General features: G+C 44.5%; 2 protein-coding genes across 4 annotated transcripts; both read right to left on the bottom strand.

The window, feature by feature from the left end:
* Positions 1-71578: 71578 nt before the first annotated feature.
* LOC138672549 (uncharacterized) lies at positions 71579-127695 on the bottom strand. Of its 3 annotated transcripts, none has more exons than XM_069760633.1 (11): positions 116588-116675; positions 107555-107884; positions 92785-92976; positions 91321-91527; positions 89661-89696; positions 88082-88114; positions 87253-87361; positions 83505-83583; positions 82163-82285; positions 78089-78181; positions 71579-73058 (listed from the first exon to the last, which is right to left on the bottom strand). In XM_069760633.1, the coding sequence occupies exons 1-11, from the start codon at positions 116667-116669 to the stop codon at positions 72963-72965; spliced, it is 1380 nt and encodes a 459-aa protein (XP_069616734.1). In that variant the 5' UTR covers positions 116670-116675; the 3' UTR covers positions 71579-72962. The 3 variants fall into 3 exon arrangements, with proteins under 3 accessions (XP_069616734.1, XP_069616736.1, XP_069616735.1); XM_069760635.1 differs by lacking the exon at positions 116588-116675 and adding an exon at positions 127565-127695 and having other exon boundaries at positions 72690-73058; XM_069760634.1 differs by lacking the exons at positions 88082-88114; positions 89661-89696 and having other exon boundaries at positions 72830-73058.
* Positions 127696-132980: 5285 nt separating this feature from the next.
* LOC138672550 (OX-2 membrane glycoprotein-like) lies at positions 132981-143014 on the bottom strand. The gene is made up of 5 exons (XM_069760637.1): positions 142928-143014; positions 141834-142175; positions 139175-139486; positions 136508-136620; positions 132981-133638 (listed from the first exon to the last, which is right to left on the bottom strand). Exons 1-5 carry the CDS (start codon positions 142971-142973, stop codon positions 133576-133578), a joined length of 876 nt encoding a protein of 291 aa, XP_069616738.1. The 5' UTR covers positions 142974-143014; the 3' UTR covers positions 132981-133575.
* Positions 143015-144179: the final 1165 nt, after the last annotated feature.

The raw sequence follows: 144179 nt of genomic DNA, 5'->3' as shown, positions 1-144179 counted from the left end.
GATACGACATTTTCTGGACTTTCCGCAGCTAGACGCACTCACAGAAATAGTGGGTTTCCTTCTGCAAGATGAGGCAGATTCCGGGCTCGGTTTCTGACCTCAACCACTAGATACGACATTTTCTGAACTTTCTGCAGCTAGACGCACTCACAGAACAAGTGGGTTTCCTTCTGCAAGGCGAGGCAGATTCCGGGCTCGGTTTCTGACCTCAACCACTAGATAGACATTTTCTGAACTTTCCGCAGCTAGACGCACTCACAGAACAAGTGGGTTTCCTTCTGCAAGACGAGGCAGATTCCGGGCTCGGTTTCTGACCTCAACCACTAGATACGACATTTTCTGAACTTTCCGCAGCTAGACGCACTCACTGAACAAGTGGGTTTCCTTCTGCAAGACGAGGCAGATTCCGGGCTCGGTTTCTGACCTCAACCACTAGATACGACATTTTCTGGTCTTTTCGCAACTAGACGCACTTACAGTAGAAGTGGGTTTCCTTCTGCAAGACGAGGCAGATTCCGGGCTCGGTTTCTGACCTCAACCACTAGATACGACATTTTCTGAACTTTCCGCAGCTAGACGCACTCACAGAACAAGTGGGTTTCCTTCTGCAAGACGAGGCAGATTCCGGGCTCGGTTTCTGACCTCAACCACTAGGTAGACATTTTCTGAACTTTCCGCAGCTAGACGCACTCGCAGAACAAGTGGGTTTCCTTCTGCAAGACGAGGCAGATTCCGGGCTCGGTTCCTGACCTCAACCGCTAGATACGACATTTTCTGAACTTTCTGCAGCTAGACGCACTCGCAGAACAAGTGGGTTTCCTTCTGCAAGACGAGGCAGATTCCGGGCTCGGTTTCTGACCTCAACCACTAGGTAGACATTTTCTGAACTTTCCGCAGCTAGACGCACTCGCAGAACAAGTGGGTTTCCTTCTGCAAGACGAGGCAGATTCCGGGCTCGGTTTCTGACCTCAATCACTAGATACGACATTTTCTGGACTTTCCGCAGCTAGACGCACTCACAAAACAAATGGGTTTCCTTCTGCAAGACGAGGCAGATTCCGGGCTCGGTTTCTGACCTCAACCACTAGATACGACATTTTCTGAACTTTCCGCAGCTAGACGCACTCACAGAACAAGTGGGTTTCCTTCTGCAAGACGAGGCAGATTCCGGGCTCGGTTTCTGAACTCAACCACTAGATTGACATTTTCTGAACTTTCTGCAGCTAGACGCACTCACAGAACAAGTGGGTTTCCTTCTGCAAGACTAGGCAGATTCCAGGCTCGGTTTCTGACCTCAACCACTAGATACGACATTTTCTGAACTTTCTGCAGCTAGACGCACTCACAGAACAAGTGGGTTTCCTTCTGCAAGACGAGGCAGATTCCGGGCTCGGTTTCTGACCTCAACCACTAGATACGACATTTTCTGAACTTTCCGCAGCTAGACGCACTCACTGAACAAGTGGGTTTCCTTCTGCAAGACGAGGCAGATTCCGGGCTCGGTTTCTGACCTCAACCACTAGATACGACATTTTCTGGACTTTCCGCAGCTAGACGCACTCACAGAACAAGTGGGTTTCCTTCTGCAAGACGAGGCAGATTCCGGGCTCGGTTTCTGACCTCAACCACTAGATACGACATTTTCTGAACTTTCCGCAGCTAGACGCACTCACAGAACAAGTGGGTTTCCTTCTGCAAGATGAGGCAGATTCCGGGCTCGGTTTCTGACCTCAACCACTAGGTAGACATTTTCTGAACTTTCCGCAGCTAGACGCACTCGCAGAACAAGTGGGTTTCCTTCTGCAAGACGAGGCAGATTCCGGGCTTGGTTTCTGACCTCAATCACTTGATACGACATTTTCTGGACTTTCCGCAGCTAGACGCAGTCACAAAACAAATGGGTTTCCTTCTGCAAGACGAGGCAGATTCCGGGCTCGGTTTCTGACCTCAACCACTAGATACGACATTTTCTGAACTTTCCGCAGCTAGACGCACTCACAGAACAAGTGGGTTTCCTTCTGCAAGACGAGGCAGATTCCGGGCTCGGTTTCTGAACTCAACCACTAGATAGATATTTTCTGAACTTTCTGCAGCTAGACGCACTCACAGAACAAGTGGGTTTCCTTCTGCAAGACTAGGCAAATTCCAGGCTCGGTTTCTGACCTCAACCACTAGATACGACATTTTCTGAACTTTCTGCAGCTAGACGCACTCACAGAACAAGTGGGTTTCCTTCTGCAAGACGAAGCAGATTCCGGGCTCGGTTTCTGACCTCAACCACTAGATACAACATTTTCTGAACTTTCCGCAGCTAGACGCACTCACTGAACAAGTGGGTTTCCTTCTGCAAGACGAGGCAGATTCCGGGCTCGGTTTCTGACCTCAACCACTAGATACGACATTTTCTGGACTTTCCGCAGCTAGACGCACTCACAGAACAAGTGGGTTTCCTTCTGCAAGACGAGGCAGATTCCAGGCTCGGTTTCTGACCTCAACCACTAGATACAACATTTTCTGAACTTTCCGCAGCTAGACGCACTCACAGAACAAGTGGGTTTCCTTCTGCAAGATGAGGCAGATTCCGGGCTCGGTTTCTGACCTCAACCACTAGATAGACATTTTCTGAACTTTCCGCAGCTAGACGCACTCACAAAACAAGTGGGTTTCCTTCTGCAAGACGAGGCAGATTCCGGGCTCGGTTTCTGACCTCAACCACTAGATACGATATTTTCTTGACTTTCCGCAGCTAGACGCACTCACAGAACAAGTGGGTTTCCTTCTGAAAGACTAGGCAGATTCCGGGCTCGGTTTCTGACCTCAACCACTAGATACGACATTTTCTGAACTTTCTGCAGCTAGACGCACTCACAGAACAAGTGGGTTTCCTTCTGCAAGACGAGGCAGATTCCGGGCTCGGTTTCTGACCTCAACCACTAGATACGACATTTTCTGAACTTTCCGCAGCTAGACGCACTCACTGAACAAGTGGGTTTCCTTCTGCAAGACGAGGCAGATTCCGGGCTCGGTTTCTAACCTTAACCACTAGATACGATATTTTCTGGACTTTCCGCAGCTAGACGCACTCACAGAACAAGTGGGTTTCCTTCTGCAAGATGAGGCAGATTCCGGGCTCGGTTCCTGACCTCAACCACTAGATACGACATTTTCTGAACTTTCTGCAGCTATACGCACTCACAGAACAAGTGGGTTTCCTTCTGCAAGACGAGGCAGATTCCGGGCTCGGTTTCTGACCTCAACCACTAGATACGACATTTTCTAAACTTTCCGCAGCTAGACGCACTCACAGAACAAGTGGGTTTCCTTCTGCAAGACGAGGCAGATTCCGGGCTCGGTTTCTGACCTCAACCACTAGATACGACATTTTCTGAACTTTCTGCAGCTAGACACACTCACAGAACAAGTGGGTTTCCTTCTGCAAGACGAGGCAGATTCTGGGCTCGGTTTCTGACCTCAACCACTAGATACGACATTTTCTGAACTTTCCACAGCTAGACGCACTCATAGAACAAGTGGGTTTCCTTCTGCAAGACGAGGCAGATTCCGGGCTCGGTTTCTGACCTCAACCACTAGATACGACATTTTCTGAACTTTCCGCAGCTCGACGCACTCACTGAACAAGTGCGTTTCCTTCTGCAAGACGAGGCAGATTCCGGGCTCGGTTTCTGACCTCAACCACTAGATACGACATTTTCTGGACTTTCCGCAGCTAGACGCACTCACAGAACAAGTGGGTTTCCTTCTGCAAGACGAGGCAGATTCCGGGCTCGGTTTCTGACCTCAACCACTAGATACGACATTTTCTGAACTTTCCGCAACTAGACGCACTCACAGAACAAGTGGGTTTCCTTCTGCAAGATGAGGCAGATTCCGGGCTCGGTTTCTGACCTCAACCACTAGATACGACATTTTCTGAACTTTCCGCAGCTAGACGCACTCACAGAACAAGTGGGTTTCCTTCTGCAAGACGAGGCAGATTCCGGGCTCGGTTTCTGAACTCAACCACTAGATAGACATTTTCTGAACTTTCTGCAGCTAGACGCACTCACAGAACAAGTGGGTTTCCTTCTGCAAGACTAGGCAAATTCCAGGCTCGGTTTCTGACCTCAACCACTAGATACGACATTTTCTGAACTTTCTGCAGCTAGACGCACTCACAGAACAAGTGGGTTTCCTTCTGCAAGACGAAGCAGATTACGGGCTCGGTTTCTGACCTCAACCACTAGATACAACATTTTCTGAACTTTCCGCAGCTAGACGCACTCACTGAACAAGTGGGTTTCCTTCTGCAAGACGAGGCAGATTCCGGGCTCGGTTTCTGACCTCAACCACTAGATACGACATTTTCTGGACTTTCCGCAGCTAGACGCACTCACAGAACAAGTGGGTTTCCTTCTGCAAGACGAGGCAGATTCCGGGCTCGGTTTCTGACCTCAACCACTAGATACGACATTTTCTGAACTTTCCGCAGCTAGACGCACTCACAGAACAAGTGGGTTTCCTTCTGCAAGATGAGGCAGATTCCGGGCTCGGTTTCTGACCTCAACCACTAGATAGACATTTTCTGAACTTTCCGCAGCTAGACGCACTCACAAAACAAGTGGGTTTCCTTCTGCAAGACGAGGCAGATTCCGGGCTCGGTTTCTGACCTCAACCACTAGATACGATATTTTCTGGACTTTCCGCAGCTAGACGCACTCACAGAACAAGTGGGTTTCCTTCTGAAAGACAAGGCGGATTCCGGGCTCGGTTTCTGACCTCAACCACTAGTTACGACATTTTCTGAACTTTCTGCAGCTAGACGCACTCACAGAACAAGTGGGTTTCCTTCTGCAAGACGAGGCAGATTCCGGGCTCGGTTTCTGACCTCAACCACTAGATACGACATTTTCTGAACTTTCCGCAGCTAGACGCACTCACTGAACAAGTGGGTTTCCTTCTGCAAGACGAGACAGATTCCGGGCTCGGTTTCTGACCTCAACCACTAGATACGACATTTTCTGAACTTTCTGCAGCTAGACACACTCACAGAACAAGTGGGTTTCCTTCTGCAAGACGAGGCAGATTCTGGGCTCGGTTTCTGACCTCAACCACTAGATACGACATTTTCTGAACTTTCCACAGCTAGACGCACTCATAGAACAAGTGGGTTTCCTTCTGCAAGACGAGGCAGATTCCGGGCTCGGTTTCTGACCTCAACCACTAGATACGACATTTTCTGAACTTTCCGCAGCTCGACGCACTCACTGAACAAGTGGGTTTCCTTCTGCAAGACGAGGCAGATTCCGGGCTCGGTTTCTGACCTCAACCACTAGATACGACATTTTCTGGACTTTCCGCAGCTAGACGCACTCACAGAACAAGTGGGTTTCCTTCTGCAAGACGAGGCAGATTCCGGGCTCAGTTTCTGACCTCAACCACTAGATACGACATTTTCTGAACTTTCCGCAGCTAGACGCACTCACAGAACAAGTGGGTTTCCTTCTGCAAGATGAGGCAGATTCCGGGCTCGGTTTCTGACCTCAACCACTAGATACGACATTTTCTGAACTTTCCGCAGCTAGACGCACTCACAGAACAAGTGGGTTTCCTTCTGCAAGACGAGGCAGATTCCGGGCTCGGTTTCTGAACTCAACCACTAGATAGACATTTTCTGAACTTTCTGCAGCTAGACGCACTCACAGAACAAGTGGGTTTCCTTCTGCAAGACTAGGCAAATTCCAGGCTCGGTTTCTGACCTCAACCACTAGATACGACATTTTCTGAACTTTCTGCAGCTAGACGCACTCACAGAACAAGTGGGTTTCCTTCTGCAAGACGAAGCAGATTCCGGGCTCGGTTTCTGACCTCAACCACTAGATACAACATTTTCTGAACTTTCCGCAGCTAGACGCACTCACTGAACAAGTGGGTTTCCTTCTGCAAGACGAGGCAGATTCCGGGCTCGGTTTCTGACCTCAACCACTAGATACGACATTTTCTGAACTTTCTGCAGCTAGACGCACTCACAGAACAAGTGGGTTTCCTTCTGCAAGATGAGGCAGATTCCGGGCTCGGTTTCTGACCTCAACCACTAGATAGACATTTTCTGAACTTTCCGCAGCTAGACGCACTCACAAAACAAGTGGGTTTCCTTCTGCAAGACGAGGCAGATTCCGGGCTCAGTTTCTGACCTCAACCACTAGATACGATATTTTCTGGACTTTCCGCAGCTAGACGCACTCACAGAACAAGTGGGTTTCCTTCTGAAAGACAAGGCGGATTCCGGGCTCGGTTTCTGACCTCAACCACTAGATACGACATTTTCTGAACTTTCTGCAGCTAGACGCACTCACAGAACAAGTGGGTTTCCTTCTGCAAGACGAGGCAGATTCCGGGCTCGGTTTCTGACCTCAACCACTAGATACGACATTTTCTGAACTTTCCGCAGCTAGACGCACTCACTGAACAAGTGGGTTTCCTTCTGCAAGACGAGGCAGATTCCGGGCTCGGTTTCTGACCTTAACCACTAGATACGATATTTTCTGGACTTTCCGCAGCTAGACGCACTCACAGAACAAGTGGGTTTCCTTCTGCAAGATGAGGCAGATTCCGGGCTCGGTTCCTGACCTCAACCGCTAGATACGACATTTTCTGAACTTTCTGCAGCTATACGCACTCACAGAACAAGTGGGTTTCCTTCTGCAAGACGAGGCAGATTCCGGGCTCGGTTTCTGACCTCAACCACTAGATACGACATTTTCTAAACTTTCCGCAGCTAGACGCACTCACAGAACAAGTGGGTTTCCTTCTGCAAGACGAGGCAGATTCCGGGCTCGGTTTCTGACCTCAACCACTAGATACGACATTTTCTGAACTTTCTGCAGCTAGACACACTCACAGAACAAGTGGGTTTCCTTCTGCAAGACGAGGCAGATTCTGGGCTCGGTTTCTGACCTCAACCACTAGATACGACATTTTCTGAACTTTCCGCAGCTAGACGCACTCATAGAACAAGTGGGTTTCCTTCTGCAAGACGAGGCAGATTCCGGGCTCGGTTTCTGACCTCAACCACTAGATACGACATTTTCTGAACTTTCCGCAGCTAGACGCACTCACAGAACAAGTGGGTTTCCTTCTGCAAGACGAGGCAGATTCCGGGCTCGGTTTCTGACCTCAACCACTAGATAGACATTTTCTGAACTTTCCGCAGCTAGACGCACTCACAAACCAAGTGGGTTTCCTTCTGCAAGACGAGGCAGATTCCGGGCTCGGTTTCTAACCTCAACCACTAGATACAGTATTTTCTGGACTTTCCGCAGCTAGACGCACTCACAGAACAAGTGGGTTTCCTTCTGCAAGATGAGGCAGATTCCGGGCTCGGTTCCTGACCTCAACCGCTAGATACGACATTTTCTGAACTTTCTGCAGCTAGACGCACTCACAGAACAAGTGGGTTTCCTTCTGCAAGACGAGGCAGATTCCGGGCTCGGTTTCTGACCTCAACCACTAGATACGACATTTTCTAAACTTTCCGCAGCTAGACGCACTCACAGAACAAGTGGGTTTCCTTCTGCAAGACGAGGCAGATTCCGGGCTCGGTTTCTGACCTCAACCACTAGATACGACATTTTCTGAACTTTCTGCAGCTAGACGCACTCACAGAACAAGTGGGTTTCCTTCTGCAAGACGAGGCAGATTCTGGGCTCGGTTTCTGACCTCAACCACTAGATACGACATTTTCTGAACTTTCTGCAGCTAGACGCACTCACAGAACAAGTGGGTTTCCTTCTGCAAGACGAGGCAGATTCCGGGCTCGGTTTCTGACCTCAACCACTAGATACAACATTTTCTGGACTTTCCGCAGCTAGACGCACTCACAGAACAAGTGGGTTTCCTTCTGCAAGACGAGGCAGATTCCGGGCTCGGTTTCTGACCTCAACCACTAGATACGACATTTTCTGAACTTTCCGCAGCTAGACGCACTCACAGAACAAGTGGGTTTCCTTCTGCAAGACGATGCAGATTCCGGGCTCGGTTTCTGACCTCAACCACTAGATACGACATTTTCTGAACTTTCTGCAGCTAGACGCACTCACAGAACAAGTGGGTTTCGTTCTGCAAGACGAGGCAGATTCCGGGCTCGGTTTCTGACCTCAACCACTAGATACAACATTTTCTGAACTTTCCGCAGCTAGACGCACTCGCAGAACAAGTGGGTTTCCTTCTGCAAGACGAGGCAGATTCCAGGCTCGGTTTCTGACCTCAATCACTAGATACGACATTTTCTGGACTTTCCGCAGCTAGACGCACTCACAGAACAAGAGGGTTTCCTTCTGCAAGACGAGGCAGATTCCGGGCTCGGTTTCTGACCTCAACCACTAGATACAACATTTTCTGGACTTTCCGCAGCTAGACGCACTCACAGAACAAGTGGGTTTCCTTCTGCAAGACGAGGCAGATTCTGGGCTCGGTTTCTGACCTCAACCACTAGATACAACATTTTCTGGACTTTCCGCAGCTAGACGCACTCACAGAACAAGTGGGTTTCCTTCTGCAAGACTAGGCAGATTCCGGGCTCGGTTTCTGACCTCAACCACTAGATACGACATTTTCTGAACTTTCTGCAGCTAGACGCACTCACAGAACAAGTGGGTTTCCTTCTGCAAGACGAGGCAGATTCCGGTCTCGGTTTCTGACCTCAACCACTAGATACGACATTTTCAGAACTTTCCGCAGCTAGACGCACTCACTGAACAAGTGGGTTTCCTTCTGCAAGACGAGGCAGATTCCGGGCTCGGTTTCTGACCTCAACCACTAGATACGACATTTTCTGGACTTTCCGCAGCTAGACGCACTCACAGAACAATTGGGTTTCCTTCTGCAAGACGAGGCAGATTCCGGGCTCGGTTTCTGACCTCAACCACTAGATACGACATTTTCTGAACTTTCTGCAGCTAGACGCACTCACAGAACAAGTGGGTTTCCTTCTGCAAGACGAGGCAGATTCCGGGCTCGGTTTCTGACCTCAACCACTAGATACAACATTTTCTGGACTTTCCGCAGCTAGACGCACTCACATAACAAGTGGGTTTCCTTCTGCAAGACGAGGCAGATTCCGGGCTCGGTTTCTGACCTCAACCACTAGATACGACATTTTCTGACCTTTCTGCAGCTAGACGCACTCACAGAACAAGTGGGTTTCCTTCTGCAAGACGAGGCAGATTCCGGTCTCGGTTTCTGACCTCAACCACTAGATACAACATTTTCTGAACTTTCTGCAGCTAGACGCACTCACAGAACAAGTGGGTTTCCTTCTGCAAGACGAGGCAGATTCCGGGCTCGGTTTCTGACCTCAACCACTAGATACGACATTTTCTGGACTTTCCGCAGCTAGACGCACTCACAGAACAAGTGGGTTTCCTTCTGCAAGACGAGGCAGATTTCGGGATCGGTTTCTGACCTCAACCACTAGATACGACATTTTCTGGACTTTCGGCAGCTAGACGCACTCACAGAACAAGTGGGTTTCCTTCTGCAAGACGAGGCAGATTCCGGGCTCGGTTTCTGACCTCAACCACTAGATACGACATTTTCTGAACTTTCTGCAGCTAGACGCACTCACAGAACAAGTGGGTTTCCTTCTGCAAGACGAGGCAGATTCCGGGATCGGTTTCTGACCTCAACCACTAGATATGATATTTTCTGGACTTTCTGCAGCTAGACGCACTCACAGAACAAGTGGGTTTCCTTCTGCAAGACGAGGCAGATTCCGGGCTCGGTTTCTGACCTCAACCACTAGATACGACATTTTCTGGACTTTCCGCAGCTAGACGCACTCACAGAACAAGTGGGTTTCCTTCTGCAAGACGAGGCAGATTCCGGGCTCGGTTTCTGACCTCAACCACTAGATACGACATTTTCTGAACTTTCCGCAGCTAGACGCACTCACAGAACAAGTGGGTTTCCTTCTGCAAGACGAGGCAGATTCCGGGCTCGGTTTCTGAACTCAACCACTAGATAGACATTTTCTGAACTTTCCGCAGCTAGACGCACTCACAGAACAAGTGGGTTTCCTTCTGCAAGACTAGGCAGATTCCGGGCTCGGTTTCTGACCTCAACCACTAGATACGACATTTTCTGAACTTTCTGCAGCTAGATGCACTCACAGAACAAGTGGGTTTCCTTCCGCAAGACGAGGCAGATTCCGGGCTCGGTTTCTGACCTCAACCACTAGATACGACATTTTCTGAACTTTCCGCAGCTAGACGCACTCACTGAACAAGTGGGTTTCCTTCTGCAAGACGATGCAGATTCCGGGCTCGGTTTCTGACCTCAACCACTAGATACGACATTTTCTGGACTTTCCGCAGCTAGACGCACTCACAGAACAATTGGGTTTCCTTCTGCAAGACGAGGCAGATTCCGGGCTCGGTTTCTGACCTCAACCACTAGATACGACATTTTCTGAACTTTCTGCAGCTAGACGCACTCACAGAACAAGTGGGTTTCCTTCTGCAAGACGAGGCAGATTCCGGGCTCGGTTTCTGACCTCAACCACTAGATACAACATTTTGTGGACTTTCCGCAGCTAGACGCACTCACATAACAAGTGGGTTTCCTTCTGCAAGACGAGGCAGATTGCGGGCTCGGTTTCTGACCTGAACCACTAGATACGACATTTTCTGACCTTTCTGCAGCTAGACGCACTCACAGAACAAGTGGATTTCCTTCTGCAAGACGAGGCAGATTCTGGGCTCGGTTTCTGACCTCAACCACTAGATACGACATTTTCTGAACTTTCCGCAGCTAGACGCACTCACAGAACAAGTGGGTTTCCTTCTGCAAGACGAGGCAGATTCCGGGCTCGGTTTCTGACCTCAACCACTAGATACGACATTTTCTGAACTTTCCGCAGCTAGACGCACTCACTGAACAAGTGGGTTTCCTTCTGCAAGACGAGGCAGATTCCGGGCTCGGTTTCTGACCTCAACCACTAGATACGACATTTTCTGGACTTTCCGCAGCTAGACACACTCACAGAACAATTGGGTTTCCTTCTGCAAGACGAGGCAGATTCCGGGCTCGGTTTCTGACCTCAACCACTAGATACGACATTTTCTGAACTTTCTGCAGCTAGACGCACTCACAGAACAAGTGGGTTTCCTTCTGCAAGACGAGGCAGATTCCGGGCTCGGTTTCTGACCTCAACCACTAGATACGACATTTTCTGGACTTTCCGCAGCTAGACGCACTCACATAACAAGTGGGTTTCCTTCTGCAAGACGAGGCAGATTCCGGGCTCGGTTTCTGACCTCAACCACTAGATACGACATTTTCTGAACTTTCCGCAGCTAGACGCACTCACTGAACAAGTGGGTTTCCTTCTGCAAGACGAGGCAGATTCCGGGCTCGGTTTCTAACCTTAACCACTAGATACGATATTTTCTGGACTTTCCGCAGCTAGACGCACTCACAGAACAAGTGGGTTTCCTTCTGCAAGATGAGGCAGATTCCGGGCTCGGTTCCTGACCTCAACCACTAGATACGACATTTTCTGAACTTTCTGCAGCTATACGCACTCACAGAACAAGTGGGTTTCCTTCTGCAAGACGAGGCAGATTCCGGGCTCGGTTTCTGACCTCAACCACTAGATACGACATTTTCTAAACTTTCCGCAGCTAGACGCACTCACAGAACAAGTGGGTTTCCTTCTGCAAGACGAGGCAGATTCCGGGCTCGGTTTCTGACCTCAACCACTAGATACGACATTTTCTGAACTTTCTGCAGCTAGACACACTCACAGAACAAGTGGGTTTCCTTCTGCAAGACGAGGCAGATTCTGGGCTCGGTTTCTGACCTCAACCACTAGATACGACATTTTCTGAACTTTCCACAGCTAGACGCACTCATAGAACAAGTGGGTTTCCTTCTGCAAGACGAGGCAGATTCCGGGCTCGGTTTCTGACCTCAACCACTAGATACGACATTTTCTGAACTTTCCGCAGCTCGACGCACTCACTGAACAAGTGCGTTTCCTTCTGCAAGACGAGGCAGATTCCGGGCTCGGTTTCTGACCTCAACCACTAGATACGACATTTTCTGGACTTTCCGCAGCTAGACGCACTCACAGAACAAGTGGGTTTCCTTCTGCAAGACGAGGCAGATTCCGGGCTCGGTTTCTGACCTCAACCACTAGATACGACATTTTCTGAACTTTCCGCAACTAGACGCACTCACAGAACAAGTGGGTTTCCTTCTGCAAGATGAGGCAGATTCCGGGCTCGGTTTCTGACCTCAACCACTAGATACGACATTTTCTGAACTTTCCGCAGCTAGACGCACTCACAGAACAAGTGGGTTTCCTTCTGCAAGACGAGGCAGATTCCGGGCTCGGTTTCTGAACTCAACCACTAGATAGACATTTTCTGAACTTTCTGCAGCTAGACGCACTCACAGAACAAGTGGGTTTCCTTCTGCAAGACTAGGCAAATTCCAGGCTCGGTTTCTGACCTCAACCACTAGATACGACATTTTCTGAACTTTCTGCAGCTAGACGCACTCACAGAACAAGTGGGTTTCCTTCTGCAAGACGAAGCAGATTACGGGCTCGGTTTCTGACCTCAACCACTAGATACAACATTTTCTGAACTTTCCGCAGCTAGACGCACTCACTGAACAAGTGGGTTTCCTTCTGCAAGACGAGGCAGATTCCGGGCTCGGTTTCTGACCTCAACCACTAGATACGACATTTTCTGGACTTTCCGCAGCTAGACGCACTCACAGAACAAGTGGGTTTCCTTCTGCAAGACGAGGCAGATTCCGGGCTCGGTTTCTGACCTCAACCACTAGATACGACATTTTCTGAACTTTCCGCAGCTAGACGCACTCACAGAACAAGTGGGTTTCCTTCTGCAAGATGAGGCAGATTCCGGGCTCGGTTTCTGACCTCAACCACTAGATAGACATTTTCTGAACTTTCCGCAGCTAGACGCACTCACAAAACAAGTGGGTTTCCTTCTGCAAGACGAGGCAGATTCCGGGCTCGGTTTCTGACCTCAACCACTAGATACGATATTTTCTGGACTTTCCGCAGCTAGACGCACTCACAGAACAAGTGGGTTTCCTTCTGAAAGACAAGGCGGATTCCGGGCTCGGTTTCTGACCTCAACCACTAGTTACGACATTTTCTGAACTTTCTGCAGCTAGACGCACTCACAGAACAAGTGGGTTTCCTTCTGCAAGACGAGGCAGATTCCGGGCTCGGTTTCTGACCTCAACCACTAGATACGACATTTTCTGAACTTTCCGCAGCTAGACGCACTCACTGAACAAGTGGGTTTCCTTCTGCAAGACGAGACAGATTCCGGGCTCGGTTTCTGACCTCAACCACTAGATACGACATTTTCTGAACTTTCTGCAGCTAGACACACTCACAGAACAAGTGGGTTTCCTTCTGCAAGACGAGGCAGATTCTGGGCTCGGTTTCTGACCTCAACCACTAGATACGACATTTTCTGAACTTTCCACAGCTAGACGCACTCATAGAACAAGTGGGTTTCCTTCTGCAAGACGAGGCAGATTCCGGGCTCGGTTTCTGACCTCAACCACTAGATACGACATTTTCTGAACTTTCCGCAGCTCGACGCACTCACTGAACAAGTGGGTTTCCTTCTGCAAGACGAGGCAGATTCCGGGCTCGGTTTCTGACCTCAACCACTAGATACGACATTTTCTGGACTTTCCGCAGCTAGACGCACTCACAGAACAAGTGGGTTTCCTTCTGCAAGACGAGGCAGATTCCGGGCTCAGTTTCTGACCTCAACCACTAGATACGACATTTTCTGAACTTTCCGCAGCTAGACGCACTCACAGAACAAGTGGGTTTCCTTCTGCAAGATGAGGCAGATTCCGGGCTCGGTTTCTGACCTCAACCACTAGATACGACATTTTCTGAACTTTCCGCAGCTAGACGCACTCACAGAACAAGTGGGTTTCCTTCTGCAAGACGAGGCAGATTCCGGGCTCGGTTTCTGAACTCAACCACTAGATAGACATTTTCTGAACTTTCTGCAGCTAGACGCACTCACAGAACAAGTGGGTTTCCTTCTGCAAGACTAGGCAAATTCCAGGCTCGGTTTCTGACCTCAACCACTAGATACGACATTTTCTGAACTTTCTGCAGCTAGACGCACTCACAGAACAAGTGGGTTTCCTTCTGCAAGACGAAGCAGATTCCGGGCTCGGTTTCTGACCTCAACCACTAGATACAACATTTTCTGAACTTTCCGCAGCTAGACGCACTCACTGAACAAGTGGGTTTCCTTCTGCAAGACGAGGCAGATTCCGGGCTCGGTTTCTGACCTCAACCACTAGATACGACATTTTCTGAACTTTCTGCAGCTAGACGCACTCACAGAACAAGTGGGTTTCCTTCTGCAAGATGAGGCAGATTCCGGGCTCGGTTTCTGACCTCAACCACTAGATAGACATTTTCTGAACTTTCCGCAGCTAGACGCACTCACAAAACAAGTGGGTTTCCTTCTGCAAGACGAGGCAGATTCCGGGCTCAGTTTCTGACCTCAACCACTAGATACGATATTTTCTGGACTTTCCGCAGCTAGACGCACTCACAGAACAAGTGGGTTTCCTTCTGAAAGACAAGGCGGATTCCGGGCTCGGTTTCTGACCTCAACCACTAGATACGACATTTTCTGAACTTTCTGCAGCTAGACGCACTCACAGAACAAGTGGGTTTCCTTCTGCAAGACGAGGCAGATTCCGGGCTCGGTTTCTGACCTCAACCACTAGATACGACATTTTCTGAACTTTCCGCAGCTAGACGCACTCACTGAACAAGTGGGTTTCCTTCTGCAAGACGAGGCAGATTCCGGGCTCGGTTTCTGACCTTAACCACTAGATACGATATTTTCTGGACTTTCCGCAGCTAGACGCACTCACAGAACAAGTGGGTTTCCTTCTGCAAGATGAGGCAGATTCCGGGCTCGGTTCCTGACCTCAACCGCTAGATACGACATTTTCTGAACTTTCTGCAGCTATACGCACTCACAGAACAAGTGGGTTTCCTTCTGCAAGACGAGGCAGATTCCGGGCTCGGTTTCTGACCTCAACCACTAGATACGACATTTTCTAAACTTTCCGCAGCTAGACGCACTCACAGAACAAGTGGGTTTCCTTCTGCAAGACGAGGCAGATTCCGGGCTCGGTTTCTGACCTCAACCACTAGATACGACATTTTCTGAACTTTCTGCAGCTAGACACACTCACAGAACAAGTGGGTTTCCTTCTGCAAGACGAGGCAGATTCTGGGCTCGGTTTCTGACCTCAACCACTAGATACGACATTTTCTGAACTTTCCGCAGCTAGACGCACTCATAGAACAAGTGGGTTTCCTTCTGCAAGACGAGGCAGATTCCGGGCTCGGTTTCTGACCTCAACCACTAGATACGACATTTTCTGAACTTTCCGCAGCTAGACGCACTCACAGAACAAGTGGGTTTCCTTCTGCAAGACGAGGCAGATTCCGGGCTCGGTTTCTGACCTCAACCACTAGATAGACATTTTCTGAACTTTCCGCAGCTAGACGCACTCACAAACCAAGTGGGTTTCCTTCTGCAAGACGAGGCAGATTCCGGGCTCGGTTTCTAACCTCAACCACTAGATACAGTATTTTCTGGACTTTCCGCAGCTAGACGCACTCACAGAACAAGTGGGTTTCCTTCTGCAAGATGAGGCAGATTCCGGGCTCGGTTCCTGACCTCAACCGCTAGATACGACATTTTCTGAACTTTCTGCAGCTAGACGCACTCACAGAACAAGTGGGTTTCCTTCTGCAAGACGAGGCAGATTCCGGGCTCGGTTTCTGACCTCAACCACTAGATACGACATTTTCTAAACTTTCCGCAGCTAGACGCACTCACAGAACAAGTGGGTTTCCTTCTGCAAGACGAGGCAGATTCCGGGCTCGGTTTCTGACCTCAACCACTAGATACGACATTTTCTGAACTTTCTGCAGCTAGACGCACTCACAGAACAAGTGGGTTTCCTTCTGCAAGACGAGGCAGATTCTGGGCTCGGTTTCTGACCTCAACCACTAGATACGACATTTTCTGAACTTTCTGCAGCTAGACGCACTCACAGAACAAGTGGGTTTCCTTCTGCAAGACGAGGCAGATTCCGGGCTCGGTTTCTGACCTCAACCACTAGATACAACATTTTCTGGACTTTCCGCAGCTAGACGCACTCACAGAACAAGTGGGTTTCCTTCTGCAAGACGAGGCAGATTCCGGGCTCGGTTTCTGACCTCAACCACTAGATACGACATTTTCTGAACTTTCCGCAGCTAGACGCACTCACAGAACAAGTGGGTTTCCTTCTGCAAGACGATGCAGATTCCGGGCTCGGTTTCTGACCTCAACCACTAGATACGACATTTTCTGAACTTTCTGCAGCTAGACGCACTCACAGAACAAGTGGGTTTCGTTCTGCAAGACGAGGCAGATTCCGGGCTCGGTTTCTGACCTCAACCACTAGATACAACATTTTCTGAACTTTCCGCAGCTAGACGCACTCGCAGAACAAGTGGGTTTCCTTCTGCAAGACGAGGCAGATTCCAGGCTCGGTTTCTGACCTCAATCACTAGATACGACATTTTCTGGACTTTCCGCAGCTAGACGCACTCACAGAACAAGAGGGTTTCCTTCTGCAAGACGAGGCAGATTCCGGGCTCGGTTTCTGACCTCAACCACTAGATACAACATTTTCTGGACTTTCCGCAGCTAGACGCACTCACAGAACAAGTGGGTTTCCTTCTGCAAGACGAGGCAGATTCTGGGCTCGGTTTCTGACCTCAACCACTAGATACAACATTTTCTGGACTTTCCGCAGCTAGACGCACTCACAGAACAAGTGGGTTTCCTTCTGCAAGACTAGGCAGATTCCGGGCTCGGTTTCTGACCTCAACCACTAGATACGACATTTTCTGAACTTTCTGCAGCTAGACGCACTCACAGAACAAGTGGGTTTCCTTCTGCAAGACGAGGCAGATTCCGGTCTCGGTTTCTGACCTCAACCACTAGATACGACATTTTCAGAACTTTCCGCAGCTAGACGCACTCACTGAACAAGTGGGTTTCCTTCTGCAAGACGAGGCAGATTCCGGGCTCGGTTTCTGACCTCAACCACTAGATACGACATTTTCTGGACTTTCCGCAGCTAGACGCACTCACAGAACAATTGGGTTTCCTTCTGCAAGACGAGGCAGATTCCGGGCTCGGTTTCTGACCTCAACCACTAGATACGACATTTTCTGAACTTTCTGCAGCTAGACGCACTCACAGAACAAGTGGGTTTCCTTCTGCAAGACGAGGCAGATTCCGGGCTCGGTTTCTGACCTCAACCACTAGATACAACATTTTCTGGACTTTCCGCAGCTAGACGCACTCACATAACAAGTGGGTTTCCTTCTGCAAGACGAGGCAGATTCCGGGCTCGGTTTCTGACCTCAACCACTAGATACGACATTTTCTGACCTTTCTGCAGCTAGACGCACTCACAGAACAAGTGGGTTTCCTTCTGCAAGACGAGGCAGATTCCGGTCTCGGTTTCTGACCTCAACCACTAGATACAACATTTTCTGAACTTTCTGCAGCTAGACGCACTCACAGAACAAGTGGGTTTCCTTCTGCAAGACGAGGCAGATTCCGGGCTCGGTTTCTGACCTCAACCACTAGATACGACATTTTCTGGACTTTCCGCAGCTAGACGCACTCACAGAACAAGTGGGTTTCCTTCTGCAAGACGAGGCAGATTTCGGGATCGGTTTCTGACCTCAACCACTAGATACGACATTTTCTGGACTTTCGGCAGCTAGACGCACTCACAGAACAAGTGGGTTTCCTTCTGCAAGACGAGGCAGATTCCGGGCTCGGTTTCTGACCTCAACCACTAGATACGACATTTTCTGAACTTTCTGCAGCTAGACGCACTCACAGAACAAGTGGGTTTCCTTCTGCAAGACGAGGCAGATTCCGGGATCGGTTTCTGACCTCAACCACTAGATATGATATTTTCTGGACTTTCTGCAGCTAGACGCACTCACAGAACAAGTGGGTTTCCTTCTGCAAGACGAGGCAGATTCCGGGCTCGGTTTCTGACCTCAACCACTAGATACGACATTTTCTGGACTTTCCGCAGCTAGACGCACTCACAGAACAAGTGGGTTTCCTTCTGCAAGACGAGGCAGATTCCGGGCTCGGTTTCTGACCTCAACCACTAGATACGACATTTTCTGAACTTTCCGCAGCTAGACGCACTCACAGAACAAGTGGGTTTCCTTCTGCAAGACGAGGCAGATTCCGGGCTCGGTTTCTGAACTCAACCACTAGATAGACATTTTCTGAACTTTCCGCAGCTAGACGCACTCACAGAACAAGTGGGTTTCCTTCTGCAAGACTAGGCAGATTCCGGGCTCGGTTTCTGACCTCAACCACTAGATACGACATTTTCTGAACTTTCTGCAGCTAGATGCACTCACAGAACAAGTGGGTTTCCTTCCGCAAGACGAGGCAGATTCCGGGCTCGGTTTCTGACCTCAACCACTAGATACGACATTTTCTGAACTTTCCGCAGCTAGACGCACTCACTGAACAAGTGGGTTTCCTTCTGCAAGACGATGCAGATTCCGGGCTCGGTTTCTGACCTCAACCACTAGATACGACATTTTCTGGACTTTCCGCAGCTAGACGCACTCACAGAACAATTGGGTTTCCTTCTGCAAGACGAGGCAGATTCCGGGCTCGGTTTCTGACCTCAACCACTAGATACGACATTTTCTGAACTTTCTGCAGCTAGACGCACTCACAGAACAAGTGGGTTTCCTTCTGCAAGACGAGGCAGATTCCGGGCTCGGTTTCTGACCTCAACCACTAGATACAACATTTTGTGGACTTTCCGCAGCTAGACGCACTCACATAACAAGTGGGTTTCCTTCTGCAAGACGAGGCAGATTGCGGGCTCGGTTTCTGACCTGAACCACTAGATACGACATTTTCTGACCTTTCTGCAGCTAGACGCACTCACAGAACAAGTGGATTTCCTTCTGCAAGACGAGGCAGATTCTGGGCTCGGTTTCTGACCTCAACCACTAGATACGACATTTTCTGAACTTTCCGCAGCTAGACGCACTCACAGAACAAGTGGGTTTCCTTCTGCAAGACGAGGCAGATTCCGGGCTCGGTTTCTGACCTCAACCACTAGATACGACATTTTCTGAACTTTCCGCAGCTAGACGCACTCACTGAACAAGTGGGTTTCCTTCTGCAAGACGAGGCAGATTCCGGGCTCGGTTTCTGACCTCAACCACTAGATACGACATTTTCTGGACTTTCCGCAGCTAGACACACTCACAGAACAATTGGGTTTCCTTCTGCAAGACGAGGCAGATTCCGGGCTCGGTTTCTGACCTCAACCACTAGATACGACATTTTCTGAACTTTCTGCAGCTAGACGCACTCACAGAACAAGTGGGTTTCCTTCTGCAAGACGAGGCAGATTCCGGGCTCGGTTTCTGACCTCAACCACTAGATACGACATTTTCTGGACTTTCCGCAGCTAGACGCACTCACATAACAAGTGGGTTTCCTTCTGCAAGACGAGGCAGATTCCGGGCTCGGTTTCTGACCTCAACCACTAGATACGACATTTTCTGACCTTTCTGCAGCTAGACGCACTCACAGAACAAGTGGGTTTCCTTCTGCAAGACGAGGCAGATTCCGGGATCGGTTTCTGACCTCAACCACTAGATACAACATTTTCTGAACTTTCTGCAGCTAGACGCACTCACAGAACAAGTGGGTTTCCTTCTGCAAGACGAGGCAGATTCCGGGCTCGGTTTCTGACCTCAACCACTAGATACGACATTTTCTGGACTTTCCGCAGCTAGACGCACTCACAGAACAAGTGGGTTTCCTTCTGCAAGACGAGGCAGATTTCGGGATCGGTTTCTGACCTCAACCACTAGATACGACATTTTCTGGACTTTCGGCAGCTAGACGCACTCACAGAACAAGTGGGTTTCCTTCTGCAAGACGAGGCAGATTCCGGGCTCGGTTTCTGACCTCAACCACTAGATACGACATTTTCTGAACTTTCTGCAGCTAGACGCACTCACAGAACAAGTGGGTTTCCTTCTGCAAGACGAGGCAGATTCCGGGATCGGTTTCTGACCTCAACCACTAGATATGATATTTTCTGGACTTTCCGCAGCTAGACGCACTCACAGAACAAGTGGGTTTCCTTCTGCAAGACGAGGCAGATTCCGGGCTCGGTTTCTGACCTCAACCACTAGATACGACATTTTCTGGACTTTCCGCAGCTAGACGCACTCACAGAACAAGTGGGTTTCCTTCTGCAAGACGAGGCAGATTCCGGGCTCGGTTTCTGACCTCAACCACTAGATACGACATTTTCTGAACTTTCCGCAGCTAGACGCACTCACAGAACAAGTGGGTTTCCTTCTGCAAGACGAGGCAGATTCCGGGCTCGGTTTCTGAACTCAACCACTAGATAGACATTTTCTGAACTTTCCGCAGCTAGACGCACTCACAGAACAAGTGGGTTTACTTCTGCAAGACTAGGCAGATTCTGGGCTCGGTTTCTGACCTCAACCACTAGATACGACATTTTCTGAACTTTCTGCAGCTAGATGCACTCACAGAACAAGTGGGTTTCCTTCCGCAAGACGAGGCAGATTCCGGGATCGGTTTCTGACCTCAACCACTAGATACGACATTTTCTGAACTTTCCGCAGCTAGACACACTCACTGAACAAGTGGGTTTCCTTCTGCAAGACGAGGCAGATTCCGGGCTCGGTTTCTGACCTCAACCACTAGATACGACATTTTCTGGACTTTCCGCAGCTAGACGCACTCACAGAACAATTGGGTTTCCTTCTGCAAGACGAGGCAGATTCCGGGCTCGGTTTCTGACCTCAACCACTAGATACGACATTTTCTGAACTTTCTGCAGCTAGACGCACTCACAGAACAAGTGGGTTTCCTTCTGCAAGACGAGGCAGATTCCGGGCTCGGTTTCTGACCTCAACCACTAGATACAACATTTTGTGGACTTTCCGCAGCTAGACGCACTCACATAACAAGTGGGTTTCCTTCTGCAAGACGAGGCAGATTGCGGGCTCGGTTTCTGACCTGAACCACTAGATACGACATTTTCTGACCTTTCTGCAGCTAGACGCACTCACAGAACAAGTGGGTTTCCTTCTGCAAGACGAGGCAGATTCTGGGCTCGGTTTCTGACCTCAACCACTAGATACGACATTTTCTGAACTTTCCGCAGCTAGACGCACTCACAGAACAAGTGGGTTTCCTTCTGCAAGACGAGGCAGATTCCGGGCTCGGTTTCTGACCTCAACCACTAGATACGACATTTTCTGGACTTTCCGCAGCTAGACGCACTCACAGAACAAGTGGGTTTCCTTCTGCAAGACGAGGCAGATTCCGGGCTCGGTTTCTGACCTCAACCACTAGATACAACATTTTCTGAACTTTCCACAGCTAGACGCACTCACAGAACAAGTGGGTTTCCTTCTGCAAGACGAGGCAGATTCCGGGCTCGGTTTCTGACCTCTACCAGTAGATACGACATTTTCTGGACTTTCCGCAGCTAGACGCACTCACAGAACAAGTGGGTTTCCTTCTGCAAGACGAGGCAGATTCCGGGCTCGGTTTCTGACCTCAACCACTAGATACGACATTTTCTGAACTTTCCGCAGCTAGACGCACTCACAGAACAAGTGGGCATCCTTCTGCAAGACGAGGCAGATTCCGGGCTCGGTTTCTGAACTCAACCACTAGATAGACATTTTCTGAACTTTCCGCAGCTAGACGCACTCACAGAACAAGTGGGTTTCCTTCTGCAAGACTAGGCAGATTCCGGGCTCGGTTTCTGACCTCAACCACTAGATACGACATAGATACGACATTTTCTGAACTTTCTGCAGCTAGACGCACTCACAGAACAAGTGGGTTTCCTTCTGCAAGACGAGGCAGATTCCGGGCTCGGTTTCTGACCTCAACCACTAGATACGACATTTTCTGGACTTTCCGCAGCTAGACGCACTCACAGAACAAGTGGGTTTCCTTCTGCAAGATGAGGCAGATTCCGGGCTCGGTTTCTGACCTCAACCACTAGATACGACATTTTCTGAACTTTCCGCAGCTAGACGCACTCACAGAACAAGTGGGTTTCCTTCTGCAAGACGAGGCAGACTCTGGGCTCGGTTTCTGACCTCAACCACTAGATACGACATTTTCTGGACTTTCCGCAGCTAGACGCACTCACAGAACAAGTGGGTTTCCTTCTGCAAGACGAGGCAGATTCCGGGCTCGGTTTCTGACCTCAACCACTAGATACGACATTTTCTGACCTTTCTGCAGCTAGACGCCGTCACAGAAAAAGTGGGTTTCCTTCTGCAAGACGAGGCAGATTCCGGGATCGGTTTCTGACCTCAACCACTAGATACGACATTTTCTGAACTTTCCGCAGTTAGACGCACTCACAGAACATGTGGGTTTCCTTCTGCAAGACGAGGCAGATTCCGGGCTCGGTTTCTGACCTCAACCACTAGATATGACATTTTCTGGACTTTCCGCAGCTAGATGCACTCACAGAAAAAGTGGGTTTCCTTCTGCAAGACGAGGCAGATTCCGGGATCGGTTTCTGACCTCAACCACTAGATACGACATTTTCTGGACTTTCCACAGCTAGACGCACTCACAGAACAAGTGGGTTTCCTTCTGCAAGACGAGGCAGATTCCGGGCTCGGTTTCTGACCTCAACCACTAGATACGACATTTTCTGAACTTTCCGCAGCTAGACGCACTCACAGAACAAGTGGGTTTCCTTCTGCAAGACGAGGCAGATTCCGGGATCGGTTTCTGACCTCAACCACTAGATACGACATTTTCTGAACTTTCCGCAGCTAGACGCACTCACAGAACAAGTGGGTTTCCTTCTGCAAGACGAGGCAGATTCCGGGTTCGGTTTCTGACCTCAACCACTAGATACGACATTTTCTGGACTTTCCGCAGCTAGACGCACTCACAGAACAAGTGGGTTTCCTTCTGCAAGACGAGGCAGATTCCGGGCTCGGTTTCTGACCTCAACCACTAGATACGACATTTTCTGACCTTTCTGCAGCTAGACGCACTCACAGAAAAAGTGGGTTTCCTTCTGCAAGACGAGGCAGATTCCGGGATCGGTTTCTGACCTCAACCACTAGATACGACATTTTCTGAACTTTCCGCAGCTAGACGCACTCACAGAACAAGTGGGTTTCCTTCTGCAAGACGAGGCAGATTCCGGGCTCGGTTTCTGACCTCAACCACTAGATAGACATTTTCGGAACTTTCCGCAGCTAGACGCACTCACAAAGCAAGTGGGTTTCCTTCTGCAAGACGAGGCAGATTCCGGGCTCGGTTTCTGACCTCAACCACTAGATACGATATTTTCTGGACTTTCCGCAGCTAGACGCACTCACAGAACAAGTGGGTTTCCTTCTGCAAGACGAGTCAGATTACGGGCTCGGTTCCTGACCTCAACCACTAGATACGACATTTTCTGAACTTTCTGCAGCTAGACGCACTCACAGAACAAGTGGGTTTCCTTCTGCAAGACGAGGCAGATTCCGGGCTCGGTTTCTGACCTCAACCACTAGATACGACATTTTCTGAACTTTCTGCAGCTAGACGCACTCACAGAACAAGTGGGTTTCCTTCTGCAAGACGAGGCAGATTCCGGGATCGGTTTCTGACCTCAACCACTAGATACGACATTTTCTGAACTTTCCGCAGCTAGACGCACTCACAGAACAAGTGGGTTTCCTTCTGCAAGACGAGGCAGATTCCGGGTTCGGTTTCTGACCTCAACCACTAGATACGACATTTTCTGGACTTTCCGCAGCTAGACGCACTCACAGAACAAGTGGGTTTCCTTCTGCAAGACGAGGCAGATTCCGGGCTCGGTTTCTGACCTCAACCACTAGATACGACATTTTCTGAACTTTCCGCAGCTAGACGCACTCACAGAACAAGTGGGTTTCCTTCTGCAAGACGAGGCAGATTCCGGGCTCGGTTTCTGACCTCAACCACTAGATAGACATTTTCTGAACTTTCCGCAGCTTGACGCACTCACAAAGCAAGTGGGTTTCCTTCTGCAAGACGAGGCAGATTCCGGTCTCGGTTTCTGACCTCAACCACTAGATACGATATTTTCTGGACTTTCCGCAGCTAGACGCACTCACAGAACAAGTGGGTTTCCTTCTGCAAGACGAGGCAGATTCCGGGCTCGGTTCCTGACCTCAACCACTAGATACGACATTTTCTGAACTTTCTGCAGCTAGACGCACTCACAGAACAAGTGGGTTTCCTTCTGCAAGACGAGGCAGATTCTGGGCTCGGTTTCTGACCTCAACCACTAGATACGACATTTTCTGAACTTTCCGCAGCTAGACGCACTCACTGAACAAGTGGGTTTCCTTCTGCAAGACGAGGCAGATTCCGGGCTCGGTTTCTGACCTCAACCACTAGATACGACATTTTCTGGACTTTCCGCAGCTAGACGCACTCACAGAACAAGTGGGTTTCCTTCTGCAAGACGAGGCAGATTCCGGGCTCAGTTTCTGACCTCAACCACTAGATACGACATTTTCTGAACTTTCCGCAGCTAGACGCACTCACAGAACAAGTGGGTTTCCTTCTGCAAGACAAGGCAGATTCCGGGCTCGGTTTCTGACCTCAACCACTAGATACGACATTTTCTGAACTTTCTGCAGCTAGACGCACTCACAGAACAAGTGGGTTTCCTTCTGCAAGACGAGGCAGATTCCGGGCTCGGTTTCTGACCTCAACCACTAGATACGACGTTTTCTGAACTTTCCGCAGCTAGACGCACTCACTGAACAAGTGGGTTTCCTTCTGCAAGAAGAGGCAGATTCCGGGCTCGGTTTCTGACCTCAACCACTAGATACGACATTTTCTGGACTTTCCGCAGCTAGATGCACTCACAGAACAAGTGGGTTTCCTTCTGCAAGACGAGGCAGATTCCGGGCTCGGTTTCTGACCTCAACCACTAGATACGACATTTTCTGAACTTTCCGCAGCTAGACGCACTCACAGAACAAGTGGGTTTCCTTCTGCAAGACGAGGCAGATTCCGGGCTCGGTTTCTGACCTCAACCACTAGGTAGACATTTTCTGAACTTTCCGCAGCTAGACGCACTCGCAGAACAAGTGGGTTTCCTTCTGCAAGACGAGGCAGATTCCGGGCTCGGTTTCTGACCTCAATCAGTAGATACGACATTTTCTGGACTTTTCGCAGCTAGACGCACTCACAGAACAAGTGGGTTTCCTTCTGCAAGATGAGGCAGATTCCGGGCTCGGTTTCTGACCTCAACCACTAGATACGACATTTTCTGGACTTTCCGCAGCTAGACGTACTCACAGAACAAGTGGGTTTCCTTCTGCAAAACGAGACAGATTCCATGCTTCGTCTCTGATCTTAACCACTGGATACAACATTTTCTGGACTTTCCGCAGCTAGATGTACTCACATATTAAGGGAGGACCTACTGCGCATGAGACAGATTCCGGGCTCGGTCTCTGTTCTCATCAGTGAATTAAACATTGTGTGGACTTTCTGCAGCTAGATGTAATCACTAATCGAGTGAGATACCTACTACACCATGACACAGATTCCGGGCTCGGTCTCTGTTCCCATCAATGAACATCTACAGCCTAAGGGAAGGGCAGTCCTTCAGCCAAGGTTCCCTAGAGGTTTCCACCACCGGGGGTTTTTCCTCTCCTGAGTGCTGAAGGTCGACTCTTTGTGAGTCAATCACCCTTTGTCATCATTATTATTGGGGCACTTTTTAAGACTATTGCTCTGACTTCTAATGGGAACTTCTACATTACCCACCTTAAAAGAAATTAATAAAGAAGTCAGTGAATCATATGTAGCAGTGTATCTGAGCCTCTATCGATCCTTACAATACAGCAGAATATGCACAACACTGTGATGAGGGAATATTTTATGTAGCATTAAACACATTGCGTCAGAGGCGTAGCTAGGGTTTTGGTTCAGGGAGGACGAAACTTCTGAGTGGCCCCTAACGAGGTAACCTTGACTACAACTGGGTGATGCACACTATATGTTCACACGTTCCTGATTTCCATCCTTTTTTTTCAGGACTGAAACCGCAGCTCTTGGCAGAAAACGCAGGTCCTTTTTTTGGTCCTTTTTTTGTGCTTTTTTTGTGCGTTTTTTGATGCGTTTTTTGATCCTTTTTTTATGCAGTTTTCTATGCAGAGTCTGTGTGTTTTCTAGGAATTTTTTTAGGTTTAAAATGGCTGAAAATACCCTAACCCTACCCCTACCCCTAACCCTACCCCTAACCCTACCCCTACCCCTACCCCTACCCCTAACCCTAACCCTAACCCTAACCCTACCCCTACCCCTAACCCTACCCCTAACCCTAACACTATTCTAACCTTAGTGGAAAAAAAAATTCTTAATTTTTTTATTGTCCCTACCTATGGGGGTGACAAAGGGGGGGGGTGTCATTTACTATTTTTTTATTTTGATCACTGAGATAGGTTATATCTCAGTGATCAAAATGCACTTTGGAACGAATCTGCTGGCCGGCAGATTCGGCGGGCGCACTGCGCATGCGCCAGCCATTTTGCAAGATGGCGGCGCCCAGGAAAAAGACGGCCGGACGGACATCGGGAGGCCGGGTAAGTATAAGGGGGGGAGAAAAGGGCACGGGGGGGGGGGGCATCGGAGCACGGGGGGGGCATCGGAGCACGGGGGGGGGCATCGGAGCATGGGGGTGTGGGATCGGGGCAGCCACACTCCGCCCACGCACTTCCGCCCGCTTCCCCGCACTTCCTGCTGCAGCGGTTCGGCACCACAAACCGCAATAAAACCCGCAGATATATTTTTGATCTGCGGGTTTTACTGCGGGTTTGACCTCACAATGGAGGTCTATGGGTGCAGAACCGCTGCGGCTCCGACAAAAGAAGTGACATGCTCCTTCTTTTTTCCTGCAGCTATTCAGCGCGGCTTTTTTTTTTAAATTCAGGATCATGTGCACAGCGGTTCCTGATTTCCATAGGGTACATTGTACTGTACCCTGCATGGAAAACAGCTGCGGATCCGCAGCGGCAAAAACGCTGCGGTTCCGTAGTAAAAAACGCACTGTGTGAACATGGCCTAATAGTGGAGCAGAACCTCAGCAGATGACTGCGCTGTTGCTGAAAATAATCTCTATATAAAGAAGACCCATAATGAAATTACCGCCATATGGTCAGTGGTAGATACCAGTCCTGCAGAATATAAAAGAGATCACAGCACAGTTACAGATAATGTCTTACCGTCGACATTCTTTCTGATGGAATTGTTCACTTTTCACGTCTTTTCCATCTGGCCCAGACTGACATGACAACTTATCCCAGCCCGGACTCAGCTGCAGAGAAAACAACAAAGACACATTTCATTTCTCATATTCCAGCTCCATCACCATCTATTCCCAACCTGCACAACCTCCTCATCCTGCTGATACCCCAATGCTGAGCCGCTGCTGCCGTATGTCTCCCTATTACTGAACCTGTAGTACTGTGTGCCTTCTAAATTCTAAAGCACCCCTGTTTATTATAGTAATGTCCATTAGAAAGTAATAATGCCCTCTGTGTCCCTTTTGACAGTCACGGTAACCTGCGTTTCTCTATAATAATAATAAGTGCCCACTTTACATTTACCAATATCCTGAGTATCCCCCCTGTACAGCACCCCTATACACAGTATAATGCTCTCTTATACACAGTATAATGCCCCATCACTGTATATACACTGACCCTTTAATATCTCCCAGACTATTTAATGCCCCCAACACTGTATAATGGCCCCATCACTGTAATCTCCACACTGTATGATGGCCCCCTAGATAGCCTCCATATAGCATAATACACCATATAGTCCTCAATATAGTGTAATGCACTCCTCATATTCCTCCATATAATATAGTGCACTCCCCATAGGTCTCCATAGAGTATAATATACTCCCCATAAACCTCCATATAGTATAATGCACTCCCCATACGTCTCCATATAACATAATGCACTCGCCATAGGTATCCATATATTATAATGCACTCCCCATAGGTCACCATATAGTAATAATGCACTCCCCATAGGCAGACTCTATATTGTATAATGCATTCCCCATAGGAAGACTATTTATAGTATAATGCACTCCCCATAGTTTAAAGGGACCTGTCACCCCCAAAATCGAAGATGAGCTAAGCCCACCGGCATTAGGGGCTTATCTACAGCATTCTGTAATGCATTCTGGAATGCTGTTGATAAGCCCCCGATGTATCCTGAAAGATGAGAAAAAGAGGTTAGAATATACTCACGCAGGGGTGGTCCCACTGCGGTCCGGTCCGATGAGTTTCGCGGTCCATTCCGGGGCCTCCCATCTTATGATGACGTCCTTTTCTTGTCTTCACACTGCGGCTCCGGCTCCGACGTACTTTGTCTGCCCTGTTGAGGGCAGAGCAAAGTACTGCAGTGCGCAGGCGCCGGGTAAGGTCAGTACTGCAGTTCTTTGCTCTGCCCTCAACAGGGCAGACAAAGTATGCCTGCGCTGGAGCCGCAGCATGAAAACAAGAAGAGGACGTCATCGTAAGAAGATGGGAGGCCCCGGACCGCGACGCCCACCGCAGCGGTACCATCCCTGGGTGAGTATAATCTAATCTCTTTTTCTCAACTTTCAGGATACATCGGGGGCTTATCTACAGCATTCCAGAATGCTGTAGATAAACCCCTGATGCCGGTGGGCTTAGCTCATCTTCGATTTTGCGGGTGGCAGGTTCCCCTTTAATGCACTCTCCATAGGTCTCCATATAGTATACTGCACTTCCCATAGGCAGCCTCTATAATATAATGTACCCTCCATAGGCAGACTCTATAGTATAACGCACTCCTCATAGGCAGGCTCTACAGTATAATGCACTTCCCATAGGCAGACTATAGAGAGGAATGCACCCCCATAGGCAGATTCTATAGTGTAATGCAGTCCCTAATATAATGCACCCCCACAGGCAGCCTCTATAACATATTGCACCCCCATAGGTGGCCTTTATAACATAATGCAACCCCCATAGGCAGCCTGTATAACATAATGCACCCTTAGAGGCAGCCTGTATAACATAATGCACACCCATAGGCAGCCTGTATAACATAATGCACCCCCATAGGTAGCCTCCATAGCATAATGCACCACCCATAGGCAGCTGTTGTGAATTCTGTGGCTGAATTCACTCCTGTGGTCACAAGTGGTACTGCAGCTTCTGAGCTTCCTCCCTCAGGTGTTCTGGTGAGCTCGTTAGCTGCTTCGTTACGTAACTCCGCCTGATGCTGCTATCCTTGCTCCTTGTCAATGTTCCAGTGTTGGATCTGAGCTTCTCCTGTTTGTTCCTGTGACCTGCTGCTCTGTATAGCTAAGTGCTTTTTTGCTATTTTGTTGCTTTTTTCTGTCCAGCTTGTCTTTTGGTTTTGCTGGAGGCTCTGGGACGCAAAGGGTGTACCGCCATGCCGTTAGTTCGGCACGGTGGGTCTTTTTGCCCCCTTTGCGTGGTTTTTGCTTTAGGGTTTTTTGTAGACTGCAAAGTTCGCTTTACTGTCCTCGCTCTGTCTAAGAATATCGGGCCCCACTTTGCTGAATCTATTTCATCCCTACGTTTTGTCTTTTCATCTTACTCACAGTCATTATATGTGGGGGGCTGCCTTTTCCTTTGGGGTATTTCTCTGGGGCAAGTCAGGCCTATTTTTCTATCTTCAGGCTAGCTAGTTTCTTAGGCTGTGCCGAGTTGCATAGGTAGTTGTTAGGCGCAATCCACAGCCGCCTTCAGTTGTGTTTAGGATAGGATCAGGTGTGCAGTCTACAGAGTTTCCACGTCTCAGAGCTCGTTCTTTTGTTTTTGGGTATTTGTCAGATCACTGTGTGTGCTCTGATCGCTAGGCACATTGTGTCTCTGGATTGCCTTCATAACACCTTTCATTAGCACACATAACAGTACAAGGAGCCAAACTAATGATTCTCAATAGAGGGAAAGAAAAAGTTCTGACATCATTTTTTTTTCTCTGCTCTGTGTTCACTTTTTTTTTTTTCCCCTAGACATTTGGGTGATTCTGGACACAGGTGTGGACATGGATATTCAGGGTCTGTGCTCTTCAATGGATAATCTCGTTATAAATGTACAAAAGATTCAAGATACTATTGATCAGAAATCTATGTTAGAACCAAGAATTCCTATTCCTGATTTGTTTTTTGGAGATAGAACTAAGTTTCTAAGTTTCAAAAATAATTGTAATCTATTTCTGGCCTTGAAACCTCGTTCTTCTGGTAATCCTGTTCAACAGGTTTTGATTATTATTTCTTTTTTGCGCGGCGACCCTCAAGACTGGGCATTTTCTCTTGCGCCAGGAGACCCTGCATTGAGTAGTGTCGATGCGTTTTTCCTGGCGCTCGGATTACTGTACGATGAGCCTAATTCAGTGGATCAGGCTGAGAAGAATCTGCTGGCTTTGTGCCAGGGTCAGGATGATATAGAAGTATATTGTCAGAAATTTAGGAAATGGTCAGTACTCACTCAGTGGAATGAATCTGCGCTGGCAGCTTTGTTCAGAAAGGGTCTCTCTGAGGCTCTTAAGGATGTCATGGTGGGATTTCCTATGCCTGCTGGTTTGAATGAGTCTTTGTCTTTGGCCATTCAGATCGGTCGACGCTTGCGCGAGCGTAAATCTGTGCACCATTTGGCGGTATTGCCTGAGATTAAAACTGAGCCTATGCAGTGCGATAGGACTATGACCAGAGTTGAACGGCAGGAATACAGACGTCTGAATAGGCTGTGTTTCTACTGTGGTGATTCCACTCATGCTATTTCTGATTGTCCTAAGCGCACTAAGCGGTCCGCTAGGTCTGCCGTCATTGGTACTGTACAGTCCAAATTCCTTCTGTCCATTACCTTGATATGCTCTTTGTCGTCGTTTTCTGTCATGGCGTTTGTGGATTCAGGCGCTGTCCTGAATCTGATGGATTTGGATTATGCTAAACGTTGTGGGTTTTTCTTGGAGCCTTTGCGGTGTCCTATTCCATTGAGAGGAATTGATGCTACACCTTTGGCCAAGAATAAACCTCAGTACTGGGCCCAGCTGACCATGTGCATGGCTCCTGCACATCAGGAAGTTATTCGCTTTCTGGTGTTGCATAATCTGCATGATGTGGTCGTGTTGGGGTTGCCATGGCTGCAAACCCATAATCCAGTATTGGATTGGAATTCCATGTCGGTATCCAGCTGGGGTTGTCAGGGGGTACATGGTGATGTTCCATTTTTGTCGATTTCGTCATCCACCCCTTCTGAGGTCCCAGAGTTCTTGTCTGATTATCAGGATGTATTTGAAGAGCCCAAGGCCAATGCCCTACCTCCGCATAGGGATTGTGATTGTGCTATCAATTTGATTCCTGGTAGTAAATTCCCTAAGGGTCGTTTGTTTAATTTATCCGTGCCTGAGCACGCCGCTATGCGCAGTTATGTGAAGGAATCCCTGGAGAAGGGGCATATTCGCCCATCGTCATCACCACTGGGAGCAGGCTTCTTTTTTGTAGCCAAGAAGGATGGTTCGTTGAGACCGTGTATTGATTACCGCCTTCTTAATAAGATCACTGTTAAATTTCAGTATCCCTTGCCATTGTTATCTGACTTGTTTGCTCGGATTAAGGGGGCTAGTTGGTTCACTAAGATAGATCTTCGTGGTGCGTATAATCTGGTGAGAATCAGGCAAGGAGATGAATGGAAAACTGCATTTAATACGCCCGAGGGTCATTTTGAGTATCTAGTGATGCCGTTCGGACTTGCCAATGCTCCATCAGTGTTTCAGTCTTTTATGCATGACATCTTCCGTGAGTATCTGGATAAATTCCTGATTGTGTACTTGGATGACATTTTGATCTTCTCGGATGATTGGGAGTCTCATGTGAAGCAGGTCAGAACGGTTTTTCAGGTCCTGCGTGCTAATTCTTTGGTTGTGAAGGGATCAAAGTGTCTCTTTGGTGTGCAGAAGGTTTCATTTTTGGGGTTCATCTTTTCCCCTTCTACTATCGAGATGGATCCGGTTAAGGTCCAAGCCATCCAGGATTGGACTCAGCCGACATCTCTGAAGAGTCTGCAAAAGTTCCTGGGCTTTGCTAATTTTTATCGTCGCTTCATCTGTAATTTTTCTAGCATTGCCAAACCATTGACCGATTTGACCAAGAAGGGTGCTGATTTGGTTAATTGGCTTCTGCTGCTGTGGAAGCTTTTCAGGAGTTGAAGCATCGTTTTTGTTCTGCCCCTGTGTTGTGTCAGCCAGATGTTTCTCTTCCGTTCCAGGTCGAGGTTGATGCTTCTGAGATTGGAGCAGGGGCGGTTTTGTCACAGAGAGGTTCTGGTTGCTCACTGATTAGACCATGCGCTTTCTTTTCCAGGAAGTTTTCGCCCGCTGAGCGTAATTATGATGTGGGCAACCGAGAGTTGCTGGCCATGAAGTGGGCATTCGAGGAGTGGCGTCATTGGCTTGAAGGAGCTAAGCATCGCGTGGTGGTATTGACTGACCATAAGAACTTGACTTATCTCGAGTCTGCCAAACGCTTGAATCCTAGACAGGCCCGTTGGTCGTTATTTTTTGCCCGTTTTGACTTTGTGATTTCGTACCTTCCGGGCTCTAAGAATGTGAAGGCGGATGCTCTGTCTAGGAGTTTTGTGCCCGACTCCCCAGGGTTATCTGAGCCGGCGGGTATTCTCAAGGAGGGTGTCATTGTGTCTGCCATCTCCCCTGATTTGCGGAGGGTGCTGCAAAAATTTCAGGCTAATAAACCTGATCGTTGTCCAGCGGGGAAACTGTTCGTCCCTGATAGGTGGACGAATAAAGTTATCTCTGAGCTTCATTGTTCGGTGTTGGCTGGTCATCCTGGAATCTTTGGTACCAGAGAGTTAGTGGCTAGATCCTTCTGGTGGCCATCTCTGTCACGGGATGTACGTACTTTTGTGCAGTCCTGTGGGATTTGTGCTAGGGCTAAGCCCTGCTGTTCTCGTGCCAGTGGGTTGCTTTTGCCCTTGCCGGTCCCAAAGAGGCCTTGGACACATATTTCGATGGATTTCATTTCTGACCTTCCCGTTTCTCAAAAGATGTCAGTCATTTGGGTTGTCTGTGATCGCTTTTCTAAAATGGTCCATCTGGTGCCCTTGGCTAAATTGCCTTCCTCCTCTGATTTGGTGCCTTTGTTCTTCCAGCATGTGGTTCGTTTGCATGGCATTCCTGAGAATATTGTTTCTGACAGAGGTTCCCAGTTTGTTTCAAGGTTTTGGCGAGCCTTTTGTGGTAGGATGGGCATTGACCTATCCTTTTCCTCGGCTTTCCATCCTCAGACTAATGGCCAGACCGAACGAACCAATCAGACCTTGGAAACCTATCTGAGATGTTTTGTTTCTGCAGACCAGGATGATTGGGTGTCCTTTTTGCCGTTGGCTGAGTTCGCCCTTAATAATCGGGCCAGCTCGGCTACCTTGGTTTCTCAATTTTTTTGCAATTCTGGGTTCCATCCTCGTTTCTCTTCAGGACAGGTTGAGTCTTCGGACTGTCCTGCTGTGGATTCTGTGGTGGACAGGTTGCAGCAGATCTGGACTCAGGTAGTGGACAATTTGACCTTGTCCCAGGAGAAGGCTCAACTTTTCGCTAATCGCAGACGCCGTGTGGGTCCCCGACTTCGTGTTGGGGATCTGGTTTGGTTATCTTCTCGTCATATTCCTATGAAGGTTTCCTCTCCTAAATTTAAACCTCATTTTATTGGTCCGTATAGGATTTCTGAGGTTCTCAATCCTGTGTCTTTTCGTCTGACCCTCCCAGACTCCTTTTCCATACATAATGTATTCCATAGGTCGTTGTTGCGGAGATACGTGGCACCTATGGTTCCATCTGTTGAGCCTCCTGCCCCGGTTTTGGTGGAGGGGGAATTGGAGAATATTGTGGAGAAGATTTTGGATTCTCGTGTTTCTAGACGGAAACTCCAGTATCTGGTTAAATGGAAGGGTTATGCTCAGGAAGATAATTCCTGGGTTTTTGCTTCTGATGTCCATGCCCCCGATCTTGTTCATGCCTTTCATGTGGCTCATCCTGGTCGGCCTGGGGGCTCTGGTGAGGGTTCGGTGACCCCTCCTCAAGGGGGGGGTACTGTTGTGAATTCTGTGGCTGAATTCACTCCTGTGGTCACAAGTGGTACTGCAGCTTCTGAGCTTCCTCCCTCAGGTGTTCTGGTGAGCTCGTTAGCTGCTTCGTTACTTAACTCCGCCTGATGCTGCTATCCTTGCTCCTTGTCAATGTTCCAGTGTTGGATCTGAGCTTCTCCTGTTTGTTCCTGTGACCTGCTGCTCTGTATAGCTAAGTGCTTTTTTGCTATTTTGTTGCTTTTTTCTGTCCAGCTTGTCTTTTGGTTTTGCTGGAGGCTCTGGGACGCAAAGGGTGTACCGCCGTGCCGTTAGTTCGGCACGGTGGGTCTTTTTGCCCCCTTTGCGTGGTTTTTGCTTTAGGGTTTTTTGTAGACTGCAAAGTTCGCTTTACTGTCCTCGCTCTGTCTAAGAATATCGGGCCCCACTTTGCTGAATCTATTTCATCCCTACGTTTTGTCTTTTCATCTTACTCACAGTCATTATATGTGGGGGGCTGCCTTTTCCTTTGGGGTATTTCTCTGGGGCAAGTCAGGCTTATTTTTCTATCTTCAGGCTAGCTAGTTTCTTAGGCTGTGCCGAGTTGCATAGGTAGTTGTTAGGCGCAATCCACAGCCGCCTTCAGTTGTGTTTAGGATAGGATCAGGTGTGCAGTCTACAGAGTTTCCACGTCTCAGAGCTCGTTCTTTTGTTTTTGGGTATTTGTCAGATCACTGTGTGCGCTCTGATCGCTAGGCACATTGTGTCTCTGGATTGCCTTCATAACACCTTTCATTAGCACACATAACAGGCAGCAGCCTGTATAACATAATGCAGACCCCCATAGGCAGCCTCTATAACATAATGCACTCCGCATAGGCAGCAGCCTCTATAGCATAATGCAGACCCCCATAGGCATCCTATATAACATAATGCATTCCCCCATAGTCAGCCTCTATAGGATAATGCAGCCCCCCATAGGCAGCCTCTATAACATAACGCATTCCCAATAGGCAGCAGCCTCCATAACATAATGTAGACCCTCTACAGGCAGCCTCTATAACATAATGAAGTCCCCCCATAGGCAGCCTTTATAACATAATGCAGACCCCCCTAGGCAGCCTCTATAACATAATGCAGTCCCCCCATAGGCAGCCTTTATAACATAATGCAGACCCCCATGGGCAGCCAATATAACATAATGCACGGCCCATAGGCAGCAGCCTCTATAACATAATGCAGACCCCCCTAGGCAGCCTCTATAACATAATGCAGACCCTCCATAGGCAGCCTCGATAACATAATGCAGACCCCCATAGGCAGCCAATATAACATAATGCACCCCCCATAGGTAGCCTCTTTAACTTAATGCTGCCCCCCATAGGCAGCCTCTATAACAAAATGCAGCCCATCCATAGGCAGCTTCCATAGTATAATGCAGATCCCCATAGGCAAGCTTTGTAACATCATGCACTCCCCATAGGCAGCAGCCTCTATAACATAATGCATACCCTCCATAGGTAGCCTCTATAACATAATGCAGACCCTCCATAGGTAGCCTCTATAACATAATGCAGACCCACCATAATCAGCCCCTATAACATAATGCAGCCCCCCATAGGCAGCCTCTATAGTATAATGCAGCCCCCATAGGCTTCTATAATGCACTCCCCATAGGCAGCAGCCTCTATAACATAATGGAGACCCCCCATAGGCAGCCTCTATAATATAATGCACCCCCATAGGCAGCCTCTAAAAAAAGAAATAAATAAATGCTCACCTCTCTTCCTCCTGGTTCCTGAGCTGCTCTGAGCGCCCGCACATCTCCGTACCTCGGGCGCCGAGCAGTGACGTCATTGCTTCCGCTGTCAGTGTCGGCGTCGGTAACGACAGACACTGTTAGGGGGAATGATGGGAGAGGGAACGTAACGCTCCTTCTCTCATCATTGCGGTCAGCTGTGTCGGCATTCAGCCAATACAGCTGAACCTGCGATGATAACGGGCGGGGGGCCCACTGCTAGCACTGGGCCCTCCACCTCCTTCTCAGGGGCCCCATGCAGCAGAATGTAACTGTATCAGCGTGTAGCTTCGGGTGGGCCCCCTCAGAGTGCAGGGCCTGGGGCCACCGCCCTCTCTACCCCGCTGGTAGCTATGCTACTGCATGGTGGCTTTTATTCGTGCTTTCTCACAATCAAACTTATTTGCCACAAATTGAATGTTCCTCAATAATCGTGCCCTTCTTTCTCGGCCTGTTTCACAATGGGGCTAGGACCTCCAATACGACCAGGACTTTAATGTCACTGCACACCATATAGTTATGGCGCACATAATGACATCAGAACATTATGACGTACGTCGCCCAAGGACTTGTTATTACCTCTGAGGCCGCACATCAGTGGCAAGTGCTCCACGATGGCACGGCTCGAAGAAATGTCAGAGGCCTAGTCGAGCTAAAAAGTTCCAATCCAAGGTACAGAAAAGAGAAGATGCTTGCAACCGGAGAAGGCGAAATAAACTTTTGCCGGCATTCTATGGTTCAGCAAATCGGTTGCTGCAGCTGGCAGCCATAATGCTTAATTTGAAGGGAGAAAATTGCAAGAAATCTGTATTCTGGAGGAGTCTAATTCTCTAATCTCCATGAAATAGTCTTTAGGTTACAACGATTATGACTCTCACACTGTGATGGTGTGAGGTACCGGAGAAGGACCCCGTGACACACACAAAGCACATCACTACAGCGGCAAGTGTGGGAGCTGAAAGCAATAGAAATGAGCACGTTCTTGTAATAATATACATTACATGCTGTCTTTTGTTGAGAAAAGCATTTGTGGTTTACTACCTTATCAATCCTCCGAGTATTCTAAGCTGCTACAAGTCATTGCAGGTAAATTATACCTTGTGTTCTATAAATCAAGTAAGTGCCCTACTGTAGGTTCAGTTTATAATACTTCTGAATAAACTTATTACATGTGTTGAACATGTTTTGTAAAATGTCAGTGCAGCTTCTTATATTCACACTTCGGAATCCTCACATCGCGCACTGTCAGGATTCTCAGGTGATCATGTGACCACAAGTATGCGACTTCCAGACCTCCGGCCTCATTTCGACTAGACGTGCTTGGCTTTGCTCAATTTTCTCACTTGTATTGAGCGCGGCCTTGCACGGTTGGTAGATGATCGCATGTATGAAAGCCGCATACTCGCATAGTCACATGATCACCCACTCCCGGCACAGAGAACTTCATAGCGCACGATGAACACACTGGGAGGATTCAGAAGTCACATAGAGAGATCGCAAACTTTAACCTCAAGCCTAGACAACACCTTGAACCAAAACCACTGTACTAGGACTGATGTTACCAGAATACAGTGGCCATATAATGGATATATCAGTTCTACACCAGGACTTTGCAGACCGTATATGCTACAACTTCTTAAATTCATAGTTCTGAATGCTCACAGCACGCACTGTCAGGACTCTCCGGTGCCAGGGGTATCCTAGCATCATTTTGTGACCCCCAACACAGTATAATCCAAAACTGTGACACCCACACAGCCCTCCATACAGTATAATGGGTATACATATAGTATATCAGCCACACACCCCATTACAACTTTCACAATGTATAATTGCTTGCATACAGTAACCACTCCATATACCAGACCTCTGCCCTTCCCCAATAACTTCCCTCTCCAACATCACTGGAGGAGAACATACTCGCCTCCTTTCCAAATCACACCTCACCACCTGTGCACTTGACCCCATCCCCTCCCACCTGCTCCCCAACCTCACTAACATGCTCATTCCAGCCCTAACTCATCTCTTCAACCTGTCGCTATCTTCTGGTACCTTCCCCTCTACCTTCAAACATGCCACCATCACACCCATCCTCAAAAAAACTAACCTTGAGCCAACTGCTATGTCCAGCTATTGCCCCATATCACTGCTCCCGTTTGCTTCCAAACTCCTTGAGCAGCATGTCCATGCTCAACTTTCCTCCCACCTCTCATCTAACTCTCTCCTTCACGACCTCCAATCTGGCTTCCGCCCCCACCACTCCACCGAAACTGCCCTGACAAAATTACTAATGACTTACTCACAGCCAAAGCTAACAGACAGTTCTCCATCCTCCTCCTTATTGACCTGTCCTCTGCTTTCGAGACAGTCGACCACCTCCTACTGCAACAGATTCTTTCTTCCCTTGGCATCAAAAACCTTTCCCTGTCCTGGATCTCCTTATACCTTTCCGACTGCACATTTAGCGTTTCCCACTCCCACACTACCTCCTCATCCCGGCCTCTCTCTGTTGGAGTCCCTCAAGGCTCTGTCCTAGGGCCTCTACTTTTTTCCATCTATGCCCTTTGCCTAGGACAACTCATAAAGTCCCATGGCTTCCAGTACCACCTGTATGCAGACGACACTCAGATCTACCTCTCTGGCCCAGATGTCACCTCCCTGCTGTCCAGAATCCCAAAGTGTCTATCAGCCATATCATCCTTCTTCACCTCTCGCTTCCTAAAACTCAATGTAGACAAATAAATATGATGCACAGACGAGAAATACTTCAAAGATATATATATATATATATATATTATTATTTACATCAAAATAACAATAGCTAAAATTCAGGGAACAGACCACCAGGTGGCAATAGAGTGCGACATATCATGTATGGGGGATGGGCAAATAAATACAGATGTCCAGTGGATAATTTAAATTAATAAATAAATACTATATTGTCATTAAATTGTACATAACAAACTGGACAAATGTTGATTATAAAAATAATAATAAGGCTAATAAATACTGCTTGCTCACAATATAAGTTTTATATATATATGTGCAGCGCCCCAGAGTCCTGGTCGTTGCAGTAATGTCGCTCTGCCACTAAGGGGAGCGATGTTATGTCTGATTGCACTAAAGGATTTCACCTGACAGGTATCACAGTCACACATTACACTTCACACTCCGGCCACCAGGGGGAGCAAAAGGCACTATGTACTAGGCCACTCCTCACACTTGGGTAAAACTGGGGGTTGGACAGGAAGTTAGTCAGAACGCAGCCTGGGAGAGCTCCAGGGAGGACCTGTCAGAACTGGGAATCTGGCAGGTACCTAGCAGAAAGGACAGATTGTTACGGGACCGCGCCTGCACTACCTTGCGGCGGTATCGCAAGGAAGGACACAAAGAGAAAGATATTGTGGAGAAGTGAGAAGTGGGATCATAGTATGAAGGAGATAGAACCAGAAGGAGTCGTGCCCTGAGATTGGCAACATCCTTCTGAGGCGCGTAGCCGGTGGCCGGAGCACCGAGGAAGTAACAGACTCCACGCATTACTTCAATCTAGCGGCAGGACAGTTGATTACAGGTTGGCTGTCTGACTTAAATCACCTAAAAGGACATAGGAGACAATCGTGGGAGAGGGGCGTCGCTAGGGTCCCAGAATAACTCCAGGCCTACCTATCATAAAGGTGTGTCCTTGCCATATAATCTGGGGGACGGAGAGAGAGAAGGAACAGATACGACAGTTGTGAGGACTATCCCATGGTGCTCAGCAGGGAAGGACTACAACACACAGGCGCTAGAAGGTAGACACTGATTCCCACCTGCAAAGGAAACTCTGGATGTGCTCCGGACTGCGGACCCCGAAGCCTTCAGTAAAGGTAAAGAGACTGCAACCCTGCGTCCTCGTTATTCCTCGCACCTTGCACCACGCACCCTCACCTTTCATTGGACGCCCGTTAGCAGGGTCACGGACCGGGTCTAGCCACCGTAACAACCCCGGATCGAGTACCCCGTGGCCCTGTGTCTGGGGGCGCTCCATATGCAAGATAAAGTGAGCGTTGTGCAAGATAGATGGAACTTCCAAATAAACTAAATAAATATATTCATAGATAGTTAATATTTACAAAGAAGGAGAAATATCAAAAATACATTGATGGATTAAATATAAATATCCTGCGGTATTGCATATAATAAATACTACCAGCTCACATTAAAAATCACATAAATATATATCACATAAGTGTCCAAAGTAAAGTGAGCGCTGTGCAAGGCTATTGATATGCCGCAGTATAGTTAATGCGCATAACAGAAGAATTTCAAGTACACCATAGCCTGACCGAGTAAACCAACACCAGATTATTGCATCAAATATACGTATCCTGCAGTATAACATAGCCCTTGTAATACATACCCCGATGATACGTCCGCACGGCCCGACGCATGTTTCGCTTATAATAATAATAATAATAATAATAATCTTTATTTTTATATAGTGCTAACATATTCCGCAGCGCTTTACAATTTACACACATTATGGCCCTCGTCAAAGCCATGGAATTAATGGTGCTCTATAAATAAATAATAATAATACAGTATAATGGTACTAACATAGCCCTCCAAATAGTATAAAGGTTCCCATTTAGCCCTCCAAATAATTTAATGGACCACTACATAGCCCTGCATATGGTATAATGGGCCCCATAGTCCTCCATATAGTATACTGCACCATATAAATCTCTACTATAGTATATTTCATGCCATAGTCCTCCACATAGTATAATGCATCTTATTCTTCAAGCAGTATAGTGTATTCTATAGTGTTTCACATAGTATAATGCATGACCAAGAGTCCTCCATGTACTATAAAACCCCCATAGTCTCCCATATAGTATAATGCACTCCCCATAGTCTTCCATACATTATAATAAATTCCATACTCCTCCATAAAGTATAATGCAGTCCCCATAGTCCTCCATAAAGTATAATGCAGCCCCCATAGTCCTCCGTAAAGTATAATGCACCCCAATAGTTTACATATAGTATAATGCAGCCCCGTAGTCCTCCATATATTATAATGCACTCCATAATCTCATATAGTATAATGCACCCCCATAGTTTTCCATATAGTCTACTGATCTCCCCATATTCCTTCGTACAGTATAATACACCCCATAGTCCTCCATATAGTTTTATGCTCTCTTCATAGTCCTCCATATAGTAAATGCACATCATAGTCCTCTATACAGTATAATGCACACTCTATAGTCCACAATAAAGTATAATGAACCTCTTCCATATAGTGTATATAATGTAAGCTCCATAGTCCTCTATATAGAATAATGCACTCTTAATAGTCCTCCATATAGTCCAATGCACCCTGTAGTCTTTCATATAGTATAATGCACTCCCCATAGTCCTCCACGCAGTATAATGCACCTCATAGTCCTCTATACAGTATAATGCACACCCATAAAGTATAATATACCCCCAAAGTCTCCATGTAGTATAAGGCTGGGTTCCCATTGCGTCATGGGACCGCGTTTAACGGACAGCGTTGCACGGCGAAATTAACGCCGTGCAACGCGTCCGTTAATGCGCCCATTGAAGGCAATGGGAAAGCGCTTCACTAGCGCGTGCCATGTTCGGCACGCGCTAGCGACGCGCCGGTGATTCCTGGCGCGCCGCGGACGCTGCTTGCAGCGTCCGAGGCGCGCCCGCGGTCCGTTCCCCGCTCTCGCAGATCGGGGATCTGCGAAAGCGGGGACGTTACCGCGACCCCGACCGCAGCCCCATAGAAGACATTGCGTTAGCGCAATCCGCTAGCGCTAGCGCTAAACGGATTGCACTAATGCAATGTGACCCTAGCCTAATGCACCACCATAGTCTTCCATATCATATAATGCACCCATCATAGTTCTTCATATAGTAAAATGCACTCCCAAAAGTCATCCATACAGTACAATGCAACCCATAGTCCTCCATATAGTATATTGCACTTCCCATAGTCCTCCATACCGTATAATGGACTCCCCATAGTCCTCCATATACTTTAATGCACTCACCATAGTCCTCTAAATAGTATAATGAACCACATACTCCTGCATACAGTACAATACACTACTCACAGTCCTTCACATAGTATAATGCACTCTCCATAGTCTCCCATATAGTATAATGAACTCCCCATAGTCCTTCATAAAGTAATGCACTCCCCATAGTCCACCATATTGTATAATGAACCTCATAGTTCTGCATACAATATAATGTACTTCCCATAGTCCTCCATATAGTATAGTGCACTCCCCATGGTTCTCCATACAGTATAAACCACTACATAGTCCTGCATTCAGTATAATGCACACCCCATAGTCCTCTGTACGGTATAATAGACTCTCCATAGTCCTCCATATAGTATACTGCACCCACATAGTCCTATATATAGTATAATAAACTCCCTTTAGTCTCCATACAGTATAATGCCATCACAATACTCACTGGTTTAAAAAAAAAACACACAATACTAATCTCTCCTCGTTCCCCCGTTGCTCGTTCTCGGCAACGAGCATTCTGAATAGCTGCACTTGTAGTGTAGTGACGCTATCATGCCCGCTTCGGTGAGATGTCAGACGCCTATGGAGAACGACAGAGGAGATAAAGTAAGCTGGCACTCCCTCTCTGATCAGGGCTTTTCACTGTCTTGGCATACAGTTGAAATCTGAATTTCTGTTTTTTGCTCCCCTTCTTCCCAGAGCCGGAACTTTATTTTATTTTTCCATCAGGATATATGGTCATGTGAAGGCCTGTTTTTTGCAGGACAATTCGTATTATTGAACAACACCGTTGGTTAACAAATCATGTACTGGAAAACAGGAAAAAAATTCCAAGTGTGGTGAAATTGAAAAAAAAATTGCAATTCCACTGTTGTTTTTTTTAATTTTTTTTTATCGTATTCCCTAACTGCTAAAACTGACTTTCCATTATGATACTCCAGGTCATTATGAGTTCACAGAGACCAAACATGTCTAGGTTTCTTTTTTATTTTATTGTTGGGAAAAAATCCAAAATTTGTTTATAAAAAAAGCCGCCATTTTCTGAGACATGTAGCGTCTCCATTTTTCGTGGTCTCGGGTTGGGTGAGCGCTTATTTTTTGCGCTCTGAGATTACATTTTTATTGATACATTTTTGGTGCAGATACAATCTTTTGATCGCCTATTATTGCATTTTATTGCAATGCAGCAGCACCCAAAAAACGTAATTCTGGCGTTTTGAATTTTTTTCTTGCTATGCTTTTTAGTGATTGGGTTAATTTTTTTATATGCAGTATATATATTTGATTTGTTTTTTATTGTTGTATTTTAAATGAGTCGAAGGGGGTGATTTGAATTTTTATTTTTAATTTTTTTAATATTTTTAAAAACTTTTTTTTTTACTTTTTGCATGCTTCAGTAGTCTCCATGGGATACTAGAAGCTGCAGCACTTTGATTGCCTCTGCTACACACAGACGATGTGTGTAGCAGAAATGTTCGCTTGCTATGAGAGCCAACCACAGGGCAACGATCATAGCAATCCGGCAATGACAACCACCGAGGTCTGCTGCAGACCTCTGGTTTTAATGCCGACCCATCGGTGACCGCGATCATGTGACGAGGTCACCAATGGGTGGGATTTGTGATGCGCTTCCGATAAGCGTGAGTTAAATGCCGCTGTCAGAGATTGACAGCGGCATTTAACAAGTTAACAGCCGCGGGTGGATCTAATTTCCACTCGTGGCTGTTGTGGGCACACATCAGCTGTAAAGATCAGTTTTAGTGGACAACCCCCAGAGCCATACCTCCCAACTACCCAGCCCTCCACCTCCAAAACCAACTTCTCCACCATAAACAGAAGATCAACTCTCCACTCTACTCTCAAGATCACATCTCACCACCTGTGCACTTGACCCGATCTCATCCCACTTCATTCCAAACCTTGCCACAGTCTTCATCCCAATCCTAACCCATCTCTTCAACCTATCACTAACAACTGGTGTTTTCCCCTGAAGCTTTAAGCATGCCTCAATCACACCTATCCTCAAAAAGCCTTCTCTTGACCCATCCTCTGTATCTAGCTATCGTCGTATATCTCTTCTCTCCTATGCCTCAAAACTACTGGAACAACACGTCAATCTTAAACTGTCCACTGCCTTTGACACAGTGGACCATTCCCTGTTGCTGCGGACCCTCTCATCCCTTGGCATCAAAGACTTGGCCCTATCCTGGATCTCGTCATACCTAACAGACCGGACATTCAGCGTCTCCCACTCACACACCACCTCCTCACCTCGCCCTCTATCTGTCTGAGTCCCACAAGGTTCAGTCCTAGGACCCCTGCTCTTCTCCATTTACACCTTTGGCCTGGGACAGCTCATAGAATCTCACGGTTTTCAGTATCATCTCTATGCCGACGACACACAGATTACATCTCTGGACCAGATATCACCACCCTACTAACCAGAATTCCTCAATGTCTGTCCACTATTTCATCCTTCTTCTCCACTAGATTTCTAAAACTTAACATGGACAGAACAGAATTCATCGTCTTTCCCCCATCTCACGCGACCCCCCCAACGAACCTATCCATTACAGTAAACGACTGCCCACTCTCCCCAGTCCCACAAGCTCACTATCTTGGGGTAATACTTGACACTGATCTCTCCTTCAAACCACATATCCAAGCCCTTTCCACTTCCTCCTGCCTTCAACTCAAAAATATTTCACGGATCCGTACATTCCTAAACCAAGAATCTGCAAAAACCCTAGTCCATGCCCTCATCATCTCTCGCCTTGACTACTGTAACCTCCTGCTCTGTGGCCTCCCCTCTAACACTCTCGCACCCCTCCAATCTATTCTAAACTCTGCTGCCCGACTAATCCACCTGTCCCCCCGCTATTCCCCAGCCTCTCCACTCTGTCAATCCCTGCATTGGCTCCCCATTACCCAAAGACTCTAGTACAAAACCCTAACCATGACATACAAAGCCATCCACAGCCTGTCTCCTCCATACATCTGTGACCTCGTCTCCCGGTACTTTCCTGCACGCAACCTCCGATCCTCACAAGATCTCCTTCTCTACTCCCCTCTTATCTCCTCTTCCCACAATCGCATACAAGATTTCTCTCGCGTATCACCCCTACTCTGGAACCCTCTACCACAACACATCAGACTCTTGCCTACCATCGAAACCTTCAAAAAGAACCTGAAGACTCACCTCTTCCGACAAGCCTACAACCTGCAGTAACCACCTATCGACCAAACCTCTGCACGACCAGCTCTGCCCTCATCTACTGTATCCTCACCCATCCCTTGTAGATTGTGAGCCCTCGCGGGCAGGGTCCTCACTCCTCCTGTACCAGTTGTGATTTGTATTGTTCGAGATTATTGTACTTGTTTTTATTATGTATACCCTTCCTCACATGTAAAGCGCCATGGAATAAATGGCGCTATAATAATAAATAATAATAATGTGCCCGGAAAGTTGCTGGCTCAGCTTCGGAGCCCGCAACATACAGGGGGAGTCTGATGTGGACGTATTCTTATGCCACATATCGGAAAGGGGTTAACAATTTATTCAATTTGAGGACCTGCTGCAATAGGAATTCCACAGTTATTTTAGGACTGGCTGATACAAAGGTCCTCCAGATCACGTGAACGGGACCAGAATACATCCGATCATAGAACCTGCCGTGCTTGAATATTAATCATCTTCATACTCACCAACAGGACCTATAATTGAAGAATGTCCTATAATTATATGACCGAAAAAAGCGCACGTGCAATAAAGGACTAACATTATCTCTTTTATAGGTCTTTATCATCTTTCTTATCGTGCATTCTTCCGGTGTATTAAAATTATTTATCACGGTCTATAATATTTTCTTCAAAATAGGAGAAGACATAATCATATAATTATTAACTGTAGCTTACATTAAAGGAAGGGCAGACATTAATGTATAGTGTAACTTGTTAATTAAAATTCCTCTTGTTATTCTCTTTTTTGTGTGTCTTTTCTTGCCAATGAATTCTACTTAATGAGATTATTTTATGGTAACAACTTCTTCAAAAGTTTTGTAGCCAGAGGTTACCAGGAATAGGTCCAATATAAGGCCATTAATGAAGCAAAATCAACAGAGAGAGACACCCTGCTGCCCCCCGAGAAAAGAAAAGGGAAAACATTCTCTAATAAGAATCACAGGGACTTAAGAGGAACGGACTCCAGGAGATGTAAACATATTACCCAAATATTGGCCTATCTTACAGGCAGATCCTGATTTAAGGGAAGTGATTGGCCTGTATCCATCAATAACTTACCGGAGAGGCCCTAATCTACAAGAACAAATAATGCATGGTCACTCTTCACTTCAGATTCCACAGGTAAAAATGAATTGGCTAAACCAATTGCAAATCGGTTCCTTCCCCTGTAATTCCTGTATCTTTTCTCAGTATTTACCCAATACTAAAGAATCTAAAAAATCCTCATGATGATCAGAAATTTACCATCAGAGACAGGATCAATTGTAAAGCGAAAGGAGTAATTTATGTAGCGAATAGTGTTGAGCATTCCGATACCGCAAGTATCGGGTATCGGCCGATACTTGCGGTATCGGAATTCCGATACCGAGATCCGATATTTTTGTGATATCGGGTATCGGTATCGGAAGTGTAAAATAAAGAATTAAAATAAAAAATATTGTTATATTCACCTCTCCGGCGGCCCCTGGACATCAGCGGGAGGATCCGGCGTCCGGCACGGCTTCTTTCTTCAAAATGCGCGCCTTCAGGACCTGTGGAATGACGTCCCGGCTTCTGATTGGTCGCGTGCCGCCCATGTGACCGCCACGCGACCAATCAGAAGCCGCGACGTCATTCCTCAGCTAAAGTCCTAGAATGAGCGCCTTCTAGGACCTGAGGAATGACGTCGCGGCTTCTGATTGGTCGCGTGGCGGTCACATGGGCGGCACGCGACCAATCAGAAGCCGGGACGTCATTCCACAGGTCCTGAAGGCGCGCATTTTGAAGAAAGAAGCCGTGCCGGACGCCGGATCCTCCCGCTGATGTCCAGGGGCCGCCGGAGAGGTGAATATAACAATATTTTTTATTTTAATTCTTTATTTTACACTTTAATATGGATCCCAGGGCCTGAAGGAGAGTTTCCTCTCCTTCAGACCCTGGGATCCATGAGGATACATTCCGATACTTGATGTCCCATTGACTTGTATTGGTATCGGATATCGGTATCGGCGATATCCGATATTTTTCGGGTATCGGCCGATACTATCCGATACCGATACTTTCAAGTATCGGACGGTATCGCTCAACACTAGTAGCGAAGTGTCCTTGTCCCAAGCTGTACGTTGGTTAAAATGATTTAGGAATTCGGGAGAAGGATCTCCAAACATATAAGCACCATTAACACTGGGGCCCATACACCTCTATCAGGTTATATGAGAATGATACATGAATTCGATCACCTTCATATCCAGTTTTGGGGTATCAGACATGTGACCTTGGGGAACCGCCGAGGATATCTAGATAAATTCTTGCTCCAAGAAGAGTCGAGAAGGATATTTCGACTCCAATCATGAAGCCCAATAGGTATAAATGAAGGCTTTACATTCACTGGCTTTCTTTGAAGAAATATGAACAATTGTCGATGAGGCCATTAGTGGAGAGCATGCGCTTTTATCGGTCATATAATTATAGGACCTTCTTCAATTATAGGTCCTGTTGGTGAGTATGAAGATGGTTAATATGCAAGTGTAATATTATGCAGGTACTGAGTATGTCACCACGGAACAGACAGACCAACAGTTGAGTGGTTTAATAACAGGAATCAGGTTCTCCTCGCAGGGAGGAAGCAATGGAAAATAACTAGCAATAAAACAGTGCAAAAATATGGGAGTCAAACAGTGTAACAGAATTAAGCAGGATTTTCTTGAGAAAAGAACACTTATCAGTCTGATCAGGACTTGCTTGAAGGGTTATCTTCTCCAACGTAGGCGCCGAGAAACAGCGGCACTTGTCGTCCCTCTGTTGTCCGTGGGCTGAGTAGTCTCTAGGAGCCTGCTGCCTGGGGTTTCGAGATTTAATGTGATATGCACAGGCTCTGAGTATTTAGCTTTTACAGCACAGCCAGGAATCAGGGGCTCTGCACTGTTAAGTCTCTCACCCGGAGTCACAGTCTCTGTACGGATACTGCGGGTACCACGGGGTTGCATGTCTGCATGGGCCAATGTCTCTACACGTGTCTCAAAGCACCCCTCTCCAGTCGCAGCAGAGTCCGCTTTCATTTACTCACAAGATGCAGTCTTTCTGGGCAATCACCTTGTATTTGTCCTCTGACGGGGAGCTCTCTCTCTCCCGGAGTGCAGCTGCACCCTGCTCTGACCACTGCTCACGCTGCTCACGCTGCTCTGTCTCTTGTGCACATGCCTTTCGCGCTCTCTGCCCGGCTTCCTTCCTGTCCCAGTCTCTAAGTCTGCCCCCTGGGGAACCTGCAGCACAGCTCAATGGCTCCAGGCACAATGCCGAGAAGGTAACCGCCCTCAGACTCTTCTTGTGCTTCACCTCCTTACATCCCCCCCCTCTTTCTGCTCGCCATTCCACGGGCGAGATTTTCAGGAGTTCCTGTTGACAATCTTCCAGTCCTTACACAATATGCTGTCAGATGAACTCGTCCTGATTGTAGCGAACAGGGGGTACACCAACCGTTGAAAGTTCAGAGCGTCTCAAATCAGCAGGGGCGGTGGTGTCAACTGCTGTGGGAGGAGTCGAGGCATCCTCCGATACGTTGGTAGTTTCAGGCACCAGCCCTGTTTCTGGGTTCACTGGGAGAGATTTGGAGTATTCCTTGTCTTCCACATCTACATTTATCACTAGCGCAGCTGGTGGGGGCACTGGAGGCAATTGGACTGATTCAGAATCTCAAGACAAACATGGACGCAACATATTCCTGTGGAGTGTGTGGGTGGGAGTCCCCTCTTCCGTTTTGGGCTGAACTTAATAAACGGGACCCCCGTTGCTGAGCCGCAGCTTCACTCGGAATGGCCTTACTCCCACCGGTACTCTAGTTTGTTGTGTGGGCGCTTTTCCCTCACTAAGACTCGGTCTCCAGGCCGCAGGGTTGTCCCCTTTTGAGGAGCTACCTGGGGTGCTCCAATTCTTGCTGCCAGTTCTGCACTAGCCGTTGAATTGTCCGCAGCCGATGATGATGTTCTTGAACCCAGGAGTACACCCCGGTCCGTGGGTAGTCCTCCTCGGGATCCAGCTCCAGCTCTGCCAGCCCTTTCCCGGGTCGGCCAAAGAACAAAGAGTAGGGTGTGAATCCGGTGGTGCTGTGTTTCCGATTGTTATATGCCCACACCAATTCAGGGACGGACTCAGTCCACTTCATCTTCTGGTCCTCTTCCAGGGTCCACAGCAGGGGCGGATTATATGCCGGAGAGACAAGACACAGTACAATAGGTATGTATCTGAAGTATCTCTAGTTTATTGAGCATACACAGACTTTTTATTCATACTTATGTCAGAAGCGGATTCACCATATATGGGCTAAGCGTAGGAGAGTTTACCATTTGTCTCCCTGTGGTTTCGCAATCATATTTTTGCACAGAACTTTATTCGTTATCTACCAAGGACATTTCATCCCCCATGCCCTGCTACAATCAGTTCTTGAGCAATAACAGCTGCATGAAGAATAATGAATAACTTGTTTTTCTCAACTTTAGTAACATTTACACAAAATGGAGGCAAGCAAGATAAAATGGATCCTGCTATAACAGTGACAAACACATGCTTGCTTGAATGTGACGAAATAATGACTTCTCAATTAGGGGGAAAAATTATCCCTTTTTTGGTATTTGGTATCCAGTGGTTAGCTATTCAAAAAATGATTGAACAATTGCAAAATTTGTATTAACTCAACCAAAAAGTATCCATTTTTTTAGGGATCTTGAACAGGCAAGTTGTTTTCAAAGTGAAGAAGAAATTGCTTCTCACCTAGCTTATTACTCCTACTATCATGTTGTGATGGACTTCAGTAAGTAAGAGGGGCCTCAAACTGTCCCTGGAGCTGGGACCCTAACTATCCCTGTACCAGGGGTACTCATAAAGGTAGAGAGGCCTGGGTCTCTGACTTTACTATGCTCCTGTAAAAATTCTGATCTGTCTGCTTCCCCACCCCATGAGGTATGGGACACAAATGGAAGGTAAACCAGACACAAAGACAAAAAAAGGATAACAGATGACCTCTATCATACAACAGCACTAACCAACAATAGGGAGGAGGACAGGGACAGGGAGGGAGAAACTAAATTAGTAAAAAGAAAGGGATGTAAATACACACATACTATAGCAACCTACAGAACACGACAATTCCAAACTTCAACTACTTAGCTTTAACTCAAAGCACAGAAAGACCAACAGTAACAACAAACTCCTTTTCAGAATATCATCTCCTAAGAGCAAGGAAGCAGAGCTTTCACCGGCAAGACAGAGAAGGTCTGGCCAGGTTTTATAGGTAGAGGTAATGACCAGATCAGAAGCAGCTGCAATGGATCTGCATGTTTCTTACCAGCATAGAAAGGGTCATTAACCTCTTCAGCAACAAAGGAAACCAAATTCATTTAATATGGGATCCAACTACGCAGGCTAAATGGAAGATCTGCGATTCACAATACTCAGTGATCTTCTTCCCCCCACATCGCTCAGGTTGGCTGAGAGTACATTTCACATCATGATTACAGTCTATGAGTATAAAATATAGTGGGAATGTTCGGCTGGCATGGCTCTGCAGTGAAAATGCAGCACAAAAGCTGCATGGCATGGGGTTGGGAAAGGGAAGGTAAGGAAATATACCACAGTGTAGAGCAACTTTGCAGCTGCAGTACGATCTAGCACAGCAGGTAGCCGGGAGGTGTATGGCTGGTGTGGCTCTACAGTGGCAAAGGCAGTGGCAGAAGCCGCATCATAGAGAATTAGCATGCGACAGGTAAGGGGATGCCTGGCAGTATATGGCCAGCAAAAGCATTTTTTTTATTTTCACACATTTTATACCTTTTTATACTTTTTTTTAATTTTAACTATCCATCTTTCAACAAAAATGCAGTGTAAGATATCTAACTCGTAAAATGCTATGCTACAAAGTAGCTACACGTCGGTTCACAACCTGAAATGGAAATGCACCAACAGGATGCAGTACGGTCATGGGGTGTATATTGTACAGTTGATAAATTAGAAAATTAAAATAGGCAATCAAAACCTACAATTTGACTTTTCATTAAAAGTTTTTAAAAACGAAACAAAAATAACACGTCCATATCCCTTTACATCATAAGACTTAGGGCATAGAAAATCTAGGGAAATTCATGTCCCAAAGCGAGCTCCTGCAACAGGCTGCTGTATTAAGTGGCATTTATGGATGTAATATTAGACTAATAGAACAGCAATGTGTTGTGATTAGACAGTTTTGTGCAATTTCTGGATTACCTTTCTTTTGTATTTAAGGAAAAAAAAAGGTTTGCCCGTTCTACAATGCAGAAACCAGGCTTTCTGTGATACACAAGTCTTGGATAAAGGATTTTGGTTTAGCTGCAAAAATAGCACTAAGAGGTTTAATACTGCCCCTCCTTGTTTGCAGCTTGTGAAGAATACAAAATAATGCTTTTAAGGTGCTGTTACTGCCGTATATCTCAGCTCCAGAACTTCCCTATACAGGTATATCAAATGAATCTTCACAAAATGTAAAGTTTGTGGTCTGTATCCACGCTGCCAGCTGATGAAGAAGCATCAAGTGCCAAAGAAAATGTTAAATAACATTTTTAGCTTTTTTTTTCTACACGTTTCGAAGTGTAACCCATTTCTTCTTCAAGAAACAAAAACCACAAGATATGGTTTGAAATCATAAGCTTTAGAGGATTATATGTGAATTCATTTTCTCACATCTTGATGAAAATGCTTGGAAAATACCTTTATCGAATAAGGAAGTCCTAACCCAGCAGCTACTTTTCGGAATGCCCCTAGTTCTCAGAAGAAAGCTCTGAACAGGGAAACACTTCTGATGTTCCTTTGATGGGTGCGTGTTTCTGCTAATGGTTCACTTGTTCCTCTGGATAATGTGGACGCAAAATCTTTTGGTTGGTGTTTCCAGTACACTATGTGGAAGTCAATGTTCAATTCCTGTAATGTGGTAGCTTGTAGCTGTATTAGGTCTCTGGCCTTCTCCTTTTGTACATGGTTGGAACTTACACAGAGGCCATGAGTTGAGTCATTGGTGCGGCTGCTGGCTAGTGCAGCAAGCTGGCAGTGAATGAGCCATTGGAGTGACTGCTGTCTAGTGCAGCAAGCTGGCAGTGAATGAGCCATTGGAGCGGCTGCTGGCTAGTGCAGCAAGCTGACAGTGAATGAGCCATTGGAGCGGCTGCTGGCTAGTGCAGCAAGCTGACAGTGACTGATTCATTGGAGTGGCTGCGGGCTAGTGCAGCAAGCTGGCAGTGAATGAGCCATTGAAGCAGCTGCTGTCTAGTGCAGCAAGCTGACAGTGAATGAGCCATTGGAGCGGCTGCTGTCTAGTGCAGCAAGCTGGCAGTGAATGAGCCATTGGAGCGGCTGCTGGCTAGTGCAGCAAGCTGACAGTGAATGAGCCATTTGAGCGGCTGCTAGCTAGTGCAGCAAGCTGACAGTGAATGATTCATTGGAGTGGCTGCGGGCTAGTGCAGCAAGCTGGCAGTGAATGAGCCATTGGAGCAGCTGCTGTCTAGTGCAGCAAGCTGACAGTGAATGAGCCATTGGAGCGGCTGCTGTCTAGTGCAGCAAGCTGGCAGTGAATGAGCCATTGGAGCGGCTGCTGTCTAGTGGAGCAAGCTGGCAGTGAATGAGCCATTGGAGCGGCTGCTGGCTAGTGCAGCAAACTGGCAGTGAATGAGCCATTGGAGTGGCTGCTGGCTAGTTCAGCAAGCTGGCAGTGAATGAGCCATTGGAGCGGCTGCTGGCTAGTGCAGCAAACTGGTAGTGAATGAGCCATTGGAGTAGCTGCTGTCTAGTGCAGCAAGCTGTCAGTGAATGAGCCATTGGAGTGGCTGCTGTCTAGTGCAGCAAGCTGGCAGTGAATGAGCCATTGGAGCGGCTGCTGGCTAGTGCAGCAAGCTGACAGTGAATGATTCATTGGAGTGGCTGCGGGCTAGTGCAGCAAGCTGGCAGTGAATGAGCCATTGGAGCAGCTGCTGTCTAGTGCAGCAAGCTGACAGTGAATGAGCCATTGGAGCGGCTGCTGGCTAGTGCAGCAAACTGGCAGTGAATGAGCCATTGGAGTGGCTGCTGGCTAGTGCAGCAAGCTGACAGTGAATGAGCCATTGGAGCAGCTGCTGTCTAGTGCAGCAAGCTGGCAGTGAATGAGCCATTGGAGTGGCTGCTGTCTAGTGCAGCAAGCTGGCAGTGAATGAGCCATTGGAGCGGCTGCTGGCTAGTGCAGCAAACTGGCAGTGAATGAGCCATTGGAGCGGCTGCTGGCTAGTGCAGCAAGCTGGCAGTGAATGAGCCATTGGAGCGGCTGCTGGCTAGTGCAGCAAACTGGCAGTGAATGAGCCATTGGAGCGGCTGCTGGCTAGTGCAGCAAGCTGGCAGTGAATGAGCCATTGGAGCGGCTGCTGTCTAGTGCAGCAAGCTGGCAGTGAATGAGCCATTGGAGCGGCTGCTGGCTAGTGCAGCAAACTGGCAGTGAATGAGCCATTGGAGCGGCTGCTGGCTAGTGCCGCAAGCTGGCAGTGAATGAGCCATTGGAGCGGCTGCTGTCTAGTGCAGCAAGCTGGCAGTGAATGAGCCATTGGAGCGGCTGCTGGCTAGTGCAGCAAACTGGCAGTGAATGAGCCATTGGAGCGGCTGCTGGCTAGTGCAGCAAACTGGCAGTGAATGAGCCATTGGAGCGGCTGCTGGCTAGTGCAGCAAACTGGCAGTGAATGAGCCATTGGAGTGGCTGCTGCCTAGTCCAGCAAACTGGCAGTGAATGAGCCATTGGAGCGGCTGCTGTCTAGTGCAGCAAGCTGGCAGTGAATGAGCCATTGGTGCGGCTGCTGGCTAGTGCAGCAAGCTGGCAGTGAATTGTCACAAAGGCAAACCAATACCAGGAGATCGAGGTGGGAATAGAATCGTCACGCAGAAGAATAGTCTAAACATGAGCTGAAGTCAGGAATAGGAATCAAGCTGAACAAAGGCAGAAGAAAAGGGGTGAACCAGATCAAGTATAAACTATAACTAGATTCTATTTTTGGAGCTTAATTAGAGTGTGGTTAATGATTCCTGCCGGACAGCACACACAGCCATACTGCAAACTGAGTGACACTTTAGGTCCCAATCACACTTGTACCTCAGGGTGAACCGAAGGGGATGTGACAATTCCTTGAAAGGAATCTCCACCCAGACCTCCATATTTTTACACCCAAGTAAGTCCACAGTCAAATACATAGTTCTAAATCCCTTGTGTACATATACAGTGAGGGGAAAATAAGTATTTGATCCCTTGCTGATTGTGTAAATTTGCCCACTGACAAAGACATGAGCAGTCTATAATTTTAAGGGAAGGTTAATTTTAACATTGAGAGATAGAATATCAAAAATAAAATCCAGAAAATTACATTGTATAAATTATATACATTTATTCACATTTTGCTGTTTTTCGTTTTTTGCTCCCCTTCTTCCCAGAGCCATAACTTTTTTATGTTTCCATCAATATGGCCATGTGAGGGTTTGTATTTTGCAGGACGAGTTGTACTTTTGAATGCCACCATTGGTTTTACCATATCGGGTACTTAAAAGCAGGAAAAAAAATTCCAAGTGCGGAGAATTTGCAAAAAAAAATGCAATTCCGCAACGTTTTTAAAACATTTTTTTTATCATGTGCACCAAATGCTAAATCTGACCTGCCATTATGATTCTCCAGGCTATTACAAGTTGATAGACACCAAACATGTCTAGGTTCTTTTCTATTTAAAAAATTGTGTTATTTTCCAATACCCGTAGCGTCTCCATTTTTTTGGATCTCGGGTCGGGTGAGGGTTTATTTTTTGCGTGCCGAGCTGACAATTTTATTGATACCATTTTGGTGCAGATACGTTCTTTTGATCGCCCATTATTGCATTTTAACACAATGTCGTGGCAACCAAAAAAGCGTAATTCTGGCTTTTTGACTTTTGTTCTCTCTACGCCATTTAGCGATCAGGTTAATCCTTTTTTTCTACTGATAGATCGGGCGATTCTGAACGCGGCGATACCAAATATGTGTAGGTTTGATTTTATTTTTTTTCTTTTGAATGGGGTGAAAGGGGGGTGATTTCAACTTTTATATATTTTTTAATACTTTTAAAAACATTTTTTTTTTACCTTTAGCAATAGTCTCCAAGGGAGGCGAGAAGCTGCCATAACCCGAACAGCTCTGCTACATAGGGGGGGACTAGTACGGCGCATGTTGTGAAGGGGTATTACACTATTGTCCGCTGTTATCAGCCTGTTTCCATGTTAGTTCTCAGTTATCCTGAGCAATGGTTCTCTGTCCTCAGCATTACTCCACGTGCAAACAATTATCATGAGCTATTGTCTGCTGTTATCAGCCATTTAATCATTCTATCACTTTTAGGGTATGTGCACACGTCAGGATTTCTTGCAGAAATTTCCCTGACAAAAACCGGACATTTCTGCCAGAAATCCGCATGCGTTTTGTTCGCGTTTTTTCATGCATTTTTAACACGGTTTTGAATGCGTTTTTGGTGCGTTTTTTGCGCGCTTTTTCCCAAATGCATAGAATAGCGGGAAAAACGCAAAAAATCCGCAAAATTAATGAACATGCTGCTTTTTTTTACCGCGATGTGTTTTTTTCGTGGAAAAAACGCATCATGTGCACAAAACATGCAGAATGCATTCTAAATGATAGGATGCATAAGGTATGCCTTTTTAATGTGTTTTTATAGCGTTTTTACCTCGAAAAAATGCGAAAAAAATGTGAAAAAACCTGAACGTGTGCACATAGCCTTAATCTTATTAAACTATTGTCTGCTGTTATCAGCCATTTAATCATTATATCAATGTCCGTTCTCCAGTAATTCCCGGCCTATTGCATTTACGACTTGTCCTGATGACGGCCATTTTCCAGCAGGAATCCTGTGTAATGTTTATTATATCAGTAATATGAGGAGACACATAACGATGGATGGAGCGGCCTCTTCCTCAGTGGTGACCGGTATCTGGCCCGATGTGACATCACTCGTGTTCCGCTCCTCGTGATGTCACAGTGCGACCACCATTGTGATGTCCTGACTGTGGCTATAAGGAGGGACGCTCCGGAACAAGCCTTTGTCTGGAGAGGCTGACTGTGGACTACACAAGAAGCGATATTTTCCTCCGGGCTAAAATGCTGTTTCGAGTTCTTCTATTGGTGAGTGTGCTATTAGCACCTGTGGAGGGCGCTCCTAACAACACCCGCCCCCGTGATCCCAGGGCCGTGATCCCTGCAGGTAAGAGCTTTACCGGATATCCACCCAATATGGAGGCATTGGTCAGATGATTCCTGTCATGGAGGATTCTTCATGTGTGACTTGTGATGTGCGGAGTCTTCTCATGTGATCTTCATCTTTTCTCCCTTAGATCACTATAGTATGTTTAATATTCCTGCTGCCGTCTGCTTCTTCTCTGGATTCCTCTCTGGTGTCATCTGTGCCATCATATTTGGGTAAGTCTCATAATGATTTCTGGGCGACTTGGGGGTCTGTATAAGAAATCTCACATCTTCAGGTCATCACACGAGTCAGTGCCGGGTACAACCTTGTGTAGACGCTTAGCGGCTCCTAAACTGGGTCTGACCTGCCGGGAGCACAATGGACGATTCTGTATTCCGGAAATGACTGCAGAAAGGGGCCGATAAAATAGATGGAGGACAATATATCTCATCATAGCACTGTGCAGAATGTAGAGATGGATTACTGTGTAATGTCACTTCTGTTCATCATTGTACAGACATCTAAAGAAGAAGAATTTCTGTAGAGAAGATACAAGACAAGATGGCGTGGACGCAGATATAGAGAGTAGGGCTGCTCCTAGCGGTAAGTGCGGCCGTCACCGACCTCACAGGAATATCTCTCTACAGACAAATACTTCTTGGTGGCTTTTATATTACATGGACGCAGTCCACATTGTAAAGCCGGAGAATGTCTAGTGACATCTGAGTCGTCTCTTTCATTACATGAAATTTATTTAAAAGAAAAAAGCGAATTTATGAAGTAAAAATAATCTCTTAATAGATCTTGTATGTGAATGTACAATAGAGATAGAAGAAACAATCTAGAAAAATATAGAAGTTTTTCCTTTTGAAATGATTTCAATATTCTGTGTTACAGGAGAACCTGAGGATGAAACAACGATTATACATGATGATGCTCCTCATGGATCCATGGCTGAACCGAGAGATGTCCACAAAGACACCAACATCTCTTCGCCTGGCCCCCATTATGTCGTGACTGATATCGACCCATATGAGGATATGATCATCTCCTCTGACAGTAAGTTTTAGGCTCTTATTACATGCACTATAACATGAATTTCACAGAAAAAAAACTACCTAATAAAAAAAACTCTAAAAGAATCATGGTGGTAATTAAACCCTATAAATCAAGTCCACGCTGGAGGTTGGGTCCCTCAATCTTTAAACTTTACAGTACAGTTTAGAGGTAACAAAACTTGTATAATATTAATATTCTTTATGAAATATCTAAAATCTTGTATTCGAACAATGCTAATTTCATTGTTTTGTGTTACAGAAGAACAAGAGGATGAAATACCAATTGTAATTGATGATGCTCCTCATGGACCCATGGCTGAACAGAGAGACACCAACATCTCTACGCCTGGTCCTGATTATGTCATAATCACTATCGACCCGTATGATGATGAGATCATCTCCTTTGACAGTAAGTATCAGGCTTTTATTACATGCACTAAAACATGTATTTCACAGAAAAAAAAACTGCCTAATTATTAAAATCTAGGAGCATGTCGCAGACCAAATCCTTACAAAAATATTACTCTGGGGACTGGGTCCATCTATTTTCATTAATACCGGTACCACTTAGAGATGATGAAACCTGCACAATCCTAATGTATCTAAGAAATATATAGAAGCTTTAATGTATTAATTCTAATTTCAATGTTCTGTTTTACAGAAGAACAAGTAGATGAAGTCATGAATGTAAAAGATGATGCTCCTCATGGACCGATGGCCGAAAAGAGAGAAGTCCTCAAAAAGACCAACATCTCTACGCCTGGTCCTGGGTATGTGATCATCAATATGGACCTGGATGAGGATGTGATCATCTCCTCTGACAGTAAGTTCTCAGGCTTTTATAAAGTGTTTAACAGAAAAAAAAGTCTGTAAAAGAAGCATGTACGTAATTTAACCCTATAAATAGAGATCACGCTGGAGGTTGGTCCCTCTATCTTCAAACTTTACAGTACCATTTAGAGGTTACAAAACTTGTTTAATATTAATATTCTTTAACAAACATATGTAAGCTTGTGTTCTAATGATGATAATTTTAATGTAGATAATGATTCTCCTCATGGACCGATGGACGAAAAGAGAGTAAACACCAACATCTCTACGCCTGGTCCTGGGTATGTGATCATCAATATGGACCTGGATGAGGATGTGATCATCTCCTCTGACAGTAAGTTCTCAGGCTTTTATAAAAATAAGAAATAAACGTTTAGAAGAAAAAAAAACAATCTAATAATAAACAAAAATTTGTACGAGAAGCATGTAGGTGAATGAACCCTATACATAGAGGTAACTTTTGGTCCCTCTATTTTCATACTGTACTGTACAGTTTAGAGGTTATAAAACCTGCTTGGTATTAGCAAACATATAGAAACTATTTTTTTATTAATGGTAATTTTAATGTTGAACCTTACAGAAGAACAAGAGGATGAAATATCAAATGGAAATGAAGATGCTCCATGTGGACCTTTGGCCGAAAATAGAGATATCCTTGAAAACATCAACATCTCTACACCTCGTCCTGATTATGTAATCATCAATATGGATCTGGACGAGGATGTGGTCATCTGTTCTGATAGTAAGTTTACTTTCTTTTCACATTGATAAAAAGAAAGCTTACAGCTAGTGATGAGCGAGTATACTCGTTGCTAGGGTTTTCTCGAACACGCTTGGGTGTATATGTGGGGGTTGCCTGGTTGCTAGGGAATCCCCACATGTACTCTGGCTGTCTAGTAGCCGCAAATCAACCAGCTGCAGCAAGGAAAACTAAATCTCTGAGCAGTCATAAATACTCGGAGATCACCCGAGCGTGCTCGGGAAAACCCGAGCAACGAGTATACTCGCTCATCACTACTTACTACCATAATTATCAACAGTTCTTCTAGTTTACCAATCTTTTAATGACTTTCTTTCACAGAACGAGAGGACAGAGAACATACTCCACCTCCTCTGAGTCCTCCGTGTCTACTACTCCATTTCCTCAAACTTTTGATGATGCTCTGGCCAAAGACATGGAGAAATGTAGTCTCCATGGAGTTTAACCTTAAGGAACTTCTGATCCATGGAGATAAAACCAAATGTAAGTCCATAAGGCTCCTGTGAATCTTTCATGATAAATTTCTTCTGTTGCTCCACTCATTATACTCTGTCTCCATGTATGTACGTTAATATTTACTAACTTACTGATTTTGTAACATATATTTTCCAGGTGAGGCATAGCCTGGTCTCGCTGTGTTCCCACATGGAATATGGGATCCAGCTGGAGATGACAACTTTATATCAACAAGAAGAGGCAGATTCCGGGCTCGGTCTCTGTTCTCAACCACTGGATGTGACTTTTTCTGGACTCTCCGCAGCTAGATGTACTCACAGAACAAGTGGGTTTCCTTCTGCAAGACGAGGCAGATTCCGGGCTCGGTTTCTGACCTCAACCACTAGATACGACATTTTCTGAACTTTCCGCAGCTAGACGCACTCACAGAACAAGTGGGTTTCCTTCTGCAAGACGAGGCAGATTCCGGGCTCGGTTTCTGACCTCAACCACTAGATACGACATTTTCTGGACTTTCCGCAGCTAGACGCACTCACAGAACAAGTGGGTTTCCTTCTGCAAGACGAGGCAGATTCCGGGCTCGGTTTCTGACCTCAACCACTAGATATGACATTTTCTGAACTTTCTGCAGCTAGACGCACTCACAGAACAAGTGGGTTTCCTTCTGCAAGACGAGGCAGATTCCGGGCTCGGTTTCTGACCTCAACCACTAGATACGACATTTTCTGAACTTTCCGCAGCTAGACGCACTCACAGAACAAGTGGGTTTCCTTCTGCAAGACGAGGCAGATTCCGGGCTCGGTTTCTGACCTCAACCACTAGATACGACATTTTCTGGACTTTCCGCAGCTAGACGCACTCACAGAACAAGTGGGTTTCCTTCTGCAAGACGAGGCAGATTCCGGGCTCGGTTTCTGACCTCAACCACTAGATACGACATTTTCTGAACTTTCCGCAGCTAGACGCACTCACAGAACAAGTGGGTTTCCTTCTGCAAGACGAGGCAGATTCCGGGCTCGGTTTCTGACCTCAACCACTAGATAGACATTTTCTGAACTTTCCGCAGCTAGACGCACTCACAGAACAAGTGGGTTTCCTTCTGCAAGACGGGGCAGATTCCGGGCTCGGTATCTGACCTCAACCACTAGATACGACATTTTCTGGACTTTCCACAGCTAGACGCACTCACAGAACAAGTGGGTTTCCTTCTGCAAGACGAGGCAGATTCCGGGCTCGGTTTCTGACCTCAACCACTAGATACGACATTTTCTGAACTTTCTGCAGCTAGACGCACTCACAGAACAAGTGGGTTGTTTCCTTCTGCAAGACGAGGCAGATTCCGGGCTCGGTTTCTGACCTCAACCACTAGATACTACATTTTCTGAACTTTCCGCAGCTAGACGCACTCACAGAACAAGTGGGTTTCCTTCTGCGAGACGAGGCAGATTCCGGGCTCGGTTTCTGACCTCAACCACTAGATACGACATTTTCTAGACTTTCCGCAGCTAGACGCACTCACAGAACAAGTGGGTTTCCTTCTGCAAGACGAGGCAGATTCCGGGCTCGGTTTCTGACCTCAACCACTAGATACGACATTTTCTGAACTTTCCGCAGCTAGACGCACTCACAGAACAAGTGGGTTTCCTTCTGCAAGATGAGGAAGATTCCGGGCTCGGTTTTTGACCTCAACCACTAGATAGACATTTTCTGAACTTTCCGCAGCTAGACGCACTCACAGAACAAGTGGGTTTCCTTCTGCAAGACGAGGCAGATTCCGGGCTCGGTTTCTGACCTCAACCACTAGATACGACATTTTCTGGACTTTCCGCAGCTAGACGCACTCACAGAACAAGTGAGTTTCCTTCTGCAAGACGAGGCAGATTCCGGGCTCGGTTTCTGACCTCAACCACTAGATACGACATTTTCTGAACTTTCCGCAGCTAGACGCACTCACAGAACAAGTGGGTTTCCTTCTGCAAGGCGAGGCAGATTCCGGGCTCGGTTTCTGACCTCAACCTCTAGATACGACATTTTCTGAACTTTCCGCAGCTAGACGCACTCACAGAACAAGTGGGTTTCCTTCTGCAAGACGAGGCAGATTCCGGGCTCGGTTTCTGACCTCAACCACTAGATGCGACATTTTCTGGACTTTCCGCAGCTAGACGCACTCACGGAACAAGTGGGTTTCCTTCTGCAAGACGAGGCAGATTCCGGGCTCGGTTTCTGACCTCAACCACTAGATACGACATTTTCTGGACTTTCCGCAGCTAGACGCACTCACAGAACAAGTGGGTTTCCTTCTGCAAGACGAGGCAGATTCCGGGCTCGGTTTCTGACCTCAACCACTAGATACAACATTTTTTGAACTTTCTGCAGCTAGACGCACTCACAGAACAAGTGGGTTGTTTCCTTCTGCAAGACGAGGCAGATTCCGGGCTCGGTTTCTGACCTCAACCACTAGATACGACATTTTCTGGACTTTCCGCAGCTAGATGCACTCACAGAACAAGTGAGTTTCCTTCTGCAAGACGAGGCAGATTCCGGGCTCGGTTTCTGACCTCAACCACTAGATACGACATTTTCTGAACTTTCCACAGCTAGACGCACTCACAGAACAAGTGGGTTTCCTTCTGCAAGACGAGGCAGATTCCGGGCTCGGTTTCTGACCTCAACCACTAGATACGACATTTTCTGGACTTTCCGCAGCTAGACGCACTCACAGAACAAGTGGGTTTCCTTCTGCAAGACGAGGCAGATTCCGGGCTCGGTTTTTGACCTCAACCACTAGATACGACATTTTCTGAACTTTCTGCAGCTAGACGCACTCACAGAACAAGTGGGTTGTTTACTTCTGCAAGACGAGGCAGATTCCGGGCTCGGTTTCTGACCTCAACCACTAGATACGACATTTTCTGAACTTTCCGCAGCTAGACGCACTCACAGAACAAGTGGGTTTCCTTCTGCAAGACGAGGCAGATTCCGGGCTCGGTTTCTGACCTCAACCACTAGATACGACATTTTCTGAACTTTCTGCAGCTAGACGCACTCACAGAACAAGTGGGTTGTTTCCTTCTGCAAGACGAGGCAGATTCTGGGCTCGGTTTCTGACCTCAACCACTAGATACGACATTTTCTGAACTTTCCGCAGCTAGACGCACTCACAGAACAAGTGGGTTTCCTTCTGCAAGACGAGGCAGATTCCGGGCTCGGTTTCTGACCTCAACCACTAGATACGACATTTTCTGGACTTTACGCAGCTAGACGCACTCACAGAACAAGTGGGTTTCCTTCTGCAAGACGAGGCAGATTCCGGGCTCGGTTTCTGACCTCAACCACTAGATACGACATTTTCTGAACTTTCCGCAGCTAGACGCACTCACAGAACAAGTGGGTTTCCTTCTGCAAGACGAGGCAGATTCCGGGCTCGGTTTCTGACCTCAACCACTAGATACGACATTTTCTGGACTTTACGCAGCTAGACGCACTCACAGAACAAGTGGGTTTCCTTCTGCAAGACGAGGCAGATTCCGGGCTCGGTTTCTGACCTCAACCACTAGATACAACACTTTCTGGACTTTCCGCAGCTAGACGTACTCACAGAACAAGTGGGTTTCCTTCTGCAAAACGAGACAGATTCCATGCGTGGTCTCTGATCTTAACCACTGGATGCAACATTTTCTGGACTTTCCGCAGCTAGATGTACTCACATATTAACGGAGGACCTACTGCGCATGAGACAGATTCCAGGCTCGGTCTCTGTTCTCATCAGTGAATAAAACATTGTATGGACTTTCTGCAGCTAGATGTAGTCACTAATCGAGTGAGATACCTACTGCACCATGACACAGATTCCGGGCTCGGTCTTTGTTCCCATCAATGAACATCTACAGCCTAAGGGAAGGGCAGTCCTTCAGCCAAGGTTCCCTAGAGGTTTCCACCACCGGGGGTTTTTCCTCTCCTGAGTGCTGAAGGTCGACTCTTTGTGAGTCAATCACCCTTTGTCATCATTATTATTGGGGCACTTTTTAAGACTATTGCTCTGACTTCTAATGGGAACTTCTACATTACCCACCTTGAAAGAATTTAATAAAGAAGTCAGTGAATCATATGTAGCAGTGTATCTGAGCCTCTATCGATCCTTGCAATACAGCAGAATATGCACAACACTGTGAGGAGGGAATATTTTATGTAGCATTAAACACATGGCGGCAGAGGCGTAGCTAGGGTTTTGGTTCAGGGAGGACGAAACTTCTGAGTGGCCCCTAACGAGGTAACCTTGACTACAACTGGGTGATGCACACTAATAGTGGAGGAGAACCTCAGCAGCTGACTGCGCTGTTGCTGAAAATAATCTCTATATAAAGAAGACCCATAATGAAATTACCGCCATATGGTCAGTGGTAGATACCAGTCCTGCAGAATATAAAAGAGATCACAGCACAGTTACAGATAATGTCTTACCGCTGACATTCTTTCTGATGGAATTGTTCACTTTTCACGTCTTTTCCAACTGGCCTAGACTGACATGACAACTTATCCCAGCCCGGACTCAGCTGCAGAGAAAACAACAAAGACACATTTCATTTCTCATATTCCAGCTCCATCACCATCTATTCCCAACCTGCACAACCTCCTCATCCTGCTGATACCCCAATGCTGAGCCGCTGCTGCCGTATGTCTCCCTATTACTGAACCTGTAGTACTGTGTGCCTTCTAAATTCTAAAGCACCCCTGTTTATTATAGTAATGTCCATTAGAAAGTAATAATGCCCTCTGTGTCCCTTTTGACAGTCACGGTAACCTGCGTTCCTCTATAATAAGAATAAGTGCCCACTTTATATTTACCAATATCCCGAGTATCCCCCCTGTACAGCACCCCTATACACAGTATATTGCTCTCTTATACACAGTATAATGCCCCATCACTGTATATACACTGACCCCTTAATATCCCCCAGATTATTTAATGCCCCCAACACTGTATAATGGCCCCATCACTGTAATCTCCACACTGTATGATGGCCCCCTAGATAGCCCCCATATAGCATAATACACCATATAGTCCTCAATATAGTGTAATGCACTCCTCATATTCCTCCATATAATATAGTGCACTCCCCATAGGTCTCCATAGAGTATAATGCATTCCCCATGAACCTCCATATAGTATAATGCACTCCCCATACGTCTCCATTTAGCATAATGCACTCGCCATAGGTATCCATATATTATAATGCACTCCCCATAGGTCACCATATAGTAATAATGCACTCCCCATAGGCAGACTCTATATTGTATAATGCATTCCCCATAGGAAGACTATTTATAGTATAATGCACTCCCCATAGTTTAAAGGGAACCTGTCACCCCCAAAATCGAAGATGAGATAAGCCCACCGACATTAGGGGCTTATCTACAGCATTCTGTAATGCATTCTGGAATGCTGTTGATAAGCCCCCGATGTATCCTGAAAGATGAGAAAAAGAGGTTAGATTATACTCACGCAGGGGTGGTCCCGCTGCGGTCCGGTCCGATGGGCATCGCGGTCCATTCCGGGGCCTCCCATCTTATGATGACGTCCTTTTCTTGTCTTCATGCTGCGGCTCCGGCTCCGGCATACTTTGTCTGCCCTGTTGAGGGCAGAGCAAAGTACTGCAGTGCGCAGGCGCCGGGAAAGGTCAGTACTGCAGTTCTTTGCTCTGCCCTCAACAGGGCAGACAAAGTACGCCTGCGCCGGAGTCGCAGCGTGAAAACAAGAAGAGGACGTCATCGTAAGAAGATGGGAGGCCCCGGACCGCGACGCCCACCGCAGCGGTACCGCCCCTGGGTGAGTATAATCTAATCTCTTTTTCTCATCTTTCAGGATACATCGGGGGCTTATCTACAGCATTCCAGAATGCTGTAGATAAACCCCTGATGTTGGTGGGCTTAGCTCATCTTAGGTTTTGGGGGTGGCAGGTTCCCCTTTAATGCACTCTCCATAGGTCTCCATATAGTATACTGCACTTCCCATAGGCAGCCTCTATAATATAATGTACCCTCCATAGGCAGACTCTATAGTATAATGCACTCCTCATAGGCAGGCTCTACAGTATAATGCACTTCCCATAGGCAGACTATAGAGAATAATGCACCCCCATAGGCAGACTCTATGGTGTAATGCAGTCCCTAATATAATGCACCCCCACAGGCAGCCTGTATAACATATTGCACCCCCATAGGTGGCCTTTATAACATAATGCACCCTTAGTGGCAGCCTGTATAACATAATGCACACGCATAGGCACCCTGTATAACATAATGCACACCCATAGGCAGCAGCCTGTATAACATAATGGACCCCCAAAGGTAGCCTCCATAGCATAATGCACCCCCCATAGGCAGCAGCCTGTATAACATAATGCAGACCCCCATAGGCAGCCTCTATAACATAATGCACTCCGCATAGGCAGCAGCCTCTATAGCATAATGCAGACCCCCATAGGCATCCTATATAACATAATGCATTCCCCCATAGTCAGCCTCTATAGGATAATGCAGACCCCCATAGGCAGCCAATATAACATAATGCACCCCCCATAAGTAGCCTCTTTAACTTAATGCTGCCCCCCATAAGCAGCCTCTATAACAAAATGCAGCCCATCCATAGGCAGCCTCCATAGTATAATGCAGATCCCCATAGGCAACCTTTGTAACATCATGCACTCCCCATAGGCAGCAGCCTCTATAACATAATGCAGACCCCCCATAGGCAGCCTCTATAATATAATGCACCCCCATAGGCAGCCTCTAAGAAAAGAAATAAATAAATGCTCACCTCTCTTCCTCCTGGTTCCTGAGCTGCTCTGAGCTCCCGCACATCTCCGGACCGCGGGCACCGAGCAGTGACGTCATTGCTTCCGCTGTTAGTGTCGGCGTCGGTGACGTCAGACGCTGTAAGGGGGAATGATGGGAGAGGGAACGTAACGCTCCTTCTCTCATCATTGCATTCAGCTGTATCGGTATTCATTCAGATTGCCTTGCGCAGGCGTGTACTATGGAGGACAGAGAATGAACTTCAATCCAATATTGCAGCCAGCATGCAGCCAGCGGGTAAGGAAAGGGTGAATCAAACACCCCCAAAACCCCGCCTCCATGGCTGAAGATTGTTCCCTCCAAATTCAGGTGACAGTGTCCCTTTAAATAGCAGGGTGGTTCTAATAGGCAGTGAGTGGTGGTCCGCGGCTACTCAGTGCAGGAAAAAGAGGAATGAATCTATAGGATTAAGAGCTATAGTAGCGCATAATCAATATTAAGGAGGAAATATCAAACTAATAATCGCACAGCAACAAATCTTAAACCTATCGTTGACAAAAAGTTGAGCAACAATATATAAAATTAATAGATTATTAGAATATATTCAAGCAATATTACACTATCAAGTGAATAAAAAAAATCTCCCTCATTACTTCTCAAGACCAGTAGAAATTCATGTAGAGACCAATACAAACCTTGTGGTTTTATAAATGCGCTTATAATAAATTATCAAATCAATGTTAATTTTTAGTTACTCTTTAGTTGGGGTCTATTTGCCATTGACAATTTGTAAATAATGATCTAACACCCTAGACTGATTCCTTATGAACAAGTGAAAGTCCTAGCCTGAGTCTCTACGCAGTAGATATAATAATAATTTTAATAATAATTTTTATTTATATAGCGCCAACATATTCCGCAGCGCTTTAGTTCTGGGTAAAGATGTTGTCTAGGCTTCAGGTTAAAGTCTGTAGTCTATGTGACTGCTGACTTCTGAATCCTTGTAGTATGTGCATTGTGCGCTACAAAAATCTCTTGAGCCCGGAGTGAGAGGTCATGTGACTGCAAGTATGCGATTTGGGTATGTGTGGTCACCTGCCAACCAGACACTCACAGCCACGTTGAATGAAAGTGCCAAAATTCAGCAAAACCGAACACGTACAGTCGGAGTGTGGCCTGAGGTAGTTGCGTACCACCAATAGAGGCAGGCAATATGGCTGCTATGGGGAAAACCGCCCGTCAACGCAATTTTAACTGTATCGGCATACTGTATTATTGTTGTTGTTTTTTTTTTAAATCAGTGAGTACATTGTGGTGGCCATAATACTGTATGGAAGACTATAGGGAGTGCATTATACTATGTATAGGACTATGGGGGTGTATTATACTATATGGAGGACTATGGAGAGTCCATTATACTATACAGAGGACTATACAGTCATGGCCAAAAGTATTGACACCCCTGCAATTCTGTCAGATAATACTCAGTTTCTTCCTGAAAATGATTGCAGACACAAATTATTTGGTATTATTATCTTCATTTAATTTGTCTTAAATGAAAAAACACAAAAAGAATTGTCCTAAAGCCAAATTGGATATAATTCCACACCAAACATAAAAAAGGGGGTGGACAAAAGTATTGGCACTGTTCAAAAAAATCATGTGATGCTTCTATAATTAGTGTAATTAACAGCACCTGTAACTTACCTGTGGCACCTAACAGGTGTTGGCAATAACTAAATCACACTTGCAGCCAGTTGACATGGATTAAAGTTGACGCAACCTCTGTCCTGTGTCCTTGTGTGTACTACATTGAGCATGGAGAAAAGAAAGAAGACCAAAGAACTGTCTGAGGACTTGAGAAACCATATTGTGAGGAAGCATGAGCAATCTCAAGGCTACAAGTCCATCTCCAAAGACCTGAATGTTCCTGTGTCTACCGTGCTCAGTGTCATCAAGAAGTGTAAAGCCCATGGCACTGTGGCTAACCTCCCTAGATGTGGACGGAAAAGAAAAATTGACAAGAGATTTCAACACAAGATTGTGCGGATGTTGGATAAAGAACCTCGACTAACATCCAAACAAGTTCAAGCTGCCCTGCAGTCCGAGGGTACAACAGTGTCAACCCGTACTATCCGTTGGCTTCTGAATGAAAAGGGACTGTATGGTAGGAGACCCAGGAAGACCCCACTTCTTATCCCGAGACATAAAAAAGCCAGGCTGGAGTTTGCCAAAACTTACCAGAAAAAGCCTAAAACGTTTTGGAAGAATGTTCTCTGGTCAGATGAGACAAAAGTAGAGCTTTTTGGGCAAAGGCATCAACATAGAGTTTACAGGAGAAAAAAAGAGGCATTCAAGGAAAAGAACACGGTCCCTACAGTCAAACATGGCAGAGGTTCCCTGATGTTTTGGGGTTGCTTTGCTGCCTCTGGCACTGGATTGCTTGACCGTGTGCATGGCATTATGAAGTCTGAAGACCACCAACAAATTTTGCACCATAATGTAGGGCCCAGTGTGAGAAAGCTGGGTCTCCCTCAGAGGTCATGGGTCTTCCAGCAAGACAATGACCCAAAACACACTTCAAAAAGCACTAGAAAATGGTTTGAGAGAAAGCACTGGAGACTTCTAAGGTGGCCAGCAATGAGTCCAGACCTGAATCCCATAGAACACCTGTGGAGAGATCTAAAAATGGCAGTTTGGAGAAGGCACCCTTCAAATATCAAGGACCTGGAGCAGTTTGCCAAAGAAGAATGGTCTAAAATTCCAGCAGAGCATTGTAAGAAACTCATTGATGGTTACCGGAAGCGGTTGGTCGCAGTTATTTTGGCTAAAGGTTGTGCAACCAAGTGTTAGGCTGAGGGTGCCAATACTTTTGTCTGGCCCATTTTTGGAGTTTTGTGTGAAATGATCAATGTTTTGCTTTTTGCTTCATTCTCTTTTGTGTTTTTTCATTTAAGACAAATTAAATGAAGATAATAATACCAAAGAATTTGTGATTGCAATCATTTTCAGGAAGAAACTGAGTATTATCTGACAGAATTGCAGGGGTGTCAATTCTGATTGATATACTTACCCTCTGACGCGCCCTGGTCGTCACCGCTGCAACCGCCTTGCTTTCGTTCCGAAGAATGAGCGCGTAAAGGGCCTTCGATGATGTCGCGGCTTGTGATTGGTCGCTGAATAGAAAGACTTTCAATGTGTCTGATCAAGTGCAGCACCCCAGAGACCTGGTCGTTGCAGTATGGCACTCTGCCGCTAAGGGGAGTAGTGGTACGTCTGATGGCACTAAGGAGTTCTCCTGACCAGGTATCACCAGAACACATTACACTTCACACTTCGGCCACTAGGGGGAGAAAAAGGCTTTATTTATTGGGCCACTCCTTACACTGGTAAAACTAGGGGCTGGGGAGGAAGTTAGTCAGAAGCTGACTGGGTTGGAACCAGGCAACATCCCGTGGCAGGGGGTGTTGCAGGGAGAAAACACAGGGGGGTCCCTGTCAGGCGTGGGAACCTGGCAGGTGCCTAGCGAACAGAGCAGAACGTAACGGAACCGCGCCTGCACACCCTGCGGTGGTATCCTAAGAAAGAGACACGAAGGGAAGGATATTGTGGAACCGTGTAAACGAGATCAAGCATAAAGGAGAGCCAGTAAGAGTCGTGCCAAGAGAGAGAGAGGCAACATCTTACTGAGGCGCGTAGTCAGTGGCCGGAACACCGTAGGAGTAACTGACTTCAGGCCTGACTTCAAACTCCGCTGGACAGTTAATCATAGGTTGGCTGTCTACCTTACTACACCTACGAAGACATAGGGGGCAACATTGGGAGAGGGGCGTCTCTAGGGTTCCGGAAGATCTCCAATCCTTCCCGTCATACGGGTGGCATCCTAGCCATAACATACCTGGGGGACGTTAGAAACAATAACATCTGGAACCAAAGAACGAGAGAGAGAGCTGTAGAGAACGAATGAACGAGAACAGCAGTTGTGAGGACTTTTCCGAATGCTCAGCAGGATAGGACTACAACACACAGGCGCTAGTGGTAGGCAACGATTTCCATCTGTGAAGGAAACTCTGGATGTGCCCATCGGACCGGCCGGTCTCTGATAGCCCTGTTAAACGTACTCTGGATTGCGGATCCTGAAGCCTTCAGTAAAGAGGTAAAGAGACTGCAACCTTGTGTCCTCGTTATTGACTGCACCTCACACCATCGCCACCTACACCACTGGGAAGCCCTGGGGACATACTTCACCTGTGGGAAGGTATACCATCCAGCTGCCATTCCATCACCCCAGCGGACCCCATAGCAGCGTCGGTCACCCTGACCGAACACCACAGGTGGCGTCACGAACCCCTGACAGACTGTTCCACCACTTTCATTGGACGCCCCTTAGGAGGGTCGCGGACCGGGTCTAGCCACCGTGACAGCCTCAGAACCGAACCAGAGAGGCCCGGTACCGAAACGCGTGGCCCTGTGTCTTGGGGCGATCCACATGTCTCACACAACACATGGCCAGATAAGGTATTAAAATTATAAAATTACATTTCCTGATGAATGTTTTTTTCACCATTGAAAGCAATGAAAACATGCAAAAACGCTGCAAAAACCACTGCGTGTGAACATATCCCAAGGTGTGGAGAAGTTTTATTTTTCCTCTTATTTATTTTGCATTACATATAAGACATTATACAGAAAAGATAGTTTCTTAACAATTTTGCCAGTCAAATCTATTTTCAGTGCCATTTTGTATGTTTTAAGGTCAGTCTGTAAAAGTGGGTCTTCCTCATGCTGTTCCCATGCCATTTCAGCACTGTTTCCATCGTTTTCAGCAATTTTTAGACCCCATCCAGACCTCCGGGGGGTGGGGGGGCCAGCGGAAAAAGTTTCCCATTGACTTCCATCATACTCGTTACTCGAGTTGAGGACCTGAGTAACGAGTAGTACCTTAGCATTTTAGTGCTCGCTCCTCACTAATAGTGATGCATGTAAAGCGAAGTTGAATTAATTGCGCTATATACCGTAAGTATGCAAAACAAATTACTGCTGCATTTTGAGAAACTTTAATAAAATATCCCACATTAGGCATTTATAAAGTATAAAGTCTAAATTGCAAAAGTGAAATGTACCGGGACACGTTTTACAAATAATTTTATATTTATGCAGCGTAAATGATTACTGGGTTAATGTACAAAGACAATAAAACTGCTCGACACAAGACGCAGATTTACAGAAGAATTACTGACTTGCTTTAGCATAAAGTATAAGTTTACTGTTTTTTTATTATACTAGAAAAAATATCTTTTGGGTTATAGGTAGCATTTCTCTTCCTCCAAACACGACGAGTTGAGTTAATGCCACAGTCGTCAATTTTAGGAGCCAGAACTCTTAATGGTTGGAAGGGGATCAATTACTTATTTCTCACTGAAAAATGCACATAAATTTATATAATTTATACAATGTGATTTTCTGGATTTTATTTTTGATATTCTATCTCTCAATGTTAAAATTTACCTATCGTTAAAATATAGACTGTTCATGTCTTTGTCAGTGGGCAAACTTACAAAATCAGCAAGGGATCAAATAATTATTTCCTTCACAGTATCCATAGATACCAATCCTTCCTGGTGATTCATAGATCAGAATGGTCAAGCATAAAGACTAGTTCTAAAAACTTGATTCCAGCTCACCCAGTTGCTCATCCACCTGGGGCCTCACATCAAGGATAATAGAAAAAAATTGGAGTCCGGCTCAACAGGACTGGATTTTCCGTTTCTTTAATTTTTCAATAGAAAATATAGCGCATACAAAAGATAAATTTACATGGTCGACATGAACTAGTGGACGCATTTCGACTGCACTAACCAGTCTTACTAAGTCATGAGTTTAGAACAGCCAAAAAGAGACTACCATTACCTTGTCCATCCACACTGATGCTCGTTTCGCTCCAGCTTCTTCTGGGGGGGGGGGGGGGGGTGTTGGGGTGAGGAGACATGGGCAGTAAAACAATACACGTTTTAGACCCTATATAAAAGCACAGACAATTGGACACAAATAGATGGATAAAATGTGCACATAACAATACATTCTATGGAGATATGTGATGCAGTGGAGGAATGATGTATTCAATGAAAGTAAATAATTATAAAATATATATAGATAATTAAACATATACATCAATCACAAATGTCTATTAATCAAGAGGACCGACATTCAATCTAGTGACGATTGATGACAAAAACATAATCCCGCTGAAGTCTCCCCCGCGTTCACACTAAACAATATCACTAACGAGCAAGAGGAACATCTGAGCTTGAGTTGGCGTTTCCTAGAGTGGCATAGTCAATGTTTCCCGGTATCACTGCTTAGTAAGCATGTATGATGTATTTTTTTAGAAAGTGCATGAGCCTGTCCTGCTTCCAAGTTCTTAATTATTCAAAAGATAGTTTTTTTACACTCTTCTTCTTTGCCTCTGGCTGAGAGCTATTTTTTTGTTTCTTCTCAGATGTGGGAGTTTTTCCAGTGTCCTTAATATAAAGGACAAGAACACAATGAGAATCTCAACTTGAAATGTAACTGAAAACCATATAAACAGTATAATAGAAAACTAAACAGTATAATAGGAAAAGCAATGTACATTTATTCCATGGCACTTTACATGTGAAAAGGGTTTATACATAATAAAAAATAAGTACAATAATCTTGAGTAAAACGAGTCACCGATTGGTACAGGATCAGAGAAGACCCTGCCCATGAGGGCTCACAGTCTACAAGAGATGGGTGAGGATACAGCTGGTTGTGCAGCGGGATGGTGGAACAAGGGTTACTGCAGGTGGTTGTAGGCTTGTCGGAAGAGATGTCCCAGGCCAAAGGTGTAGATGGAGAAGAGCAGGGGTCCTAGAACTGAACATTGGGGGACACCGACAGGTAAGGGGAAAGATGTGGAGATGGTCTATGAGTGGGAGACACTGAATGTCCGGTCTGTTAGGTATGAGGAGATCCAAGATAAGGCCAAGTTTGTGATGCCAAGAGATGAGATAATCTGTAGTAAGAGGGAATGGTCCACTGTGTCGAAGACAGAGTACTGTTGCTTGGGTTTGGCAGTTAGTAGGTCACTGATGACTTTAGTGAGTGCAGTTTCAGATGAATGATGCAGATGGAATCCAGATTGTAAGCAGTTGAACAGGGAGTGAGAGGACAGGTGGGACGACAGTTCAAAATGGACATGTTGTTGTTCCAGCAGATTTGAGGCATAGGGGAGAAGTGATATGGGCTGATAGGTAGACACAGAGGATTGTTCAAGGGAAAGGTTTATGAGGATGGGTGAGATGAAGACTGTGCTCAGGTTTGAGATGAGGCGGGACGGGATCGGGTCAAGTGCACAGATGGTGAGATGTGATCTGGAGAGTAGAAAGGAATGTTGATCTTCCATAACGGTGAGGGAGCTGGTTTTGGAGGAGCACTGAGTAGTTATGAGGGGGATGTGGGGACTTTAGAGCTGTAGTGGTGGTATATAAAGCGGCAGAAGCATCTGCATTGTGTAAGGAACTTATGTGTGTAAAGGTACCGTCACACTAGACGATATCGCTAGCGATCCGTGACGTTGCAGCGTCCTGGCTAGCGATATCGTCCAGTGTGACAGGCAGCAGCGATCAGGCCCCTGCTGTGATGTCGTTGGTCGGGGAAGAAAGGCCAGAACTTTATTTCGTCGCTGGCTCTCCCGCTGACATCGCTGAATCGGTGTGTGTGACGCCGATCCAGCGATGTCTTCACTGGTAACCAGGGTAAACATCGGGTTACTAAGCGCAGGGCCACGCTTAGTAACCCGATGTTTACCCTGGTTACCATCGTTAAAGTAAAAAAAACAACCACTACATACTTACCTACCGCTGTCTGTCCCCGGCGCTCTGCTTCTCTGGTCTGGCTGTGAGCGCCGGGCAGCCGGAAAGCAGTGTATTTTCAGCATTTTTTCCACCACCCATGACTTTCAATTGGTGAAAAACGCTGAGAAAAGTGACCTGCTCTATTCTGTAAAACCTCAGGTTTTACACAAAATATTCAGGCCCTAAAAACAAGCTGTGTGCATGAGATTTCTGAAATCTCACAGACATAACTGGTACTGCAAAATGCAGTTAAAATTTTAATTAAAATTTTTTTTTTTTAATTAAAAAATGCAGAAAAAAATGCAGCAAAAACGCATACATGTGAACGTAGCCTTGCATAGTTTTATACAGATTTTATCACTTGTGTATAATAATTACACTGCTAGAAAAACAAACAAACACAAAAAAAACACTTTTTTATGCCATACTCTGAAAGCAGTAAGTTTTACATTTTTCTACCAGAGTCTGTTCAGGGCTTAATTTTTTGTGTAACAAGTTGTAGTCTTCAGTTTTGCCATTTTCGGGCACCTTGAATTTGAAAGTGAATTTTTGATCACTTTTTATTTGAGACAGGATGAGCTAAAATAACATTTCTTATTTTTTTTTTTTTGGCATTCACTGTATGGGATAAATATGGGTCGTACCTGACTCTTTTTTAATAGGTTTTTATTAATTTTTTAAACTTTATAAACATTTTTTTTTTCATTACAATAGTCATTAGTTTCATGGATCTTAGATGGTATAAATAGTACAATTCACTACTGATGTAGTGCAGGGCATTATCCCGCCTGTTGATGTTAGATTGACAGGCTGCCTATTAGGCCGGGATCACACATGCGAGAAACACGTCCGTGTCTCGCATGTGAAATCCCTCCTCTGGCGCCAGCACGTGGGAGCGGAGCGTGCGGCTTCATGTGTTGCTATGCGGCCGCACGCTCCGCTCTGGAGTGCCGGCGCCACAGCTTGGATTTCACACGCGAGATACGGACGTGTTTCTCGCATGTGTGATCCCGGCCTAAGATTCGGCCTATGGAACCGGTCACACGATTCATGCCGCTGGCAGCAGGAATCAGTGCCTGGTTGCATGATTGCCCCCAGTTATTTTTTTTTATGTTTCTCCAGTATTATTATCCTCTTTCCAAACTATTTTTCTGTTATTTGCATTTTTTTTTCTCCCTTTCTGAGAGCCATAACTTTTTTATTTTTCTCATCGACATAGCCATATGAGGGTTTGTTTTTGGCGTGATGAGAAGGAGTTTTGAGTAGAAAAGTTCATTTTAACATTCAACATCCTGGAAAACGGGAACAAAATCCAACTGCTATAAAACTGTATAAATATAGAATTTCTGGAATTGTTTGTGCTGTTAATGACCTGCCAAAATAATTTCCCAGGTGTTAGGGTTGGCGGATCGCACTAAATATAAATTAAGATGAAGTGCGATCGCAACCCGGGGTCCATCGTGCAGAGATGGAAAACTGCCGCTAGTACGAACAATGGCAGAACAACAGAGCAAGCGCTAGTTAGTTCGCACTGAATTAAATGTCACGCCTGCCCTGAGCACACGCAGACAAGTCCACTCTACCGTTAAGTCCCACACACTCACAAAATATAAATGATCTTAGCGTGCCGACGTGCGCTCCAGGAAACCTTTTATACGTTCCTGTTCAAGTCCAGTAAGACAGGACCTTGCTCGTGGTCCAATCCGGAGCTGCCACGTCACCTGGGCAGCTGACGACCGACCACCAATGGGAGCTCGCCACCTCACGAGCATCACGAGCATGCTCAGTAGGGTGATTTCTGGACTTAGCCTCTGGAATGCCTGCTCGTCGCTGCCTATCGCTAGTTACTATAGCTTTTGCTGGAGTGCCAGCAGTAACCAAGCGAACAGAACAAGTCTGGGCAAGATGCTGAGACCAACGTCTTTGCTGAGCAGCTCCCACTGCGGCTGAGGCAGACCAGACTTAGAATCTGCCTCATACAGTGGGAGAATCCTGGCGCCTGACACCAGGTCAGTGTACTTAACGGCAATACTAAACTTGAAAAAAAATTTTTTTATTTAAGTAGTGATTTTTTTTTTGTTAATTTGTATAAAAAAATTTGCTTGTGTCATCATGTTCGGAGACAAGTAATATTTACATTTTTCAGTCAATGGGGTTGTGCGAGGATTTATTTTTTTGTGCACTGAGCTGACGGTTCTATTGATACCATTTCTGGGTGGACATGATGTTTTGATCGTCTCTTATTGCATTTTGTGTAGTGTTGTGTCATTTCAATTTTTTTTTCTCGTTATGCCTTTTACCAATTGGGTAATTCATTTTATACTTTGATAGATCGGACGTTTACTGATGTAGAGATACCAAATCAGTTTGGATTTTTTATATTTTTAGTTCTCTATTTTAAATTTGGTAAAAGAACGTTGGTTTGAATAATTATATTATTGTTATTATAATTTTGTTAAAAAATATTATGTTTTTACTTTTTCTGTTGCTGTTAGAGGAGATCCTAGCAAAAATAAAAGCTACATTTTTAAGCCCACCTCAAAGACAGGGAACTGCCATATGTCATCACTTCACATACTACCAGGGTGTAGAGGATTAATGCCATTGATTACTTATGTGGAAATATCTAGTATGCTGGGAGGAGTAAAGTTTATATAAAGTCCCAACCAAAGTTTGGAGATCAGAGAAGTGGATTTTGCCAGGTAGAGGAATCGGGGGTTACTGCAGAAGACATGGCTGAGATCTGAGGAAGTGTTCTACAGGATTGTTTGTTTACCCTTTAAGGAGGAGGAGAATTATTTGCCCTGAAGTGTGGGACACCAATGAGAAACAATGGGAAAGCCACGAGGAAGATGCAGCAGGTGTTGGGAGTGATGCTGCACTAAACACAATGAAGATTTGCAAAGTAGCTGGAACATTGTGTCCACTGGGGAGTAATTGTTCGGTATGGAATGGAAGATAGGCAAAGCAGGTAGGCCAGAATCCCAGAAGATAGTGATGGAGCTTAATGAGAACATTTCACCAGTTTGAGCATGTTATAACTGGCCACATGATGAGATGAAGAAATGGCTGCAGAGCTGAGAAAAACTAACTTTTCATTTTTTTTATTTCTTCCCTCTGTATTGAAAATATTAGCACGTAAATTTTCTATGCTAGTTTTCGCTTAAACCAAGGGATTCTTCTGTGAAGGTGTGTAATTTTCCCAGTGTGTGACATTGACCAATCATAAGCAGGAGGCATCATGCAGGGGAAAAAGAACACGCCCCCGAGGAATGTTAGACCAGGATTTTTCTGTATTGTATGGTAAGACATGTAACGATACACACGTGTGCTTGATAAAGCGGCGCTCCTCTGAAACGTCACAACAAGTGCAGACATTTGGTCAGTTATCCAGGTTCTGTGCTGGATTTGGCCCGGAATGAAGACGTTTACATCTTTCTTTAAAGGAGTTATTACACCCTGGTTAGAATGATGATGGATCTTTCTAGTGAATATTTGTTCGGAAAAGAAATGTACACTGTGATTTGACATTTGCTGTAAAGAGGCATTGAAAAGAAGAATATATTGGTGCTGGTTCTTTATTGGCCATCAGGTTCACATTTTGTATCTTTACAGTAGATCTCATTTACCTCTGGTGTATAGTAATGTATAGACACAAGGGGCATTTCTCATACCTTATTATTGGTAACGGAAGCATTTTCTTTTTCCTTTTTCACAGTGGAACCTTTTCTTTCCTTTATCTCAGTTCCCGGTGTCCCTAAAATATTCTAAGAGACAGAAAACAAAATCACTTAAATGTCTTGAAGGTAGAATAAACCTCTTTGCCTCAAACAAATTTTCTACTTTGGCCAATCTGGACTTTTCAGGCTAAAGGTACCGTCACATTTAGCGACGCTGCAGCGATCTAGACAACGATGCCGATCGCTGCAGCGTCGCTGTGTGGTCGCTGGAGAGCTGTCACACAGACCGCTCTCCAGCGACCAACGATCCCGAAGTCCCCTGGTAACCAGGGTAAACATCGGGTTACTAAGCGCAGGGCCGCGCTTAGTAACCCGATGTTTACCCTGGTTACCAGCATAAACGTAAAAAAAACCAAACACTACATACTTACATTCCGGTGTCTGTCCCCCGGCGCTCTGCTTCTCTGCACTGACTGTGAGCGCCAGCCGGAAAGCACAGCGGTGACGTCACCGCTGTGCTCTGCTTTACGGCTGGCCGGCGCTTACACAGTGCAGAGAAGCACAGCGCCGGGGGACAGACACCAGAATGTAAGTATGTGGGTTTTTTTTTTTTTACGTTTACGCTGGTAACCAGCGTAAACATCGGGTTACTAAGCGCGGCCCTGCACTTAGTAACCCGATGTTTACCCTGGTTACCAGTGAAGACATCGCTGAATCGGCGTCACACACGCCGATTCAGCGATGTCTGCGGGAGATCCAGCGACCAAATAAAGTTCTGGACTTTCTGCTCCGACCAACGATGTCACAGCAGGGGCCTGATCGCTGCGTGTCAAACTGAACGATATCGCTATCCAGGACGCTGCAACGTCATGCATATGACAGTGCGAGAAACTCCCGGTATTCGTGGGGGCCGAACCAGAACAATTTACATGGTCTTTCTGCCAAACTTTACTGTTCTGGTTCGCCCATCTCTATTCTTAACCACAGGATATGCTATAAATGTCTGATAGATGAGGGTACTACCATCCGGTACTGATCTATCTTTAAAGGAAAGCCATACAAAAGAATTCCATGAAGACGCCCTTGTTTGGCCAACTGACATTACTGGCTCCCTTTCTTAAGATGACATTGTGTGTGCCTTTAAAGGGAACCTGTCACCTGAATTTGGCGGGACAGGTTTGCGGTCGGGGTTTTCGGGTGTTTGATTCACCCTTTCTTTACTCGCTGGCTGCATGCTGGCCGCAATATTGGGTTGAAGTTCATTCTGTGTCCTCCGAAGTACACGCCTGCGCAAGGCAAATTATAATTTTGAAGCCTCTGTCACTCCAGCTCTACTCCCTTCCCAGCACTGCCTCCTTTTACTTGACTGACAGCTTCTATGATGTGTGACTTCAGTCAAAAGAGCTGTCAGTCGAGTAAAAGGAGGTAGAAGACAAGGAAGAATTTGTGGATACCTCCCACGCCGCTGTGTTTGGAAGACGATAATGTTCTGGAGGTTTTTTTCAAACATGCGTTTTTTTATTCAACGAATTTCAAAGAGTCAGGCACTTCCAAATGGTTTGGTGAGTGGTCATTTCCTGAAGAAGTGCTTGACACTTTGAAACACTTGACGTATTGACGTCTTCCATACACAGCAGCCCGGGAGATACCCACAAATTGGTCCTTGTCTTCTATCTCACCGGTGGATCCGCAGCATATGTACAATGATTTGAAAACGCTTTTGAATCATAGATCAGGTTAGCATAATGTGATTAATAAATTATACCTGTATGTCAGATAAGACCCTCTTTGTTCTACTGTCTCCCTAGAGGTCTATCAAGTAAGAGAAGGCGGCATTCCAAAAGAGCTGGAGTGACAGAGGCTTCACATCTACAGATAGCATTTTAGCCTAATTTGCATATCAATTGAAAGTCTAATTTTTCAGTAGTGGTGGAAGGGATTGACCAATCAGGGATGTTGCTGGACTTGTATTTGAATGAGCCACATATGCATATGACTAGTTTGGGGGGGGGGGTAATATCTTCATTCCTTTAAAAAGAATCCGACAGCACAATTTTATATTGAAAAGTAAAGACGTAGCTGCAATCATTAGATTTGATGTCGGTGCACAGGGGTGGGACTGTGCACTGAATCTTTTCCTCCCTGTCTGTTATTCCTGGTCCCTCCATCTGCCTCCTGGCTTTGAATGACAGGTCACCGGCGATTTCGAACAGGGGTGGCGGGTTATCAACAGCCAGAAGGTAGAGAGGCCGAGGATTCACGGGTAAGGCGGAGACCGAGTGCACTGTGCACCGAAATCTAATTAGTGGCTAACTTCAAATGGTTCTTACAGTATGGAAGAACCACAAAGCGAATTCCTTACCAGGAGTTGTACTTGCCGGGACCCCATCACTGCAAGGTTACTGAGCCACTGTGTATACACTGGCCAACCCCGGCTATTAACCCTTTAGTGGCCAGGCCTGAAAGAACCGTAATGACTGGCCAATTTTTTTTTTTAGCTTTTGCATCTCTCCTTTTCAGCAGCCAGAATTTGTTCTTATATTTTTCATTGACAGTTGCATGATGCTTTGTTTTATGCAAGACACATTGTATTATTTTTTAGCGGTGCTTTTGGGGTACACACAAATTATCATCCGAAAATATAGGAAAAAAAAGCAATTTTTGGTTTAGTTTGTTCTTTTTTTGTTCATAGTTTTCACTGGTTAAAATTCATCAAGTTAATTGTCTTGGTTGCTAAGATTACGTCATAATTAATATGTGTAGGTTTTTTATATGTACGTATTAAAATGTACGTTCTTTGAAAAAAATCTTATTTTTTAGGTGGGGACTTTTTCTTATTTTTCCAGATCTTTTATATATATATATATATATATATATATATATATATATATATATATATATATATATTACAGTATGTACATTTTTTTCTTTACCTAATTTGTACCCCAAGAAATCTGAAAAAGCTATCTAGGAAACAAACAAGCCCTCGTAAAACTTTATTGACAAAACCCCCATTTTTTTTGTATAAACTTATGATTTTTTTTCACTATTTAAATAAAAAATAATCTATACAGGTTTGGTATCGCCATGATTATACTGACCTGAAGTAATATGCTTCCAGGTTATTTTAACCATGCAATGAACATTAAAAAAAACGCAAAACTTAAAAAACAGTATTTTTTTTCACTTTTTTTTTTTTTTTACAGTTTTTCAGTACATTATATGGTGAAATTAATTGTGTCATTCGAATCCACACAATGTTTTCAGCAAAAAAATGAGCCCTCGTACTGCCGTCGATGGGAAAATTAAAAATAAAAAGTTATGACTCTTGGAAGAGGGAAAAATACTAACGTAAAAATGAGAATTGGCGGCATCTTTAAAGAGTCATTGACTTTAAGAATTTTTGCCTTCAGTCGGTGACTTTAAAACTATATGTCAGTGTAATAATCATTATCACCAGACATGAGCTAAGCATGGCATCGGATTATATTCACAGTTATTGGTGAAGATCGTGAAGTCTTTAGACTAGGTCAGGATCCTATAAAGGCTTAGAATCCATTTAGACACCATTCTTGTTCCACAGCCTTATTTTTTAAGAGTTTAAGCCCTCGTGGGCGGGGTCTTCTCGTCCCACTACTCTTGAGTGACAGGTCTCTCCCTACACCTGTACACATGAAGGGAGAGACCTGTCACTGAAGAAGAGTGGGGCATGAAGAAGCCGCAGGGGATCTGCCTTTTGAACTTATCAACTGAGCGGCATGGTCCTTGCCCAAGTTAAATACCGTAACTGTTTTCTCCAGTAAAGCCCAGTACTGAGCAGCTTCTTAGGGACTGAATGGAGGGGTATTCTTTAGCTCCATTCTGCCAATCCCAGCGGTCAGACCACCACCAATCAATAAGTTACCACTTATCCCATGGATGCTCTGATTATAGAAAATATTGGAAAAATGATCATAGAAGATTCGAGCCCCCAGTCCACACCGATCCTGCATCATTACAGTAGATCTCTACCGGACGACTGCCGTCTACCTCTGGTGTACGGCAGACATATACGGGGATGTAACTTACCTCCTCAGTGCCAATAGGACTATACTTGGAATCAGCATTATTCTGCTGGATATTTCCCTTATTCTTCTCCAGAGTTGGTCCTTTTCGTGTCTTCTGCTCAGTTCCTGGTGTCCCGTGACAATTCTAGGCACCAAACATAAATGTAATCTGTGTAAATCATCAGCGGTAAATATGAATAAATTAAACGTGTGTATCTTATTGGGTGAGACCACCATTTGCTAATCTTCCAAAAGCCTATAGTCCTCTGTTCCCTGATTGAAGATTCTCTGTAAATGCTTGCAAGGTTTGTGTAGTGCAAAACAGGAAAGACTTGGAGGAGGGGGATGCGGCTGCAGCAGTAAAACCGGAAGCTGTGACCGGGGAGCTGGGAGGAGCAGTCAGCTTGTCTCATCCTGAGTGTGAAGTTACTTAAGGGGAGGAGGTGGATATTGTGATAAAAAAATTGTTGCTTTACCTAATTACCTAATATTCACTAGTAGGACAATCCATTCAACACATTTTTCTCTTTAAGCTTTAATTTTCTCTATCAAAGTTTTAGAGCTGTAACATCATCCTTACTCGTTCTACGTATAACCCATATGTTAAAACATTTCCAATTTCGGCAGAGTGGCTGTCCACTCTGAAGGAATATATATATATGAGCTGCAGTTGATCAGTGGCTGCTGACTGGTTGCAGAGGTTAAGTGACACAATAATGTAACATGACCTGCTCAAAATAGCAAATCCAACTTTTCAGGGATGGTAGTACTTCGGGAGATGAGTATAGATTGTTTTTATTTTCTATGGGCCCTATTATGGTGGGTGGTGAACAACCCCTTTACGGTCCCCATACACATGAGACTAAAGTCTAGTGAACGCACAGTCTGATGTATATGAGGACCTCCCTACACCACCAGAATGTCAAATCCTCTTGTTCAGGGCAGAGATAAAACGCTGCCAGAGGAGTCTCGGAGAGTTGAGCGTTATTGATAATGGGGAAGTCTGCAGACAACACCTCTGAGGAGCTTGCCCATGTTTGCATGTTTCCTCCAGGTTCTCCGGTTTCCTCCCACGCTCTAAAAACATACTGGGGACAGTGATGATGATGATGATGACTCGTCCCACTCCTTTCCCAAAACTTTTTCTCCTCCATGCTCTAGATAATTTGGAAACAAGTGAGAAGTGGAAGCCTACTGGGACACACATAGAAGACTGAACAGGAGATAATCAGAATTAAGACAGGAGGATATCAAAGCAGATGTAGTTGCTTTTTGCATTTTTTTTGTTTGCTTTGTTTTTTTAATATTTGTGCCTCATAAAATTTTATTATGCAGAAAGAAAACAATTATCCTTTAAAACTCACACGTGTACTTTTCGTTAGTGGGGTTGTAACTCCTTTTTCTAATTTGTCGACTTTGTTTAGGGACTTTGACTTTTTCCCCCTAGAAAAAAATGAAATAAAAAAACACTGAAAAATAGATAATACATTAAAAAAAACCTGACGATTATCGACCACACTGGGTACGTTTTTATTACTAGACTATACATTACACCATATTTTAGAAGAAAGAAATGCTGCTCAGAATTAGCCGGACGGACATTATTTTGGCATCAGCGGGTTACTGGTGCCCTAGGGGATTCATTTATCATATGCGCCTCAAGTTGAATAACATAGGATCTGATTAATCATTTGTGGTGGTATTTATCTCATTTTTTGGCTTTTTTTTAAACCTTCTGGTATTAATTGATGCGTTTTCTGCTAAATTCTTCAAAATGGCGCAAGCAGTGCACAAATTTTGCACTAAATCACTACATTTGTGCAAAAAGTGCGCAACTTTTTAAAAAGTTGTAATTGATAAACCAGCCAAAAACACCTAGAGATCTCATCCCCCCTACAATTACAAACATAAAAGAAAGACTTTTAGAAAGGTAAAACTTAAAAAAGAACAAGGTGCAAAAGAAAAACTAGTGAAAAATACCAAAGAATAAACAAAAAAAAGGGGTCAAATGCAATAATGAATCAGACCCCCAGTGTTGGCCAGGACTAAATGATGGACCCATTAGTTTCTTAAAAATTACTTGTTCATATAGGTTTGATATGCCGCAAGTTTTTTCATCTGGCCACCAAAAAAAATAAATAACATTTTTTTTTTATAAAGGCAATGTGTGAAACCATCCAAATATACAGCCCTTATTGTGAAATTAAATATGCTAATAGTCTATTCAGAGAGGAAGAGAATTAGAACTTCAGTGCTCCATATTGTAAGCAGCAATATGGAGCTCTAAAGTTCTAGTCCTCTTCCTCTCTGAAGAGACAATTTGAATATTTAATTTCCCAGGGGAACATGCATGTCTTTTATGTCTCCTCCATCTGACATGCCAGGCTTGGCTTGTCACTCTCCAGGAAAGTGGATGAGATTTTAACTCATCTCACGCACAAACTTCTGAAAGTTTGCAGCAAAAATTGATCTACAGTGTGAAGACCTATCATCTCCAGAAAAAAAAGCTTTATAAAGTAAAAGTAGATTATGAAACCTTCCCAAAATAAATATAACTAGGAAAACTCAAAAATCCTTGTTAAATATAGTAATGGAATCTGCCCCATTAGAATGGGAATCTACAATCATATATTTCATCTTAATATCTGAACTAATAAAAACTTTAAACATTAAAAAACTTTAAATATTTAATCCACACTACGATGAACACCGAAATGGAAAAAATTAATTTTAGTGGCAAAATGGCTGTTTTTAGGTCACTTCACCTCCCAAAAAAAATGAAATAAAAAAAAATCTGAAAGTTGTTCAGATTTGAAAATGAAACTACAGATCATCCATAAAAAACAAGCCGTGATGCAACTGTGCAGAACGAAGAATAAAAAAGTTATGTCTTTCTGAAGTATTTGTATTTTTATTTCAAGTGGTTAAAAAACACTCTTGGTATCACCAGAACTGTACTGACCCATAGAACAAAGTTACCAGACCATTTTTACCTCAATCTACAAAATGAAAAACCATTGGAAGAATAAACATCGGAATAATTTCCTCTTTCATTTCACCCTGCCTGGAATTTGCTTTTCCGTTTTTCAGTAAAGTGAATGGTGTCAATCAAGCTTGGGCTGGCCCACAGGAGGAAAGGGGAATCCTCCGGTGGGCCATCGCCATATTATATGAGCAGCACCTGACATTATATACTTGAATCACCACGTACAGACATCTTATTTATTTAACAATTTACCCAGTTTATTGTTATTTGTGAATGAGGATAATGTCACTTTTCCAAGTAGGGAAAAGTCGGTCCCTGGGAGTTGGCTACTGGTGGGCCTTTGGCAACCTCAGTCCGACACTGGTGTCAATCAAAACTACAATTTTTCCCGTATAAAAAAAACATATCGGTTTGGTATCACTGTAGTCGTTGTTATGATCTGATGGTTTAGGAGCAACATGGACAAGCTCTGAAGGAGGTGGTAACTGTACTGACCACAGTCCCTAAGCTCAACACAACACTAGAAGTAGCCGTGGGATGTTCCTGTCACTCCCTAGACATCTCGTCACAGCCGGAGAACTAACTACCCCTAAAGATAGAAATAGGAAAGCTATCTTGCCTCAGAGAAACTCCCCAAAGGATAGATAGCCCCCCACATGTAATGACTGTGAGTGGAGAGGGAAAAGACATACATAGAATGAAACCAGGATGTAGCACAGGAGGCCAGTCTAGCTAGATAGAAAGGACAGGATACTGTGCGGTCAGTATTAAAAACTACAAAAGTCCACACAGAGTTTACAAAAATCTCCACACCTGACTAAAGGTGTGGAGGGTAAATCTGCTTCCCAGAGCTTCCAGCTAACAGAATTAATCCATACTGACAAGCTGGACAAAACATAGAATACACAGAACAATTTAGTCCACAACATGTGGACCGAAAAGAGCAAGCAAGGACTTATCTTTGCTGAACTGGTCAGGATATCAGGGAAATCCAAGCAGAGATGTGAATCCAACCAGGAACCATTGACAAGTGGCACTGGCTGAAGGGAAGGGCCAGGCATAAAAGCCGAGCAGAAAGACAATTAGTGGAAGCAGCTGCAGACTGCTAAATCCAAGGAGCAGCCATACCACTTAAAACCACCGGAGGGAGCCCAAGAGCAGAACTCACAAAAGTGCCTCTTACAACCACCGGAGGGAGCCCAAGAGCGGAATTCACAACAAGTCGTACTGTCATGGAGAATCATGTCACCAGATCATTTTTTTAATTTGCAATGAAGGTCATAAAAGCAAAAAAGATGAAGAACAAGAACTCGAACAACCGTGCCGATGAAGATATAAATAAATGAAGAAGGATAAAAAAGTTAAAAAATGAAAAAAAGGGGTAAAAAAAAAATTAACTGCTTGATTTTTCTTTGCGCTAGTTTTCTAACTTTTTCTAGTTTCTTCAGTCATGGCTTTGCGGTATTTGCTATTGCTACAATTTTAGACCAAAATCAGGCATCCAGACCCGAACTCAACAGCCTTCTAGTCATATATACGAGACTGTGAAGTTTGGGTTAGGAGACCTAGGGTCAGTCTGTGCATCTTAGTCCGAATCTAGGCCTCAAAACATGCATGTGTGACTCCGGCTCAAGAAGAAAGGTGTCAAAGTGTTCGGAACTTTTTTAAGGATGTCTGCCCATATGCTGGTTATGTGCCCATCACCCAGTCAAAAAAATGCAAGCTGTTCTATTGGTATTCATTAAGTTACCATAAAACCATGCATTGCCTTATTGTCTAGATCTTGATCTCAAGATGCACAACTTTCATGTTACATCAGTATTATTGTCATTCATCCTATCGGATTGCATTGATAAAGGGGTTCTCCATGGGAAAAATGACTACTTGTTAGTAGGGTTCTTTAAGTATAATCTGATTACACAGTTCACCGTTCAGGGATCTCCTAATGAACAACTGTAACCTGTGGGGAAACCTGGCAGAAAGAGTTAAATTTCCTTGCAGCGCCTCCAGAGGGGAAATAGAGTATTACACAGTTTCCATTCACATCAATGGGTCATTTGTGAAGAGAAGAACTTGAGAAAGCAACTTTAAGCCCACCACATTATGCACTATATGGTGTCACTTACCTGTTTATTAAGTAATATGCAATAAGGAGAAGAACCATAGCTAGGAATACTAGGATTGTAGATGATAGAATTATGATTCTGACAAAGTAACTGTTCTTATTTTGGAGATCTAGGAAATAAAGACACAGAATTACAATCACAATGGTGATAGCTACAGGGCCCCAGTAACAACCACAGTGTCCCTCAAAAATGTGACAGCTACTGGATTCCCAAACAGCGACAGCCACACTGTCTCCACTACAAAAAGACACAATGGTCCTAGAAGATTGACAGCCACAGGACTTCTTAACAGTGCCAGCCATGGTTTCCCCAAAATTGAGGCATCCACAATGTTCCCATAAGAGTGATAGCCTCAAACCTCTCATAAAAGACATGTCCGAAATTCCCATAACAATGACAAACAAGTGACACCATAACATTTACAGTCCAAGAATCCCCATATCAGTGAAAAACAAATGACGAGTGGCAGCTACAGGTCCTCCACATCAATGACAGGCACAAGACCTCAATACCAGTGATCTCCGTAACAGTCACAGCCACAGCACCACATGAGAGGCAAAGGACCTCAATACCAGTGACCACCACCAGACCTCAAAAACAGTGACAAGCAGAAGACCCAAACACCAATGACAGCTGAAGTGCCACCTTAAGTGCCATTCACATCATCATGTGCTTAGTACATGAGGGTCTATATGTGGACTCCATTCTCTATGGCCTCTTCTTCTGATCCAGTTTCATTCATGAGGAACACATCATAGAGTCTGTAGATACCTAGAGAAGTCAACATCATCAGATGATGGGGCTGTCGATACACAACCTTCCAACTTACCTTCTTCTTGGACACTGTTGGACCCAAAATCTTCTATAATAAATAAATGTGAGTTATTACTATAAGCGACAAAACTCATATTATAAGGAATGTTCAGTGCATTTCACAGAGGCTTCAGGTGACCATTAGTGATGATGAGCGAATGTACTCATTGCTCGGGTTTTCCCAAGCACGATTGGGTGACCTCCGAGTATTTATGACTGCTCTGAGATTTAGTTTTCATCCCGGCAGCTGGATGATTTACATCTGTTAGCCATCTTGATTACATGTTGGGATTCCCTAGCAACCAGGCAACCGCCACACGTACTTAGGCTGGCTACTACCCGTAAATCATTCAGCTGCCACGATGAAAACTAAATCTCCGAGCAGTCATAAATACTTAGAGGTCACCGAAGCGTTCTCGGGGAAAACCCGAGCAACTAGTACACTCGCTCATCACTGGTGAACATCTAATAATGGGCAAAAAAAAATTAATTCTCGGCTCATGGTGACTATCCACCTTTTAACACCACTTTGTATTGGCGTCTTAATTTATAATAAACTTCTTAATATTTCTTTAGGGCAAAAGAAATCACTTGTAAAGAAATGAGTGCTGATTCGTCAAAGCTTTTATGTTTTATGCAACGCAAGGCTATATGTGAATTTCGAGACTTTTGACGTTTTCAAGCCATTTTCATCCAGTTCCAAAAATGAGTAAATCTGGGGTGGGATGAGGAGTGGCAAACTCCATTCATCAAATTCATGACTGGCAATGGTGTTCTTTATGCCACAAATATTACTTATTTAAGAAGTATGTGCCTTAAGGGCCACTGGCCGCAATTCACCAAGAATGTTCACGCTGGTCTTGATATATTCACATGCTGGAGTCAGACGTTCCTGATTCATTAGAAGGCCTCTTAATGAATCAGGCACACTTGAAATGTGGGGTGCACCTCACCACAAATCTTTCTCCAGTTGGGTACTGGAGTAATATTTCAAGCAAAATGTTTGAGCAATTGTCCTGCGCACATAGAATTCTTGTTGACCTGTATAAATAGATAATTAAATGGCTGCCGATCAGCTTGTATTTAGCCAATCCGTTTTCGTTTAATATTTGCGATCAGCCTGTCCAAATGAGTCGTTTGACCGAATGGCAAACTTGTATTACCAGCCAGTAAGGAGGACACAAGAGTGCTAAGGGCCACTGTTTTCCCACGTGGACAAGAGTTCCCTTGATAAATACAGTGTTGGGTGTGACCTACTGAGGAGACTCCGAAGAAGATCATACCCATTGAAGAGGTTGAGGGTCTATGCCTGAGACAGAAGGGATCTCAAAATGAGTGTTGCAAGAAGATAGACGTTTAAAAAGGCAACAGGACAGCTATGCAATGTTGCTACCACCTGTTGTGGAACTGTCAAAAGTTCGTACCAGTGTGGTCTTTGCCTGTTGTCATGTCTCTTTCTCCAGTCTTGGCCAAACATACCCACGGAATGGCCATGCGATACCACCCTCCGCTCCAGGGTAAGCTTTACATAGTTTTTGGGTTCAATATAAGCAGCATCCTCCTCAGCCCATCCTCTGTAGGCATCCTAATCTTACCTTGGTAGGTCTCATCGTGTTGAGATGATTTTTCCCCTGTGACACATGAGAAGACGAGAGACAATCTCATTTAGTCCATGTTACATGATTTCCTTCAAACTAATCCTATTGTTCACGTTAAATTAAAATTTTGACAAAAAAAAATAACAAAATTGACTTTTTCTTTCGATTAATATCTGAGAACAGTAAACTTAAGGAATTGGTCATTTTTGGCCAAATAAGTGATTATTAAGGACTGGATGAAAGGTGCCAACAGTTTTGTAAATATATATTTTTTAAGGGGTTATCTAGAACTATTTTATTTTTTCTCAACTGAAAGGCACGTATTTTGCTAACTACCTGCCTGTTCTGTCCGGTGCCATGGCTCAGAGTGATCACAGACACCTTCTGCTGGCAATTCTGCTACTTCACATAAACAGAGCAGCTTTTTCCTCTTCTGGGTTGTTCTGTTGGAGTTGCGTGACTGCCAACAACATGTCAATTGACAGCCGGCAGCAGGGAGCCGTCTGTCAATCAGCATGACATCAGCAGTGATGCTCCGCCAACAGAGCAGAGTCGAAGAGAAGATGTTGCTCTGTCATGACTAGAAGTCACAGAATTGCAAGGAAGAGTGATCCATGACATATCAGGACCTGCCAGGCAAACACTCACCAGGAGCTTGAGAGGTCCGAGCTGCGGGAGATCAGAGTCACAGGTGCCCCAAGATGGACGGCTGATCCCACGCTGTCCAGGAACTGAGGGCAGCGAAAGCAGTGCCACAGTGCAGGCAGAGCAGCTGGGAGAGAGTAGAATGCAGGAACAGGACCTGCGATCACGTGACCACAGGTCACGAGGAAAGGGGGCGGGGCCTAGCGCAAAGCTGCCGGAGGAGACAGCAGAGCGCACAACAGATCCCTGAGGTTCGGAGGGGAACGGTAACCACGGGATACTAGGGAGGGAAGGGCACAGGGAAACTAGTCAGGGCTAGCCGGGGTCAGAAAAGGCAGGTCAGACGAGGAAGTACCGAATCAGAAGACAAGTAGCAAAACCCGGGAGTACTGAATCAGAGGACAAGTAGCAAAACCCTTGAACACAGCTGAAGTCAGAAACCAGAGAAGGAGATGAGGTACAGAATCAGTAGACAAAATCACAACGGGGAACAAACCAAGTCAAAACCAAACATACAGAAGAGAACTCAGGCACAAAGGCACAGACAAACGGGGTCGACGTACTCAGCTGAGGGCAAAAGTATAACCGATGACACCTAGATCCGCAAAGAGGCTATAAAAAGCCTCACTGGAACCAAAGGGAGGCTCCCAAGATTAACCCCAACAGCTCCAGACCTAAACATCCCAGGCAAACCATGACATGACCTCTCTGAACTGTCAGAGATAGGCACTGGGCAGAATCTTAGCATCTACCCATCTCTACATTCTTAAGCCCATAAAATAGTCTCGGTACCAATTTTAAATTTTTAAGCTTTTAAATGGGGTAAAAAAGTAAAGTTAAGTTCAGCCTTAATCATCACATAAGTGAGTCACGGTGAGTGTTTATGATGGGTCACTTGCTCGTGAAGATGGCACCAAGCACATTTCCACACAGTTGTCCGTTTTCACGTGAATATTTGGATCTGTTGAGCCTCATTTTTGAGCTAAATACAGACTTAGCCTCATATCCTCACCTTTGTTGTACACTATATAGCAGCTTATTTCCGCTTGTTGGGGAAGTGTTGACCGTGAGTAGTGTAGCGTGCTTGTGACCATGATAAGATCGCCAGTCGTGTTCTCCTTCTCTTCTCTACTTATAGGTCGTCCTACGTTATTCCAAGTGATTTTCGATTTCTTTGGTCCTGATGCGTTGCACTCCATGCTAAATATTTCGTCCCCATCTTTATTTGGAAAAAAAAGTGGTAAAAAATTTATGTCCTTGATCTAAAGTCATTGTGTAATACTGGCCATTTGTTCTGTAGCTAACACTTTAATAATTTTAATAATTTGCATACACTATTCTTCTGCCTGTAGAGCATCCCCAAAAAAATGGCCTTCAAGGTGGTACTATTAGGCTATGAGCACACAGACGTTTTTTTTTTTTGAGGTGTTCAAAAATGACAAGAAGAAAATGCTTTAGGAAACGCTCCTTCTCGATGAGTTTTTGGAAGAGTTTTTTTCATTTCTCGAAGCAGTTTTGAAGAGTTTTTGGAAGCGTGTGTGCACACGGATTTTTTTGTTGTTGAGTTTTTTGAGAAGAAAACTCCAAGATTTTGATTGGAATTTGGGGTACATGCACACAGAAAAAGCCTGAAAAAGAGTAGCCAAAGTGCCCCATAAAATGAACATAATGCACTGCACTGTCAAAACGACATCTGTGCCCATGTTCTAGTTTAAGTCACTTCTTTTACTGTAACTCCTTCAGGGTTAGTAAAGTGACCTGCTCATGAATTATGAGGGCAAAGCCAGCGGCAAAGCTGCATCAGGAAAACAACCGCTGGCGTTCTTCTAAAGCATATTTGCCTGGGAAAATTCAGTGGCAGCGCCGATACCTAGATACGACATGTGCACATACTCTTGTAGAGTTTTTGCTTTGTTTCTTCTCCTAAAAAACCTCACTGTGAACATTTTTTTTGCAGCCTTTTGTTTGGAAAGTGCCCAGTTTTGAGTGTATTCCATCAGAAGCAACTCTAAAAAAAAAGTGAAATGAGAACTTTTTTTTAGACCAGGTGTTTTTGAAACTTGAAGTGGGGAAAAAAATGATTGAACATATGATCGGCAAAGTGGTTTTGCAATAAAAATTAGTTTAAAAAAAATCTTCAAAAAACTTTGGAGCATGTAACTTTAAGGATATGAGCTCATGACATCTTTTAGACACCAAGAAAATATCGGCGGTTAGAAGATGCTCAAAAAGACAAAACATGAGAATAGCAAGTCGTTTAGACATTGCAGGATACATCAGTACCGATCCAACACATGGCAACCCAACCGAAACCCAAGAGAAGGCAACATAAGCTCTATGCTGTCTTCTGATTTATACTTAGGACATGTCACCTGAGCAATTTGGTTCGATTGTCCCCATAAATCAGGTTTAAAAAATAATCGACACGTAAAAAATTAATTCTTTTAAGGTTGACTTTGAAAACATTGACCATCACCTTTAACACTTCTCTTGGATCTTGCTGTTTTTCGTAGATGGAAGTTACACACCGGAGAAATATCATCATTAATCCATCTACCGATCTGCATGATGGCCCCATCTGGTTCTGGTTGTTGGGTCTTTATCCCCGGAGGGTCTAAGGTTACATTGAAGTCTGGTGAACTCTTACAAACCACTTCTTTGATTCCACCTAAGGGACGGAAATTGAGCAAAATAGAATTTAATACATGTACTCCACATTTACTACAACTTGGTAACCCCTGAATCGTATGTACGTTGTGTAAATTATCTGTAATGAGACCAGGGTGATGTAAAGGTAAAAAAGAAGTCACCTATCCGACCGGTGAAGGGTCTTTGTTTTATGGCTGGTGTTCCCCTTGCGTATCCTGACTTCCTGTTCCATCACAGGGTGTCACGTGACTGCTGCAGTCAATCAGCAGCTGTTGATCGGTTGCAGCTTTGACATTTCATCTAAGCTGGAAATAAACCACTGTTTCAGGTGGAATGTCAAGGCTGCATACAACAGAAGGAAACATAATAAAAAACCTCATCATTACTCCCCTACCAAATCACTCATTGCTCCGGGCCTGATCCTTGAGTGGTCTTTCTTTACTTTGTTAAGACCACGTGACCACTGAAGTCAATAACTGGCCTCAGTAGTCCAGCTCCATAGAGTCATCTCAGCTGAGGCAAATCTAATAGACAGCCTCAGTCCCCACAGAGAAGGCACATATGGTGTACTACCACCTCTGCCTTCTCCATCCCTGTGTATAAAGGGCTGAACAAATGCTGAGCATGCAGTAATAGGAATCACTGACAGTGCTCCCTTCTCCATCCACCCAGACAGCTCTGATATGCAGTCAGGAGGCTGCGTTTCCCCTGTAACTGGGGATAATATACCAGCCCCAGTTACAAGGAAAATAAGATGAAAATAAAAATATTTTAGAATGTAAAATCCCTCCTGCTAAAAGTATTTTATAACCTTATATTTGTCGCAATGTGTAAGATAAATGAAAAATAAATTATATATAAACATGCAAAAAGTAAATAAATACATAAAAAATTCCACTATTAATCCAGATCACTGTTGCTAGCCCCTCGTCATAAAAAATTATAATATATAAATATTTGTTACAGAATGAGGAACAATTATTTTATGTATTTTAGTAGTCCTTTATGGTCAATTAAAATGTATTTAAAAAATGGGAAACAGAAGACACTTATTTCCCTCGTTATTCAACTGATAACGCCTGATATCCGCAAAAAGAAAAAAAAAAGTAATTAATGAAGCCCCTTATATCATGTACAAAAAATAATAAAAAAAATGTGACTCGTGAAGAATGGGGGTAAATGACACGGTCTTGAACTGGTTAACAATAGCCATAATGGCTAGACAGGAATAAAGGGTTGAGCATGTTGAATGTCAACATGCCCAATACTTTGCTGTCAAGGGAGATTACTTACAGCCTGTGGGGTCTTCAGGAGGACATAAGTGTATGGCAGCAATTTATATCCCCCTGAGAACCTGTGCATGCCCAATGTAGAGGGACGGTCTGTTGACAGCTGTCTATGATCTTTGTCCACCTTTAGAGTCACTGTCCGGATTGCAGGTAGAAGACAATGTACTGGAGAAGTATACGGCACTCCTGGGTTATGAGATGAGATACTCGCGTAGGGGTCCAACCCATATAGTAGCAAGGGAAAGACCTGGCACTCAATTTGCAGTGAATTAAACAACTTTTCTTTACAATGGCAATCCAAATAATTTAACGTTTCATCCTAGTGACTGGACCTTCATCAGAAACATCATGATATCAGTAAAAATACATATACTCGGTTTATATGATGATTCCTAGTATTTTTCCAGCAGTTTATTAAACATCCGGAGAAGAGAGGCAAAAATTCATACATAAGTGGAAGCAATCCTTAGTAATTTTTTTTAGAAATAAGGATATAACAGAGGCTTAGACTGGAATTCCATAGTCTCTCACAAGGCGGCAGCCTTCCCGCAGGAAAGAGAGCAGACAATGACCTATGGTAGTGAGTAGTGAAAGAGCGACCGGTATGGGAGATGTGCAGGAGTGTAAATCCAGGCCGTCAATGTCTAAGCTTATACTCTAGACTGCTGTTTGTATTAGCTGCTGCAATAAACCAAGTGCAGTGCTGTGCAGTCAGATAATTACCTGATTGACAAGACGAAGGCCGTTTCGCGCTGCCGCTCTTCAAGACCCGTGGAAGCGCGGCAGCACGAAACGACCTTCATCTTGTGGAATCACGTTTTTTCCCTGATTCATCCTGCCTTTTGACTACATGTCATAATAAAGAAGTGGATTTTAGTGGATGGTGAGTGCTCGCATTTTTCATAAGACTTTTGCGCTTCATATAACTTGTTTGATTTAGATATGGATGTACAGAGGTTCAATGGGAATCTGCAGTTACGGGCACACTTCTCAAAAACTGAAAATGCTCCTGCACCCATGACTAGTACCCATACTAATTTTAAAGATCTAGATCTCAAGATCCCGCAAGCACTTATGCACCACCTTGGGATAATCCCCCATTGAAACATTTACCTCCCTTCTAGAAATGGACAGCATAGAATTGGACCGAATATTTATCTGAGTATAATTCATGTTACGTCAAACTTATCTACTAATGAGAAAACAGCTATTAAAATATTGTCTAGTGACAAAAGCCTGACATATATATGAATGATTATGTGTCTGGAATTCTAGTTCTCCATACATCAAGACTACAATAAAAGAATCAAACCAGCAGACAAACGGCAAGCTATAGACCGTAAAGAATACATGAAAGAGATCCACAACCAACTTAGTAATGAATAAGTCTATAAGATCCTAACGCGCAACCCCACACCTTCCATCATCACAAAAATGAAATCTGTAAATCTGTACTTGGATACCACTTACATCTTGACACCATAGATCATAAGACAACTTTGTACCTTACCAAATAGAACTCTAGTACACCTGTGTTTTACATTCTCCCAAGAAACACAAAAGACTCGATAAACCACCTGGTAGACCCATTGTATCTTCACCAGATTCAATTCTGTCTTCCCTGGCAATACTCTTAGATCGGATTCTTACTCTTTTGGTCAAAAGTACCCATTTTTTTCTATTTGACACCAACAAATTTCTCAATCTTATAACCACACTGGGCCCCATACCGTCCACCACCTTACTAGTAACGTTGGATGTTAATAGCCTGTACACGTCCTTCACACATAAAAAAGGACTATAGAAAGGCTTCTGACTGAGGCACATTTTGACGATAGTGCTAGAAGGTTTTGCACTGACCTACTAGGATTAGTCCTGAAGGAAAATTTCTTTATCTTTCAATATACTTATTATCTCCAAATACAAGGAACAGCCATTGGGCCTAATGTAGCCCCACCTTATGCAATCACCTACATGTCATTCTTTGCAGAAGATTTCATAGACAGTCACACCAACACACTCTTCGACATTTTCATCTGTGTCGAAGATATATTGATGACATTTTCTGCATATGGGACAGACCTCTTGAAACAGAACTTCAACGTATATAGCAATGCTACTGGTTGGAGTTACAGTTCGCCATTAGTGATGAGCGAATAGCATTGTTGCTCGTGTGATCTACGAGAATTTGGATGTGCTCGGAGATTTAATTTTCATCGCTTCAGCTGCATGATTTAGGGCTTCTGGGCAGCCTGAAAACATGTGGGAATTCCCTAACAAACAGGCATTCCTCACATGTATTCAGCCTGTCTAGCAGCTGTAAATCATGCAGCTGAGGCAAAGAAAACTAATTCTCCGAGCACATCCAAACACTCGGAGATCACCGGGGAGACCCAATCAACGCGTATACTTGCTCATCTCTATTCACAATACATCATGACTACAAAAAAAACAGCTTTTTGGACACTATGGTTTAAGGGGGTAAGGAGGACAATAGTAGTTTGATGATAGACCTGTTTACTAAAGAAATTACCTGTAATAGTTATTACACTTTTTATTACTACCACATAGCCACCAAAAAATCCATCCCATCCTCACAATTCTGGAGAGTTTAGAGGATTGTTGTCATGATTCCAATGGCAGGGAATCACAAAAGGACAAGCACCAACGAGCTCTAATGTGATGGAACCTGAGCTGACCGCGACCCTAAACCTGAACACACAAATAACAATAGCCGGGGAACGTGCCTACGTTGATCCTAGACGTCTCGCACCAGCCGAAGATCTAACTTCCCCTATTAGAAGAAACACAGACCTCTCTTGCCTCCAGAGAAATTCCCCACAGAAATAGCAGCCCCCCACATATAATGACGGTGAAATGAGAGGAAGGCACATACACAGTATGAAAACAGATTCAGCAAAATGAGGCCCGCTAAAACTAGATAGCAGAGGATACAAAAGTAAACTGCGCGGTCAGCAAAAAACCCTTCAAAAAACCATCCTGTAATTACTTGAACTCATGTTCCAACTCATGGAACATGAGGAGCAATTACAGCCCGCTAGAGCAACCAGCAGCAAAGAAACACGTCAATGCAAGCTGGACAAGACAAAAATAAAGCAAACGTGGAACAAGAAAATCAAAAACTTAGCTTGTCCTGAAGATTACTGAGGCCAGAAGCTGAGGTAACAAAACACTCTGATAACCTTGATAGCCGGCCAGGAAATGACAAGAAAGCCCGGTTAAATAGGAAACTCCCAAATCCTAATAGAACAGGTGGACACCAGAGATAGCAGAACACAAATCACCCAGTACCATCAGTAACCACCAGAGGGAGCCCAAAAACAGAACTCACAACAGTACCCCCCCCTTGAGGAGGGGTCACCGAACCCTCACGAGAACCACCAGGGCGACCAGGATGAGCCCTATGAAAAGCGCGGACCAAATCATCAGCATGAACATCAGAGGCAACCACCCAAGAATTATCCTCCTGACCATAACCCTTCCACTTGACCAAATATTGGAGTTTCCGTCTGGAAACACGAGAATCCAAGATCTTCTCCACAACATACTCCAATTCTCCCTCCACCAGCACCGGAGCAGGAGGCTCAAGCGAAGGAACAACAGGTACCTCATACCTCCGCAACAACGACCGATGGAACACATTATGAATAGCAAACGATGCCGGGAGATCCAAACGAAACGACACAGGGTTAAGAATTTCCAAGATCCTATAAGGACCGATGAACCGAGGCTTGAACTTAGGAGAAGAGACCTTCATAGGAACAAAACGAGAAGACAACCACACCAAGTCCCCAACACGAAGTCGAGGACCCACGCGGCGACAGCGATTAGCAAACTGCTGAGCCTTCTCCTGGGACAACTTCAAATTGTCCACCACATGACTCCAAATCTGATGCAACCTATCCACCACCATGTCCACTCCAGGACAATCAGAAGGCTCCACCTGACCAGAGGAAAAACGAGGATGAAACCCCGAATTACAAAAGAAAGGAGAAACCAAGGTAGCAGAACTAGCCCGATTATTAAGGGCAAACTCGGCCAGCGGCAAAAAGGTAACCCAGTCATCCTGATCAGCAGAAACAAAACACCTCAAATAAGTTTCCAAGGTCTGATTAGTTCGCTCCGTCTGGCCATTCGTCTGAGGGTGGAATGCAGACGAAAAGGACAAATCAATGCCCATCTTAGCACAGAACGTCCGCCAAAATCTAGACACAAACTGGGATCCCCTGTCAGAAACGATGTTCTCCGGAAGCCCATGCAAACGAACCACGTTCTGAAAAAACAGAGGGACCAACTCAGAGGAGGAAGGCAACTTAGGCAAGGGTACAAGATGAACCATTTTAGAAAAGCGGTCACACACAACCCAGATGACGGACATTTTTTGAGAGACAGGGAGATCCGAAATAAAGTCCATGGAAATGTGCGTCCAAGGCCTCTTCAGGATAGGCAAAGGTGACAACAATCCACTGGCTCGAGAACAGCAAGGCTTAGCCCGAGCACAAACCTCACAAGACTGCACAAAAGAACGCACATCCCTCGACAAGGAAGGCCACCAAAAAGACCTGGCCACCAAGTCTCTAGTACCAAATATTCCAGGATGACCTGCCAACGCAGAAGAATGGACCTCGGAGATGACTCTACTGGTCCAACTATCCAGAACAAACAGTCTCTCAGGCGGACAACGATCAGGTTTACCCGCCTGAAACTCCTGCAAAGCACGTCGCAAGTCTGGGAAGACAGCCGACAAAATCACCCCATCCCTAAGGATACCAGTGGGCTCAGAATTTCCAGGGGAGTCAGGCACAAAACTCCTAGAAAGAGCATCCGCCTTCACATTCTTTGAACCTGGCAGGTATGAAACCACAAAATTGAAACGAGAGAAAAACAGTGACCAACGAGCCTGTCTAGGATTCAGATGCCTGGCAGACTCAAGGTAAATCAGATTTTTGTGATCAGTCAAGACCACCACACGATGTCTAGCACCCTCCAGCCAATGACGCCACTCCTCAAATGCCCACTTCATAGCCAAAAGTTCCTGATTACCCACATCATAATTCCGCTCAGCGGGCGAAAATTTTCTAGAGAAGAACGCACATGGTTTCATCACCGAGCAATCGGAGCTTCTCTGTGACAAAACCGCCCCCGCTCCAATCTCGGAAGCATCAACCTCAACTTGGAAAGGAAGCGAAACATCAGGCTGACGCAACACAGGAGCAGAAGAAAACCGGCGTTTAAGTTCCTGAAAGGCCTCCACAGCCGCAGGAGACCAATCAGCAACATCAGTACCCTTCTTAGTCAAATCCGTCAAAGGCTTAACAACACTAGAAAAATTAGTTATAAAACGACGATAGAAATTAGCAAAGCCCAAGAACTTCTGTAGACTCTTAAGAGATGTAGGCTGTGTCCAGTCACAAATAGCCTGAACCTTGACGGGATCCATCTCAATAGTAGAAGGGGAAAAAATATACCCCAAGAAAGAAATCTTCTGGACTCCAAAGAGACACTTTGAGCCCTTTACAAACAAGGAATTGGCCCGCAGGACCTGAAACACCTTCCTGACCTGCTGAACATGAGACTCCCAGTCATCAGAAAAAACCAAAATATCATCCAAATACACAATCATAAATTTATCAAGATATTCACGGAAAATATCGTGCATAAAGGACTGGAAGACTGAAGGAGCATTAGAAAGTCCGAAAGGCATTACCAAATACTCAAAATGGCCCTCAGGCGTATTAAATGCGGTTTTCCACTCATCACCTTGCTTTATTCGTATAAGATTATACGCACCCCGAAGATCAATCTTAGTGAACCATTTAGCCCCCTTAATGCGAGCAAACAAATCAGTCAACAAAGGCAAAGGATACTGATATTTTACGGTAATCTTATTCAAAAGACGATAATCTATACAAGGCCTCAAGGACCCATCTTTTTTGGCCACGAAAAAAAAACCTGCTCCCAAAGGGGACGAAGATGGACGAATATGTCCCTTTTCCAAGGACTCCTTAACATAATCCCGCATAGCAGTATGCTCTGGCACTGACAGATTGAACAAACGACCTTTAGGAAATTTACTACCAGGAATTAAATCTATAGCACAATCGCAATCCCTGTGAGGAGGAAGCGAACTGAGCTTAGGCTCCTCAAAAACCTCCTGATAATCAGACAAAAATACAGGAACCTCAGAAGGAGTAGATGAAGCGATAGAAATCGGAGGTGCATCATCATGAACCCCCTGACATCCCCAGCTTAACACAGACATTGTTTTCCAGTCAAGGACTGGATTATGAGTTTGTAACCATGGCAGACCAAGTACTAGAACATCATGTAAATTATACAATACCAGGAAGCGAATCACCTCCTGATGAACGGGAGTCATACGCATGGTCACTTGTGTCCAGTACTGAGGTTTATTCATAGCTAAAGGTGTAGAGTCAATTCCCTTCAAGGGAATAGGGACTTCCAGAGGCTCAAGACTAAACCCACATCGCTTGGCAAATGACCAATCCATAAGACTCAGGGCAGCGCCTGAATCTACATAGGCATCGACGGAAATGGATGATAATGAACAAATCAGAGTCACAGACAGAATGAACTTAGACTGTAACGTACTAATGGCAACAGACTTATCAACCTTTTTTGTGCGTTTAGAGCATGCTGATATAACATGAGCAGAATCACCACAATAAAAGCACAACCCATTTTTCCGCCTATAGTTTTGCCGTTCACTTCTTGACTGAACTCTATCACATTGCATTGTCTCAAGTGCCTGTTCAGAAGACACCGCCAAATGGTGCACAGGTTTGCGCTCCCGTAAACGCCGATCAATCTGAATAGCCATAGTCATAGACTCATTCAGACCTGTAGGCGCAGGGAACCCCACCATAACATCTTTAATGGCCTCAGAAAGGCCATCTCTAAACTTTGCAGCCAGGGCGCACTCATTCCACTGAGTAAGCACTGACCATTTCCGAAATTTTTGACAATATATTTCTGCTTCATCTTGCCCCTGAGAGAGAGCTAATAAAGCTTTTTCAGCCTGAATCTCTTGGTTAGGTTCCTCATAGAGCAAACCCAATGCCAGAAAAAACGCATCCACATTAAGCAACGCAGGATCCCCTGGTGCCAATGCAAATGCCCAATTTTGAGGGTCACCCCGCAGGAAAGATATAATAATCTTAACCTGCTGAGCAGGGTCTCCAGAAGAGCGAGATTTCAAAGAAAGGAACAACTTGCAATTATTCCTAAAATTCAGAAAACTAGATCTATCTCCAGCAAAGAACTCTGGAATAGGAATTCTAGGTTCAGACATAGGAGCATGTACAACAAAATCTTGTATATTTTGAACCTTAGCAGCAAGATTATTCAGGCTGGAAGCTAAACTCTGGACGTCCATGACAAACAGCTAAGGTCAGAGCCATTCAAGGATTAAGAGGAGGAAAAAAAAAAAAAATCAGCCAGGCTGCAATTAAGGCTAGGCAGCAACCTCAGAGGAGGAAAAAAAAAAAAAACTTCCTCAGACTACTTTTCCTCCTACTTCAGCCCAAACTTTCGGGCCGGCTATACTGTCATGATTCCAATGGCAGGGAATCACAAAAGGACAAGCACCAACGAGCTCTAGGGTGATGGAACCTGAGCTGACCGCGACCCTAAACCTGAACACACAAATAACAATAGCCGGGGAACGTGCCTACGTTGATCCTAGACGTCTCGCACCAGCCGAAGATCTAACTTCCCCTATTAGAAGAAACACAGACCTCTCTTGCCTCCAGAGAAATTCCCCACAGAAATAGCAGCCCCCCACATATAATGACGGTGAAATGAGAGGAAGGCACATACACAGTATGAAAACAGATTCAGCAAAATGAGGCCCGCTAAAACTAGATAGCAGAGGATACAAAAGTAAACTGCGCGGTCAGCAAAAAACTCTTCAAAAAACCATCCTGTAATTACTTGAACTCATGTTCCAACTCATGGAACATGAGGAGCAATTACAGCCCGCTAGAGCAACCAGCAGCAAAGAAACACGTCAATGCAAGCTGGACAAGACAAAAATAAAGCAAATGTGGAACAAGAAAATCAAAAACTTAGCTTGTCCTGAAGATTACTGAGGCCAGAAGCTGAGGTAACAAAACACTCTGATAACCTTGATAGCCGGCCAGGAAATGACAAGAAAGCCCGGTTAAATAGGAAACTCCCAAATTCTAATAGAACAGGTGGACACCAGAGATAGCAGAACACAAATCACCCAGTACCATCAGTAACCACCAGAGGGAGCCCAAAAACAGAACTCACAACAGATTGTATCCCAACAACAGGTTAGAGAGACCAGACTCAGTGAGATGCGGGAAAAATTTCTAGAAAGGGCTTACCCAACAAAAATCCTCACAGCAGGACAAAATGCATGGTCTGACAACAAACTTGCAAAGCTAAGAGGGTGACCTTTGTTCACAAGTACCATGCATACTCCTATTGGGTACTTTATATATATAGGAAGCATTGGCCTATTCTTCAGAATAGATATCTGTTACAGAACCCCCAGCACCAAGAATATGTTATGCAGTATATATTATGTATAATAGGTTCCATGTGAAATGCATCAGTCCACAGGCTGCTCCCCTGGGCAGAGAGGACACGATATCCCCCTTCTGTCCTCCCCCACCTTTGTAATTCCCACAGTAAATATCAGCAGGCTCCGGCCCCCTGCGGCTATTGTAATGTATGTCTGGCCTGTTTTTTCTATTGGCCTGCCCTGTGTATCTGTGTTATATATTCAGTGTGCTGTGAATAAAGTGTGTTCTTTTAGACTGGAAATACGTGGGGTAGCAGTCAGCTTTTATATGCTCCCATGTAATCAAGGAATTCCAGCCAGCGTCCTTCATTCAGAATCCAGCAAAAGCAGAGTGGACCTCCTGAAACACGGGGTGGTACCGAAAGAGGTACCCCAGCTTGGTAGACCCTGTTACACTATCCTAACGTAGAAGAGTTCTAAGAATCTTTCCTTGCTTGCTTCAGATGCCCTCCAAACCTTCGAGACAAACTAGTCAGGGCAGATGTAGGCTCAAAATCAACCGATCCGATCCAGTCCTTCCTCTGCACACAGAAAGAGAGCATATTTCCCGTTCTAAATTTCATCTAGTAAAAAATGGCAATTGCATCTTCCACCCGCATAATGCGATACATCCGTATCGCAACACAAGTCAAAAATTAGATGCAAAAAGGTACATCTACCGTTCCCCTTTCACTTTCAATGTATCGGTCAGAGCATTGCCTAAATAAAATTCCAGGTTCTAGAGCAAATACCATCTCCCAGGAGGGGCCAGGACAGGATTAAACAACTTAAAAGATGGGAAGACTACTGGATCTACACACTGCAGACCCTTGAACCTAAAGGTCTCAACAGAGACTATGACACAGCCATTTTTCTCAAAGGTACCCATGTTACAGATATTACTAGTATTGTGCTATTTTCTCCCCATAATTTGTTTATCCTCCGTAATATGTTCATCTTGAACTTATCCCTGATGACTCTAAATTATTCTATATGTTTTACTAGCTAGCCAAATTCTATCAGGGGAACACTTATTGTCATGCAAGGTAACCTGTCCTTTACCAATTCTTGTTTTTCCTTTTCATAGAATCATAGAATGTTAGAGTTGGAAGAGACCTTCAGGGTCATTATTTCCAACCCCCTGCTCAATGCAGGATTCACCGAACCATCTCAGACAGATGTCTGATCAGCCTCTGTTTGAAGACTTCCATTGAAGGAGAACTCACCACACCTCTCGTGGCAGCCTGTTCCACTCATTGGTCACCCTCACTGTCAAAAAGTATTTTCTAATATCTAATCTGTATCTTCCCCCTTTCAGTTTCCTTCCATTGCTTCTCATGTTTCATGTGCAAATGAGAATAATGATGATCCCTCTACACACTGACATCCCTTCAGATATTTGTAAACAGCTATTAAGTCTCCTCTTAGCCTTCTTTTTTGCAAGCTAAAGATTCCTTGATCTTTTAGCTGACCTTCGTAAGACATACTTTGCAGACCGCTCACCATCCTGGTAACTTTTCTTTGAACTTGCTCCAGTTTGTTGATATCTTTTTTTAAAACGTGGTTCCCAGAACTGGACACAGTATTCCAGATGAGGCCTGACCAAGGAGGAGTAGAGGGGGATAGTGACTTCACGTGATCTAGACTCTATGCTTCTCTAAATACATCCTAGAACTGTGTTTGCCTTTTTTGCTGCTGCATCACACTGTTGACTCCTGTGCAGTCTGATCTATTAGTATACCCAAGTATTTTTCACACATGCTGTTGCTTAGTTCTATTCCTCCCATTCTGTACATGTAATTTTCGTTTTTCTTGCCCAGATGTAGAATCTTGCATTTCTCCCTGTTAAATATCATTCTATTAGTCTCTGCCCATTGTTCAAACTTATCTAGATCCTTCTGAATCCTTTCTCTGTCTTCTCTAGTGTTAGCTATCCCTCCTAGCTTTCTATAGTCTGGAAATTGGATTAATTTACCTTCAGTTCTGCTCTCTTTCATACGGGCAGACTACCGCCTTGTTACAGACTATGGAATTCCAATTTAGGCCTCTATTATATCCTTTTTCTGTAATTTTCTAAGAAAATGACTGCGGATTTTTTTTTACTTATGTATCAATTTTTGTCTCTCTTCTCCGGATATATTAGAGACTGCAGGAAAAATACTGTCTATATAGGAAATATCATATAAACCAAGCAATTGTATTTTTACCATATCCGCTATCATTATATTTTTCTGTCGACAAAACTATGCATCTAATATATAAAGTTGAGTGTATATATATGTGTGTGTGTGTGTATGTGTGTGTGTGTGTGTGTGTGTGTATCGAGCCACGCCCACTCCGCATAGCAGGCACAGGCTCCGTCATATCTAGAATGGAGTTGTTCCTGTGAGGCATGGCGTCAGGGGAAAGGGGGGAGCCTCATGGATAGAGATGTGATGGGGGAAATGAGAGAAGTGCGATGCTGCTGCAGTATGAGCCTGTGTGCACAGAAGAGTGAAGCGCTGCAGGTGGAGGCTGTGTATAAGGCAACATTCACACGTGTAGTATTTGGACAGTATGTTACCTCAGTATTTATAAGCCAAAACCACGAGTGGGAGAAAAATACAGAAGTGGTGACGAGTTTCTAATAAACTTTTCCTCTGATTGTTTTACGCCAAGTTTTAACTTACCAAAACTGAGGTAAAAATACTGACCAAATAACGTGTGAACGACGTCTAATACAGGAGGACATGACACACAGGTATATACTACATACAGGAGGAGATGACATACAGGTATATACTATATACAGGAGGAGATGACATATAGGTATATACTATATACAGTAGGAGATGATACAGGTATATACTATATATTGGAGGAGATGATATACAGGTATATACTATATACAGGAGGAGATGACATACAGGCATATACTTTATACAGGAGGAGATGACATATAGGTATATACTATTTTCAGGGGAGATGACATACAGGTATATACTATATACAGTAGGAGATGACACACAGGTATATACTATATACAGGAGATGACATACAGGTATATACAGGGGAGATGACATACAGGTATATACTATATACAGGGGAGATGACATACAGGTATATACTATATACAGGAGGAGATGACACAGGTATATACTATATATTGGAGGTGATGATATACAGGTATATACTATATACATCAGATAGGGATTATATACATTAGACAGGACTGCTCTATTATGGGTATACCTTGGCGATTGGTGGAGCAGCTTAACATACTTTTTTTTGCAAAAAAACGTATTAACTAAATACCCTGTATTTTTTCAATTTATGACTAGCACTTGCTTATTTACTGTGACTTTTTTACAACAGAGTATTTTATTTATATATTTTTTTACCTCTCTGCGCGCTTTTGTGTTTTCAAGTTCTTTAGTGGTGTGAACAGGTTCCTACAGACTTGTTTGCTATACAGGTGGCCCATGTGTTTTTGGTTCTATAATTGTTCTCTTGTTTCTACAAGACTGGGGAATTCACCACTCCTCTGTGGGTCATTTGCATTGTAGCTGTTCCATCTCGCATGTTCAATGTGGATATTTTCTCTCTGAGCCCTGTTCATACAAGTACTATACGGATGATCAGGTTTTTAAATACATCAGATAGGGATTATATACATTAGACAGGACTGCTCTATTATGGGTATACCTTGGCGATTGGTGGAGCAGCTTAACATACTTTTTTTTTGCAAAAAAACGTGTTAACTAAATACCCTGTATTTTTTCATTTTTTGACTAGCACTTGCTTATTTACTGTGATTTTTTTTACAACAGAGTATTTTATTTATATATTTTTTTACCTCTCTGTGCGCTTTTGTGTTTTCAAGTTCTTTGGTGGTGTGAACAGGTTCCTACAGACTTGTTCGCTATGCAGGTGGCCCATGTGTTTTTGGTTCTAGGTATATACTATATACAGGAGGAGATGACACACGTATATACTATATACAGGAGGAGATGACACACAGGTATATACTATATAAAGGAGGAGGAGAAGACACAGGTATATACTATATATTGGCGGAGATGATATACAGGTATATACTATATACAGGAGGAGATGACACACGTATATACTATATACAGGAGGAGATGACACAGGTGTATACTATATATTGGAGGAGATGATATACAGGTATATACTATATACAGGAGGAGATGACACACAGGTATATACTATATACAGGAGGAGATGACATACAGGCATATACTATATGCAGGTGAGATGACATACAGGTATATACTATATTCAGGGGAGAGCTGTGAGGTAAAAATGAGAGGTGTGAGTGCAAAATGAGAGGAGTGAGGGGAAAGTAGTGGAGTGATCAGTAAATGACAGGTGTGAGGTAATAATGGCAAATGTTGAGAGGGAAAATGAGAGGTGTGAGGGGGAAAATGAGAGGTGTGAGGTGCTATAACTAACCACAGTAAGTTACTATGCCCGGGCAACGCCGGGCTTTTCAGCTAGTATATTTATATACTGTACATGATTGGGATTGCCATTAAAAAGATTTTTTTTTCATTCACTGTAAATTGATTGGCGAGTCTTTCCCTTGCAGGTTGAAGACGGTCACTACATATTGGGACACAACAGGCATCAGTTGCATTATTATCCTTCCAAAAATAAAGATTTTCAATTAAAATTCAATTTTCCATTACATTAATTTTTATATCCATTTATAACTTTTTTTGTGTAGTACTTACGTAGTTTTGGTAGGCAACCTTTTCCTTTGAGAGCTCCGTCAGGATATATGTTGAAAATGGCCATAAAACAAGCATCATCTTCCTTTTCCAATTGCGAGAGAGCGATGGCTGATGTCCCTGGGTCTTTGGTTTCGAGAACTGACAGACGATTTTCATACGGTTTGGAAATCTTAATCCCGAACTTTTTACTATTTGTTACCAAAGTCTCATAAGAGTTTCCTTTTCTCTTTTGCCAGGTGACTTGTACGACATCCATAGAAGGTGGGATCTCAAATGTTAGATGAACGATGCCTTTCTCGCTTGTTTTAAAGTTTATTTGGGGCTCACTTCCTAAAATAACAAATTATGGGCAGAGTTATGGAATTGACAACTACAAAATACTGTATGTACACAAAATATCCAAAAGTATGAAGTAACCCATTACGAAACAATGACATTCACAAAGAGTTGGGTACTTCTCCAGCTGTACAGCCCCCAATCTTCTTGGAAAATTTTGGAGAAATGACAACCTCCCCAGCTCACTGTTCACGCAGCTTCCTCAGGGGTTACACGGTTCGTGCTGTTCATAATGGCGAAACACAGGATAAAAAACTTAAATTATATGTACTATCCAGCTTCCACTCATCTCTGAAGGCTTGCCACTATATTTTGAAGTGTATTTGTGGGAATTTTTAGCCAGAGAGATCACGACATATTATGACACCCAACTTCTTCAGGTGTAACCGGACTATGCCTATATATTGCAGCAAAACATTGTGAGGGCTGTAAATGAAGTTTTGTTTGATCTAGTGTCTTAATTTTCCATTTTGAAGGCAGTAAATGAAGTTTTGTTTCATCTAGCGTCTTCATTTTCTTTTCATTAAATAAGATGGCTGTAATCTGCTGCCAAATCATTATGTTAAAAACCAATTACCGTAATCAAACTAAATGACGTTGTAATGACATTGATTCATATGCTATACAATAAATATAGTGGTAAAGATGAGGCAACCATTATTTATTAAAGCTTCACTTTTGTTCGCATAATATACAATGCGTGAATCTATATGATCCACTCAAATCCATGACAAAGTTTTTGAAAAATTTGGTTAGCCAGAATCCATATTTTTCACATTTGATTTGCACATCATTCAGATGTAATTTTGCATCTTTAAAGCCAGGGAAGGGGTTTAAAAAAAAAATCAAAGATTATACTCTCCTGTCATAGGCCTGTCCCTCAGCTGTCCTGCCGCCCCAGCTTCTTAGCATGTTCTCCACTCCCTTGGGAACGATCTTCACTCTCCAGTCCAGATCTTCCAAGCATTGACTAAACCTAATGCGGTCACATGGGGAACAACACAAGTCGTTGAGGTGCTTCATGCCCCATGTGACCCAACGCAAGTCATTGAAGTCCTTCATGCCCCAAGTCACCATGTGAAGTCTTGTTAGTGCCTGGAGAACCGGACTGAAGATTGATGAGTGAAGAATGATCCCATTTACGATGAAAGGTACCCTCCATTTATTATGCTTTAGAGTCTGGAGAAACATTTCTGTGTGGGGGCTGACTAGACTTGGCCTGAATTTTATTTGGACAAAATTTGATTTGACATCCAATTAGCGCATATCTGCCCAAATTAATTTCTGGACATTCACACATCCCACAGTCTATTAATAGTCAGTAATAAAAATTTTAAGTTTTATTATCGAACACAAGGAAGTTATTATTTCTCTTACCACACGCTATTGGCTATACTGGGTAGCGTTACAAAAGGATGGAAATCCTGGTTAACTAATGGAGACAGAACCTGTCCGTCGCCTAACCATATATGCCCTCCCTATGTGGTTATATATACAATATAGCTGGTACTACTACTACTGATACATGGTAAAAGCACAAAAACGCTGCTCGTATTGTTTAGTGAATTGTGACTGACACGTCTACATCTTTGGTGGTCTAAGACAACTAAAGAGTTATTGTCTGATTTGGCTGTATGAGAAGACTCTGACTGGGGTCTAAGGCTACGTTCCCACAATCATCAAGTAGCAGAGCTTTGGGCACAGCGTATCTTCGCTGCGTCCAAAGCCCTGCATTCTAATCACGCATGCACAGTGGGTACGGAAAGTATTCAGACCTCTTTACATTTTTCACTCTTTGTTTCATTGCAGCCATTTTGTTAATTCAAAAAAGTTCATTTTTTCTCATTAATGTACACTCTGCACTCCATCTTGACTGAAATGTAAACAATTTTGCATATTTGTTAAAAAAGAAAAACTGAAATATCACATGGTCAAAAGTATTCAGACCCATTGCTCAGACACTCATATTTAACGTAAGTCACATGCTGTCCATTTTCTTGTGATCCTCCTTGAGATGGTTCTACTCCTTCATTGTAGTCCAGCTGTGTTTAATTAAACTGATAGGACTTGATTTGGAAAGGTGCACACTGTTATGATCTGGTGGCCTAGGAGCAGCATGAGATGTACTCTGGAGAAGGTGGTACCTGTACTGAACGCAGACCCTGAACTTAACACCGCAACTAGAAGTAGCTGTGGGATGTACCTAACACTCCCTAGACACCTCGACACAGCCGGAGGACTAAATACCCCTAAAGATAGAAACGGGAAAACTATCTTGCCTCAGAGAAAATCCCGAAAGGATAGACAGCCCCCCACAAATATTGACTGTGAGAGGAGAGGGAAATGACATACGCAGACTGAAATCAGAATTTAGCAAAGGAGGCCATTCTAGCTACAAAGAAAGAATAGGACAGAGTACTATGCGTTCAGTATTAAAACACTAGAAAATATCCACCACAGAAAATACAAAAACTCCACATCTGACTAAAGACATGGAGGGTATATCTGCATCTCAAGAGATTCCAGCATGGCTGAAAGAATCTTTACACAGACAAAGCTGGACAAGACAAAACATGAAAATGCACTGAACTATTAAGCTCACAGCATGAGGACTGCAAAAACAAAGCCAGAACTTATCTTTGTTGACAAGAACAGCAAAACAGGAGAGACCAGGCAGGGATGAAAATCCTCCAAAAACAATGGACAACTGGCACTGACTAAAGAATCAAGCCAGGCTAAATAGCCCAGTCTGAATTGCAATAAGTGGACACACCTGATGAATGCACACCTGTCTATATAAGACCTCACAGCTCACAGTGCATGTCAGACCAAATGAGAATCATGAGGTCAAAGGAATTGGCCAAGGAGCTCAGAGACAGAATTGTGGCAAGGCACAGATCTGGCCAAGGTTACAACAGAATTCCTTCAGTACTCAAGGTTCATATGAGCACAGTGGCCTCCATAATCCTTAAATGGAAGAGGTTTGAGACAACCAGAAGTCTTCCTAGACCTGGCCGTCCAGCCAAACTGAGCAATCGTGGGAGAAGAGCCTTGGTGAGAGAGGTAAAGAAGAACCCCAAGATCACTGTGGCTGAGATCAAGAGATGCCGTAGGGAGATTGAAGAAAGTTCCATAAAGTCAACTATCACTGCAGCCCTCCACCAGTCAGGCCTTTATGGCAGAGTGGTCCGACGGAAGACTCTCCTCATTGCAAGACATATAAAAGCCGCATAGAGTTTGCTAAAAAAAACACATGAAGGATTCAAAGACTTTGAGAAATAAGATTCTCTGGTCTGATGAGACAAAGACAGACCTTTTTGGTGATTATCCTAAGTGGAATGTGTGGAGAAAACCAGGCATAACTTATCACCTGCCCAATACAGTCCCAACAGTGAAACATGGTGGTGGCAGATTCATGCAACGGGGGTGTTTTTCAGTTGCAGGGACAGAATGTCTGGTTGGCATTGAAGGAAACATGAATGCGGCCAAGTACAGAGATATCCTGGATGAAAACCTCTTCCAGAATGCTCTGGACCTCAGACTTGGCCGAAGGTTCACCTTCCAACAAGACAATGAGCCAAAGCACACAGCTAAAATAACAAAGGAGCGGCTTCAGAACAACTCTGTGACCATTCTTGACCGGCCCAGCCAGAGTCCTGACCTAAACACAATTGAAAAAAAACAAAAACAGGCAGAGATGCTTACCTGTCTAAATGGGCCTCAATACAATTGCACTACCAGGGTGCAGCGGACGCAAGTAAAATGGCAACTGCACAGGTGCAATACCAAATGAAACAGCCAGCGTTCAATCAGGGATTGGCCATGTGGTACACCAGTGCAAAAATATATACTCTGTATGTGGCACTGTTCACTCAAGGAATGCAGAGCATCTGGTTCTCAGCCTATTAATGACGTGCTATGGTGGGTTGCCAGCTTACATATTATGGCCAGAATATCAACCAATACCTTACATATATTGATTTGTTTTTTTTGCACGTTATATTTTATTCAGGGTGCAGTTGGGCCCAAATGGTTCTGTAAACTGTGGCCTCTGTTCACACGGGATGCATTATAGTTAGCACTGGGCAGGCCACCATAGTGCGTCATTAATAGGCTGAGAACCAGATGCTCTGCAGTCCTTGTGTGAACATTGCCACATACAGAGTATATATTTTTTTTGTATTGGTGTACCACACGGCCAATCCCTGATTGCAGGCTGGCTGTTTCATTTGGTATTGTACCTGTGCAGTTGCCCATTTTTGTTTTTTTTCTGGAATATTGGAGGATTTTTTTTCCTCTTTTTAAGCTAAACCCAATTGAGCATCTCTGGAGAGACCTGAAAATGGCGTCCACCAACGTTCACCATCCAACCTGAAGGAACTGGAGAGGATCTGCAAGGAAGAATGGCCGAGACTGTGACTGTGACTTCACAGTACTAATGAAGGGGGAGCCCATGATGTCATTGCTATGAGCCACCAGTCACGTGTATGCTGATCTCAGCTGTTGGCCGGTGGTGAGTATCGTGGCGCACGGACCCGATATGTCTTTGTGCCGCAATACACTGCAGCTGAATGTACGTCCGAGGATGCACATCCAGCTGAAGATTGTTCTGGCACCGGTGGGTCCCCACCTGCAAGGACCCGGTCGCGACCTCCCCTGTTTATCTGTCTGTCTATATCTAATTAAATCTATTACACTGGTCTCCAAAAAAAAAATTTCTGGCATGGACTTTAAGAACAGTTTTAGACTAATTTGAGGGCGCTGAATTCAAATCTGATCTTATAATTTCTCTATCGCATCACGTTTTTGCGCTATAGGTATATAGCCCATTTTCATGAATTCCATGATAAATATAAGTAATGTATGAAAGGTGCCGGTTTATACGGTTCACTAAGGTAAATTTAGTTTTCATTGAGTCTCCCAATACATGTGAGAATATCCTTGTTTTCTTTGAACATGCATAATTCCCATTTGTTATGATAACACCCTTGTTTTCTGTGCTACTGGGACAGTAGAGCTACAGCAGAGCATTGGGTGAAAACTGAACGGCCTCAGCGACAGAGTTTGGCATCTGGCGATAAGAATGTCATCCATGATCCTCTAGTGGATAGGACGGATATTGTCTTTCCTCCCTTACACATAAAACTTGGATTGATGAAGCAGTTCGTCAGAGCTCTCAATCACAGTGGAGAATGCCTTAACTATATATGTTCAACTTCTCCTGGTCTTAGTGAAGAGAAGAAAAAGGCTGGAATACTTGATGGACCTCAAATAAGAAGAACACTTATGAGAGACCCAAATGTTATCACATCAATGAATGAGACAGAAGAAAGAGCTTGGAGGCATTTTGTAATGTGGTGCAGAATTTTCTAGGGAATAAGAACGCCGACAACTATGAAGAGATTGTGGAAGAGCTACTAATGAGTTTGCAAAATCTTGGATGTGGAATGAGGATCAAGATTCACTATTTACAGAGAACCTTGGGGATGTGAGCGAGGAACAAGGGGAGCGTTTTCATCAGGACATTAAAACAGTGGAAGAACGGTATCAAGGCCGGTGGGACTCACATATGATGGCGACTATTGCTGGAGCTTGATGAGAGACAACCTAGAAGCTGTACATCACAGATCAGCCAAGTGAAGAAAGTTCACATAACGGCCATTTGTCATTCATCTGTGCGCCATATACAGGTCCTTATCAAAAAATTAGCATATAGTGTTAAAGTTCATTATTTACCATAATGTAATGATTACAATTAAACTTTCATATATTATAGATTCATTATCCACCAACTGAAATTTGTCAGGTCTTTTATTGTTTTAATACTGATGATTTTGGCATACAACTCCTGATAACCCAAAAAACCTGTCTCAATAAATTAGCATATTTCACCCATCCAATCAAATAAAAGTGTTTTTTAATAACAAACAAAAAAACCAACAAATAATAATGTTCAGTTATGCACTCAATACTTGGTCGGGAATCCTTTGGCAGAAATGACTGCTTCAATGCGGCGTGGCATGGAGGCAATCAGCCTGTGACGCTGCTGAGATGTTATGGAGGCCCAGGATGCTTCAATAGCGGCCTTAAGCTCATCCAGAGTGTTGGGTCTTGCGTCTCTCAACTTTCTCTTCACAATATCCCACAGATTCTCTATGGGGTTCAGGTCAGGAGAGTTGGCAGGCCAATTGAGCACAGTAATACCATGGTCAGTAAACCATTTACCAGTGGTTTTGGCACTGTGAGCAGGTGCCAGGTCGTGCTGAAAAATGAAATCTTCATCTCCATAAAGCATTTCAGCAGATGGAAGCATGAAGTGCTCCAAAATCTCCTGATAGCTAGCTGCATTGACCCTGCCTTTGATGAAACACAGTGGACCAACACCAGCAGCTGACATGGCACCCCACACCATCACTGACTGTGGGTACTTGACACTGGACTTCAGGCATTTTGGCATTTCCTTCTCCCCAGTCTTCCTCCAGACTCTGGCACCTTGATTTCCGAATGACATGCAAAATTTGCTTTCATCAGAAAAAAGTACTTGGGACCACTTAGCAACAGTCCAGTGCTGCTTCTCTGTAGCCCAGGTCAGGCGCCTCTGCCGCTGTTTATGGTTCAAAAGTGGCTTTACCTGGGGAATGCGGCACCTGTAGCCCATTTCCTGCACACGCCTGTGCACGGTGGCTCTGGATGTTTCCACACCAGACTCAGTCCACTGCTTCCTCAGGTTCCCCAAGGTCTGGAATCGGTCCTTCTCCACAATCTTCCTCAGGGTCCGGTCTCCTCTTCTCGTTGTACAGCGTTTTCTGCCACATTGTTTCCTTCCAACAGACTTACCATTGAGGTGCCTTGATACAGCACTCTGGGAACAGCCTATTTGTTGAGAAATTTCTTTCTGGGTCTTACCCTCTTGCTTGAGGGTGTCAATGATGGCCTTCTTGACATCTGTCAGGTCGCTAGTCTTAAGGCCCCTTCACATTAAGCGACGCTGCAGCGATACCGACAACGATTCGGATCGCTGCAGCGTCGCTGTTTGGTCGCTGGAGAGCTGTCACACAGACCGCTCTCCAGCGACCAACGATGCCGGTAACCAGGGTAAACATCGGGTAACTAAGCGCAGGGCCGCGCTTAGTAACCCGATGTTTACCCTGGTTACCATGCTAAAAGTAAAAAAAAACAAACACTACATACTTACCTACAGCCGTCTGTCCTCCAGCGCTGCGCTCTGCTTCTCTGCTCTCCTCCTGTACTGTCTGGGAGCCGGAAAGCAGAGCGGTGACGTCACCGCTCTGCTTTCCGGCTCACAGCCAGTACAGGAGGAGTGCAGAGCGCAGCGCTGGAGCACAGACAGCGGTAGGTAAGTATGTAGTGTTTGTTTTTTTTTACTTTTAGCATGGTAACCAGGGTAAACATCGGGTTACTAAGCGCGGCCCTGCGCTTAGTTACCCGATGTTTACCCTGGTTACCAGTGAAGACATCGCTGGATCGGTGTCACACACGCCGATCCAGCGATGTCCACGGGAGATCCAGCGACGAAATAAAGTTCTGGACTTTATTCAGCGACCAACGATCTCCCAGCAGGGGCCTGATCGTTGGTCGCTGTCACACATAACGATTTTATTAACGATATCGTTGCTACGTCACAAATAGCAACGATATCGTTAACGATATCGTTATGTGTGAAGGTACCTTTACCCATGATGGGGGTTTTGAGTAATGAACCAGGCAGGGAGTTTATAAAAGCCTCAGGTATCTTTTGCATATGTTTAGAGTTAATTAGTTGATTCAGAAGATTAGGGTAATAGGTCGTTTAGAGAACCTTTTCTTGATATGCTAATTTATTGAGACAGGTTTTTTGGGTTATCAGGAGTTGTATGCCAAACTCATCAGTATTAAAACAATAAAAGACCTGACAAATTTCAGTTGGTGGATAATGAATCTATAATATATGAAAGTTTAATTGTAATCATTACATTATGGTAAATAATGAAATTTAACACTATATGCTAATTTTTTGAGAAGGACCTGTATATGTGTTTTTATACTTTGTAGTTTAATTCTGTAAGTATATTTGATTTGCTGTACACTGACTGTGTAATCTTTGTTATGTCTTTATTAAAAATATACAAAATGTAGTACCGAAAATCATGTATTTTTATCATAAAACATTAGGAGTAATTTTCATCAAAAATTGAAAATATCTTGAAATCCTGATGGGATAGCCAAAAACGGAGTTCATATTCGTAATCAGCAGCCAAAATTGACTTAAAATATGTTTTACCAGAAAAATTGCGCTGACCAGTGTTATCTATATAGCATTCGTTGCTGTCCAAAAACGCTAGGTGAAAAAGCGCATAAAAAAAGTGGGAAAAACACGCGCACTCTTGATGATGCATTTTTCCTGCCAAGAGATGCAGAAATGGTGCAGAAATGTTTGCATCCAAATACTCAATGTGTGCACATACCCTTATGATAAAGAGAAGTAAATGAGAGGAGGGGGGGTGATGTCTGCGTCTCTGAAGGTCTCGGGCAGTGAAGGGGTTAACAGTGATTTTATGCAAATTGTCAAGTTTTCTTAAAGAAGCATGCACAGTTTTACATAGTGAGAAAGTGAGTGACGGAGAGAAAAAGAGTTAAAAACCAGAAAACCAGATATGAAGAGGCTTTTCTTCAGGACCCAGCTAGGACTGGACTTACCCAGGATTATAGGGCAGAACACGACGAGCCCGATAACAATGATTCCTGTGAGCACTGACATGAGGCACTGACTCGCCTGCATTTCTGATTCTCAGTTTGGCGGGAAATTCACTGTAGTTTCACTTTTATTTTAAAGGGCCAGTCCCAGTAAAACAATCACGGCCGCAGCAAGAAATCTTTCTGTTTGCATTGTTCAAGGTTGTATATACACAGCGCACATAGTGGAAAAACGCTGTTGCTTTTTAATGCGTTTTTTACTTTTTTATTGTTGTTTATGGGTGAAAAAAAGCTGCAAAAACACTGAAATAAATGACATGCTGGAAATATAAGAACAACCGCTGTAGTTCTCAAATTCGGTCATGAAAAAACAAAAACGTGTGCAGGAAATTTCTAAAATCTTGCAGCTTTTGCTTGGTACAGCAAAAATAAGTAGCTGCGAAATTGCATGAAAAAAAAGCAGCAAAAAAAAGTTGCGTGTGAACATAGCCTTAGGCTTCAGTTGGGTAGGAATTAGTCACAGCTTTATTCAAAACCAGAAGTAAGCAAAGGATCATTGTGATAAACCAGCATGAAAAACGAGCCTGAAGTGAGCAATAATGAAAAGGTCAGATGACAACGACCCTTCCATCATTCCCCCTCTGCTTCTGACGTCTCAGCACAGCAGGCGTGATGACGTCAATACATGGCACCCGCTGGGCTGAGATGTGCGGGCTCTCCTCAGAGCGCTCGTTGCAGAGACAGGAGCAGCGAGGAACGAAGATGAGAGGTGAGTATTGTATTATTTATGGGGAGCACAATGTAGCATATGGAGGACTATGGGGAGTGCATTATACTGTAAGGAGGCCTATGGGGTGCATTATACTATATGGAGGAATATGGGGCGTGTATTATTCTATATAGACTATGTGAAGTGCATTATACTGTAAGGAGGCCTATGGGAAGTGTATTATAATATATGGAGGACTATGGAGAGTGCATTATGCTGTATGACAGACTATGGGGAGCTATGGGGAGCTCATTATACTATATTGAGGACTATGGTGAGTGCATTATACTTTATAGAGAACTATGGTTAGTGCATTATTCTCTATGGAGAAATATGAGGTGCATTATACTGCATGAAGGACTATGGGGAGTGCATTATACTATATGGAGAACTATGGGGAATGCATTACACTGTAAGGAGGTCTATGGCAAGTTCATTATACTGCATGGAGGACTATGGAGTGCATTATACTGTATAGAGGACTACGGGGAGTGCATTATACTATATGGTGGACCATGGGGAGTTCATTATACTATATGAGGACTATCAGAGTGCATTATACTGTAAGGAGGTCTATGGAAAGAGCATTATACCATAAGGAGGCCTAAGGGCAGTTCATTTCACTGTACAGAGGACTACAGAGTGCATTATACTATATGGATGACCATGGGGAGTGCATTATACTATATGGAAGACTATGGAGGGTGCTAATGATACTATATGAGGACGATTGGGAGTGCGTTATACTGTAACAAGGCCTATGGGAGTGCATTACACTGTAAGGGGGCCTAAGGGTAGTTCATTTTACTGTACAAAGGACTATGGAGTACATTACAATATATGAAGGACTATGGGGAGTGCATAACACTATATGGTGGACAATTGGGAGAACATTATACGTTATGGAGAACAATGGAAGTGTATTATACTATATGGAGGACTAAAAGGGGTGCATTATACTATAAGAAGAACTATGAGGGTGTTAAGGGCTGGCAGAACGCACCGAGTAAATAGTGAGATGATATTTGGTGTGTTTGCAGCCCGGGGTCCAACGTGCAGGAGAGAAACCTGCTGGCAAATGGGGACACTATATGGCGGTAGAAGCGAACTCTGTTACTTCACAGAGTCACCCATAAAGAAAGCACTGAGTCCTGTTTAGCTCACAGGAGTACACAGCAACTGCTGAGCTGATAGCAGTCTGTGGTCACGCAATCAAGAGGCACACATACAATCTCCTCACCGGAGGTGGCGGTATTCTAGTGGCTTATTTCAGCCAGGGCCCTGAATACACACATGTATGACCACATTGGCGCAAAAACTCATGACATGAATTGATGCTAGCGCATGACCGTGCGGTCATGCGAACCTTTTTAGCTGCAGCAACTTCAGGACCTTCCAAGAAGGACCAATGGAAAGCTGCGACAGAACTTGAACATGTTCAGGACCTTCCTAGAGGACCAATGGGAGTTGCTGCAGTACCTGAGCATGTGACCCTTGATCTCCAATGAGAGATCTTACCCTGGGCATGCTCAGAAGGGGAAAAGCAGGACTTAGTCCCAAAGACGTCTGCTCACCGCTGACCCGTACTGGCTACAATGGCACAGTATCAGGCTGAGCTAGACGCTGGGGCCGACGTCTGCGCTGAGCAGGCTCCACTGCGGCAGGAGAACAATGGGAGACTGCAGCGGAGATGGCCCGAGATTCCCCCTGTGCAGAGGCGGGAACTCGATCACTAACAGAGGGTGCATTCTACTATATGAACGACTATATCGAATGCTTTATACTGTATGGAGGGCTATAGATGATGCATTATATTATATGGAGGACTATGGGGTGCACATTATACTATATGGTCAACTATGGGGAGTGTATTATTCTGTATGGAGGCCTATGGGGTGCATTATACTGAATAGTAGAATCCTAACAGTGCGCGCTGTGAGGATTCAGAAGTATGAAGCTGTGTTGAAATTTTACAAGACATGCTCAACACCTGTAATGTGATTATTCAGAAGTATCATAAACTGAACCTACAGTAGGGCACTTACTTGATTTATAAAACTCAAGGTATAATTTACCTACAATGACTTCTAGCAGCTTAGGTCCCTTTCACACATCAGTTTTTTGCCATCAGTCGCAATCTGTCGAATTTTGAAAAAAAACTTGTTTTCTCATAGATGTGTATTAGCGACGGATTGCGACGGATGGCCTCACATTTTATCCATCGTTTGCCGGATCCATTGGAAATTGTTTGTCCAGCGGCCTGAGACAACGGACAAAGTACGGTACATTTTTTTGTGTATGTTGAAAAAACAGACAGCGACGGATCCGTTTTTTTTTTAAACTGAGTATGCTCTGATTTTTTTATGATCCAATTAGCCAGATCCGTTAGTCAGATCCGTCGCATCATCTCTCTTTCTCAGGTAATAACCAACAGCTTATTTATTGATTTTTTGTACACCTCATGTGGCTTCATATATACCATCATTGCAGATGCTATACTCCATCTTAAAAATAATCTGATTTCATTTCTCTACTTTAAAGGAACACATACTGTTCCTATTACTAAGCCACCACTGATTCAACAATCAAGCTGCCTCATAAATAGGCCTATTCCCTGAGACGAGGGTTCTAATCTATACATTCTGCTGTCTATTATTACCCTTCATTGTTTGGTATAGGACTACTAAGGGGGGGCTTCTGCCATGAGACTGTTTTTTGGTCCACCCACATGCTAAGTCCATTCAACTCTGAAATAGGGATATATTATCAAGTGCTGATTTATTGCATATAGACTTTTGCATATCAAACTCTATTACTGTGCCACATCCTGATTCTTTTGGAGGTTCCTTCCTTACCATCGCTCTGTCTTTTAATGTTATGTGATTTTTAAAATATATTGCTTCAATAAAAATTAATAATGTTTGTATCTACTACCCTACGCATCACTTCGTACCTCATTAGGTAACCTTTTGTAAGCATCCCCTCGAATTGAGCATTATGGCTGCCAGCTGCAGCAACCGTTTTGCCGAACCATAGAATGCCGGCAAAAGTTTGTTTCGCCTTCTCCGGTTGCAAGCATCTTCTCTTTTCTGTATCTTGGGTTGGAACTTCCAGCGGGATCAGGCCTCTGACATTTCTTTGAGCCATGCCATCGCAGAGCACTTGCCACTGACGTGCGTCCACAACGGTAATAGCTAGTCCTTGAGCGATATATGTCTTAATGTTCTGATGTCAAGATGTGCACCTGTGGCACCCCAAGAGTTCAGGTACCACAGTGGTATTGCTTTCCTCTCGGGGAGGGTAATGCCATGCCTGGAGACAGGAGGGATCCCTTTGGCAGGTAATCTTACATGCAATACTTTCTGACACCAGGCCAGGAGGGGGAGCTCTAAACCCAATTTAAGGGGAACTTCCCTATTTACATCCTGGTCTGGAGGAGGAGTCAGTTAGTCTGGTGCAGACAAGCAGGCAGCTGCCAGTTGGTAGCAAACAGTGAAGGAGCACAGGACTTAGGAGCTAGAGGACTGGGCCCCTCTAAGCTGAGAGCAGACACCGGGCACCAGGAGCCCGAGTTCATGAGGAACTACAGGTCCCTCGGCAGACCAGGAGGGCAGGAAACTAAAAGGGACTTGCCTACATAAAACCTGAGGTACAGCAGCAATTAGAGCCCGGAGTCACCATGGACAGAGACTCCAAAAAGACTGCTCAAGTTGCCTACCATGCAGGTACTGTTCCTCGACAGGGGAAAAAGAGGACCTTGTTAGACAACTACAGGCAGCAAGGGACTACAGACCAGCGCATAGTGGAAGGCTCTCAAACTGACCACTTGTCTTCAGGCTGCCTGGACTCCATCTACACCTGTTGCCGGTACCCTGGACTGAGGCTACTTAACACCAGTAAACCAGGTAAAGACTGCAACCCTGTATCCTCCATTTCTTTGGCAGCATTCATCATCCTTGCCAAACTCACCGGGAGCCCTGGGGACCCCGCTTCACCTGTGGGAAGCAACACCATGTTTGCTGCAGCGCCATCGCCCCAGAGGACCCCTTTAAGCAGCGTCGGTCACCTCTGATCGAAAACCACAGGTGGGGTCACGAACTTTCATTATTTCCTCAACCCCTTTAAAGACCGTCCCTTTTACTTAGGTACCCAGGGCCACGGACTGGGTCGCTTCTTCTGTGTTGCAAGGATCGATAGAGGCTCAGATACACTGCTACATATGATTCACTGACTTCTTTACTAACTTCTTTCAAGGTGGGTAATGTAGAAGTTCCCATGAGAAGTCAGGGCAATAGTCTTAAAAAGGGACCCGATAATAATGATGACAAATGGCCATTGACTCATGAAGAGTCGACCTTCAGCACTCAGGAGTAGAGATGGGCGGTCACCTGGATGTTCGGGTCCGGCGGGCTCAGCAGAAAAGTTACAAAAAGTTTGAGTTGGGATTCCAGACCAGCAGCCAGACCTGAACCCGAACATCATTCACTTGAATGGGGGCCCGAAGATCAAGTAGGGGGCCCAAACATCCGAACATCCAGTGTTTGCCACGTTGCCATGTGCATCACAGCGAGGCAAACACTGCTTCTGATCGGCAGTAAAATCATCACCGCCGATCACACAGACGCGATTCCCACCCTGTCAAAAGACAGTGTGAGCCCGCAGCTGTGATCGGAGGTGTGAAATTTACCTCCGGTCACTGGTGTCAGCTGATGGGACTACTGCTCCCATTATCCAACACCTGCTGCCGCTAATAACAGTGAGAGCAGGAGCGGCTGATGGGAGTATCCGAGGCCTACTGCTTGAGGCAACACACATGAAGGAGACATAACCAAGAGTCTGCACACTTCCGAAAATTAGTGACAGACACTACCAAAGTGGCATCAATTTCACCAGAGTAGAAATAGTATAATAGGGACCAACATGTCCTCCACTACAGCAAACCCAGCAAATGGAAAACAACCATGATTGTTCATATTTCCACAAACTAGTGTTAACATCTGCAGCAGCAGCCACAGCAGGCACAGAAGCCACAGTAAAGATACCACATACTACAATTATGCAAGATCAATGCAGCACACTAAAACCTTCAACATCACCTGATCTGTACAGTCTACGATTATGTTGTCCCTGGAGATCCATGACTTGTTCATCTTGATGAAAGTTAGGCCTTCTACACTTTCAGGGGACAGCCGGCAGCACTTATCCATCAGGACACCACCAGCAGCACTAGAAACAAGTTCTGAGAGAACACTGGCTGGCGGGCATGATAAAACATCCAAAGCCTGTGAGGTGAGCTCAGGCCACTCATCCATTTTTGACAACCAAATGTCAAAGGGTCCAAACCCTCCCCAATGGTACTGATATTGAGTTGAGAATACTCCTGCACCATCCTCTCCGTGCGTTCACCATGTGTCAGACTTGAACTATGTGGTGCTGATGCATGAGCTGGTTTAAAAATGTGTCAAAGTACTCACAGAAATTGCTTCTGTCACTTACACCACTGTTGCTGCTGCTAATGTTTTGAAGAATTGATGTGCCGGAGGTTCGAAGTCTTGAGCTGCGATGCACACTGTGTACCTCAGTGCTGTTTTGGGGAAAACCTCTTTTAATGTTGTGTAAAAGTGTGTTTCAATACTCCAGCATTCGCGGGTCCATTTCCAGGTCGGGAAGTGAAGCGCCCCAGAGTCCTGGTGGTTGCAGTAATGTTGCTCTGCCACTAAGGGGAGTGATGTTATGTCTGATTGCACTAAAGGAGTTCACCTGACCAGGTATCACAGTAATGCATTACACTTCACACTCCGGCCACCAGGGGGAGCAAAAGGCACTATGTATTAGGCCACTCCTCACACTCTGGTAAAACTGGGGGTTGGATAGGAAGTTAGTGAGAACGCAGCCTGGGAGAGCTCCAGGGAGGACCTGTCAGGGGTGGGCTCCTGGCAGGTACCTAGCAGAAAGGACAGAACGTGACAGAGCCGCGCCTGCACGACCTTGCGGCGGCATCCTAAGAAAGGACACGAAGAGAAGGATACTGTGGAGAAGTGAGAAACGAGATCACAGCACAAGGAGATAAACCAGTAGGAGTTGTGCCCTGAGAATGGCAACATCCTACTGAGGCGCGTAGCCGGTGGCCGAAACGCCGAGGAAGTAACTATCTCCAAGCATTACTTCAAGCAGCAGCAGGACAGTTGATTATAGGTTGGCTGTCTACTTTAAATCACCTAAGAAGACATAGGGGGCAAACGTGGAGAGGGGCGTCTCTAGGGTCCCAGAATAGCTCCGAGCCTTCCCGTCATACGGGTGCGTCCTATCCAGATAAACTTGGGGGACGGAGAAGAGAAAGAACTGATAAGAGAGTTGTGAGGACTATCCTGTGGTGCTCAGCAGGGAAGGACTACAACACACAGGCACTAGTTGGTAGGCAACAATTTCCACCTGCAAAGGCAGCTCTGGATGTGCCTTCGGTCCGGCTGGTCTCAGCCAGCCCTGTTAACAGTGCTCTGGATTGTGGATCCCGAAGCCTACAGTAAAAGGTAAAGAGACTGCAACCCTGTGTCCTCGTTATTAACTTCGCCTCACATCATCGCCACCTACACTACTGGGAAGCCCTTGGGATTTACTTCACCTGTGGGAAGGTATACCATCCAGCTGCCATAACACCACCCCAGCGGGCCCCAAGCAGCATCGGTCCCCCTGACCGAATACCACAGGTGGTGTCACGATACCTTGGCCGACTTTCATCACCTTTTATTGGACGCCCCTTAGCAGGGTCACAGACCGGGTCCAGCCATCGTGACAACCCTAGAACCGAGACAGAGATGACCGGTACCGAGTACCCCGCAGCCCTGTGTCTGGGGGCGCTCTAGAAGCATCTGGCAAAATTTACTCCTCTTCCTTCTCCATTTGTTTCTTGATTCTTGTGCCTTTACTAGCAGTTTCTCCGGTATTACCAGCCCCTCTCCATCACAGAAATCCACCATCCCTTGGCACCCGCCTATGTGATGATAGTCCGGAACTTTGAGACAATGTTATCCCTTCCGCATCCTCCTCTGCTTCTTCCTCTTCCACTGGGACCACCACCTCCTTCCGTAGTAGATGTAGATGACCGGAAAAGTGATGCTGATGAAAGTATTATCAGCACTAACCATCTCAGTAGCCATTTCAAAACTGTGCAGAAGGGTGCAGGGGTTATTAATCTGTGCCCACTCCGCAAGCGTGATATGGAACACGTCCGTACCGTGTTTGCCCAGGCTATACAACATGACATACTGCATCCGGGCCCATTGCTGCTGCCACAGTCCCTGCAACATGTGCAGAGTGGAATTCCACCCCTTTGGCACATCGCATACTAACCTGTTAACTAGTATGGACAAAGACCTCTGTATCGCTGCAGGTTGCTGACCTGAGGGGTGCAAACAGCGGACGTGAGCACGCAGCATACAAGCTTTCTGCAGCAGCTCACCCAGGCCAGGATAGTAATGGGGAAAACGCTGTACCTCCCGGTTGAGGATGTGAGGCATGCAATGCACATGTGTGAGTTTGCTTCGGTGTAGGGCTGCTACCAGGTTCACTCCATTATCGGACACTGCCTTCTGTGGATGCAGGTTCATAGGAGACAGCCATTGCTAAAACTTGGCCAGGAGAGCTCTCCACAACTCTTCAGCTGTATGGTTACGATCTCCACGGCATATACATTTTAACACTGCCTGATTGCAGCCCTGGCTCTGCAGTACGTTGGTGGTGGAGATGCGTGTCTCATTAAGGCAATGTTGGAACGCGTGTCCAACACTGCACTTTTGGAACGCGTGTCTCTTTAAGGCAGAGGTTGAGGACACAGGAGGAGGCCCTAAAAGAGGTGGAGGAGGCAGAAGCATTGAAGAGGCCTTGGGGATTCCAAGAGTTATGGAGCAGCGCCTGTCCCCACAGCCACCAGAGTCACCTATCAGACTATATCAGGGGTGTCAAACTGCATTCCTTGAGGGCCACAAACCATGCGTGTTTTCAAGATTTCCTTAGCTTTGCACAAGGTGCTGCAATCATTATGTGTGTAGGTGATTAAATTATCACCTGTGCAGTACAAGGAAATCCTGAAAACATGACCTGTTTGCAGCACTTGAGGAATGCAGTTTGACACCCCTGGACTATATGAAGGAAGCAAACAGACAACTTATGGACACACGCTACTACAAAAAATTGGGAGTCGGATCCTACACAGGACTATTACAAGGAACTAAGCAAGTTGGTATCTTGTCTGCCCGACGAATCCATAAGAACCAATGAACTGATACCAGAAAGTCCAAGAACAGAGACATTCTACATGCTTCCCAAAATGCACAAATCTGGAAATCCAGGAAGACCAATTATTTCATGTGTGGGCACCGTTACTGAGCAGGTATCTGGATGGGTAGAGGGTATTCTTAAACCCCTGGTAAAGGATACACCCAGCTCCATTCAGGACACAACTGACCTATTGAATAAACTATCAGTAATGGGTCCTCTACCAGAAGGAACCATCCTGGCCACCATGGATGTGGAATCTTTGTACTCCAATATCCCACACCAGGATGGATTAAATGCCTGCAAATTCTTTCTAGAAAACACAGGGACTGATGCACATTCTGTGGTGAAACTTATAAAATTCATCCTCACCCACAATTACTTTGAATTTGACAAGAAGATCTATCTACAGGAGACTGGCGCAGCAATGGGAAGTAAAATGGCCCCACAGTATGCAAATCTTTTCATGGCCAAGCTTGAAAGCGACTTTTTGTCCTCATTTCCCATCAGGCCTCTGACGTACTACTGCTACATTGATGATATTTTAATCATCTGGACGGAGTCTGAGCCACAGCTAAAGACGTTCCATGAACAGTTTAATCAATTTCATCCTACCATCAACTTGACACTCAACTACTCCTGTACTGAATTTAACTTTTTGGACACCATCATTAAGCTGCAGAACAATGAAATAGAGACATCCCTGTATCAGAAGCCAATCGGCCATCCAACATACCTTAAATGGGACAGTTTCCATCCAAAACACATGAAAAACTCCATTGTCTACAGCCAAGCCATCAGATACAATCGTATATGTTCCAACCCAATGGATAGAGATGAGCACCTTGGTCGCCTCAGAAAGACCTTTTTGAATCAGGGCTACCATCCAAGAACAATTGAAAACCAGATTAGAAGAGCCACCAGAATATCAAGGAATCACCTGCTACATTACAAAGCTAAAGAAGAAAATAACCGGGTACCTCTAGTAGTTACCAACAATCCAAATCTGGAGGTGCTAAGGGGAGCTGCTCGGAAATTACAACCTTTACTGCAAAAACATGCCTGATTACAATCCATGTATCCAGACCCCCCACTACTGTGTTTTAGGCAGCCCCCAAATCTAAGAAGCATCATTTTCAGAAGCGCCCTGTCCTCTCCAACAGCTGCAGGAACCTTTCCTTGCAACCAGAAAAAATGTAAAACCTGTCCATTTATAATGACCACGGACAAGATAAAGATCCCCAATTCACATCAGGACTACAAGATCCCAGGTACTTTCCGCTGCGTCACTTCTAATGTGGTGTACCTAATTATTTGTACTAAATGTCCAACTGGGAGTCTGTATGTGGGGGTGACAGGGCAGAAACTGAGAACAAGGATGAACTCTCACCGCCATACAATAAGAGAAAAAAGAGTGGATCTACCTGTGGCAATACATTTTTGTCTCCCGAATCATAACATTATGGACATGAAATTACCGTACTTGTATTAAAAGGTAACTTCAAATCTAAGAGAGACAGAAGAGTCTGGGAATATAAAATGATGACGACCTTTGACAGTCTTAGTGCAGGAATGAATGTGTCACATGGATTTATGTCTTTTTACATCAACTAAGGAACTAAGGAACTTGCCCCTCAGACCTCATGTGGTGACTCCCACAACTCCCACAATTCCCAGCACTGTCATGAACAGAACATTAATGCCGTACCTAGAAAGACTTCCTTTTTTCAAGTTTATTGTTATCTTTGTTTGAATGTTAATCTGCCAGTTGCTAACACTAATTGTTCAGTTATTTGAAGTCACTGTATATAAATAGAACTACAATTATCCCCTGACTGTTTCCGCCTCGTGCCTCTGTGCGTTGCTCCCAGACACCTGCATTACACCACTACTGTATGTAGAATATATTCATTTATGAGATCCTAAAGGCTACTTACAAAGCACGTGCAGCTCACACCAGCATCAGGATTTTCATGACTTCATTACTTCATGTTCTTCACATAACACTAAATGGAAAAACCCATAGTTTTGCTTGTAACTCATGTGCTAGTTAATAATATTTTATTATTCTGTGCGGTTCCCCTTTTGACTTCCTTCTGATTTTCTCTGACTGGAGTTTCCTCTTGACTCACGTGACCTTCATGGTATCGCTGAGGCATAATGACTATCAGAGGACAAGGCTAAAAGTGTCAGAACAGGTGAGGGGAGAGGTGATAATCTTTTTTATTTTATTTCTACCACTCTGGAGTGACCTGAAAGCATCTTAAATTGCATTTACCAGCATTTCGAATAAAGTTTCCAGGCTGAATTCGAGCAAATCTAAAGAACTGAAAGGGGAGTCGAATACTCCCCTTTTTTGGGGATTACAGACTGGGCCGTCTCCTGTATCAACTCCTACCTCCAGTGCCTAAAAGCTTTCACACTAGAATTATGACATAAAAGCTGTGAACGTTGCAAAATGTAGGTGCAACTCAGAGCTGAACCTAAATATTGCAACTTCTGATCTATTTATACCAGGAACATGGCCACCACCACTCGACAAATTAATGACAAACAGAGGCATTCACTAAGCCACAAGTATAATTCCAGCAGGGGATGGTGTAGAAGTTGTTGCAAGGTGCACACAGAAGTACGCGCCACTCGTCCGACACAATTGATTGAGTCTTCATGAACCCAGAGCGTCTGACTCCATCAAACCCTTGCATCTAGACCAACGTGAACAGCAACTGCTTGTTCCAGTCCCTGTATTAGACACACTGCTTGCTCTTCTTGGATAAGCACAAGAACATACAGTTCAGTTTATGGGGACAGTAACATAGGCCATAATGGATTCAGCTCTGTCCACAGCTAAGATTGTAGGACCTTCCAGCCACATAAGCGCTCTTTTTCCAGCAGAGAGGAATGCAACAAAACTAGAAAAAGAATGAAAAGTGAAGCCTACAGGCTACTTCTGGCCATGAGGGTGTAAACCAAACATGAACAGGCCTTCTGATTTTCACACAAAGGTCTAAGTTAGCTCACCAATTGTAGAAACTTTATCCTGGACCAATTACCTGGACAAAAAAGGTGCTCTCTACTGGTTTTACAAGGAAAGAAGACTTTGCGAAGAGACGATTCCTGATGACGACGTGGAAGTTTCTTGAGTCTTGCAGTTTCTTAGTGACTTGATGACTGTTTGCACTACCTCAGAGAAGACTGATCTCCCCTCTTAAAGGGAATGTTATTTGTTGCCTTTTGATAATGATGCCTTAAGTAGTAAGACAGTGATAATGTTTGCATAGTAGATGCCATGTAGCTAGAGAGCTAGAAAGTGAACCCGTAGGGGTTAGTGAGTCTGAGAACCATAGAGAGATGGTTGCTGTGAACTAAGAAGAAGAGAGGCAGTAGGCCCGGACGAATAGCCAGGCGGTCCTGCATCTGTGTGAAGTTAGAAGAAATGAAGAAGACGTTAGATTTGTACTGTAGCGTTGTATAGTAAGCCTTTAGTGGGTTCAGCCTATATGCCCTTAAAGGAGAAGTTAAATTATTGTTCAAAGATTTGCACTTAGTAGAATACCCGGCTGGGTAATAGAAATTATTTATAGTCAGTAGATTAGAATGTTATTTAAAATATTTAAACATGTTTCTGGGGGGGGGGGGGAGTGCAGCGCCCCAGAGTCCTGGTCGTTGCAGTAATGTCGCTCTGCCACTAAGGGGAGTGATGTTATGTCTGATTGCACTAAAGGAGTTCACCTGACCAGGTATCACCAGCACACATTACACTTCACACTCCGGCCACTAGGGGGAGCAAAAGGCACTATGTATTAGGCCACTTCTCACACTGGTAAAACTAGGGGTCAGATAGGAAGTTAGAAGAGAACGCAGCCTGGGAGATTCCAGGGAAGACCTGTCAGGGGTGGGTTCCTGACAGGGGCCTAGCAGAAAGAGTAGAAAGTGATGGAACCACGCCTGCACTATCTTGCGGCGGTATCCCAAGAAAGGACACGAAGAGAAGGATATTGTGGAAAAGTGAGAAATGAGATCAAAGCACAAAGGAGAGCCAGTAGGAGTCGTGCCCCGAGAACTGCAACATCCTACTGAGGCGCGTAGCCAGTGACCGGAACACCGAGGGAGTAACTGACTTCAAACATTACTTCAAATACCGCAGGACAGTTGATTATAGGTTGGCTGTCTATCATACATCACCTAAGAAGACATAGGGAGCAAGCGTGGAGAAGGGCGTCTCTAGGGTCCCAGAATAGCTCCAAGCCTTCCCATCAAATGGGTGCGTCCTATCCAGATAAACTTGGGGGACGGAGAGAGAGAGAGAGAAAGAACGAACACGAGAGTTGTGAGGACTATCCCGAATGCTCTGCAGGGAAGAACTACAACACACAGGCGCTAGTGGTAGGCAACGATTTCCACCTGCAAAGGGAACTCTGGATGTGCCTTCGGACCGGCCGGTCTCAGACAGCCCAGTTAGCAGTGCTCTGGATTGAGGATCCCGAAGCCTTCAGTAAAAGGTAAAGAGACTGCAACCCTGTGTCCTCACACCATCACCACCTACACAACCGGGAAGCCCTGGGGATATACTTCACCTGTGGGAAGGTATACCATCTAGCTGCCGTTACATCACGCCAGTGAGCCCCAAGCAGCATCGGTCACCCTGACCGAATACCACAGGTGGCGTCACGAAACCTTAGCCGACTTTCATCACCCCCTTTCATTGGACGCCCCTTAGCAGGGTCACGGACCGGGTCCAGCCGCCATGACAACCCCAGAACTGAGACAGAGAGGACTGGTACCGAGTAACCCACGGCCCTGCATCTGGAGGCGCTCCATAGCCATATTTATAAACAGGATAAATTTGTTGATTGGTTCCCTTGTTTTACATATTGTTTGATTTGACTCTGCCACTCGATTCTATAAAGGGGGAAAAAACTGTCCATTTCTGCCAATCGGTGTGATCCCAACTGTTGGACCTCCACTGATCGAGAAGTTATCAACAGTCCTGCAGATAGGCGATAATTTGTTTTCACTGGACAATTCCTTTAACTACCCTGCTGAGTCCAGAGAGGGTGACGCCATCGCCAGTTGCTCCATAGTTAGTGTGGCCTCAGAAGATGATAAGAGTGGAGGAACTTCTATGTTAGAAAACTGCAGCCAAACTTGTTTGCACAACCATGAAATTACAGAATCTACCGCTATCAGATTCCCTTTTCATTGAGGAGGAAAAAACTAGATTGACAAGAACAGTGGAATGTTACCAGAGCACAAATAAATGCCTGGCTGGTTTCTGTGAGTGTGAAGGTCTAGTGAAACAATGGTCTATATACTGTAATTAGGATTAATAAGAGGAAATGTCATAAGAAATCAGTGAAAAGAAAGCTGAGATACAGGACTGATTGATCACCCTATTGGCAAAAAATTAAACATCAGTCATGAGGAAAATATATATATATATATATTTTATTAATGATGAACAGTGAACCTGAAGAGGACTTATATAAGGAATGGATGAAATGCCGAGGCACAAAGTTACTTACCTCTTCTCGGGCTGTGACTTTGAGCCCAAGAGCAGATTTCCAACTTAAGCAAGAAAACACATAATGTTGTTAGACGGCATTTTTTTACTTTGTCAACAGTCATGACATGTGTAGACACACATAAACTGTATGTATATATATCTACAGTGAAGAGCAAAAGGGTAGCAATGTTTTGAAGTTTTGACTTTCAGGCTCCATATCTCAACATTCACTTCTGCTTCGTACGTGAAACTACCATCATTTTGTAGGCAATCTTCTTGGATATCTCATACATAAATACGACTTACAGCTATTTAGCATATGATTAGTTATGCAGATACTTGCCTTGTGACTGCATTGTTACAGTTTTGCGCCCAAAGATCTAAATTTAATTTTTTATTATTTTGTTAGCATTTTATATATCCACCTTTGGCTTTCACCCCTGCCATAGTACTCGAATGTAGGAAGTAACTCGTCTTGTAGGATACTCACATATGCTCAGCATTGAGACCACCATCGATCCTGGTCAAGTATCCAACGCCTTTGGCTGTGAAAAAGACGCGTATCATCAGGCTTCCTTCACCGAATTAGACATTTCTGTCCCTCTCGATCCGTTAGCCTCTTTTTCCCTTGTTTCTTCCAAACCCAATTGCACCCATCAGAGCCTAGTCAAGCCTAGTCAGCTTGATTACATGTGGGGATTCCCTAGCAACCAGGCAACCCCCACATGTACTCAGCCTGGCTAGTAGCTGTAAATCATTCAGCTGGGGTGATGAAAACTAAATCTCAGAGTAGTCAAAAATACTCGGAGATCACCCCAACGTGGTCGGGAAAACCCGAGCAACGAGTATACTCGCTCATCACTGGTGGTGATACCAGAGCCCGACAATGTAGCAGAGCTTGGATAATCAGGAGAAGGCAGACTTGTGAAGTTGTGGCAGAGCGCAGTGTTGTGGAAGAGCCCAGTTTCATGACAGAGCTGGGTTAATCAGAAGGAAGCAGTCACATTAGTGGCAGGGACAAAAGCTACCTGAATACTCAGGCTGTGATTCGCTGCCTGAGTTGGCCTTTACGCCAGAGGTTATTATGTGAAAGGTGCAGTTTATTGGGAACTGCTAAGTGTTTTGCACTAAGTCTAGACATGGAAGCCTATTTAACTTAATGATTTCAATATAAAGCGTCTGGATATTATTTGCGTTTTGATACTACTTTGTTATTTACAATAGATTATTCATATTTCGTGATCGATAGATGGATGTTCCTTGACAGTAGAAAAGAGGCAATGAAGAGTTTATGGCAATGTACACCGACGGCCCATCCTCCGCAGAACAAAGCTTGAGTGCACGGGGCCGAATAGCAATATTAGGTAGGCCGCACATAGAAACAAGGCATTGTGATTTGTTAGAGTGGTCACCTCGGCGGAATGAGTGTCAGAGACTCTTATTAATGAAAAATGTGGAAAGGGCGGCCATGAAGATTAGAGGCCATAATATGTAGTCTGATGAAACATGCCATGATTTTTCATATATTATATTGGCGGCATATGCTCACTTCTGTATTATAGCAGTGCACATCCCTTATACGTCCTTATACCTAGTCTACATGCACGACAATCATTTGTTCCAATAAAATTGAATATTCCAAATAAATTTTCACAATTTTTGAGAGCCTTCGTAGAAAACCCTTCTCCAAAAATTTGTAATAAATAGTGTCAAGAACATATAATATATTTGTAGATCTTCATTTATGCAGTTTTTTTTGCAAATTTTATACAGTCATTTAATGCATTTTGTGTATGAAAATTTCTCCCAATAATGTAAAGGCAAAAAAAAAAAAAAAAATAAAAAAGTAATTAATAAATTATTTAATAAATAATAGAAAAATAAAAGTTTACAGATAAATGTACCAGTAATTCTAAATAGCTTTCACATGAAAAGTATGGAAGAAATATCAGAAACTTCATGTCAAATCAAAACCAAAAGCTATGGTAAAACAAAGAAGACGAGTATTGTCCTGCTCACAAAAGCTTACAATCAACGAGGAGATAGAGCGAACATAAGAGGTAGAAGAGTTTCATTACTGGATAAAACTGTCGGGACCACTACACATTTCTCTTCCAGGATCCTACACCCTTAGACATTAATATGGAGTCGCCCCCTCTACATTTTAACGACTTCCGCTCTTCTGGGAAGGATTTCTACAAGATTTTGGAGACACCTGTGAGATGTTTTGCCCCTTTATCCATTATTAATTCAGACCCGTTCTCGAAACACTTGCACTATAGGGTCCAGACACCTTTTCTGCTCTGTTTTCCTTACCGTAGAGAGAAAGAGGGATAATGACCAACTTGTGAAGTTCAATTACAATGCAACATTGATGATATATTGGGATGGTGCCATAATTTTGAAGGAACATGACTGGAAATCCAGGTAACAGTCTGGAGATTAAGTCCTCAGAAGACGTCCAGTGCTTATTGTATCAGGTCGCTTCTCCAGTATCCTTTTACTCTAAAATGAAAAAATTATGATAAATTTATACGTTTTACATTTTTGTTATGGGTACATCTAATTTTAGAGAGGAATTGTCAAACTAATACCATCTTTCAAGGCACATTTGTTTTTCTGCAGAAACTATTCTAGGAGGAAGACCTAACGAATGCTGCACTATATTTTTGCAGTAATTTTATAATTTGTGAAATGTTTAGTTGCTTTAACCACTAAACAAATAGAGAAGAGTCTACCGTAAATGTAGAACTTCCATTTGCATTTACTGTATCTATGGAACATGCACGAATTTAATGCATCTAAAAATACTGCTTCTATGTATGGGAGACATTATAGCCGCTGGTCTAAACCCACCAGCTCAGAGACAACTGAAAATGATAGAGAGCCTGCAGAGGGGAAAACTAGTGAAAAATGCAAGATATAAGATATATAATGGCCAGAAATTGTTGTACTCCTCATTTACACACAGGAAACTTTTTTCTACGCTGTAAGTTTATCCATAAATTAGTGATTTTTCCTTAGGAAAAGCAATTAATTAATTGGGTTGTCTGGCTTTAGGTTACAAGTCTCTGTGACTACAGACTTGTGCATACCTACATCAAGAGCTCTGTGAGTATTTTCCAAGGCCGACGACGGGAGTGGGCGGTCATGTGACTGCAAGTATGCGATTTGCATACTTCTTGCCACATTCTGACTAGACATTGTCCATCCTCACTCAATTCACTTGCAATCAGCGCTGCCATGCCCATCTAGTTGGTATGTGACCACATGTATGCAAGTCACGTAGTTACGGTCACACGCATACCACACAGCATGCAGTGCGTGCGATGTGAGGATTCACAAGTCGGCAGTCATATAGAGTGACTGCAGATTTGTAGCCTAAGGTCAGACAACCCCTTTAAGTAATTTCTCCTTCTCTCTACTAGGTAGGTCCTTAGTTCGAGAAAAGGGGCAGTATAGAGGACAGGTCCAGACTACATTATGGCCACTTTGACCTTCAACCGGGAGAATTTTGTATTTCCCATTTCGAGTATTACTGCATTTATGACCACTTATAAAATGCGGTCAAAGTGCTGCCCATTGTGTTGGATACAACTGGCCCACGATGACCAATCCACTTTCCAGGAAACTGTTCAGTCATGCACTGAAGATGGCACGTTCCCTGAGTTTTTCCAGCAAGATGGTGCATCACCACATTATGGGTGTCAGGTTCGAGCATTCCTACATGAACAGTTTCCTGGAAAGTGGATTGGTCATCATGGGCAGTTGAATGGCCACCAAGGTCTCCCGATCTGACCCCCTTAGACTGTTATCTTTGGGGTCATCTGAAGGCAATTGTCTATGCTGTGTAGATACGAGATGTGCAGCATCTAAAACAATGGATACTGGAAGCCTGTGCTAGCATTTCGTCTGCGGTGTTGCTATCAGAGTGTCAAGAGTGGGAGAAGAGGGTGGCATTGACAATCCAACACAATGAGCAGCACTTTGAACACATTTTATAAGTGGTCATAAACTTGTAAATAACTCATGAAAGAATAAAGTTACGTTAAGGCCAAGCACACCATTGTTTTTCTTGTGGAATTCTCAATAAGTTTGATGTGTCACATGACCCTCTTCCCATTGAAAAATAAAGTTGGATCCAAAATTACCAACTTCAAAATGGCCGCCATGTTCACCACCCATCTTGAAAAGTTTTCCCCCTCCCATATACTAATGTGCCACAAACAGGAAGTTGATATCACTATGTAGTGACAGGAATCTGGCTACGTAGAGAAAGGAATCCCTCATTTCTGTGTGTGCTGTGTACAGGACCCATCTTGTAATATCTTATGTTGTCGTTATATATTTTTTGGATGAGTTACACTCATAAATGGATATTTCTGTACAAAACAAGTGCCATACTATAATTTTGTTCTTAATGGGTTAATTGATATTGGGTGTGACATGTGACACTGTGAGATAGGGAGCTGGGAGAATGCACAGTTTGTCGCCTGAAGATGCAATGACCATCATAAAAGAAACATGACTTAGTAAGAGTGGGCGGAGGTCGTGTGTTGTACTGCAGAGGAAGTGCATGTATAGAGTGAATAGTGTGATCCTGAAAAGTATTCTGTTACCTAGTCGTCTTCTTTGGAAGAGAATGGACAGCATTGTAGAGACGTCTAGTCAAGAGTCACAACTAAAACCCCAGGGAAGTAATTTTATTGAGAGAACCATGGTTCCAACTAGGGTCGGGACATGAGTGATGCAAACGGGTGACAGATTGATGGGGACCTAAGAAGGAGACTAGTATAATGTTGCAGTATAAAGTTGTATATATACTAGATTCCTTGATAGGGTGTTGATCCAGGGAACTAGTCTGATTGCCGTATATGTGGAGTCGGGAAGGAATTTTTTTCCCCAATGTGGAGCTTACTCTTTGCCACATGTGTTTTTTTTGCCTTCCTCTGGATCAACATGTTAGGGCATGTTAGGTTAGGCTACGGGTTGAACTAGATGAACTTAAATTTTTCCGTCAACCTTAATAACTATGTTACTATGTTACTATGTAGACCGGTACTGAGGCAGAGACCAGGATAGGGCCAAAATGACCAGATAAGGTTGGGCGGAGACCCATTGGGAATGTTAGGGAGTATGAAGAGAAGTTGTGTAGTGCTGTGTTTGACTGTAAGCCAATGATGTGAGTGGAGTAGACCTCACTCTGTATGATGAGTTTGGTGACTACGACAAAAGGAGAATACAAGTCGGGGAAACGCAAATAACTACGGAAAGATCTGGATTTGTGTGTAAATGCGAGGTTGACCATTCCATTACAGCATTATAAATACTACACCTCCATATTGGAAGAAGCTGGGCATTGTAAACTACTCACTTTGCTTTTTTTCTTCATATGTACGAGCACAATTATTAGGGCCAAACTTAACATCAGGATAATGAAGACGATGATGAAAGTACTCGCGAACTTCCAGTCTGAATCTTTATTTCCTGCGAAATAAATGTGAGAAACGTGTGAGGTCATATAAGAACCAGACAGTCCCTCACATGACTTAGCTGACTTATTGGATTTTATACCAAGTTTAGGGATTGGTTATTTTTTATAGAGACATTCTGACAAGTGATGACGAGCAAATATTTTGCATTAAAATTCACCTGTTTCTCTTTTTTTTTTTAATGAATGGCAAAGTCATCAATTAAAAGGTGTGTGTAAACACTTTGAGGTCTCCTACCACTGTAGTGAACACTTATCAAGGTCTTTAACATAAAAACAGCCTTCGCAAGTAACCTCATATATGGCGGTTGGTAAACAGATGGTGTGGAGGAACGAGGGTCAGTGGGTTCTCTTATCTGCTGGCCCGGCTGTCTTTAGAAAGACCACATGGACCAGGGCTTATTCCACTCAACACCCGCTCTCCTTCCTCATGGGCAGACAACACAGGGTGAGGGTAAAAAAGTGTTCAAGAGTCAACGTTCAGGCTCATATGAACAATGGCCTATGTCTCCTGACCTACTCAGAAATATGTTTGACCTATTTAAGAATAATTTCTGTGTCATCACAGATGGTAAATGGTGATAACACACTCTTCTTCATTGCTTCTCACTACCTGTATAGTTTTTTTAAATGTTTTATGGCTTTCTCTTCCTATCTCTATGGTTAAGTTGTGATGTCCTCTCACTATCCATAATCACTCCAAATTGGCTGCTGCATTTCCTGTTTTTGCTTTTATGCAGGCTATTATAATCTCTAATGCTTGGCTGTGCTATGGAATTTGATTTGATAAATGGCAAGGATTTGGGGGAATCCTGCTCAGATGCATGTGTGGTCATGTCCGCCTCCTCTGGCTGATTCAATTTTTGATGAGAAACTTTTAAGCTCTCCCGCAAAGCAAATCACACATCTTTGGAATTCAAAGGGTTCAGCAAATTCATAAAACTTTGATACAAATTTGATCTGCTTTGAATCAATTTTCTTTGTAGTCAGAGCACATGGCTTTAATATGTGCATTTGTCAGATACCACTACTCAAACTGGCACTGGGGATGAGAGAATCGGTCCATCGGCCAGGTCAGTAATCTGTGACCGCAAGATCAGAGGGCTGAAAATTCTCCTTACATACTGGCATTACCGGTACCTCTTTTGATTAGCCAGCTTGACTGATCAAAACAAGAGCTGGGAATACTTTGAGATAAGAAAATTTGCAGTGCTCCTGTCCAACGATCACAGATTACTGTCCTGGCCGATGGACCAGAGTTCTGTAAATTGATTCTTCCAAATCTAATCGGCAGTCTTACTCCAACAATGAACTCGTAATCATTAAAAGAGACTGATGGATAAATTAAACATGTTGTCCAAAAATTGATCTTCGATCAACTTTTAGCTGGTATTATTTTTTATAAAGTGTGCAACTCAGCACCCAATGAAGTGAATTGATGATATCCACCATACCTGTGAACGACCACTAAGCAGGACTGTGGTGTTCCAGCTGCAAACACTACGGGACTTGGTAAGAGCTGATCAGAGGGGTACTGGGGTGTTGGATGTCTACTTAAAATTGATGGTCTATCCAAAAAAAATAATCATATATATAAAAATCCTGGACATCCCCCTTAAAAAACACAGAGATGTGTAAGCAGAACTTGGTCTAGTGGGGAATTCTGAAACACAGTAGTACTGTTTCCTGTTCTAGAAATATTAATGTTTCACAAGTAGACCGGGCTTTTGAAGAAAATATGCAGCAGGAAGAAATGGTGCTGAAGCCTAGTAGAGACGATATAAACAACTGGGGTTAAAACTAACATGATTCCAATTTCACAATAATAAGTCATATTTGACATTTTTTTGCGATTCAGTCAAAAGAAGAATTGCCGCCATTTTTTGAGATTCTTTTCAGAGTTTGAAAGGGGTAAAAAAATAAAAAATAAACAATATACTCACCTAATGCCTCATCTTTGCTGGTACTGCAGTATGCTAATAATTTCCTTCCTTCCTCCGACTGCGGTCCTCTTTTTCATGTTCATCTTTCAGAACCTCTAGCACTGACTTGGCCACAAGGGACGTCATGGTGTCGTAGGGTAATTCACGTCATGATATCACTTGTGGTCCATTAATCGCTGGAGGCATCAAAGAGTGAAGAAGACAGTAGACAGTAGGGATACAGAGGATGACCATTCAGGGAGAACGAGTACAGGTGAGGGAAGGGGGAGTATAGTAATTGTTTTTTATACCTCTCCATTTATTCTGCTCTACGTTCTCATAGAGCGTAATAATACGCTTTTTGGCCAAATTGACTCACGTTGAGTTAAATGGACGTGAATCAAATTCCCCAACCAAATTCGACCGAATCTGACAAATCAAGTTTCATTTCAGTCTCTCATCTCTAAATTTTAGTAAGAAACTGAACAACAAAAGTGTCCAAACACTGTAAAGTGTTTACTCATCTTTGGACCTATGCATGTACTGGAGGCAACTGGAGAGGTCCCATGAGACATACATGTTTTTTGAAAGCTTGACTTTTGATTTAATCAAATATTCTAATACTTACCAGTGCCATTTATATCTGTTGATAGATATTTCTCCGAGTCAAGGGCAGGGTGACGGACCACACAGATTACATGGACCTTACTATATCGGGTACTGGAGATGTTCAAAGTAAAGTTACTTATAACCGTCTCGGTTTCATTCTGGTTGACAAAAGAGTAAAGTTCTGGAGCTGTATTCAGGTTTTCCGGGAGCATCCATGTGATATTGGGAGCCGGATTCCCAGTGGCGGAGCAGGTGACAATGTACAGTTTGTCCCGGATGTCAGGGGGACCAATCTCATGTACTTCCAGGTTAGGTTCCAATATTTGTTCTTCTGGATATAAAAAATAGGAAATTAAAATGATTGCCAAGCTTAAAGTTAAAGTCCAATAGAACGTCCTTAGATTAGTTCAACATTGGCCAAAATTTCAAAAGGATCTTGCTGCAACCATCTAATGTGCAGGAGGCTCTCATCACTTTCCTCCAACAGATGATCTTGGGGAAAGAAGAACCAAGCTTATTGAATTACAACTTTCATCTGATCATAAATCTGAATTAGAAGATGGATGGTCCACGGGAAGGGTGATAAAGGTTACAGATCAGAGAGCAATCTCAATCATGCATATACTTTTAACTCATTCTACAGTGATCAACAAAGGTTCTAGAAGCCAAACAATTGAGACATTTCAATAAAATCCAATTCTGAGTTTCATTTTTAGCCAAAAATACATGCACTTAAAGGTTTTTTTTTCACAAATAAAAGTTCACTTTAATCAATAGATCTTGGAATAATAATAATTTCCACAATTTGATGGGTTTAAATAAAATGTTCCTGTGCTGAGATAATCTTATAAATGTGTCCCTGCTGTGTACTGTGTAATGGCTGTGTCTGACCCTGCCGGGACGTAGACTGGTCATACCATAGTTTCTGGCCGGGGATGGGGGGAGGGAGAAAAAAAGTGTACAGATGTTACAGCATGGGATTGCAAATTATTCTTTCTTTGCAGTGAAACATTGTTTAACCCCTTCATGACCAGGGGATTTTTCGTTTTTCCGTGTTCGTTTTTCGCTCCCCTTCCTTCCCAGAGCCATAACTTTTTTATTTTTCCGTCAATTTGGCCATGTGAGGGCTTATTTTTTGCGGGACGAGTTGTACTTTTGAACGACATCATTGGTTTTAGCATGTCGTGTACTAAAAAACGGGAAAAAAATTCCAAGTGTGGTGAAATTGCAAAAAAAGTGCAATCCCACACTGGTTTTTTGTTTGGCTTTTTTGCTAGGTTCACTAAATGCTAAAACTGACCTGCCATTATGATTCTCCAGGTCAGTACGAGTTCATAGACACCTAACATGACTAGGTTATTTTTTATCTAAGTGGTGAAAAAAAATTCCAAACTTTGCTAAAAAAAAAAAAAAAAAAAAAGTGCGCCATTTTCCGATACCCGTAGCGTCTCCATTTTTCGTGATCTGGGGTCGGTTGAGGGCTTATTTTTTGCGTGCCGAGATGACGTTTTTAATGATAGCATTTCTGTGCAGATACATTCTTTTGATCGCCCGTTATTGCATTTTAATGCAATGTCGCGGCGACAAAAAAAAACGTAATTCTGGCGTTTCGAATTTTTTTCCCGCTATGCTGTTTAGCGATCAGGTTAATACTTTTTTTTAATTGATAGATCGGGCGATTCGGAGCACGGCGATACCAAATATGCGTAGATTTGATTTTTTTTTATTGATTTATTTTGATTGGGGCAAAAGGGGGGTGATTTAAACTTTTATGTTTTTTTTATTTTTTTCACATTTTTTTAAACTTTTTTTTTTAACTTTTGCCATGCTTCAATAGCCTCCATGAGAGGCTAGAAGCAGGCATAGCACGATCGGCTCTGCTACATAGCAGCGATCTGCTGATCGCTGCTATGTAGCAGAATTGCACGTGTGCTGTGAGCGCCGACCACAGGGTGGCGCTCACAGCGACGGGCAATCAGTAACCATAGAGGTCTCAAGGACCTCTATGGTTACCATTCACAAGCATCGCCGACCCCCGATCATGTGACGGGGGTCGGCGATGACGTCATTTCCGGCCGCCCGGCCGGAAGCGGTAGTTAAATGCCGCTGTCTGCGTTTGACAGCGGCATTTAACTAGTTAATAGGTGCGGGCAGATCGCGATTCTGCCCGCGCCTATTACGGGCACATGTCAGCTGTTCAAAACAGCTGACATGTCCCGGCTTTGATGCGGGCTCACCGCGGAGCCCTGCATCAAAGCAGGGGAGCCGGCATCGGACGGTATAGTACGTTCGATGCCGGTAAGGGGTTAAAAACAAAAAGAAAAATATTTTATCTAACAAAAAGAACCAGCTACGATCCAGTGCTGTAATTTCGGTAAACTTTTTTTTATCCTCCCCTGAGCCGGAGCGGTGGTATGATCAGACCATGTTCCTGCACAGTCAGACACGGCCATTACACATTACACAGCAGGGGCACATTTATGAGATTATCTCAGCACAGGAACATTTTATTTAAACACATCCAATTGTGAAACTTATAATTATTCCAAAATCTATAGATTAAAATGAACTTTTTGTTTGTGGGAAAATCCATTTAAGTATTAAAAATTATCTCCAAAGGAGTCTTTTAAGTAGAATTCTTCCAGTAATTCCAGGTTTTACCCCGAGACGACTCTTACCGTTCACTTTGAGGCAGATGGTTCCAGTGGAAGCTCCCAATGGAAACAGATTGAAGATACATTTAAAACATCCCTCATCCACCAGAGTCACAGGGTTGATTGTTATTGCTGAGATATTGAGACTTTTGTGCGAAGAATGTTTTGCTCGATTCATGTAGTGACCAACAAGTTTTTGACCATAAGCTTTACTGGCGGTAGCCATGGCCCCGGTAAAATTACCAGATTCTTTATGCCAGGTAATTTGTATGACATTTGATTCATTGGTCATCAGTTGGCACTCCAGAGTTACGTTGCCGCCAAGTCTCGCAGTTTTCTTTGCAGTGTGTTTGACCTGTATTGACCCTTTTGAAACAAAAGTCAAACAATGTAAAACTAGTAATGTAAAGTAAAGATATGTGCAAACCCATGTTAGATCCTTGAGATACTGTATATCACTTTTCATTTTGCTCATTGATAAATATAAATGATCATTTCTATTTTTTAAGACATTCTTACACTACAGCATTTTTTCCACCCCTGTCTAAAACTTTTGCACAATTTTACGCTATGGTGTTATGGTGACGTAATGTCAGTTCAACCTTTTAACACAAACTGCTGATGTTAGCTGTAAGATATTAATTGGAACTCAAAGAACTAGACATTTGAGAAAAAAATAAAAACTGGGACTCGAGAATGTTCTAGGAACCTTCACCTTGACCTAATGCGACTGATCGTTCCACTGCCCAATAAATAAAGCCTATTTAGGCACAGGAATGTTCGTTTTATGCCATCAGTAGATGGAAATGTGCAGCACATAACCCAACAATCCAAACGTCTTAACAAAAATCATCATCTCTGCGTCTGTGGGAAGCGTGACCAAATCTGCCATTGTCTTTCTTGGACATTCGCGCCATTCGGAAGGTACTAAAGATAATAACCATTACAAGTAGTATCTAACGCAGGGTTCCTCCTACTACGGAAAACTAGAAGCCCCTCATTGACAACCACAAGAACTAAATCAATGGTAGATACCAAGTACAAGACCTTATAACAAGGTAACAAGCAAACCCCCCATAATAGTTGGAAGTATAGAACGCCCAAAGAGTAACACTCACCTAGTACACAGCTGCAGAGAAACACGAGCATGCCTAGAGGCATCATACTGTGTTACTGGAGTTACACAAAGTCTCTGACTATGTAATACAAGAATGAGGAACCAAGTCAAAATAAACAGACCTCTGATGGGGCTTTTTTTTACTTCTTACATATGACGTACGGCTTCCTGACTTTAATGCAAAACTCGAAAGTCAAGCCTGCATCTTTCCTGGCAAATGATGGTTGTGTCACGCCGTAAGTGGCAATAAAGGGGCAGGACGGTGTACTGGGACCCGCACTTGTCCCGACTCCCTACCACTATTACCACTATAATGGGGCCCTGGCTTTCCCTTATCTCAAGGGTACCTATGATGGTTAGGAGACCTGAGCCGCCAGCATATCCCTGTCTCCTGTGCAGGTCCTATCAGTAGCCCCCTCTCCCCCCCCCCAAGGGAGGTGAACTGCACCAGTGTAATAATACAACAAATAACAGGGTATACAGACAAGGTAACTACAAGTCTCAAACTCACCAAATGCTCACACAACCACAGAGGGAACACATAGAAGGGAAGAGAAGGAGAAAACTAGGAAGGAAAACAGGTTTAACATGCAACCAAAACAGCAGACACCAATCTCTGTAAATAAACCTCCAACACCAACACTACGCTCCTTCAACCTCCAAGCCAGGCAGTAGAACTGATCACTGACAATAGCTGAAGTCAGGACTGGGTCTATATAGAGGATCAGATTACAAAATCCACTTCAGCTGAGAGAGACCCAGCTCTCAGCAACTCAGCAATAAGGTTAACTCATGCACTGCTGGCACAAAGCAGCCAGGTCAGAATACAGGTGAAGAGCTTCTGTTCACTGTGTGTGAATGAGGCCAAGAGCGCTGCGGTTCTCTGGGACCTCTCTGCCGCGGTAGCCCCGTGACAGGTTGTTTATTCAGCCATCATCTGCTTATAACAGCTGAGGGTGAAGTGCAGCTCCTATCTCTGATAGTGGCATTTAAAGAGCACCGGCATGGGAGAACAGCATTCCACAGGGCTATTGGCATGCCCATACAAGGATCACGGGACACCAATAGGTTTCCATGATGGCCAGGGATTTGCTGAAGACATATGTTCCAGTCATCATGATGGTATTCCTGTGAAAGCCGCTTAGCGTTCATAGGAGACCATGATTTTTTACCATACATAGTGCTAATGCACTACTATGTATAGCACAAGAGATCAGCTGATGATAGTTTTAAGTCCCCTAAGGGGACTGGCA

This window comes from Ranitomeya imitator, chromosome 3 (genome assembly GCF_032444005.1).
Source record: "Ranitomeya imitator isolate aRanImi1 chromosome 3, aRanImi1.pri, whole genome shotgun sequence".
Taxonomy (NCBI): Eukaryota; Metazoa; Chordata; class Amphibia; order Anura; family Dendrobatidae; genus Ranitomeya; species Ranitomeya imitator.
The sequence above is the reverse complement of the archived record's forward strand: the minus strand, read 5'-3'. Positions and strand labels throughout refer to the sequence as shown.

What these genes read in the sequence shown, in the direction of transcription:
- LOC138672549 (XM_069760633.1), bottom strand. Translation starts at nt 116,669, where the DNA reads ATGCAGGCGAGTCAGTGCCTCATGTCAGTGCTCACAGGAATCATTGTT. An exon ending in ACACGATGAGACCTACCAAG is followed by an intron (nt 88,115 to 89,660) that starts GTAAGATTAGGA and finishes TATTTATTATAG; the next exon opens with AAGATTTTGGGTCCAACAGT. An exon ending in CACTAACGAAAAGTACACGT is followed by an intron (nt 82,286 to 83,504) that starts GTGAGTTTTAAA and finishes TTTGGTGCCTAG; the next exon opens with AATTGTCACGGGACACCAGG.
- LOC138672550 (XM_069760637.1), bottom strand. Translation starts at nt 142,973, where the DNA reads ATGATGCCTCTAGGCATGCTCGTGTTTCTCTGCAGCTGTGTACTAG. An exon ending in TCTCTGCAGCTGTGTACTAG is followed by an intron (nt 142,176 to 142,927) that starts GTGAGTGTTACT and finishes TTGTTTCAAAAG; the next exon opens with GGTCAATACAGGTCAAACAC. An exon ending in CATCTGCCTCAAAGTGAACG is followed by an intron (nt 139,487 to 141,833) that starts GTAAGAGTCGTC and finishes TTTTATATCCAG; the next exon opens with AAGAACAAATATTGGAACCT.